This window comes from Ruditapes philippinarum, unplaced genomic scaffold (assembly GCF_026571515.1).
Source record: "Ruditapes philippinarum isolate M1 unplaced genomic scaffold, ASM2657151v2 ctg5081_1_1_1_1, whole genome shotgun sequence".
Taxonomy (NCBI): domain Eukaryota; kingdom Metazoa; phylum Mollusca; class Bivalvia; order Venerida; family Veneridae; genus Ruditapes; species Ruditapes philippinarum.
This window is the reverse complement of record NW_026857336.1, coordinates 1-144,179: the sequence shown is the minus strand read 5'-3', so window position 1 is coordinate 144,179 and position 144,179 is coordinate 1. Positions and strand designations below refer to the sequence as shown.

General features: G+C 33.4%; 7 protein-coding genes and 1 long non-coding RNA gene across 13 annotated transcripts in view; 6 read left to right on the top strand and 2 right to left on the bottom strand.

Annotated features, from left to right (window-relative positions):
- LOC132749421 (nuclear hormone receptor HR96-like) overlaps positions 1–21,660 on the top strand; it is a 78,218-nt gene extending 56,558 nt beyond the window's left edge. For both annotated transcript variants that reach the window (XM_060739154.1, XM_060739153.1), the window contains 4 exons: positions 1,579–1,734; positions 2,251–2,368; positions 8,393–8,979; positions 20,147–21,660. In XM_060739154.1, coding sequence (XP_060595137.1) covers positions 1,579–1,734; positions 2,251–2,368; positions 8,393–8,979; positions 20,147–20,632 — 1,347 coding nt within the window. In that variant the 3' untranslated portion in view covers positions 20,633–21,660. The remainder of the gene's footprint in view (positions 1–1,578; positions 1,735–2,250; positions 2,369–8,392; positions 8,980–20,146) is intronic.
- A 16,368-nt stretch (positions 21,661–38,028) lies between these two features.
- LOC132749420 (uncharacterized) lies at positions 38,029–50,538 on the bottom strand. 3 transcript variants are annotated; one of them, XM_060739149.1, is made up of 6 exons: positions 50,394–50,538; positions 48,057–48,229; positions 47,096–47,122; positions 44,804–44,998; positions 41,403–41,513; positions 38,029–38,216 (listed from the first exon to the last, which is right to left on the bottom strand). In XM_060739149.1, the coding sequence occupies exons 2-6, from the start codon at positions 48,209–48,211 to the stop codon at positions 38,141–38,143; spliced, it is 564 nt and encodes a 187-aa protein (XP_060595132.1). In that variant the 5' UTR covers positions 48,212–48,229; positions 50,394–50,538; the 3' UTR covers positions 38,029–38,140. The 3 variants fall into 3 exon arrangements, with proteins under 3 accessions (XP_060595132.1, XP_060595133.1, XP_060595134.1); XM_060739150.1 differs by having other exon boundaries at positions 48,057–48,245; positions 50,394–50,517; XM_060739151.1 differs by lacking the exon at positions 50,394–50,538 and adding an exon at positions 49,852–49,875.
- A 2,439-nt stretch (positions 50,539–52,977) lies between these two features.
- LOC132749416 (putative aminopeptidase W07G4.4) lies at positions 52,978–103,078 on the bottom strand. Of its 3 annotated transcripts, none has more exons than XM_060739147.1 (16): positions 102,964–103,078; positions 94,392–94,524; positions 89,202–89,261; positions 87,895–87,977; positions 85,274–85,382; positions 84,308–84,432; positions 79,836–79,935; positions 76,504–76,579; positions 75,357–75,442; positions 74,977–75,081; positions 73,871–73,946; positions 64,618–64,736; positions 59,232–59,315; positions 58,639–58,746; positions 56,608–56,739; positions 52,978–56,213 (listed from the first exon to the last, which is right to left on the bottom strand). In XM_060739147.1, exons 1-16 carry the CDS (start codon positions 102,975–102,977, stop codon positions 56,079–56,081), a joined length of 1,545 nt encoding a protein of 514 aa, XP_060595130.1. In that variant the 5' UTR covers positions 102,978–103,078; the 3' UTR covers positions 52,978–56,078. The 3 variants fall into 3 exon arrangements, with proteins under 3 accessions (XP_060595130.1, XP_060595128.1, XP_060595129.1); XM_060739145.1 differs by lacking the exon at positions 102,964–103,078 and adding an exon at positions 99,722–99,868; XM_060739146.1 differs by lacking the exon at positions 102,964–103,078 and adding an exon at positions 97,205–97,356.
- On the top strand, positions 67,760–71,571 carry LOC132749415 (interference hedgehog-like). Its single transcript, XM_060739144.1, has 2 exons — positions 67,760–68,079; positions 69,163–71,571. The coding sequence occupies exons 1-2, from the start codon at positions 68,028–68,030 to the stop codon at positions 70,491–70,493; spliced, it is 1,383 nt and encodes a 460-aa protein (XP_060595127.1). The 5' UTR covers positions 67,760–68,027; the 3' UTR covers positions 70,494–71,571.
- LOC132749419 (uncharacterized) lies at positions 100,017–101,538 on the top strand. The gene is made up of 2 exons (XR_009628413.1): positions 100,017–100,450; positions 100,700–101,538. It is a non-coding gene; the product is annotated as an uncharacterized LOC132749419 (long non-coding RNA).
- Positions 102,995–115,094, top strand: LOC132749417 (fumarylacetoacetate hydrolase domain-containing protein 2-like). The gene is made up of 7 exons (XM_060739148.1): positions 102,995–103,308; positions 104,559–104,775; positions 105,961–106,020; positions 107,490–107,658; positions 108,797–108,905; positions 109,428–109,515; positions 114,787–115,094. The coding sequence occupies exons 1-7, from the start codon at positions 103,148–103,150 to the stop codon at positions 114,847–114,849; spliced, it is 867 nt and encodes a 288-aa protein (XP_060595131.1). The 5' UTR covers positions 102,995–103,147; the 3' UTR covers positions 114,850–115,094.
- Positions 115,095–118,635: 3,541 nt separating this feature from the next.
- Positions 118,636–121,339, top strand: LOC132749414 (fumarylacetoacetate hydrolase domain-containing protein 2-like). Its single transcript, XM_060739143.1, has 5 exons — positions 118,636–118,885; positions 119,212–119,371; positions 119,604–119,712; positions 120,006–120,093; positions 120,606–121,339. Exons 2-5 carry the CDS (start codon positions 119,224–119,226, stop codon positions 120,666–120,668), a joined length of 408 nt encoding a protein of 135 aa, XP_060595126.1. The 5' UTR covers positions 118,636–118,885; positions 119,212–119,223; the 3' UTR covers positions 120,669–121,339.
- A 20,976-nt stretch (positions 121,340–142,315) lies between these two features.
- On the top strand, positions 142,316–144,054 carry LOC132749413 (fumarylacetoacetate hydrolase domain-containing protein 2-like; the record flags this gene model as incomplete). Its single annotated transcript, XM_060739142.1, has 2 exons — positions 142,316–142,843; positions 143,838–144,054. Coding segments are annotated over exons 1-2 (378 nt in total), but the record flags the coding sequence as incomplete, so codon positions are not given.
- Positions 144,055–144,179: the final 125 nt, after the last annotated feature.

Here is a 144,179-nt window from a genome sequence, read left to right as displayed (position 1 = left end):
ATGTTATATGAAGGAGTGTCACAACTGTTCCAATTAGAGAACTTAATTGAGCAAAGTATAAAAGTAGGCCATACAGAGGATTACCTTATTGATTACTAATTGCCAGTCTGAAGTATTATTTGTATTGATGGTACTACATTAAATAAAAAAAAGAAAAGAATATTTGATTCCCCTCAACATTGCTGTAGGTACACATCAGTTACTTTGAATTTTATTAATTTTCAAGAAGGGCCGTTTCAGATATTTGTGACTGGGGTTTCGAACACTTGGAACATGTTGATGAGTCCATCTTTTGATATTTGAGCTGTGTCACGACAAAACCAACATAGTGCGTTTGTGACCAGCATGGATCCAGACCAGCCTGTGCATCCGTGCAGTCTGATCAGGATCCATGCTGTTCGCTATCAGTTTCTCTACTTGTAATAGGGTAAGTAAGCGAACAGAATGGATCTTGATCAGACTGCGCGGATGCGCAGGCTGGTCTGGATCCATGCTGGTCGCAAACCTATTATGTTGGTTTTGTCATGACGCGGCTCATTTTGTTTTTTGCCGAGTCATTTCCAGCTGAGGATTGTAGAGAATTGACCGGAAGCTTCAGTAATAGAAGTGTAGAATGTTTTCATATGTGATTATTAAACTTGTAACAATTTTTTTACCTTGTGAACAACTTATATATGTTAACCTTTAACAGGAGGAAGTGATTTATTTCCTTTTTACAATTACTTGAGTTACAATGCTATTTTAAGGAAACAAAATGAAAACTATTGAAATTATGCTGTACATTCTACATAATATAGTTTTCATTTTGTTTATAATTTGACAATTATTACTGATGGTAAGAAGTAGTGGTAAATGTATTGATTTATGAAGCCATTACACTATTTTTATTGATAATTCGATAATGGCTCAAAAGTTGGTTGTTGATGGCTCGAAAGTTGGTGGTTGATGGCTCGAAAGTTGGTGGTTGATGGCTCGATAGTTGGTGGTTGATGGCTCAAAAGTTGGTTGTTGATGGCTCGAAAGTTGGTGGTTGATGGCTCGAAAGTTGGTGGTTGATGGCTCAAAAGTTGGTGCTTGGTGGCTAGAAAGTGGTTGTTGATGGCTCGAAAGTTGGTGGTTGATGGCTCGAAAGTTGGTGGTTGATGGCTAGAAAGTTGGTGGTTGATGGCTCAAAAGTTGGTGGTTGATGGCTCAAAAAGTTGGTGGTTGATGGCTCAAAAGTTGGTGGTTGATGGCTCAAAAGTTGGTGGTTGATGGCTCAAAAGTTGGTGGTTGATGGCTCGAAAGTTAGTGGTTGATGGGTAGAAAGTTGGTGGTTGATGGGTCAAAAGTTGGTGGTTGATGGCTTGTATGTCAGCTTGATCTCTTAAATAATACATAGTTAGGCACCCTAGGTCTACCTCCGCCATTAAAGCTAGAAAGTTACAGTGTTGATGGGTCCTAAAAAAACAAAAAACAAACAAATCATTTCTCCTTGAGAAATAAGTTTTAAGTTGGACTTCCACATGTTGTAGAAATTGCTTAATAGATAATTAGTTTTCAAACAAGTTAAAAGATGTGTGCATTATGTGTTTTCAGGGAAAGAAAAGGGAACAAAAAAGACGGCCAAAGCCGAAGGATGGCTCTGTATTAATATGTCAGATATGTGGAGACAGAGCACTTGGCTACAATTTTGATGCGATAACATGTGAATCATGTAAAGCCTTCTTTAGAAGAAATGCTCTCAAGGCAAAGGTATTTCCTTGTTGTATTTTCATCAAATTTTTATTTGAATTTCAGGTTTATCTCGTTATCTCACTGCTTTTAAAACTTTGTGAGACAGATTAAAAAAAATTTTTCTTAAAAATAAAGAAAGAGAGAGAGAAAGAAAAGAAAAAAAGAATATGAAGAAAGAAAGAAAGATAGATAGAAAGAAAGGAAGGTAGACAGAAAGAAGGAAGAAAGAAAAGAAAGAAAGAAAAGACAAAAACAAAGAAAGAAAGAAAAATAGAAAGTAAGAAAGAAAGAAAAGAAAGGAAAGAAAGAGGTCCCTTTTAATGTTCCTGGTTAAAAAAAACCCAAAAACAACCAGTGTTTTTATTGATACTGTGTTACCTAAATAGTGTATTGAGCTAAAAACTCATCTTCTCTGTGTGAACTCAAAGATGTTTTTTTAAATGTAAAAAAGAGAGACTGGATAGCAATAATCTGGAGGTTTTTTTTTATCAAATTTGAGCATAATATAATATAATCCTCAACAAAATATTTCAGGTTTTTACCTGCAGTTTTGAAGGAAACTGCAAACTCGACCAACATACTCGAAAGTTTTGCTCAGGATGTCGACTGAAGAAATGTTTTGATGTTGGAATGAAAAAGGACTGGATCCTCAGTAAGTTATATATGAGCCGCGTCACTATAAAACCAACGTAGTGCGTTTGCGACCAGCATGGATCCAGACCAGCCTGCGCATCCGGGCAGTCTGATCAGGATCCATGCTGTTCGCTTACCAACCCTATTACAAGTAGAGAAACTGATAGCGAACAGCATGGATCCTGATCAGACTGCACGGATGCGCAGGCTGGTCTGGATCCATGCTGGTTGCAAACCCATTAGGTTGGTTTTGTCGTGACGTGGCTCATTTCACTTAATAACATCAATCTTGTGGGGCGTCAGTGGCCGAGTGGTTGAGGCGTTGACCTTAAACCACTTGCCCCTCACCGCTGTTGGTTTGAGTTCCAATAGGGACTTCGGATTCTTTCATGTCAGGAAGCTATCTAGCTAGCTTATGGTATATCGGTGGTTCTACTCAGGGTGCCTGTTTGTGCCTGAAATAATGCACATAAGGGCACCCGAGGTCTTCCTCCACCAGTAAAGCTTGAAGGAATCCATATGACCTATACTGTGTTGGGTTGACATAAAACCCTATCAAAACAAACAAAATCATTCTCAAGCTAACCACTTTGGCCAATTGTGATGAAACACAAGAATCTTCCTTAAATGGTTGTCCTATAAAACAAGGTTTAAATGATTCTGGTCTGCTTCAAACAAGAAGGCTGACAGAGCTAAAAATAGATAAAAAACGTAAAACAACATCGGTTCTGCAATCATGTAACAGATATGGATGGAATTCTACACGAATTGTCATAAGGTGGTGACCTTTACAGAAAATACATATATCGTTAAGGTCTTCGGAACAAAATGAATTCCAGAGCTTAAAAAAAAAGCAACGAACAACAATAAGCTTTAAAGTGATATTATGCTGTCAAGTTGAGTTCAGAAGAATAACCATTATAAATGAGCTATGCCATGACAAAACCAACATAGTGGGTTTGCGACCAGCATGGATCCAGACCAGCCTGCACCTCCGTGCAGTCGGATCAGGATCCATGCTGTTCGCTATCAGTTTCTCTACTTGTAATAGGGTTTGTAAGCGAACAATATGGATCCTGATCAGACTGTGCGGATGCGCAGGCTGGTCTGGATCCATGCTGGTCGCAAACCCATTATGTTAGTTTTGTTGTGACGCGGCTCAAATTATGATAATGGTGATTGACAAATAATTGGTAATGAAAAAATGGTAAGGCAACTTCCTATGTTTAAAAAAGACTGCCCCACTGAGACTTTTTAAAAATTGAACGTTTCAAATATATTCTGTATAATATTTATAGTCAAGTTTTCATAGAGTAATTTTGCATAGTAAAATATAAAATTGAATACAATTATGGCAAAATGTAAAGCCACTTTGCACTTAAAATTTACACATGGGTGAGCTATAATGTCACTTTAAAAGACATTTCCTATTCAAGCAAAATGATCCTTTACAAAATTGTGCCAGTCTGCTGAACAAGATGGCTGCCTTACACATGGTAAATTTAGAAATAAGACTTAAATCACATCACCATCTCAACTCCTTGATCGTTTTTTTATGAAACTTAGTGGAAATGACCTAATAATGAAATCTTGTTTATGTAAACCATATCTTCATTACCCTCTTATTTGTTGTTGTTGTTTTGTTATTTTGAACTTTTTTAAATTGGTGAATTTTTCAATATTTTTTGAGTTCACTGTAAGTTGTATAATATTCTTTGTATTTCGAGTTTTCATCAAGTTTTTCTTTTATGACATCTTGAAATGACTGAGAATCTACCTGTGCGTCACCCATTAGGGTATATTTTGTTTCTATAATGAAATCTTACGATAAATGTCATAACCATTATCAATACTTTAAAAGGTTAGATGAAATAGCTGAAATTTAACATCATTGCTTATAGGTTTGAGCAATATATTTTCTTTGAGTCATGGCCATAGATAGGTGATATAGGCTGTGATTTTCCTACTTATATGACAGACTCCGAAAAAGGGCCTCTTCCCAATTGAAATTTTCTTTAAAATCATGCAGTTTTCCCAAAAATCTGAACTTAAACCTGCTTTTTTCTTCCCAAATTAGCAATTTTAGCGATAATTTTTCCCAAAATCATGAGGCTAAGGCCTCTTCCCAATTAAGCGAGAAAAATCACTGATAGGTCAGTTTTCTAAACAAAGTGTACTTACATGGTGGTAAACAAACATATTGATTTGTTTTAACATTTTCGTTGATGTTATCTATGCAGGTAGTAACATTCCTTTAATGTTATTGAACATTGCTTACCTTTAAAGGCACTCCACTGAGGTTGTTTTATCCTTTAAAGGGACTCCATTGAAGTTTTTAGACATGACAGGACTAGAAAACTATTTTTGGGGATTAAAATTCCATTTGATAAAGATCTAGATCAATAACTTGTGTCCAAAATTTCAGGTCATTCCATCATTCTGTTTTTTCCTGAATGATAATTATTGGGAAAAATGACCCAAAATTAAAAATGTACAATGCTTTTCACTCAAATCAGGCTAAAAACAGTGCAAAAGTATGATTTTCAGTTTAGTTCTGAGAATATTTCTTAATTTAAATTATCTTTTGTATATTTTCTGTTTTAAGCGTCAAAGTAACTGTTGTTCTATGTAAGATATCCGAATTTTATATTTTAGGACCTCAGTGGAGTTCCTTTAAGCACAAAGTGAGTTTTTAGATGAATTGTTGGTCTATGTCTGGTGTCCATCATAATCCTTCACAATGAGTATTTTAGTATAACAAACATTTGAGCTGTGTCATGACAAAACCAACATAATGGGTTTGCGACAAGCATGGATCCAGACCAGCCTGCGCAGGCTGGTCTGGATCCATGCTGGTCACAAACGCACTATGTTATTTTTGTCGTGACACGGCTCATTTATCTCTCTTAGCTTAACTGTGATGAAACCTTAAATCTTATCTAAACCACTCCCGTGTCCATTTTATCAAACTAACCAGGCCTGGTGTCATATAATGAAATATCGTCTTTACCCAAGTGGAGCTCGAACCTTATATCCCTGGGTGAAGGTATGGACACCTTAGCCACTATGCCACCACTATTTTTTCCTTTTTGTGTTTCCTAAGAGCTGATGTAAGATTTCAAGTCAAATAATCATGGATGGTTGTAATATATTGAGGATTTCTATACTGACTTTATACAAAAAAAAATAAAATAAATAAATAATTGCACACCCTTCTATTTCAGTGGTGAGTGAAAAACAACAATTTATCTGCACTGAATTATTAATTCTCAGACTGAACATAGAAAATACCAATTTCCTGTTACTATCAAACTATTACATTTCATTGTCAAAAGGTTACACTAACATGTATGCCCCTAATATTGCTGGAACTTAAAGTGAGAAGCCCTTGCCACCAGTATACGGGGCCAGACCAGCCTGCACATCTATGCAATCTGGCAAGGCTCTATACGGGTGACTGAATAACTTCAAATTTTTATCTGAGATAATAAAATATAAATAGAAGCTGGACAAATCCATTTATGAAATACAGCATGATTATAAAGTATTAATTATCAGTAGGAGGGGTAAAAAGTGTCTATTTTGGGATAATTTCTTTTATCTTCTTTTTCCAGTTACAATTCCAAATGACATGCAACAAATGAAATAAAACAACAAAAAACAAAATAAAAAAACACCAAAAAAACAGTCAAATAGACTGCTGATATTTTTGATTTTATCATGTTCATTTTTGTGTGCTCTCATTTAGAGAGTTCCCAATTTAATCACAAAACTATATTGTAGGCAAATTATTTCTAATATTGCTTTGCAATTTAGAAAATATGTTTATTTCTCATTTATTTCTTTATCATCGTAACATTGTTGATTGTTGTAAATTCTCTATCAATTCCTGTCTTTGAAAATGAGATTTTCCAATATCAGAAAAACTAACATTTTACCATATAACATTTCTAGAGTCTTTTAAGTAACCCAACTGTTGAAAGTCATATAACATTCATGTGTTTCATCAGAACAGTGGCCATATATGCTGAATCATTATATAACTTCAATCTGTCATTAGTTCATTAACTATAATGCAGTGATCTCCCCTTATCAGTACCCCGATCTACCAAGGGAGGTAATCACTAAAATTTGCTAGCACCTCTTGGTTTATTTTGAGGATAGGTTTACCAATAACTTCTTCCAGGTTTTACAAATGAACATTTCTTGACATTGAGAGCCATGAGTTTTACCATCATATTGTCCTGGGTTTTACCAGTGTCTTGTTCAGTGTGGCCAATATTTTAGGAGCACACCTTCAGATTCATGCTTATTTTCATGAAAAAAAATTTAAAATGTATTTAAAAGTTAAATATTGTGAAATGAATGTAATTTGAACATTGCAAACAGCACTTTTAATCTGTGTAAATTACCAAAAAAAAAAATAGCCATTATATGCAAAAATAGCACTTACTGCATTAGTAACACAGAAATATAGTAATAAATACTGCAAAATCAGTCCTTAATCACACATGACATGTAAGTTATTACTTTAATCTTAAATCTTAAAATCTTAGTACATTATTTTCTTGAAAGGCTCATCTGGTGGCATGCAGCTTTAAGATAGAAAAATGTTAGATAAACAAGGAAAGGTAAATCCTGCACTATCTTGCAGTATGACCAGGCTATTTATTATTGACTGCATAATTTGAGAATTTTAACATAGAAAATCCCTTTAATCAATAATAGAATGACCCATATTCAAAGTAAGTAAGGTAAGTTCATGGCAACAAATTTAGGAGACATTAAGGTTAAGCAAAATTGAGTTCATTCACTTAACAAGAATCAATTTCTTTATTCTCATGTTATTTAGTGAATAAGGCAATCTAAATGTAGGACAAATAATTATTTAGGATCTGTCTGGAGACTGTCATTTTCAGAATGTTAAAAACCTCTCCTAGAATTAGAAATTTTCAGAAAGATCAGATGCTGTGAACATTTTTAAGGTTGCCGAAGACCCATCTTTTTACATTGTTATATAAGTATTTAGGTCATGTATGTGCTTAATTGGGGTATATCACGCTAAATATTACCACTCCAAATGCTACCGCACCGCAAATAAATTTAAATAGACTTGTCTTGTTTTCAAGCTAGACAAAAATTATTTACCAATTTTAGGGGAAATTTCTAAATAAGTACTGACTGAATAGTGAACAGTGCAGACTTATGATGAGATGGCCTGGATGTGCCAGCTGATCTTGGTCCGCACTGGTTGCATGGGTATATCCGGCTATCTGCTATTTTTGCAGATAAATGAAAAGTAATTTATCTTTGGTTTAATTTTGCATAAAGAACTCTATGCAAAGCACATTTTGATATTGGGCTTATTTGTAATTTATGTGATTAGACCTTTAAGAGTTATGATTTAAGTTTTAAGTTTTATTTATATTATTTGAGCTTTATGTTTAATTTATGCTATTTTGAGCTTTATTTTAAGAGTTCTTCATGTCTGATATGCTTTTTAATTGTATATGATTATGTGTTATTTGATCATTGAATGTTGTCATGTGATCTCGGTGTAATCACTTGATATTTTTAGTAGAAAAACCCACTTAACTTCAAGTTGCATTCTTATTCAAGTTAAAACAAACAAACTTCCTTTTCAAGGAAGTAAAAAGTTGTGCAAATACTTGAAATATTATAGAGTTTATATGTTTAAATTGGTTCAGGAAAAGACAAATGAAGTTCGTAGATTGCACAGTTTCAACTGGAATGTAACATCAAAACAATTTCATCATTTGCCAAAATCATAATAACTTATTCAAAATAATCTTGTCATATCATTATAAAAATATAGGAGAAACAGTCTTTTAAGAGTTTTGATGAACCAAATATCATAAACATGGCCCTAAAGGTGTTTAATTCGAACTTTGAAAGGAAGAAAAGTCCCAGTATTTAAAAGTATTGCACCAAACTCTATCTTTGCTTGTACCAGTCCAAACTCTAATGTAATTGCTCACTTTTGAGATAAGAAACTTAAAATCACAATTTTTTCTTTGAATAGGTGATGATCAGTTGGCTAAACGGCGTAAAAAGAGTGGACGGACATCATCGTCGGAGGAGAAAATGTACGCCGATGAGAAAATGTACGCTGATGAGAAAATGTACGCTGACGTCCAAAAATATTCAGTACAAAATGAACAGACCGGCTTGCCACAGCAGATGACGACCCGACTCCCATATTTACCACCACATAAAATGGAGTCCTCATTTCAGTCACCGGGTAGCTACAACGACACTGACACAAACTCGACCGCCTACTTCTCTGACTCGACTGATACAAGTAATTTGAGTAGTCCGCTCACGAATTTTGCCCAAGACATTATAAAAACTGAAAAAAGTGAAGATGATTACACGAGACCTATGGATCTGGAGTTGGAGGCAGAAATTCGGCAGTTGGAAAAAGAATATGCGTCAGTGTTCGATAGTGGTTACTCGGAAGATCAGGCTAAAAAAATGGTTGAAAAGCCGCATAATGCTAATGACTTGTTCAACATGACAGATATTTTTATACGGCGCTTGATAAAATTTGCCAAGCAAATTCCCGAGTTCAAGAACTTGAAGCAGGAAGATCAGATTCATTTATTAAAGGTAATGTTTGTTGACTTTTATTTATATTTTTGAACACCTTTTAGCTCGACTATACAAGGTATATGAAAAGCTGTCCTACTCACCCTTGGCTGGTATCACATCTGCATTTTATATCTTATTAAAGTTTTTCTGCGGTGAAATATTTTTTACTGTTACTTTTTTATTTCTTGAGGGATTTACTTAAAATGTTTTTTATCAATGTGACAAATCTTTCGCAAGTGAATCCAGTATTCAATTAGTTGAGCATAATTTCTCCGACAGCTCTTGTCTTGTTCTTTAATTATGAAAATGTAGTCATGGATAGCTAAAATAAGATAAGAATATGTATGAATAAATGTTTAAGTGGTTAAGTTAGCGACACAGAAATATTGAGAAATTTCGCAAATTGACAAAAATCGCTAAAATTTCCTCTAGCGTAAATATCAACCTCTAGCGTAAATATTAACCAACCTGTCATTAAATTCTACCCTTTAATGATTCGCTAATACATCTTATGCGAAAAGTGAAAAAATTTTAATTCGCTAACTTTTTGAACACGCAGAAATCCACTTATACAGTACCTACTTTTGTAACTTCTGTGCTTTGCTGCTAGCTTATTGTTGTATGTAGATTAAAGTTGGTAAGCAACAAAGCAAATACCGTAAAATTCCTAATAAACGCCCCTGGGGGCTTAACATTTTCCAAAAGGGGGGCTATTATTACAACACAGTTTTTCCTAAATAAAAAAATCACTGTTAATACTTTTAGTGTTAGCAAGTGTTGGTAATGACATTAAAAAATGTTAAGGTTTTAAAGTTCATATACATATTTGTGTTTACTATAAAATACTATGGATTCTGAATGATTTGAATAAAATGATGGCTTAAATTATTAGTTCAGTACTGATGAGTAGATTGTTTTCCCTTTCAAAAAGCCTGGGGGGGCCTTTATTAGGGGAGGGGCGTTTATTAGGAATTTTACGGTAAGCAACTTAACAATAGCATGAATTTGCATATTATTTGAAACATTTTGCATAACTTGGCAATAGCAAGAGAATGAAAGCTAGTTAGTTGAAATATTTTTACCTCTTGGTTAGCATTGCAGAAAACTATTTGTACGTTACCTATTTAGGTTATTGTAATGAAGGCTTTTAATTGTATGCTTACTTATAAATACAGTCATTTATCACAGATGTGAAGTCTGAGAAAAGATATGTAGAATTTCATGCAAATGAATTTTTGCGATTGAGTAGAATTCCTTCCTCACACTAGATTTCTATACTTCAGGGTTGACTGAACACTACTGCTAGACAGTCTGTCCTGAATTCAGATCAGTTAGTGCATTAATGTCGTTGTTTTATATCTTTGAATTGTGTCATGACCACATAATGAGCCCACATACTGTCATTAACCAATCGTTTTAAATTGTTTCATAAGACAATTTATTAGGGATACTGGATCATTAAATCATCATCGCAAACATAACATGTAACTATTGCCTTTAGCTTTAGGCTATACAACTGAATAGATGTGTTTCAAATTAGCTTGTTTAAGATTTTGAATATATATATATTCAGGATACTAGAAATTAAGCTGCCAACAATATAAAGCCGGATCTTTCTTGTTTGGCTGTAAATTGGTGCCAAAGTCAATATTGCTGCCAGTGTTGAGAGAGGTTACATGGGGATTTCGTCCTCTCATTGATCACCTATATAACTGCCTCCGTGGTCGATGGGTTAGAGTCGATGACTTCTAATGCAGTTACCTCTCTGGCGTGGGTTCGATCCCCGGGAGATGCTTTGGTAGTTTAGCATGGAGGAAGGTAGTCTAGTACTGGTGTTACTCTCCAGGAAGGATGGTTAGGAAACTACCCGCCTATTTGACTGAAATACTGTTGGGAAAAGGCGTAAAATGAAACAAACAAACCTCTGCATATTCCTGTACATTCATGGGCAGTGGTGGGAAATTATAAGTGACCTTAAATAATGATAAATGTGTTTGACTTAAGATATTAAATAAGAAAAACTTTGACTGATTCAGCCATGCAACAGCGGTAATAGTCATTAAACAAGCTCACCGCTATGGTAATTCAATTGATGACACCACAATAAAGTTAAAAATAAATTAGATATATCACGGTCAGTTAGCATGAATAAAACGCAACGGTCACTGTGGTGTAGTGGTTAGCATACAAGACCGGCAATCCAGAGACCTGTGGTTCGACTCCCGACTGCAACTTGCCAATTTTATATGTATACACAAACACACACAAAAAAGTTTTAAGTATTGATCTCCTATTCTACAAAACTTGTCCAAAATACTCCGGAAAGATTTTTGATAAATACTTATAAGTTATTCAGAAGTTTAATTTAAATTTTGGAAAAAAATACTTGTTTTAGGTAAAAAAAACACAGGGTGGTTCTGTTTGGAAATTCAATACTTTATATAAGTTTTTGATAATTATATAAGGTAACTGGTGATATAATTGTATAAACTTGTGTGTTAATTATCTACTTGGACAGCTAGTTCCTTATTTGGTTTTTATATCCTTACCATAAAAGCTGGGTTCACCATTGTCCCAAGAGGACATGTATGACGTGTCTTGTCATAAACAGATGAATAACAACATGTGTAAAATAAATCGGTGATCAGGCATAGAATTTAACTCCTTTGAACTCCATGAGCAATAATGTCATTCTGGTGCTAGACCATCCTATACTTCCATGAAATATGTCAAGATTTTATTTCCATTTGCTGGTTAATTTTAGAATTTTAATTTTTAAATGGATTCATATATTAAACAAGGTACTAGATAAATGAGAAAAGTGTCTTCTTAGATTAACAGAACTTATTATTTGTTTATACTGTTATTTACTTTAGGACTCCACTGATATTTTTTACATTACGGGACTGGAATTTTTTTTTTGAGATTATGTTCAATTTGATGTAGGTCTAGACTTATAACTTTGTGTGCAAATTTGATATCATTAGCTCAAAAGAAAAAAAAAAGCTATTGCTACAGTCATGTTGTCATTGCCAGTGCTGTTGAGGACTGCAAATTTTAACATTGGTCATAATATTTTTCTTTCTTAAGGGGTGTCCGTGGCCGAGTGGTTGAGGTCGTTGACTTCAAACCACTTGCCCCTCACTGCTGTGGGTTCAAATCCCGACAGGGACTTTGTATTCTTTCATGTGAGGAAGCTATCCAGCTAGCTTACGGAACGTAGGTGGTTCTACTCAGGTGCCCTTTCGTGCCTAATATAATGCACCTGAGGTCTTCCTCCACCAGTAAAGCTGGAACGTCGCCAAATGACCAATACTGTGTCAGTGAGACGGAAAAGCCCAAACAAAACAAAACAAATTTTCTTTCTTAATGACCATAACTTTTGTTATTTATTTATGGATTTATACTTAGACAAAAGAACACTTTTAACAGAACCCTTAGGTTGAATAATTCAAATATGACCTTGACCTTTATTTGACCTTGACCATTAAGGTTAAACTATTGAATTTATTCAAAGTGTCATAACTTTGTAATTTACTTTCAGAATTGATTCATACTTGGACATTGTACCCTTACGTTGAATTTTTCTGATATGACCTTGACCTGTATTTTACCTTGATTTTTAAGATGAAATTATTGAAATTTGCATAAATTGTCATAACTTTGTTATATATTTACAGATTTGATTTATACTTAAAGAAGAGAAACACATATGACAAAACCAACTTGTTGCATAGTCTGCTATGAACTTGACCTTAAATGACCTTGAACATCAAGGTCAAATTATTGAAATTTGTTTAAAATTTCATAACTTTCTTATTTACTTACAGATTTTATTCTTGGACAAAAGAACACATATGACAAAATGAACAGGTTGAATTATTCTTGTATGACCTTGACCTTTAATTAACCTTGAATGCCAAGGTCAAATTGTTAAAATTTGCTTAAATTGTCATAACTTATTTATTTATGGATTTGATTAATTCATGACTAAAGAACACATGACAAAATCTACATGATGATCTTGACCTATAATTGACTGACGGTCATAATAAAGTTTGTGACATGAATGTAATTTGTTACAAAAATAAAAATGTTTGTAGGAGTATTCTTTACAATGATATATTTTTATGCCCCCATTTCGAAGAAAAGGGGGTATATTGCTTTGCACTTGTCGGTCCGTCGGTCCGTCGGTCCGTAGACCAAATGGTTTCCGAGTGATAACTAAAGAACCCTTAGGCCTAGGAACTTCAAACTTGGTATGGTGATTGGTCATGACCAGTAGATGACCCCTATTGATTTTGGGGTCAAGGGGTCAAAGGTCAAGGTCACATTGACCTTGAGAGCAAAAACGGTTTCCGATCAATAACTAAAGAACCTTAAGGCCTAGGAACTTCAAACTTGGTATGGTGATTGGTCATGACCAGTAGATGACCCCTATTGATTTTGGGGTCAAGGGGTCAAAGGTCAAGGTCACATTGACCTTGAGAGCAAAAACGGTTTCCCGATCAATAACTAAAGAACCTTAAGGCCTAGGAACTTCAAACTTGGTATGGTGATTGGTCATGACCAGTAGATGACCCCTATTGATTTTGGGGTCAAGGGGTCAAAGGTCAAGGTCACATTGACCTTGTGAGCAAAAACGGTTTCCGATCAATAACTAAAGAACCTTAAGGCCTAGGAACTTCAAACTTGGTATGGTGATTGGTCATGACCAGTAGATGACCCCTATTGATTTTGGGTCAAGGGGTCAAAGGTCAAGGTCACATTGACCTTGTGAGCAAAAACGGTTTCCGATCAATAACTAAAGAACCTTAAGGCCTAGGAACTTCAAACTTGGTATGGTGATTGGTCATGACCAGTAGATGACCCCTATTGATTTTGGGGTCAAGGGGTCAAAGGTCAAGGTCACATTGACCTTGTGAGCAAAAACGGTTTTCCGATCAATAACTAAAGAACCTTAAGGCCTAGGAACTTCAAACTTGGTATGGTGATTGGTCATGATCAGTAGATGACCCCTATTGATTTTGGGGTCAAGGGGTCAAAGGTCAAGGTCACATTGACCTTGTGAGCAAAAACGGTTTCCGATCAATAACTAAAGAACCTTAAGGCATAGGAACTTCAAACTTGGTATGGTGATTGGTCATGACCAGTAGATGTGACCCCTATTGATTTTGGGGTCAAGGGGTCAAAGGTCAAGGTCACATTGACCTTGTGAGCAAAAACGGTTTTCCGATCAATAACTAAAAGAACCTTAAGGCCTAGGAACTTCAAACTTGGTATGGTGATTGGTCATGATCAGTAGATGACCCCTATTGATTTTGGGGTCAAGGGGTCAAAGGTCAAGGTCAACATTGACCTTGTGAGCAAAAACGGTTTCCGATCAAATAACTAAAGAACCTTAAGGCCTAGGAACTTCAAACTTGGTATGGTGATTGGTCATGATCAGTAGATGACCCCTATTGATTTTGGGGTCAAGGGGTCAAAGGTCAAGGTCACATGACCTTGTGAGCAAAAACGGTTTCCGATCAATAACTAAAGAACCTTAAGGCCTAGGAACTTCAAACTTGGTATGGTGATTGGTCATGATCAGTAGATGACCCCTATTGATTTTGGGGTCAAGGGGTCAAAAGGTCAAGGTCACATGACCTTGTGAGCAAAAACGGTTTCCGATCAATAACTAAAGAACCTTAAGGCCTAGGAACTTCAAACTTGGTATGGTGATTGGTCATGATCAGTAGATGACCCCTATTGATTTTGGGGTCAAGGGGTCAAAGGTCAAGGTCACATTGACCTTGAAAGCAAAAACGGTTTCCGATCAATAACTAAAGAACCTTAAGGCCTAGGAACTTCAAACTTGGTATGGTGATTGGTCATGATCAGTAGATGACCCCTATTGATTTTGGGGTCAAGGGGTCAAAGGTCAAGGTCACATTGACCTTGTAGGTAAACATGGTTTCCGATCAATAACTTAAGAACCTTAAGGCCTAGGAACTTCAAACTTGGTATGGTGATTGGTTATGACCAATCAGATGACCCCTATTGATTTTGGGGTTAAGGGGTCAAAGGTCAAGGTCACATTGACCTTTTAGGTAAAAACGGTTTCCGATCAATAATGAAAGAACCCTTAGGCCTAGGGACTTCAAACTTGAGATGGTGATTGGTCATGATCAGTAGATGACCCCTATTGATTTTGGGGTCAAGGGGTCAAAGGTCAAGGTCACATTGACCTCTTAGGTAAAAACCGTTTCCGATCAATAACTAAAGAACCCTTAGGCCTAGGAACTTCAAACTTGGTATGGTGATTGGTCATGACCAGCAGATGACCCTTATTGATTTTGGGGTTAAGGGGTTAAAGGGCAAGGTCACATTGACCTTGTAGGTAAAAATGCTTTCCGATCAATAACTTAAGAACCATTATGCCTAGGAACTTCAAACTTGGTATGGTGATTGGTAATGACCAGCAGATGACCTATTGATTTTGGGGTCAAGGGGTCAAAGGTCAAGGTCACATTGACCTTGTAGGTAAAAACGGTTTCCGATCAATTAACTAAAAACGCCTAGGCCTAGGAACTTCAAACTTTGTATAATGATTGGTCATGACCAGCAGATGACCCCTATTGAGTTTTGGGTCAAGAGGTCAAAGGTCAAGGTCATGACCAGTAGATACTTTATAACCCTTATTAATTGTTTGATCACTGGGTCAGAAGTCATGCATAATAACCTTATCACATGACTAATTGGCTGCTGATAGGGGGCATACATGTTTTACAAACATATCTTGTTCCTCGAGTTTTTTTATTTTAGAAATAGGAAAAAGTTGACATGGGCACTAGCTAAAAGCATGTTCATGATGAAAGGGTATGATCATGGCAAGTTTGTTGATACTCTAGATATGCTTAAAGAGGATTAAGTGTAAGAATATTATGGGGCAAGAGATAATCAATAGGGTTATTTATAGGTATAATCAGGAAATTGATAATAACTCAATGTTGATACAAAAGGCATCTCAGTCTAAACTATTGATCTTTATTTGGCCAAGTATAAATATATGAGCCGCTTCACGACAAAAACAACATAATGGGTTTGCGACCAGCATGGATACAGACCAGACTGCGCAGCTGCACAGGCTGGTCTGGATCCATGCTGGTCGCGAACGCACTATGTTGGTTTTGTCATGAAGCGGCTCATATAATTTTTTTTTCAAAATTGAAAAACTTTCATCATTAACTGTCAATGGCTTCATCAGGTTTCCTTCTAGTCTTGGTTTCAATTACTGGTAAAGCTGCATATGGGTCTTCCTTTATTCAAATTAGTAAATTAACCTTGGGATATACTCTGAATTCTGTAAGCTGAAGAGCCAAGAATGTCTGTAGTACATTCTTTTATTTTGTTAAAATTTTACTTCATATTAGGGTTAGGGTTCTGAAATGAGAGAAAATCCAACAACCAATCATTGGCGAGCTTTCATTAGTTTGAAATTGATGCGGTTTCTTATTTTATTTAACCCGTGGGAAACCAATACTGAGTAGGCGAAACATATACAGTGGTCATCAGATCTACATGGAAGATATAAGTAGATCTGAAATTTAGTCAAATTGAAAGGTGATATTCAACAAATTTCCTTTATACAACATATTTCATTCATAACTTTGGACAGATATATTGTCTTAATGAGGTGACATCTTTTGCAATTGTCAATTACATAAGTCATCAATTATACTATTTATTGCTGTAATTTATCAATTACATAAGTCATAAATTACACTGTTTATTGCTGTAAGAGGAGCATATTCTAGAATTTGGATGGGTTCATGACAGGGCTTGTTGGATCTAAAGATAAAAAGCTGTCATATTTATGTAAATGGTAACACAGTAATAGATAAAAGTCAGAATTAATGATCAGTGAGTTGAAGCTGGGATGTACTATGTATCGTATGTTCCAGGTTGAAGCAGCAGGCGACCAATTATTTTTTGTTAATGCATATTATAAAACACTAACCTATACTTAAAGAGGTGTTTTAACAACTGACAATCAACTAACAATATGGAGCATAAATCAGTCAACTAGTATCTAGAATAAATGTTATTTGGAACTGGGTTAATGTGGGTTTTCCCTTCTAACAAACTTTGACCGTTCTAGCCCACCTGTCACAATAGATTAGTCATCCTTTTTAGCTCGACTATTTGATAAGAATAAGTAGAACTATTGCAGTCACCCGAGCGTCGGCGTCGGCGTCGGCGTAACCACTTATGTTAAAGTTTTTGTAATAGTTCAAATATTTTCAAAGTCCATAGACATATGGCTTTGAAACTTTGCACACTTGTTCACCATCATGACCCCAAGCTGTAGACAGGAGGAGGTAACTCTATCAAGCATTTTGACAGAATTATGCCCCTTTTTCGACTTAGAATTTACGTTAAAGTTTTTGTAATAGTTCAAATATTTTCAAAGTCCATTGACATATGGCTTTGAAACTTTGCACACTTGTTCAACATCATGACCCCAACCTGTAAAGAGGAGGAGGTAACTCTATCAAGCATTTTGACAGAATTATGCCCCTTTTTCGACTTAGAATTTACGTTAAAGTTTTTGTAATAGTTCAAATATTTTCAAAGTCCATTGACATATGGCTTTGAAACTTTGCACACTTGTTCACCATCATGACCCCAACCTGGAAACAGGTGGAGGTAACTCTATCAAGCATTTTGACAGAATTATGCCCCTTTTTCGACTTAGAATTTACGTTAAAGTTTTTGTAATAGTTCAAATATTTTCAAAGTCCATTGACATATGGCTTTGAAACTTTGCACACTTGTTCAACATCATGACCCCAACCTGTAAACAGGAGGAGGTAACTCTATCAAGCATTTTGGCAGAATTATGCCCCTTTTTCGACTTAGAATTTACGTTAAAGTTTTTGTAATAGTTCAAATATTTTCAAAGTCCATTGACATATGGCTTTGAAACTTTGCACACTTGTTCACCATCATGACCCCAACCTGGAAACAGGTGGAGGTAACTCTATCAAGCATTTTGACAGAATTATGCCCCTTTTTCGACTTAGAATTTACGTTAAAGTTTTTGCAATAGTTCAAATATTTTCAAAGTCCATTGACATATGGCTTTGAAACTTTGCACACTTGTTCACCATCATGACCCCAACCTGTAAACAGGAGGAGGTAACTCTATCAAGCATTTTTTTTACTATCAAGCACTAAGAATAGTCGAGCGTTGCTGTCCTACCGACAGCTCTTGTTTTTGAAGTTGCGATGGTAAAAGTTTGTTTTTAATTCTTAATTATGAAGTTAGTTTATTGCTTAGTTTAATACAGTAAACATTATAAATGCCTTTCAACTTTATTATTAAGATATTAAATAAATATACCTTGAATTAAAATAAAAATAGAAAGTGTGATCACAATTCAAGTAAAATGTGTTTAAATACACACTTTTAGGTCATTTTGCAGAATAAAAAAAACATTCTTCAGGAAAAATGGAGTGACGGAATGACCTAATATTATGCATACAAGTTTTGTTTTGACTGGTTTTCAAATGGTTTGAAAAATTCTGGAAAAAAAAAAGTCCAATTCATTCATGTTTAAATAAAATGAATATTTCCAATTCCTTCATGTCAAAATAAAAAAAATATTTCCAGTTCCGTCATGTCAAAATACCTCAGCGGAGTTTTTTCCATCTAATATAAAGTTGCCTTATGTTATAAAGATCAATGAAAATGGCAAATGGGAAGGAAAGAAATTATAAATGATTAACCACAATTATGAAACCAGCTGTGATATATTCGGCATATTAATTTCTATGGAAACATAAAAAAAATATGAATAAATCAAGAACATGGAAAATTTTCAGGATCTAATTTAGATGGATTCTGCTCCTACAAGTATTTCAAAGTTGTATCTCTTAGTGATCAATGCCACACCTCTTAATGACACACACACACACAAGAAGATTGACAAACAATAATTTTACCTGTGATGAAAATGAAATTTCATTAACACAGCAACACCTGTTATGAACTCTATAGCATTTAACTGTATATGAAATCTTCGGTCTTGACACAGGTATGCAGAGTGTATATTCATGTTATATGAGAATGTGTTTGCACTCAGACATTTATCTCCATTTCTCTGCACTTGCATAATAATTGTCTTGTTTTATATTCATGGTCTACATTTAATAGGGCACTTCAAATGTGTGGAGAAATGTTAATGTGAACATTATTATGTATATCTTAACATATGCATTTTATTCTTGCATGTATTTGTAAGAAAGAATTCTAGAACAACCTCGTTTAGGTTAATAGCATGTAGAAAGAATGACTTTCTTGATTATTGCCAACCTGAGCACAGAGTGTTCAGACAGAAGCTTTTGTCAGAGCTTCACCATTTGTTGTATCAATAATACAGTTTGCCCACTTTGCTTTGTAGAGACAGCATCAGATTTGTTTAATTGGGTTTTAAGTCACACCGACACATTATAAAATTATGTCATATGGCGATGTTCCAGCTTTACTGGTGGAGGAAGACCTCAGGTGCCCTTGCAGACCGTACATTATGTAAGGCACGAACTGGCACCTGATTAAAACCACCGACGTTTCGTAAGCTAGCTGGATAGCTTCCTCACATGGAAGAATCCAAAGTCCCTGTCAGGATTCGATCTACAGTGGTGAGAGGCAGGTGGTTTGAAGTTGACGACCTTAACCACTCAGCTATGGATGCCCCCACATCAGTTTTGTAATCCAGGGGTCACTAAGTTTGATCCTCTGGCAGGGTAGATATGTCTTTGTCACTTCTGACATTGAGTCTAACGGTCATTTGTCTCTCACCACTGATTTAGGAATCAAGTGGGTCAAATGCAGAGATCGCGATGAACAGGTTAGTTATCCGGGAAAGCTGGTTAGTTGGAACGTCTGCAAAAAAAAAGACAAGGTTTCATAATGCCATATTTCTTTGGTAACCCTTGACCAAACTGTTATAATGAATGCTCCTTTAAGGTCACGCCCTCTGTAAAAATATGTAAATGGTTCTCATATGATACACAAGTAATATTTATTAGTTGATCATATGAAAAAGTTGAGGTAAATCAAATCATCTCTTGATTATATTTTGATGATATTATGCACTGAATAAATTGTATTTAAAATGATTTTAATTGTCTTTTTCAGGGAGGTATTATGGAAATCTTGGTGTTAAGGTCTGCAATGGGATTTGACCCGACAAATCACAAGTGGAAGGTAAAACAAATGCAGGATACAAAAGAGCATAATATCGATCCATCAATTATAAAGGAGCAGCTTGGTACGGGTATGTATACAGAGCACGTGAAATTTGTGAAAACTCTTCACCAACTCACGATGAGCAACAACACTATAATGACACTGATGTTTGTGATCGAGATATTCGCACCGGATCGACCGAACGTGAAAAACTTAGAGGCCGTTACACAGGCTCAGGATAAATTTACTCATTGGCTACAGATGTATTTAGAATCCATTATGCCTGTTTGCGAAGCACGCACTTTGTACCCGAAGCTCTTGATGATGCTTTTGGATGTGAGGAACCTTGGCGAGTCTAGTGCCAAGCTTGCTTCTCATTTAGACATTACAAAACTAGAGCCGTTACTCATTGAAGTGTTTAATTTGCAGAAATGACGCTAGATATAATGGTTCAGAAATGATAAACTTTCACAACAGAAAGTTTGAAAACGCAATGGAGTCACATGGGTTTGAAAATGTGACAGTATCGATTGATCTCTTATCAGACATTTGAAATTTTCCAGAGTTTGAACTTTTACCAAGGTGTTTTCATAATTATGGATATTGTTATTTTATTAGTTCCCTTTTTTTTCATATGAAAAATGGTGGAGTTATTGTCATGACCCATGTGTTGGCATTAGTTAACTTTTTTGTTAATGTCCCATAATTTCCCAGAAACTTTCAAAGCTTGTCACTTTCTATTTGGTATACATTTTCACTTTCAGAATGGTATGTCATTTCTTAAAGACAATTAATCTGAAAATTAGCTTATGCCAACTTGTGCCCGATTATTTGACTGCTTTAAGTATACTCTCTACAACTAAGAAAAGTTTAAAGGGTCTAAGGACAGGTCTTGTGTTAAATTTATCATTTCTCATACATTTGAAACTTGTCAGATTTAAAATTACCTCAGTTAGTTAATCAGGTAGATGTGAAGTTGTTTTGGAGGGAGATACTCCATTTATGATATAGGAATCTTCTTGCTGATTTACCATGAGGGTAAAACTTATATTAATGGACTTTGAAATGTTTTCTCAAGAACAATAACAACCCCTATTTGAAAACTGAGCCTCTTAATTAATTAATATTTTCCTTTCAGATTTCAAATGCATGACCAGATAGCTGCATACAATTATTAAGACACAGACCTACATTCATGATAGCATACCTGCATATGTACATACATACCTGCATATCTGCATACTTTCGTGCATTACTGCATACGTACATACTTTCTTACTTACATACTTACCTGCATACAGACATACAATTTAGATACTATATTTATGAATGTAGGCTTACACTGTCATGAATACAATGCCATTGCTTAAAATGCCATAAAAATATCATATAAATAATGAAGGCATATGGTTCCAAGAACCGCACAGAAAACTTGTATCATATTATTGCATTATGTTTACTAATCAGTAAAAAAACTCACATTTTTCCTTCAGACAGAACATTGATCTGCTGAATTTGTGTAATGGATTCATCCTACTTTTAATTTAGAACAGTCCATTTCAAGTATTAGGGGTTTCAGTATCAAAATACAAATATTGAGCAGGCAACAGTATCGAGTGTGGTCAGACTGCAAAAATATACAGGTTCAGGCCACCGGCTTTATACTGGCAAAGACTGGTCACAGACTAAAGGTTAAACATAACGTACATTGCTTACATGATAACAAGCCATTTAGAATGCACACTTATTACATGAACAAAATGGATGCACACTTATTTTACATGAACAAATTGGATTTTCTTTCCCCCTATTTTTATTACATTTGCAGAAAGTAGGTCAAGATAATGATAAAGCCGGTACTTCAAGTATAGAACCAGGTTGGTTGACACATTTTTGTATCGGCAAAGTCTGACTTGATTCTTTACTGTTGGCTTCTAAACTCAAGCACAATTCATATAATTTGCATGATTTTTATGAGATGAAATTTTTCATCAATCATCAAATTAAGTTGAACAAAAAATGCTTGAGTTTTTTTTATATCAAACTCTTATTTCAAGTTTTATGACCTTTATGATTCTTTTCAGATATCATTTATTGTGCTATCATATTTAAGCACTCATAGTTTAGACTAATTATGTATTTTCAAAATAATTGGTTTCGCTTTTATGAAACAGTATTGTTACAAAACAAAAGTTTGTTAATCAAAATGTAATGGTAGAATGATTATCAACAGGGAAATGTGCAAAGCAAAAACTACATTTTCTGACTAGTTTTACTAGCATTAATTTCAGTTAATGTCTTTTACTGCCGATTGGAAATGAGAAAGTTGGCATTTTACCGACTAAAAGAATAAAGTTTGAGCGCGTGTCAAGTCAATATTACGTAAGGCCGAGTAGTTTTCCTAAAAACTATAACTGTAAAATTTATGAAGAGGGAAGGTCCAATTCATTTATTAAAATCTTTCAACCCTTAATTGTGCTGACTTTATGAAGTGAATTTGCCCTCCATTGAATTTGGAATAAATAATTCAGAGTGTGGTATTTCAAAATAAACTTACAAAAAATGAACTACCAACAGTATTCGGCCATGTTCAGACTGCACAGATGCACAGGCTGGCCTGGCATTATACATGTACTAATGGCAAAGGCTTATAACTTTCAATACCTGATCTAATTAACTTTAAATTAACTTGATGAACACAAGCCTGGTAATGTTTGATTTTAACCTAGAAAAACTGCTCTGTATTTAAACCACACCACATAAAAAATATATTATCATGACAGAAAAAAACACCCCAAAAACTAAACACACACAAAAAAAAACACCACAAAGTAAAAATATGTTATTGATTTAGATTTTTTTTGTTCTCAATTTCTCAGGAACTGTTTTCTCCCAGACTGATTTTTGTCACATGATCTTGAAACTTTATCAGATTACAAAGTAATTTCCAGTTTTAAAGATTATAAAAACTGTTACATCAGTAACAAAACCATTATACTGTTAAATTGAATTCTTTAAAGTCGTTTTTCTAAATTGAAAAGTTAGTTCCTGGTTGTCATTCAGGATTGTTACCTTTATGAAATATGACCATTGACCCCTGTAGGTATTTTGGCATTTCAAAATTTTATTAATGTTATTAATTAATCCTTAGCCTGCAGAATTCATGTAATGACCATGTCTTGCTTTTAATTTTGCACCCCTTTTTGACAAGTTTCCCCTACCCAAACATAAGAAAATTTTAGGAGGGCCCAAAAGTTTAGAGAAGGGTCAGATAATGGTTTTTTTGTTTTACAAATACATATGAAACCACGCCAAAGACAAAACCAACATTATGGGGTTTGGGGCCAGCAAAAGGGTCCAGACCAGGCCCGCGCAAGGCCCCGCAGTCTGAAACAGGAACCCCTGCTGTTCGCTATCAGAAATTTTCTTTCTTGTAAAAAGGGTTTTGGGAAAGCGAACAGGGGAAAAGGATCCTGAGCAGACTGCGCGGATGCGCAGGCTGGTCTGGATCCATGCTGGTTGCAAACGCACTAAGTTGGTTTTGTTGTGACACGGCTCATAAAATTATAGTTTATACAAAGATCAATTAAAATAAAAAAATAAAATATTGACTGGGGGTATGGGGGAACAGCTCTTTCAGATGAAATGCTACACAGTTAGTTTTCTTGGTGATAATATGGCAACGCAACATTTTTTGAGGACTTGGTGTACATATTGCAACACATCATTTTGTTAGGACTTTGTATACATGTTGCAACACAATATTTTGTGAGGACTTGGTGTACACATTTAACACAACATATATATCTTAGGACTTTGTATACATGTTGCAACACAACATGTGTACATATTGCAACACAACATACTTAAGGACTTGCAACACCACATTTTCTTGGTGTGACTCACTGTTGTATATTCTTCTTTATTCTTTCATGCAAAACACAACATTTTCACACAAAATTGTCAATTTATACTTATTGATTAACTGTTGACAAAATTGTAATGATTATTTGCAGCTATTTTTTTTCTAACTTGGTTTAGAACATCACACGTTTTAAATCACAATATTTGTGATATACAAGTTTTTATGGTAATGAAACATTGTTATCTATAAATTAAATTTGTATATATGTGAATCATGCAGGAAGAGATATGTAATACTGCTGTATGACCCTTTGATATATGCCCTGAATGTTGTTCATTTTTTTAGGCTCCCGAAAAATATGTAGGGAGCATATAGTCGCTGCTTTGTTTATCCATCTGGTTTCCCTAGCAACCCATATCATCTATATTTGGTGGGTAGATACCTCACATGGTCCTATAACTTTCTGTGGAGTTAAGGGTCACTCGGTTCAAGGTCACCGATACTAAAAATAGATGTTTACACAATTTGTTTACATTATTTTGCATTGAAATACATCCACAGACATATGCAGGTTACGGGGAGCAGCCATTGCTTTGTTTTGTTTCATGTTGGAAATTTAATTTGATTCATGACCTACACATTCACGATGTAACACCATTTATTGACATATACATTCCTGTTACATGTTGAGTTTTGCATGAGTTCGGATTGTAAATGAAGTTGTGTACCTTTTTTATATTGGTCACATATTGTAAATATGCTTGAAAATAGCATAGGTGTGGTGTGGTAAAAGCCAACAAAGTTTGTTTAATTTTTTTATTTTTTTAACTACCAATACATGTTCACGTAGAAACTTAAGTGTGTCATATATTTCGAGATAAATTTAAAACAAAATAAGATGATCTAGATGAAGCCCAAATATACTGATATATCTAACTACCTTATGATAGTTAGAAGCTATAGAAGCAAAGGTCCGCTAGATTTAATATACATTTAATTTACCTCCCATTTGAAGAGAATTCAAAAAGGCTAGAATTACTGCCAGTTGCATTGAAACTGAGTGGTGTGGTTTAAAACCCAGAAGGGTCAACATTTTTTTTTCTTTTTCTTTTTATCTGTTAACATTATTTAAGTATATCTCTGAGGAATTATGGAAACTAAAAAAATATATATAATTATGGCTGGGATTAATTTGCTAAATAATGCTCGTTTTAATAACAAATATAATACCTGATATTTTCAGAATTTAATAAAATCAAAATTACATTGTAAAAGTATTATCAAACTATATATTTTTGGAAAAATTAAGGCAAACTTTGAAAACAGACCCATAATTGGGTAAATTTTAAAGATTTCTTTTTAATGAGGCTCTAAAAGTAGGAAAAATTGTCAAAAAACCCAAATGGGTTAAAAAAAGGGGGGGGAAGTTACTATTTTTTTTTAACGCAACCTTTTTAACATTTTGGAAATAGATTTGGGTTTTTGATTTTTTACCTTTAAAAAGGGTTATATTTTTTTCTTCAACAATTTTCAATTTGGGAAAAAAAAATTTTTTTATAATTTATAATATTAAAAGATTATTTTGGTTTTGCCCAATTTCTGAAAAAATTTCTTTTTAAATAATTTAAGGGTTTTGTTCAGAAAAAAGTTTTTCCCTAAAAAGGTTTAAACCGTTTTTGGTAAAATTTTTTGTTTAAATTTTTTTAAACTTTTCCCGTTTTTTTTTTTTAAGGGGAAAATAAATTTTAACCCCTGGTTTTTAAATTTTTTTAGTTCCTTATATTGCCAGTTAGGGTGGTCATACCTTAACATGCTGGAAACCAAGTGATTAGCCTTTATGACCGGTTTAGTAAGGCCAGCCTGCACTTCCATGCAGTCTGAGTCGGCACTCAATTTTAAAATTTTCATATTGAAATACCCTGAAGCTTTGAATAAACTGTGCCAATTTTAAAGCTGGGACAAATCCATTACACAAGTCAGCAGGTTAAAGGTTAAATGTACTTCAGATATTTTTTGATACGACTGAATTTCTTTATTGTAATTGAAGGCTTACCGTAACTGATTTTCAGTTGACAGTATGATTGAATAATGTTTGTATGCATGTTTAAAAAAATTTAGTGAGTTTTGTTAACTGAAAACTAAAGCAGTTTTCATGTACATTTTTATGTGTATGTTTTTGAGAATGCATTTATTCTTCACATTCTTATGCGACATTGTTTGTTACTGAAATTCCTTGGTTTTCATTTTCATGTACATTTTTATCATTTGTCATTAATTTAGTGCTATTATTAAATCTGATAGTGTAGATATAATTTATATGCTATTGTTATTGCGATGAAGTATGTTACAAACATTATGTACGTGTGGGTACGAGTGTTAGTGTGATGCGAGATATTCTTCTGAATTTTTAGAACAGTTTTCCAAAGTTCTTGACAAACTTGAGACGGGAGTATAACTACTGATTGTTATTGCGATATGTTTATATGTGATATCTTGATTACGGTTTCGTTAACACAACTTTCAAAGGAAGATCGTGTATTATTTATAATTATTCTTTGTTGTTTACATAGTGCTATTGTGTGAAGTAATATCCGGTGAATAAACATATCTGAGAAAATTCCCCATTTTTCCCCCCCTCTCCCTATAGTGTCTGTTGTAATCGCTATTGTTGACATTACTTTTGTAACAATTCTGTTGTTAAGTTGAACTTGTTTTTTTTCTTGCACATAATTAATTGCTCACTTTGACTTGAACTCTTGTTTTTAATTAAGGTATTTTTACTCTCTTTTTGCAGTTTTCAGTTTTTTATGAAACCCATTGGCATCACATCTGAAGTTTTATTTTTCTTTACTCTTTTCTTTAAATTATAAGTTGTGAATAAGTTTCTATCTTTTAATTTTCGCTTAGTGTTTTAGTATATAAATTATAGTGGATAATTGCAGAGTTTAACAGAATTTAATGTTGCCAAGCATTAGAAAAAAGTAGTCAGAATGAACATTTTTGTTTATTACAATAAAATTATGTCAAACTTTAAATTGTAGTATAAACACATTTTAAAATAGGTCATTTTGTACATTTTTTTGTACATACTCTTGCACACTGTTTTTTTTTGTGATACTACTTAAAAAAAAAAATCTCACTCCAATTTTTTTTATTGATCCATTTCCAAATTTTTCAGCTGTTTCCAATTTTCACTTTAAAACAATATCCAGTTAAACACTGATGGGTATTTTTCTATCGTTGTTGATTTTATTAGTCTTTAAATTTGAATCGAATTCCGGTGATGTTGGAAAAAGTTATGACAATGAGTTGCCAATGATGGGGTTTTCTGTATAATAAAAAATTCCACCATTTGTTGCCAGTGACGTTTTGCACTTTTCTGTAAAATTCCAAAACAACTTAGCTTGAAAAGTAGAAAATATTTCAGTCAGAGTGAGTATTGAACTTATTATAGTGGAGATTGTAGTTGTCTTGAAAAAGAGATAGACAGGGAGAAATTTCTGGAAAAAAAATGACAAAGGGAAATAATATGTATCAATTGCTTAGTAATTTTAATGTGTACAGTAACAGTATATGAGCCACATCACGACAAAACCAACATAATGAGTTTGTGACCAGCATGGATCCAGACCAGCCTGCGCATCTGCGCAGGCTAATCAGGATCCATGCTGTTCGCTATCAGTTTCTCTACTTGTAATAGAGTTGGTAAGCGAACAGCATGGATCCTGATCAGACTGCACAGATGCCCAGGCTTATCTGGATCCATGCTGGTCGCAAACCCATTACATGTATGTTGGTTTTGTCGTGACGCGGCTCAAAATTATGTTCTTTTATTTATTACATCACTTTTGCAAACTGCAAACTTTTTTTCCCTGATCATCTTACTTTAAAAATTGCGATAAAATCTTGATATTATGTACATTAATTTTAATTAAAGTATTTACAGAAAATGTTTGGTTAGCTTTAATAAAGAAACTAATAATGTACAAAAATGTATGTACATTTCTTTTATTGATAAAATCAATGTTTAAGGTTATATTGTTGTTGTTTTTTTTAATTTGATCTTTTCAATATAAAGCTTGTGTATGTATGTGAATAAATTTCATTTTATTTTTTTTTCCACATATATGGTTTTAACAGCGTTCATTTCAATATTTTGTGCAATTTTCAGAATTACCAATTTATTTTTATTTTCTTTCAGAAATATCATACCGGTATTTCTTACTTCTAAATTTCAGTTTTAATATTTATATGTGGTCTGAAGATATTTTTAATCATCGTTTATGATTTTAAGCGAATTTTTATTTTCTTTATCTCTTGTATACATTACATTAATGAATATCAAGGGATATATTTCTATAGTTTTATTTCATTTCTTTTTTCTTTTCTTTTTAAATTTCCACTGAGATTAATAAAGGTAACTTCTGAAGTATATGTTCTAGATACACGGATTTGTTTCATTAAAATATCTCAAATATATTAGAATGTTACTCCAATGGTTATGCACTAATCAATTGTCCCCATGTCTTCCCCTAACGCTCCTAGGGGATAACATGGAAATAGAGCCATTATAAGGTTTTTCTGTTTAGAAGATTTTTCTTTTTTGAAGACAAAGCTAATGTGATTGTTACAGCATAATCATTGTTGTCATCATTTGTCAAATTTTTAATGTAGCCTATTACTCAAACATTTTAAAAGTTAAAAATATGAAACTTTGATAACTTGCAGTGCAGTTGTTAGACAAGGGTTATAATTATGAAAGCTATATTTTTTAAGTTATGCCCCTTTTAAGCTTTGAATTTTAACAGATATGAGTTACCAGTACATGCAGTGCTCTTGTTTTACCTTTCATCACTCTACACTGTAAATTGGGAAATGGGTGGGTGGGGCAGTTCTGCCTGGATCTGAAGTTACAGGCCTTTAAGCAAGGATTTTACCATTTCACCATCAGCTTTACCATGGACCTTACTATTAACAGGCCTTTAAGCAAGGATTTTACCATTTCACCGTCGGCTTTACCATGGACCTAGCTATTAAAAAGTGATAGGGGTCATGGTTTCAATTGATTTGTGCATTAACATGTAAGTAGCATCATCTACCCCAAATTTGTTAGCAATGAGTTACTGCTGATTATAAACAAATGGCACTTTTTAAAGTTACAAAGAAATGAGTAATTGTTTGTAATTTTTTGGAAAAATACATGTTTAAAGATAATATGTTTGCCAAAACTGACTTGTTTGTTTAATCTTAACATTGCTGATATTTATTCCAGTACATGATGTATTGTGCTATTAGCAACTTGATTGTATGATGGTATAGAACCATGCTAGCATGGCTATGCCTGGACCTTTAGCTTTCTGTAAACTGCTATTTAAAAATACCAATGGCCTATCCAGAACTCAAAGTAGGTCAAAACTTTGTACTTTTCGCTTCAGTGTCTGCTTTCTGTATTTTAACTCCTTACAGTGAGACTGTTCCGAATTCAAAGGCCAAATTCATTATACAAATTCAGTGGTGTCAATAGTTCACCAAAAGTTAATAAGTCTGCCTTGCTTTGGATCCTTAAAGGCCCATTAAGCTAAAAAAAATTGGGTATTATTTTATTTCATTTTAAGAATGACTCACTGGTCACATGACTAAATCATCCGTTGCTTCTTTTTCTTTTTTTGCACATTAGCATGTAGTTCAGATATAGTGATTTAGTATGGAAGTCAAAATACTACTGTTTACATGTTGCTATTTTTATGACCAATAACTTTACATTCAGCCCTCACTTCTTCAACTGATCAGCCTCAAACATGCTTTAAATCTATTATTTAAACAGTTTATAACTCATGTTTGGCCTTTCTAATGGAAAGGTAAAAAAAGTCATTTTTCTAAGGCTTAATGTACATTTTGTATGTGATGCTTTTGTATGGTGTTATTTGTGAAATTGTGGCATCAGTATCGAAATTAATCTTGTATCAAAATTGAAGTGTAAGGAAAAAGAAACTATTTTAAAACATGAATAGAAAGACTGTTTTAATGTCTTTTGAAATAGAAATTCAGAACAGTTACATTTAGTTGTAAAAGTTAAGTGACTATGTGCATTTTTTTCCTTAAAATTTTAATCTTTTTATTTTTGAAGCATATATTGTTTAACATTATTAAAGCTAAATTTATTGTATTTCATCCAGCATTAGCCCATGTGACTTCTGTCAATTTGGTCGCTTACCATAATACATTTGTTTGGTTCTGAAATGCTAAAAGGCTTAATGTACTGTATGTTGGTTTACAAAAATGTGAGGAGACTTTATCATTTGTTTCTGCAAAAGGTGATTTTACAGGCAGGCATAACATTTACCTCATATAATATGTGTTTTTGAAAGTGCCAAAATTAATTTACAGACTTCACATGGAATATATATATATATATGTACAGGTATGTGTATATTTGTTCGAAAAAGTGACAAATTGTACAAAATTATCAGGAGCTAATGATGGATGAAGAACCTTAACTCTGTTAACAATTGCTAAAAGTACAAGTGCTCTTAAATGATATATAAAAACAAGAACGAAAAAATGTTGCCTCAATTTTATCTTAATTCAGTGAATGCCATCCGGTGTTGCTTAAACTTTGATAACATTTCATTATTATATCATTGTTATATATATACATATAAATACGGTTATGTAATGATATAAATATTTATTTGTCAATGTTTCTAAAACATTTTGACTGTTACTGAGATAGTCCTTGTTCCTGTAGATTGTAGACTTGCTCAAATATTGTCATCTGATGAAATTGTTATCATTAAAATGTGGGTATTGTAGTAGATAACAAGTTGTTGTTGTTTTTTTGCCAGCTAAAAAAAAAAAAGTATATGTCATGGCGTCTTTAACAGCTTTACTGATGGAGGAAGACCTCATGTGTCTCATTTGTGCATTATTTTAGGCACAAACAAGCACCTGAGTAGCAGTACTGAAGTTTCATAAACTAGGTCGATAGCTTCCCTCAAATGGAAGAATCTAAAACCCTGTTGGAAATCGAACCCGCAGTAGTAAAGGCAAGTGGTTTAAAGTCTACAGCCTCAAGCACTCGACCAGGGAAGCCTCTGAAATAAATATCTATCAATACTTTATATATATAAATACCCCCAGAAGGATGTTATTATGTTATGTCCATCTCTCCTTTGAGGAATTTGTGGCCCCTCCTGTTTTGCTCATTAAGAAGAGCATCGGAGAAGTAATCCACGGATTGCAGGTTCTATTCCTGTCAGTGTGTAATTTCTCTGTGACAACTAATCTCTGATATGGAGTCTATTGGTTGTTTGTGTCTTTACTGCTGATTAATAAATATTATGGGATAAGTAGTCTGTAACATTTGTTGAATACTGGTTAATTATCCAGGAAAGCCAGTAATATTGGTCCACCACCGAGATATGACCAAAAACTTAAAATGGTGTGAAAACCAACCAACCAAACCCAACCAAAAAATAATTTCCGTCGAATGCTGTAGAATTTAAGATATTTTGTCCACCAATGGCGTTGAAATACCCGTAACAGTTGCCAAGGATACTCAACAACGTCATGTTCAAAAACGGGCTTTGATGGTCAACTTTGACGCCGTGTGTACAAAAAATGGCTGAAAATTTTGAAATAAAATCAACGGAACCTAATCAGAAATATGGTCCACTTTGTGCATGCCAATTTTCAAGACGCTACTCGAAAGTCCGCAAAGTGTCGCGTTCTACCTTAACCCATTACTTCATGAGCATTTTGTGAAAAATGGCTGTTTTCATTGAAAAGTCTCCCGTTACAAGTTCAAATTGCTATAATACTATAAAAACTGCTTCAACACTAATCAAACTTGGCACAAATGTTGACTGGACCATTGCCCTTGCAACAACATGCTCAGGCTTAAATTTTCTGTTACCATGGCAACGAGGGGACATCTCAAAATTGCCAAAAATCACTATTTTGCGTTGATTTTTTCCATTATATTTGATTTCAAAGTGCTGCAACTTCTCAATGGATTGAGATAGAGTCAAATGCTTTTCAGCGTTGGTTACACGTTACCTTATGATCAATCTGGGGTCATTTATAGCCTCTCACAAGTCCAAAATTTTCTTGGCGACATAAAGGTTGGGTGAAAAAGGCGTTAAAAGGCGTGTATATAACGTAATGGGTTAAGGATTTATTTGCCACTCTTTTTATCTTTTTAAACACATGAAGAATACTCGTAACAAATGGGCCAAATGTTTTATATCTTTGAAATGACAGTCATTTTGTTTATCATGAAGTTTCAAGATGCACTTGTGTAAAGACCTGATAAAAGAGTGAAATAATTGGGCCCATATACCTTGAACTCCTAGACTGATATTTATCACAGTTTACCATATTACACAGTTTGTAGTACCCACAATTTAGTCGCACTGAAACAGTGCAATTTCAGACAAGACATGTGACAGAATTTTAAGTATGCAAAATATTTCTTTGACTGACTGAGGGATATTCATGACAAAAATTTGAGCCGCGTCATGACAAAACCAACATAATAATGGCTTTGCGACCAGCATGGATCCAGACCAGCCTGATCAGGATCCATGCTGTTCGCTTACAGACCCTATAACAAGTAAAGAAACTGATAGCGAACAGCATGGATCCTGATCAGACTGCGCGGATGCGCAGGCTGGTCTGGATCCATGCTGGTCGCAAACCCATTATGTTGGTTTTGTCGTGACGCGGCTCATTTGTTGTTGTCTATTTTGTTTGGTTTTACAGCGCACCAACAGTTTAGGTCATACATGCCAAAACTCCGCTAACCTTGGTTGTTACAAACTTAAAGCAACACCAGAGATCAAAAACACGTCACCTGTTGGAGCCAAGAGATTCAAAGACTTCAATAATTTGAAGCTGTTTTGTCACCTCTAATGATCAAGCAGGATTAAACAGTGGCAGCAATTCTACTGACTCAACATGTATAGCTAACCCCCTCAGCCACATGGGCTTCATGACAAAAAGATGACCTCAGGTCCTTAGGTTTTGAAGCTATGACCATATTAAGGATATGAAAACATTTTTTTCAAAAAATTTTATACAATATTTTCACATTTAACAAAGCCCTTGATAAATATATTTCCTTGAAATTTTGACCTATATTTCAAATTTACTTCAATGGATAAACAAGCATAGAGTAAGATTAATATTTCTCTGGCATTGTTACAGAATACACAGAGTATCATATTCTCTCATTTGAGAACAGAAAGGACAAGGCCATCATTTAAGAAACCTTCCCAATATTGTATATTGGTAAATAGAACTAGGTATTTTGTGAATACGTTATCCTGCAAAAACATTCTATGGTTTCAATTCTCTGAATATATATCTTATATCTGGCTCATACGTGGAATATTCCTGGGAATGGTATGACTTTGTATAACAAAGTCATGTGATATGTAGTACACAGCATTGAACTATTTTCACTTTTTATCAATAACTGAAAAAGATAGTAAATTTTACCATGTTTTACAATAAGACCAGGTTACAAGCCAACCAGGTTACAATTGGACCAGGTTACAATTGGACCAACTTACAATTAGACCAAGTTACAATCAGACCAAGTTACAATCAGACCAAATTACAATCAGACCAGGTTACAATCAGACCAGGTTACAATCAGACCAAGTTACAATCAGACCAAGTTACAACAAGACCAAGTTACAACAAGACCAAATTACAATCAGACCAGGTTACAATCAGACCAAGTTACAATCAGATCAGGTTACAATCAAACCAGGTTACAATTGGACCAGGTTACAATTGGACCAACTTACAATTAGACCAGGTTATAATCAGACCAGGTTACAATCAGACCAAGTTACAATCAGACCAGGTTGCAATCAGACCAGGTTACAATCAGACCAGGTTACAATCAGACCAAGTTACAATCAGACCAGGTTGCAATCAGACCTCAGGTACCATATTCTAGTTTACAAGAAATTTTTCCACGACATTAAATCTTTTCTTTGTCGCAACAATATAAGAAGATAATTTGATTCACCAGGAAACAATATTTTATTCATTATTTATTCCCCCAAGGAAGATTGTTCCAGATTTTTCCATCTCATTAGGTTTATATCTTAAGATCTTGTATTGTATAATGACAAGCTATATAAAACCTCAGTAATTGTAAATATATGAGAATAAAATGGATTCTGAATATATAATCAATATTAAATGAATCAGTCTTAAGAATAATAGTATAAAACCAAGCATTTTTAACCATATTGTGCTATAATATTATCATCTGAATGTGCCCAAGAAGTAAACTTTTAGCACACAAACTAAACATTAAACAATTCATAATGAACAATTAGTTTTTTAGAACATTTAACAACAAATGAACAATATGTGTTTGGGAAACATGATTTTATGCTCCATTTATGGCAACAATTTAGTAATGTTACATGGATTTATATCCACTTACCTAAGTTAAGATCAGGGCTGTAAACATAGTAACTGTGTCCTTGATAAATATCAAGGTGACTGTGACTAACAGACCTGATTGTGATAAGGTTAAACAAGAGCTTTCAGTGATCACATGTGTCACCTGATGATAGCAAATTGAACGTTGAAGCAACTGAACAGCAAGAGACACAAATAACAACTGGCCAAAATTCTTTTTTTTATTCAAGGGCCATAACTCAGCCAAAAATCATTCAACCTGAAAACCTGTTAAATATGTGCAAAAACTTGAGGTTTCAATCAATCCTGAAAAACTCAAAAGAAGTAATATTAGAGAACTAATTTGGACAGATGGACAGACACAAAGAAGTGATCCCTATAAGTTGTGGCTACTTTGTAGCCGGTATCAGCTTATGTGTAGCTGGCAACACAAACAAGAGGGCCATGATGGCCCTGAGGTCGCTCACCTGTATATAGGCCCCCGGAGCGGGGCCAGTTTAAACCCCAGGGCTTTTATTTGAGCAAACTTGGAAGACACCCATTAGAAGATGTTTCATGATGTTAAGTTTTTACTACACACATATAATGAAAAACAATGACCTCCCCCCCCCCCCCTTTGGCAGGGCCAATTTAAACCCAAGGGCTTTTATTTGGACAAACTTGGTAGACACCAACAAAAAGATGTTTCCTGCTTAAAATCTAACCTCTAGCTCATTGGGTTTTTTAAAAGAAGATTTTTTTAAGTTTTTACTATACACATATAGTTAAAAACAATGACACCTCTGGGGCGGGGCCAGTTTTAACCCCAGGGCTTTTATTTGAACAAACTTTGTAGACACTTACTAGAAGATGTTTCATTCTTAATATCTAAACTCTAGCTATTTGGGTTTTTTCAAAGAAGATTTTTAAGTTTTTGCCATACACATATAAGGAAAATCAATGACCCCCGGGGCAGGGCCAATTTTGACCCCAGGGCTTTTATTTGAACAAACTTTGTAGACACCCATTAGAACATGTTTCATGCTAAATATCTTAGCTCTAGCTCTTTGGGTTCTTTAAAAGAAGATTTTTAAAGTTTTTACTATATGCATATAGGGAAAATCAATGACCCCCTGGGGCGGGGCCAATTTTGACCCCAGGGCTTTTATTTGAACAAACTTGGTAGACACTCACTAGAAGATGTTTCATGCTTAATATCTAAACTCTAGCTATTTGCGTTTTTTCAAAGAAGATTTTTTAAGTTTTTGCTATACACATATAAGGAAAATCAATGACCCCCGGGGCGGGGCCAATTTTGACCCCAGGGCTTTTATTTGACCAAACTTGGTAGACACCCATTAGAACATGTCTCATGCTAAATATCTTAGCTCTAGCTCTATGGGTTCTTTAAAAAAAGATTTTTTAAGTTTTTACTATATGCATATAGGGAAAATCAATGACCCCCTGGGGCGGGGCCAATTTTGACCCCAGGGCTTTTATTTGAACAAACTTGGTAGACACTCACTAGAAGATGTTTCATGCCAAATATCTAAGCTCTAGCTCTTTGGGTTTTTTAAAAGAAGATATTCTTTTGGTTGCCATGGCAACCAGAGTTCTGCATGGAATTAAATTCTTTGAACAATTTTTAAAGGTGACCACCAAAGGAACATTCCTGTGAAGTTTGGATGAAATTGGCTTAGTGGTTTATGAGGAGATGTCATTTAAAGTAAAAGTTTACGGACGACGGACGGACGGACGCCGGACGGACGCCGGACGAAAAGCGATCACAAAAGCTCACCCTGTCACTTTGTGACAGGTGAGCTAAAAACCATGAACAGGCCAAATTACTAACAGACAAAGGAGAATTTATCCCTATAATTATGCCACCATTACTCTGTAGCAGCTGTAACAAATACTTAGAGCTATGCAGTCTCTCGAGCTTTCAACACTGTGTACAAATTACTAAAACATAGTTTTCCCTAATGCCCTTTAAAGCTCTGTATACTTGTAATTATTTTAGAGATAAAATTAAATTAAAACACATCTGACTGCATCTTTCTCATGAACCGAAAATTTATCAGAGATTAATATATCGTGTGCACTGACTGTATAAGGTTAAAAAATTCAAACAATACAAAGCAATTTATATATTATAATATATTAATAAAGCAGTAAAAATGTTAAAGTGTAAGATACTCGTATCAATTTTATTTTAAAACAATAGCTCCATGAAGCTATAACTATGAAAGTTTATTTGTATCGAGGAGATTAGTTTGAAAAACTCCACATTTGCCAAGTTCCTGATAAAATCAATTTATAAATAATGAAATTCAAATACATATCATGACTTAAATTGGCATTGTGATTCATGATATCGTGACATACAATAATTAAATCAAAAGGAAGGATTTTCATTATTTTAACAGCAAATGAATTGCCTACATCACCAGTATTGATTCAAACCAGTCTGCACAAAGTGATATTTTTCCATAAATTTGTTGCTGAATACAGTCATATACCATCTTGTACCAACTTTGTACCATCACTAATCTGATAAAAGTTAAGAACTTCAGTTCCTCATCCAACAGGGTATGAAGCCTGTTATTTAGCCTTTTCCAAATTGACAAAAATGTTGAAAAATCCAAATTTAATGTTAAAGTTCCCAAATAATTGTGACTCTCAACCCCCCCCTCCCCCCCATCGCTACCAGTTTAACATTTAAACCTGCAACTTGACTATTTAAGCCACTAGATGGCGCTGGGGCAGATTTTCATGGTATTTTTGACATGCTTCACATCTAACAGCCCTTTTTTGAAATAGTAAAATAACCAAGAAGTATTTTGCCTAAAAACTTTTTGTATAACTTCTTTGCAACATTTGAAATAAAATGGCAGAGAAAATATCACAAAAGATTCACTTAAATGTACTTTGTGAAAAAAAAATCAGTTAACTGTCAAAAATTTGAAAATCCCGGGGCGGAGTAAATGGGGTCATGAACTGCAGGTTGTAAACAAATACACGTGGCAGTGTTAACTTTCCAGTAGAAACTTGAAATATTACTCTAGGAAGGGAGCTGCTGATCAGTAATCGTCTGCTATAGTGTTTGTTTACATCAGCTAAATTTAGCACAGGTACAGCGTCCCTTGCATGATTTATCTGATAAACACGCCTACAAAATTCTCCCTACCAGGGCAGGGATTTTTGCGGCTTTAAGACATTATAATGATGAACGATATTTATATAATTTAGTGTTCAACCTTTAAATCATTAAGGGTATACAGCTATATCTAATGAAACATTTCATAAAATTCTGAAAATGACAAAAATTATGTCATTTCCATAATTTTATGGTCAATTTCGAGAGACTTGTAATATAGAATGTTTCTGTTATTAAACACACATGAATATTTTACACAAATTGAATAAAATTGTTCCCAAACAAAATATAGAGAACTGCTATTCTAAATAGGGTTTTAATCGTTTAGTAATGATTTAAATCGTTTGCATCATTTTATGTTTAGGAAATATGGCAACATAAAGGCAGGAGAAGAAATAATCTATTCCTACATAGTTCATATAACACATCAAGTATTGCACAGTCCTGCAGCATTATATTTATACATGTATTATATTATACAAATCCTCTCAAGTCATTATAAGATTTGCTTTTTCTCTTGCCTGGCTTCAGCAGCAACCGTCAATCCATGGTTTAATTCTGCATATTCTACACTGAAAGACATTAACAAAAAATATTTCCATTAAATCTCATGACATTCTGAATCTACTGTATAAGTGGTAAAGTTAGTGATACAGAAATATTATTTTGTAAAATTTGTGAATTGAAAATCGCTAAAATTTCCTCTAGCGTAAACATCAACGAAACTGTCATTAAATTCTACCCTTGCACGGTGCACTAATATTTCCTCACATGAAATATTCGCTAATATTTCCTCACATGAAATGTCTGGAATTTTACAGTGGCTAACTTTTCGACACCCAGAAATATCCACTTATATAGTATATTTTCTACGAGCAAAGAAATTCTAGATCTGACAATCATTATTAACATCTTTTGTAATACAATATAATTCAAATAACACATCCAACAATGCCTTAATTTCATGCGAAAAATATCTTTCCAAATTTAGTTGTTGTTGTTGGGTCTGATGGTTATATGGCGACTTTCGACCTCCACTGGTTAAGAAAGGCCTCATATTCCCCTACGTGCACTACTTCTGGAACTTGCTTGCACTGAATTAGAACTATTCCCCAAGCATAACAAGAACCGGTTGAACCGGGTGATGCTCCCCGAATAGGTTTTTGACACAGAAAAGTATACCTCTTGTAGTTTCATAGTTAGGTCCCTGACACAGCAAAGTGCAATAATTCCAAACTTAAGCAAGACAGAGTAACTGTTCTTTGCACTGCTTATCTACCCAATGATATCTATCTACCTACAAAGTTTCTTGTTCATATCTCTTAAAGTGTCAAAGTTGCAAAGTTCAAAATGTAAATATGTACAAAGGGCAATAACTCCAAAATTGGGCAAGGCTGAGTGTAACAGTTCTTGTCGCAGCACATCTACCCAATGAGATCTATCTACCTACAAAGTGTCTTGTTCATATCTATCATACTTTCAGAGTTGTGTCCTGTACAAAGTTCAAAGTGTAAAAATAAACAAAGGGCAATAATTCAAAAATAAGGCAAGGCAGAGTTATGGTTCTTTTGCACTGCACTTGTACCCAATGAAATCTATCTATCTACAAAGTTTCATGTTGATATCTCTTATAGTTTCAGAGTTATGGTCCAAACAATGCTCAAAGTGTAAAAATCAACAAAGGGCAATAACTCTATAATTAGGTAAGGCAGAGTTATTGTTCTTTTGCACTGCACTTCTACTCAATGAGATCTATCTTCCTACAAAGTTTCATGTTGATATTTTTTATAGTTTTAGAGCTCAGTCCCGGACAAAGTCAAAGTGTAAAAATGAACGAGGGGAATAACTTCAAAATAGGGCAAGGCAGAGTTACAGTTCTTGTGCACTGCACATCTACCCAGAAGATCTATCTACCGACAAAGTTTCATGTTGATATCTCTTGTTGTTATGTCCCAGACAAGAAAAGTGGAAGGACGGACGGACCGACAAAGCGGCGACTATATGCTCACCCTTGGGGAGCATAAAGATGTACTGCAAAGTTATGGGTCCTGATAGTCACAGAGAACAAGTGTGTGAAGTTACAACCTATTCCCTTTAGTAGTTTCGGAGATACCAAAACTAATCCAAAGTATGACAGAGGCACTAACACTGATGTCCAATGAGTACAAAAGCTCTCCCTATTCTTCAAATAGTCATGCTAAAAACATGTAGTAAGAATCCTTTATCAATATTTTTCTCCGTGACAAATTTCATGAAAGTTACACAAAATAATATATTAAGTTTATTTTTGTTAATTAGCAGATGTCATAATGTTTAAACAATGCAACTGTTATATAACACACATCTTGATGTAGGATATTAAAAACACACAGATATATCTATAAAGTTAATATAATGGCTTGCAAAAAAACTGGTGCAAAATAAACTACATTTTAAAAATAACTCTTACAAAAGACTCACATAAAAATTTGTGATACTTTATGTTTATTGTGTGCCTTTACAATGTTCAAAATACAAAACGCTACGAATAATACTGTCTCCTTGAACTAAATTAAAGGCTATAAATTCCAGAAATAAATTTTCATTAGATCATTAAAACAAGATGAATTGATTTCTCATTCATGGAACATCATACTGTGAGAAAATAGAGAAGAAATATTGTCACCAATATGCTAAAATGAGCGTCTGCATCTCTCCAAAACAAGATTTCAATTACCGTAAGGAAGACAAAGACAATCTTAAATGCTGCCAATGCAAAAATATACAAAGGTTTTTCACAAGGAACCCATCCTTATCCTAATTTCAAAATCGCGAATTTGTCGTGAATTTTGGACTCAAATATTCGCGTGCCTTTTTTTTCTTCAGATTCGCATTTTTTTTGTTATCGTAACTGAAAGAGAAATTCTGATACAGGTCTTGCTTTTAATCCTATATCATTAAGCTTACACAGCATATCTTTTTTAAAATAAACAGCATAATCGAAACAGGTTACACAGCATATCTTTTTTTTAAAATAAACAGCATAATCGAAACAGCTTACACAGCATATCTTTTTTAAAATAAACAGCTTAATCGAAACAGCTTACACAGCATATCTTTTTTAAAATAAACAGCTTAATCGAAACAGCTTACACAGCATATCTTTTTTAAAATAAACAGCGTAATCGAAACAGCTTACACAGCATATCTTTTTTAAAATAAACAGCGTAATCGAAACAGGTTACACAGCATATCTTTTTTAAAATAAACAGCGTAATCGAAACAGGTTATGTATCGAAAATAAAGATTTACAGTAAAGCTAGCAACAAGAAGTTTCGCTATCAAGAAAATTACTGAAAAATGGAAAAATCCTAATGTTATTAATTTTGTACCGTTAGTTAAAACATTTTGAATATAACTATTTAATTGATCAGGCATTTACTGGTGTATTGCAAACCGATTTGCGTATTGCTCCTCTGTATAGTGAATGGTATCGTATCACCTACCCTGACAAAACACAGCCCTAATGTGGTATCTACCTTAAGCCAGTGTTTACCGGGTATCTCTCAACAAATTGGTATGACTTTCTGGAAGCTAAAGCAATGTTTTCCTTTTCAAAGATTGATTTATAATTAAGTAGTGCAATCTACATAATTACTTTAGTACTCTTTTGATGTAAGATACCATGGCCATTGCATGCAAAATGATAAACATGTAATACATGTATGTTCTAAATGCTCAATAAACAAATGAATTCAAATGATTTTTTTTATTCTTACCCAGAGCCTGTGTTTAATTCCCCTGCTGAAGGAAACCTGGGAGGTGTACTATACTGAGGTGGTATGTCAGATTGTCTATCTCTATTGTGACGCTGGTGACGATCTCTATCTCTATAAAAACAATAATAATATTGATAAAATTGATTGATAAAGTTAAATAGTTCTCAATGGACGAAAAGTAGAAAAAAATATCTTTAGCCTGATAAAATTATGTTCTGTGAAAAAGTGAAAATCCTTTATTTACCTCTTCTTGTTTAGTTTTATATAGGAAAAAAGAGCACTTTTAAATAATACTGAAAACTATCTTCTGTGCTTTTGGAAATGTATAATTTAAGTGACCTTGGCCTTATGGACTTGACACCTAAGAAAATATCAAATATAAAATCAGATATCAGTTCAACAAGACCTGTTGTTGTGAACAGACAATGAGGCACACAATGTCATGTATGTATAATTATTTCAAAATCTAACAATGAATATCAAAGTCATGGACTCATGGAAAATACTATCAATTCTCAATACAGACAATTGTTACAATGTCATCATGTCCAAAACATTCAGTATTTTAAAATCCATCCAAGAATGACTATTTTGTTGATCAGAATCACTATTTTCAAGAGAGGTCTATGCCCTGATTTGATTCTTGAAGCCGCAATGTCATCATCATGTCTAGCACATTTATACCAAGTTATTTTTGTAGCTGCCTTCAGCTTTTTTTTTTTGTTAGAAAAACAATTCTGTGCTACTTTAACCCTTTACCGCATGAGCATATTGTGAACAAGGGTGCCATAGTCACAAAATACGCCCGTTTACGAAAGCTTTAGATGGAGATGGGGGCATTATGGATAAGTGTTATCTAGCAAGCAAGTTTTTATTCTTGGCACTGTGTTGTTAAATGAACCTTAAAACAAATCAGTAGGGAAGATATGCACAGGATATGCGACCTTGACCTTGGTCGCAGGGACCTGAATTTTATGCACGGCCCTCAGCCTTATAATGATGAACATTTGTGCCAAATTATATTGAAATCCCTCTATGCATGTAGAAGTTTTGCTCCAGACAAGCGTATTTCTATCAGCTCTAACTGTGACCTTCACCTTTGACCTAGAGACTTGGTTCATGTGCAGGGTACTACGTCTCATGGTGGTGAACAATTCTATAAAGTAACATAAAAATCCTCCATGCATGTAGAAAATATGCTCCGGACAACATCTCGATATTTAATCATCTCCAGTGACCTTGACCTTGCAAATATTAACCTAAATTAAATGTGTCACACCTGTAGTCATGATAGTTACCATTTGTGCTACAATCCATCAATAAATGATGACTAAATGGTCCCTATACACATCTTCAAATTTTTATCTGAACTTTGACCTCTATGTGTAACCTTGACTTTGGTCGCAAGGATCTGAATTTTGCGTGCGACACTCAGCCTCACAATGGTGAACATTTGTGCCAAGTTATATTGAAATCCCCCTATGAATGTAGAAGTTTTGCTCCGGACAAGCGTTTTTCAATGAGCTCTAAGTGTGACCTTGACCTTTGACCTGGATCATGCATGGAGCAATACATATCATGGTGGTGAACATTTCCATAAAGTATTATAAAAATTCTTCCATACATGTAGGAGATATGCTCCAGACAAAATCTGGATATTTCACCATCTTTAGTGACCTTGACCTTGCATATATTGACCTAAAGTACATGTGTCACAGCCGTAGTCATGATAATGACCATTTGTGTTACAATCCCTCAATAAATGATTAAATCGTCCCTATACACATCTTCATATTTTTATCTAAACTTTGACCTCTATGTGTGACCTTGACTGCAGGGACCTGAATTTTGTGCGCGACACTCCGCCTCACAATGGTGAACATTTGTGCCAAGTTATATTGAAATCCCTCTATGCATGTGGAAGTTTTGCTCCGGACAAGCATTTTTCAATGAGCTCTAAGTGTCACCTTGACCTTTGACCTAGAGACCTAGTTCATGTGCGTGACATGGCTTCTCATAATGGTGAACATTTCTATGAAATTTCATTAAAATCCCTTCATGCGTGTGGGAGATATGCTCCGGACAAAATCTGGATATTTCATCATCTTTAGTGACCTTGACCTTGCATATATTGACCTAAATTATATGTATCACAGCCATAGTCTTGATAATGACCATTTACGTTACAATCCCTCAATAAATGATGACTAAATGGTCCATATACACATCTTCATATTTTTATCTGAACTTTGACCTCTATGTGTGACCTTGACCTTGGCCGCAAGGACCTGAATCTTGCGCGCGACACTCCGCCTCACAATGGTGAACATTTGTGCCAAGTAATATTGAAATCCCTCAATACATGTGGAAGTTTTGCTCCGGACAAGCATTTTTCAATGAGCTCTAAGTGTGACCTTGACCTTTGACCTAGAGACCTGGTTCATGTGCGCGACACTGCTCCTTATAGTGGTGAACATTTCTATGAAGTTTCATTAAAATCCCTACATACATGTAGGAGATATGCTCCGGACAAAATTGGACGCCGCCCGCCCGCCCGCCAGGGGCGTTCCCATAATACGTCCCGTTTTTCAAACGGGCGTATAAAAAGGCCGTTTTCATTGAAAAGCCTCCTGTTACAAGTTCAAACTGCTATGAAACTATGAAAAATTCTTCAGTACTGATGAAACTTGGCACAAATGTTGACTTGACCATAACCTCTGTAACAGCATGCTTAATCTTTAATTTCCTGTTACCATTGCAATGGGGGACGTCTCAAAATTGCCAAAAAAACACTATTTTGCATTGTTTTTTTTCCATCAAAACTGATTTCAAAGTGCTACAACATATCAATGGAGTAAAAGGTTTTTCAGCCTTGGTTACACGTTACCTTATGATTGACCCGAGGCCATTTTTAACCCTGTCACATGTCCAAAATTTTCTTGGCAATGAGAGGGGTTACTGCCCCCCCCTCAAAGCCCCAAAAGGGGCACATCCCTCTTCTCACAACCCCTTGATGTACCTTTATGATAGTGGGCGCCGCCGAAGGTAGCTCTGTTGTTTACCAGGTGTGTGACCTTAAGCTTAGATCTGATTCAAACAATTTCCTTACTGTTTGTTTGTTTTGGGTTTTACGTCACATTGACACGGTATAGCTTATTTCGCGACGTTCCAGCTTTACTCGTGGAGGAAGACCTCATATGCCCTTCCGTGCATTATTTCAGGCACGAACGGCCACCTGAGTAGAACCACCGACGTACTGTATGCTAGCTGGATAGCTTCCTCACATGAAAAGATCCAAAGTCCCTGTCAGGATTCGAACCCACAGCGGTGAGGGGCAAGTGGTTTGAAGTCAACGACATTAACCACTCGGCCACGGACGCCCCTTCCTTACTGTTACATACCTCTGCAATGTTCCAGGTGCACTTGCAGTTCCCCTACCCCCTCGCCTATATCGTTGGTCTCTATCCAGATTTAACGAGGCTGTGCGAGCTTCTCTGTTTGCTCTGCTAGACAACAGTGGTGTGTCCCTATTGTGTGATAACTGGCGCAAACTCAAAGATGCTCGACGAATTGAATTATAACCAATCAACTGTGTCCTAAATAAAAACAACACAAAATCTCTCATTTGCATTAATTAACACATTTTTATATAATAAACTGATCATATAAGTAATTATAATATAATTTCATTACAATAGCATACAATTTGGCTTTTTTCTTAACCTGCCTATTTTGTATAATGGCTTTACCCTGGTTTGAATCTGGAACAGTGATTAGCTTTTGTCACCAGTATACAAATGTAGAGCAAAATCAGGCTGCACATCTACACAGTCTAGTTCTTTGCAGTTGACTCAGTAAGTTTTTTCATCTTAATATATCTAAATTTGAAAATGGACACAAATTTCAAAAAATTGAATTTAAGAAATTCAGTTATACAGGATTTAAGTTCTCGGTTTTGGAACAGTGTGAACCTACAACTATGATCCTGGTTCTTGATTTTTAAGCTGCTCTTCTGATCATGTCTTAATATCCAAATAATTACCTTCAAATTCTAATGAGATACAATGTTCTAAGCTAATATCAGGAATAAGCCTTTGTTAAAAATTAAGTAAAAACCACAGATAGTAGATTTATAGCTTTATACATTTTAATACATTTTTTTGGTCATTCATTATCTCAATTTAATAAAGCAACCTTAAAAATTGGACATACCCCACAATTCCTTAAATGGTGAAAAAGCATCAATAAAAACCTGAGGTATCATGAATTATAGCCTATAATATAAGTTTATACATATTCATAATTGTAACTGATATGGGAAAGCCTCAGGTGCTTTGAGTATTGATTTATTTTCAAGCCATGGCAAGCACCTTCATATATCTAGATACAGAATATTGACCTAATAAACATCATAACAGTTTATAGGTGACTTTGATAAACCACTTTTCAGAAAGGTCAGAATGTCAGACACAAAAACATCAATTTCATTCTTTTTTTTTGCTTTTATACTACTAATAACGAAGAACATCTGTGGTCCTCTACTCGGAACCACTTTCAAAAGCCACCAATATAACATACTAACCAGTGCTATAAAATAAATATTGTTAGTTGACAGTTTTGGTATCACTGCCCACCTGATTAATTACGAATTTACATACGCACATGGTCTTCACATTGAGTTATGGATAATATGATGAATTTTTCAATCAATAGGAACTCCGCCACAAATTTCAATTCACAAGCCCAAATTGTAAAACCTAAAATGTCTTACTATCACAAATTTATAAATTGGTTAATTTTTACTGGCTCGAAATACAATTTACCAGTGATTTAATGACCAGCTTGTGTGAATTTCAATGACTTAAGATATCAGACATATTTATCTCAACATCGCTCAAATAATTGCTTCAAAAAATCTAGAAACTGTTCTTAAACAGCTAGACTGTCATGAATTAGTTGCTGTTTCAAATCAAAGTCACAGACACTTGGGGTATGGAGCTCAAAACGCTTTTAAAATCCAAATAAAATGTATACATCTATTTGTTAATCCCAGCACATGTACTGATCAAATACATAAAAAACTTTTAACATAAGTCGTTTTGCCCTTTGGCGACCCCTTTATTATCTTTTTGAAATGGGATGGCGCCGAAAAAGTGACAACATTTCTCAAACAAAAACAAGTGTTTGTGGTCTAAATAGAGCATTTTTTCACCATTTGAGGCCTCAAAAAAGGGTGTGTGTGAAAAGTTGTGAAAAGACGTCTTTAAGCATCCACAGGCAGTTATTTCCGCCGTAGAAAACATTTACCTCTGTCACGAGGGAACATAAATTTTTCACTGTAAAGAGTCATTTAAAACTTGATGTGAAATATATATTCATGTAAGACAAAAAACATTTTATATTATTAGTTATAAAGATTTTTGACAAGTTTCATGGCCCTATATAAAAAGTTGTTTGCCTATACATGTATATCCATAGCTCCTAGGCAGAGGTTAAATTGCAAATATAACTTTTTATATACGGCCATATAACCTGCAAAGAATCTTTATATTCAGCAAACTTCCTTTAAAAAATTGGAATTTCTTGATAAATTGACAGATACATTTATATCTATATAAAAAGTCACGATTATCCAATGAAAAGCTACATTAAAAACGTGCAGTAAAGTATTATAAGATATGAATGGTACTCACTCATCAGTCAAGCTGTCTGGCTTTTTCCTGCAAAATTTATATAATGTCATAATTGTAAAAATTCACTACATTATTTTCCACCTACAAGTTTTTGGCTTCAATAAACATGTTTATTTTATAATTGGAAAAAATCAAAATGGTTATTTAGCATGCTAAAACCTTAATAACTTTTACCAAGGTATTTTCTAAATTCACAAAGGTGGATTATTCAATACAAATCTTTCACTAGAGTTATTACTCTTTGAAAATGACCAAACATTATGGTCCTAAAGATGCGTGTATAGGTAGAACTTGCATGTAAAACTTAAAACAGAAATTTTCTTAGTTCACAAAAGGGTATAATTAAATCAAAATTGCTACTTAAATTAAAGGTCCCAGAAAGAGAATTATTGTTATTTGCCAGATAACATGTGTTAAATGCACATTATTATGCCTCAGAAATCCATTTTTTTTAAATTTTTTACAAATGTCAAACATGCATGCTTTTAAATGTTTTGATAATGGATTAAGAGCTTATTAAATGTTTAGCAAATGAAGAAAGTAGCACTGACTTCCATACAAAATACTAATTCACATAAATCTATCAATTGCAAACAAAGCAAAAGAAGCAAATGATGGACTTTCACCTATATGGCAAACGATTATCGTAAATATGCGGCCATAAGTCGATTTCATCCATAAGTCAAGGGGTATATAATGACATAAAAAAGTTGGTATTTTGCCTTAACTCTTCTGTAAGTCTAGCTATATAAGTCAAGGATAATTTTTCTCCACATCTCCTTAAAGATTTTTAGGGCTTTTCTTGTTGCTGTAAAGGGCATTTTTATGCAGGAAAATTTACCTTTAAACTATAACAAGATATCAAAGATAAAAGTTTTTGAAAAAAAAATCAATTGTATAATTTATTATGTAAGGCAAAAATGGGCCTTTAAGCATTGAGCCCTGAGTCAAGTTTCCTTACCTCTTACAAGCAGAACAACACATCAGTACGCTAGTTATGAAGACTATAATAAATAGCAATGCCCCTGGGATAACTACAATGTAGACAAACTCCCAAAACATGTCCCTACATCTTCCATCCCCACAATCATACTCTGATATACTCTCTATCTCCATTCTTCTTCAGTGTCTACTCTGAAAAAAACCAGGGCTGAAAAACACCAATGAATTTACCTCTGAAAAAACAGCAATAAATATATAGCTGAAAAGCACCAATAAGTTGCCCCAGGGCTGAAAAACACCAGTAAATGTACCTCTGAAAAAACAGCAATAAATTTATTGCTGAAAAACACCAATAAAACACCAAAATATTTACCTCTGAAAAACACCAATAAATTTATTGCTGAAACACACTAATAAGTATTTTAAAGGGAATTGTCCACCATAATTCCATTCTGGACATGACAATTTATATATATATAGATCTATATCATTTTTCAAGAAAATTTCAAAATATGCATTGACGAATAGCAAACAGCACAGAGATAATGATTAGAGGTCCAGAATGGTCACACTTGTATAATCTGTTGCAACAAGTAGGCTAAAGGTTTAAAACCAACACTAATATATTTATTTTCCAGTAATAATTATATTAGTAATAGAAAGAGCACCGAAACACGAGGCTATCTGATTTGTACAAGGGGGAGACTAGCCCCCGAGTATTAATCAGATTGCCGAGTGTTTTGGTGTTCTTTCTCTTTTGTATCATAGTCAAACATAAAAGCACGTTCCCTGTTGTCACAATATGAAACCCCGGCAAAAATGAACCAATGAACGAACATCTGAATATGACATTTCTGTCGCTTTCCCTTTCTCTGCCGTCACAATATGTAAACCCCAGCAAAAATGAGCCAATCAATGGGCATGCTCTGGAGTGCGGGTAACTAATACCCGCACTCCAGTTAACGCACTGTGCATGTATATGTATACGATTTAACCCTGACACATTTTCAACAGAAAAGTCTCCATACTATGATACAAGGTTATTATACATTGCCTAGTTCAATACTGAATTCTATTGGACGAGTAAACAGTTGTCAAATCAATATTGGATGAGGTGTTAGCAGAGCCTGATATACTATTACATTTTCTTACTTTTTTTTCTCGTTTTTACGTAGAATTTGTTACTTGAAATATAAGGAATAATCAATTGATGAAAAAAAATTTGACCTTGAAAATGGAAATGAAGTAAGATGAAGTATGATACGAGTTTGATATAAATTTTTTGGACTCTGAAAATGAAAACAAGGCTATATGAGGTTCAATATGCATTTGATCTAGATATTTTTTTTACTATTTTACTATAAAAATGAAAATGAGGTTATGATGGGGTGTGATAATGCATTAAATATGGATTTTCTGTAATCTGGAAATGGAAATGAGGCTAATTTAATTGATAAGACTGGATCTGATAATGATTTCTAATTTGGAACATCACATGGTTCACTGCTGAAAGTTCTTTGGTCGTATTTTATAAGGTGTGAAATAAGGATATTTACAACACTATCAAAGTATCATATTTTGTTACATTTGTTACAAACATGTACATTCTTTACAAATACTGTAAGTATATGTAATATAGGCATATTCCAAGTCAGTATTATAAGAATCTATTCAAACCTTGCAGTTATTGGGCATAGGTGACATGGATATTTAGTAATTTACTGCAATTAAGATCTCAAATAAATGTGTGAATTTAAGAATTCAAGTGTCAAGTCAAGTCAAGTAAATTTTATTTATAAGTCTACTACACCTACACCAATGTTGGCACCAGAACAAGGGAGAGTTGAATATCCTACTTCATGTATCAATGTCTGAATTTTGTAGCAAAGGGAAGTAACTCAATGAGTGCATAGAACCAGGATCAGTGGTGTGAAGATGAAGTGTACAGCACCAGGGACGTCTTATCTGTAGGTTGAGTTTGAACCCCATCAGAAGTGAGATTCTCATGCCCATATTAAAATAAGACGTCACTAAGTTTGCAATCATTTGATTCAAACATTAATTCGAAATTAATAGAAATACAAACAAAACAGAAAATTAATATGAGTAAAAAAATGCTTTAAATGTCTGCTAACTTTAAATAGGTACAGTCAATTACAATCTGAATTTCCGACAATGCTACAATTCAATTAACTGAAAAACAGAAGATTTAGTGTACTGTGATCGGATAGAACTTCAGGTTAAACTTTATTTTACCTGAAGAACAGAAATCTTTGATACATCAATCAGAAAATCCTATCTGGCTATTATTATTGTATTGCATTTGTAAAAAGCATCGAAAAAAATAGAGATATACCTTTACTTGCTTGCCTAAAGTCGGAAATTTAAAGTTTCCAAAGTTTCCAGCTTCCCTGCTACAGACCGGAAGTTATTATCAAAGTGCGTTCAGTATCAATCAATTAACGGGGCACCTGCTTGTCTAAGAACAATATTTAAGTTAAAGATGTGTTATACCATAAAATTTAATGTTGTACACGTTAGAATGTATAATTATAATGTAATTTCTTGTCAATGATGTTCAGCTTTCCATGTTTTAAATTAATTTAAATTACAATAGCGTTTGAAAGACCCAGGGGTTAAGAGGTACTAAATGCTGTATTTCTTATGCATAATTACATGCAGCAGATTCACAAACCTCTGAAACAGAGTATAATTTTAAAGTATAATTTCAAAGATAAACTTGCATTTCGTGAATTTCATATGAGCAAAAGGTTAACATTATTGAAGTGATATTATGCTCATTTTTACACTGTCTAGTTGAATTAGTAATTTATTTCAAAAGATTGGCAATTATTATGGTGTCTGAGTGACCAATAATTGGTAATGCAGCTATATAAAAAACTTCTTTAATTATAAAAAGACTGTTCCACTCTATTTTTGCCCCACTCTATTTTTGCCCCAGAATTGAGCATAATTTTAACCTAGTCCTATAAATATGATGTTGCTTTAACTTAAGATATTGGCTTGCCCAACTTAGACTATCAAAAAAATTAACAAGCCGATCGATATGTCTAATATTTTGGATTAAATTTAACCAATACATTCTGAACTTTAAGATATTTAAAGAAATTTCTGTTGGTCACATGGTGACATGGATTATTGATTATTTTTTCAATGTAAAATATAAAATTTATCACAATTATGGCAAAAGTGTCAAGTTATTTTTTTAATTTTGACCTGTTCACTGACCATAATAAAATTACACTTGGATTGGCATAAAAATGTCACTTTAAAATACTGGGACCAAATTGTATCCATGATATGTTAAAATATACATTGGTTATAAATTGAGCCACAGTGTCCATAATGCAAGGTAATGCAAATAGTTACAGTAATCCAGAACTCGGCCAATATGGGTTTTTCCCAACGAATTGGGTTATCTCCCATTTCACACAAACTTTCACCATTATAACTTCATGGTGCTGACTGCAATTCACAATAGATTAGTCAAAATGTGGCCTTTATATTTTTTTTCAGTTTTAACTGTAAAAGTTTGTTTGTTATAATGTAACCCCCAGATTTGCTGGGAAAACCCAAAAAATTCTAGCTTAGCTCCAGAGTAAGTATATTGACTATGCATATTTTATCACGGATTAAAGCTGTGATTTTGTACAAAAGCATTTGTGGAGTATATAGCTGTGTGTTCTCAGAGAGGTTTTTTTTTGCATCAAAGCTTTAATTAGCAGTGATTATAATGCATGTAATTAGCCTGATGTCTATCATAAGCTGTACACAGATTGTTCCTATATCTGTAAAATGTTAAATTATATCTTGACAATATATATTTATAAAACAAAAAACACAGTCCATGAGTTAACTTACGGTATTTAATTATTTGCCAACCGGTTTCTCTTATGATCATTGCCCATCATTTGCCCTGATGACCATAAGAGAAACCGGTTGGCAAATAGTTAAATAAGTTAACTCGTGGACAGTGTTTTTTGTTTTATTTATATATGACTTTTTTCCGGCACTTATATATATATATATATATGTATATATATATATTGAACTTGACATTCATTTCAAATGTAACAGACCTTATGTTATTCTCAGACTGCTTATAGCAATGTTCATGTGCACTTATTGTACCTTGTTTTATACATTTAATATCTGACAATTTGAAATGTTGTATTTTTAGACTAGTGTAACATTTAAGTTTCACAAATATTCATGTTCTTTCTTTTTGTGAACAAAGTAATTTTTTTTCAATCATGCTCATGATATTCATCTGAAAATTGACTTGGATAACTTTTATATTTGTTTTGAATTTATTTCAAAATCAATTTATATCATTGGATTTAATCATGTTTTATTACAATTTTATTCTCATTGAAGGGAAATGTTATTGGATCATAAAATATCAGCCAGTGTCATTATGTATCATACATATTTTAGCCAATCTTTATGTGATCCTGGCCAGTAATATTCTCATACAGATTTAAGATTTTAAGTATAAGGCCTGTGGAATAATTTAACACACAATATCCAGTGGTCTTAGGCCTGAACACAGATGATAGCCTGTGGTCTTAGATCTGATGTATTCTCACAGATGACACATGTGGTCTTATATCTGAGTTATATTCTCACACAGATGACAGTCTGTGGTATTCTCACAGATGACAGCCTTTGGTCTTTAATCTGAGGTATATTCTCATACAGATGATAGGCTGTGGTCTTAGATCCTAGGTATTCTCAAAGATGTCAGCATGTGGTCTTAAATCTGAGGTGTATTCTAATATAGATGATAGCCTGTGGTCTTAGATCCTAGGTATTCTCACAGATGACAGCCTGTGGTCTTAGATCTGAGGTATTCTCACAGATTATAGTCTGTGGTCTTATAAAACTACAGTGAACAAAACATTAAAAAAATAGACAACTTGTTTTTTTTTAAATATTTTATTCCACAAATTAACTTTATGAAAAAATACCTTGGTCCCAATAATAAAATTTTGATCATATTTTTTTTGTAAAACAGCACATAACTGACAATCATTCATATTTCATAGAAGAAACTGTGATTTCATTCATGCATTTATGTTTGTTTAGGTTTCAAGTTACACTAACACTGTAAATGGCAACTTTCTGTGACGCTGGTCATTGGAGGAGGAAGATTTAAAGGTGCAACTCCATGCTGTATTTCAAGCAACACCCGAGTAGAACAGCCCACAGCAGTGATGTCAGCCGCCTAAGCACAAAGTCAGAGTTTGGTGAATTTTTAGACCAGCGTTATAATATTCACAAATATTCATGTTTTTATGTTAAGAAGATAATTTATTTTCAATCATGCTCATGACATTCATCTAAAAATTTGACTTAGATAAATTTATCCATTTCTTTTGAATTTCATTTCAAAATAAAATTAAAATCCATGGACTTAACCATGTTTTATTACAGGGAGTTAAAAGAATTTATTACATCATGTGTCAGTCTTGTATGAGAAATGATGATCTCTTTACAGCAAACTGGGAACAAAAAATATTAAGCTACAAAAAAATCCTCACAAATTAATAAGAAAGAAATTCTCTAAGCTCAAATCAAGATCTCAGGACTGGTATTTGATTGGTCAGAAACTGCCACAGAATGTACACACTCCCAAGATTTGAGACAGAACTTGGGGGAAAAAAATGTTTTAACCTCGAGGCCAGGTCTTCCTGATATATCACATATAGGTAAAAAAACAACACCCTTAACGGGACAAAATTCTGCCAAAATAATTAGGTAAAAAAAAAATCATAGCCGCGATTAACACTAGGGCACTTGATTACAATATCATTCTGTGACACACTTACTCTCTAGAATACAGGTTTTAAAAGATAATCTTTAGATGGAGCATTTCATTTTATATTTCAATAGGGTAAAACATTTTTGAGTGTCAGCTTCATCAAATTCAAAGATATTTCACTATAGAAACAAGAGCAATCAGTGATCACATGTGTCTCCTGATGATAGCCAATTCAGCAGTTGTATAGAGGGGTGATTGATCAGTTTGTTCTCTATATGTTGCAGCATCTGTGTAGCAGAAGAAAAGAATCATTAACAGGCCAAAATGCTTTATTTATTCAAGGGCCATAACTCAGCCAAAAATCATTCAACTGGAAAACTCATGTAATATGCACAAGCGCTTGGGGTACCGATTAATTCTGTAAAGATTCATTGAAATTGCATTAGTGGTATAAAAGAAGACAAACTTTAAAAATAAAAATTATTAAAGGGCCATAACTCTGAAAAAAATCATTGAACCGGAAAATGCTGACAATATGCACAACTAGACTTGGTACTGATCATTCCTGTAAAGTTTGGATGAAATTGCACCAGTAGTTTATGAGGAGTAGTTCGGACAAGTTTTTGACGGACGGACAGACGGACGGAGAAGTGATCCCTATATGTCGCCACTACTCCGTAGAAGCGACACAAAAATTGAATGAAACAAAAATTGAGTAAAAATACTCCTACATTGGCAAAAAATATGATAAACAAGATCAACAAGGAAAGGCGGCGTTCAATGAATGCAACCCCATCACGACCCAGCAACAAGGAGCCCAGATGGACCCCAAACAGAAAAAGGACAGGGCATAAGGCAAAGCACGGAAGGCAAGTTGGGCTTTTTTTGAACATACAATTACAAATCATTCACAATCTGCACTATGAAATCACAGTCTCTCTAATCTATCACAGAAAATATTATATATTAATAACTATAACAAGTTTACAATTGACATATAATATAATTTGTTTATTGTTGGTCCATAAGAGAGTTAATATTTATTTCTTTCAATCATTCTAACATAAAATTAAACATTTCTGATCACCAGAATCATTCAAAACTTTTAATATATATCTATATTTTTCTGTTTTGAATGTAAACCATTTCATACAAAAAACAAAAAAATTCAAGGAAATGTTACGCAGCAAACAATTTTATCAACTATATATACATGTATGTGCCAATAAGAAATAAACAAATAAATACGTTGTTAACCCTTAAGAGACTTTTTACAGTTAATTTTGTGCTTTTGCAAACAATAACCTGTTAAATATTACATGTTTCGATTTTTTTTTTCACCATGGCAACTAATTTGTGGTCACTTGGCTTATTATGCTAAGAAATAAGCATTGAAAAAATAAAATGGCACATCAGCCATTGGTCTCCTAATAGCTATAGCAGGGTGGCTTACATTAGCAAGAAATGTAAAATGTAATGTAACTTTTGCATGATCAAAAAAGAAAATGGCAGCAGATTGGTTAGTTAACATTTTGAATTTTAAATAGCTGACAACAGATTGTTATTAAATATGTATTATGTAAATGCAAAATTGTTATAAACATACAATATTGTATAAAACTAATTAATGATTATGAATTTTTAATATTTGACAACATATTGTTATGAAATATGTAATTATATGTTGATATAATGGTTATTTATGTTCAATACTGAATAAAAATAATTAACCATTTTATCATGTAACAAACTGCACTTAATGTAAGTTTTGTAAATTATAGCTAACAAGAAATATTTATATCATACTTCTGTCTAATACAATACAATCCAAAATAACATAAATTAAAACTGAAATTTTCATGGTCCTGCAAAAACTGTAAATAATCGTCTTGGCAAAAAAATATTTTTGGAGGTACTTGTAAAACTTTTCCATGAAAACATATTCCTCTTGAAATCTTTGTCTGTTCTGCAAATAACATGAATTCAGTCTATAGATATGAAATACAAATGAGCCGCGTCAGAACAAAACCAACATAATGTGTTGGCGACCAGTCCGAGCAGTCTGATCAGGATCCATGCTGTTTGCTATCAGTTTCTCTACTTGTAATAGGGTTGGTAAGCGAACAGCATGTATTCTGATCAGACTGCACAGATCAGCAGCGCAGGCTGGTCTCGATCCATGCTGGTCGCAAACCCATTATGTTGGTTTTGTCATGGCGCGGCTCAAATGTTGTCGATATTTTCTAACACTAAGACCTAGACCCTTGGTAAGATGAAATGTCCTGCGAGTGCTAGAAGAGGCGCCGCTGTTGGTACACCAGGGAACGGTCCACTTGAACCCGCGATGTCAAGGTGAGAATATGGTAGTGGCTTGTCTGAGTCATTACCATGCTGGAAATAAAAATAAAATTCACCATATATTTGCCTGTGCCTTGTGACAATACACTGACTAATACTGTGTGGACATTGCAATCTTTTACAACAAAATATCACAAATGTAACAAACATATACATGTATAGTTAAAAATTCAATAAACAGATACATACAGTGAAAAAACTATAACAAACAGTCAATTATTGACAATATCTTTTTCATTACAGTTTGCCAATGAAATCGCTCTATTTTGTTCAAATTTTGCCGAAATATTTACTATACAGTGCTGTAACTCAACTGTATGTATTAAATTTAAACGTTAAATTGAGCCGATTTAATGGACTTCGGCTAATTACATTATGCACTTGATTTGAATGGGCTGGGCTAACTATAAGTCGGTTATATACTAACCTTATCAAGCCCTGAAGCCATGATTAAGAAAGCAGCTGGAGTCTGGTGACCACGAGGAGTGGCACTGGATGGAGCATTGTTACACTGTAGCACGTCTTCATATTCAGACTTTCCTGTGTGGAACACATAGTCCTGAAAAAACATCAGTCTGCACCGTTTATTTATCATAATATTTATTCAATATCAACCATTTCATTGCTAAATGTATGGCATAAGGTATTACCCCTTTGTATTAGACATAATCCAGCACTCACCAAATGAGGGCTTTTTTCCCCCATCTAACCAGGGGTATAAACAAACTTTTACCGTTACAGCTTTTAGGTGCTCTAACATTTACAATAGAGAGATCAATGTGTTGTGCTTATTAGCACTATATTTACAAAGTTGTAACAGTAAAAGTGTATACTTTGGCATTAAACAGGGAAAAATCCACATTTTCAGGAGTTCTGGAGCATCTTTATGTCAACAAGGCAGTCTGAATGACATCTCAATATCCTTCTGTAGGGGACATGAATATGTGCTTCTTGACCTTTAATCAACCATGACCTTGATGTTGTGCCATGCATATATATATTATAAGCACATTTGCTTATCACAAAAGTCTGTTTCAGTTATTGACCAATTATCTTCCATATTTAGAAGGTAGATACCTTAGTAGATCCTCTTATTTTGTTTGAATTTTTAGGTCAAGGTCTTGGTAACAATGGGAAATTTTAGACTTCATATATTGACAATTTTCTTACATATTTAGTTGTATCATGCTTAAGCAAAATTGCTGTTCCATAGGCTTTATAATATGTCCTGTTTTAACTTGTAATACTTTAATTGTAATTAATGGTGATCATTTGTGCCAATATAATTAAAGAATTGTAGTAGTTAAAAAAGATATGAAAAGGACACACAATTTGAACATTTGACCTCTATGTGTGACCTAGACCTTAGTGGTAGCAACCTTTATGCATGACCTACATGTAGACCTCGGGGGTAATGACCTGAATATTGTGCTCTACACATCATGTCATTATGATGAATATTTGTACAAAGTCATTTTAAAATCAATTCAGTAGTTTAAAAGTTAAGGAGCGGATAGGAAAATGTGGAATTCATTATATGACCTTGACCTTGGGGGTAGGAACCTGGATGTTGTGCTCTACAGATTGTGTCATGGTGGGGATCATTTGTGCCAAATAATTAAAAAACCTTTGAATTGTCATTAAGTTATGGAGAGGACATGAAAAAAAGATGTTTTAACATTGAACTTTTGGGTGTGACCCTGACCTTGATGGAAGTGACTCGATTGTTGTGCTCTGCACATGGTGTCATAATGGTAATCATTCCTGCCAAGTTATCTTAAAAACATTGCCGCAGTTAAAATTTAGTAGCCAACACAAAGGGTTGATCAACCAAGACATTCTGGTCTTTTTAGTCATAAGCAATGACATTCAAAATTCTGTATTTTTAGGCAATGACAATTGAAATATTTTCTTCAAATGTTTCTGTTATCATATTCTAACAACATGCCAAATTTAAAGAAATTCTATTAAAAAGTTTTTATTTGCCTATAATAATAATAATAATAATAATAATAATAATAATAATAATAATAATAATAATAATAAAAAAAATAATATTAATAATTAATTTGCAATTAATTCAATTTATATTTTATTTTTGGTGCACATTTTGTCGGCACATTTTGTATTTTTTTTTATCCTTTGGGATCATTGATTTTATCACTTTTAAGTGTTGATTATTGAGGACCGCTCAAGCTGGTTCTAGGGGCGTGAAGGATGTCCAGACGGTATGTAGGGCATTTAAATGGTGTATCCATCTACATGTATGTGTTTTTTTTTCCTGTCAACGGCATTTCTTAATTAAGATGTAATGAACCATTATTTCAAATAATACCAGAACTACCAATAACAATTGGTATCAATAGCAAAGGGTGAAAACATGCATGTGGACAAGAAGTTGACCAAAGCATAATGGCCAAAGAAGTACAACAATAATACATCCATCCACAATACTTACATCTCTGCGGATAGTAGAAATTTCAAATGGGTCAGCTAAAATATCGCCTGCGGCCTGAATCACCGAGCTTGTGTTGATTTTCTTAGCTGGGCCATTGTCCATTATTATCTGAATAATATAAAACAAAAGATGAGCAAATGTCTGCAGTTTGATGGCACTTGTTAGAGAAGAGAGACCAACTACAAAACTATCTTGCATCACTGATATTGAAAAAAAACAACCCTTGTTTATTTCATACATTAATATAATTTGTATAAATGTCAATGTCACTGAAAAGGAATTCTACTAAGTCTGTTCGACCAATTAACAAATTTTTTTAATAAAATAAAATTTTATTCAACTTCAACTAATACTGTTAGCTAAGTGACAGTTGCTATGGTAATAAACTGAATGGTCATTAAAAAACGTCATGGCATATAATTTAACTTGCTTCTGTTGGTATGGTAATGAACAAATCATGAAATGGACAATCTTGGCATAATCAGTAATGGATGCTATGGTAACATAAAAACTATTTTAATTAAATGTTCTGTGATAAGTGCCATAAAAAAATTCATATATGTCTGTTTATGAACTTAACCATAATAACTTACAGAATAGTCTTCACCATAAGCTCTTATGGCATGTCCAGTTAGCGTTGCAATAGTAAATAACTGAGGATTTACAGCATTTAAAGCCTGAAATATCAAAAATGAAAATCAATCTAAAGCCTGAAAAAAAATATCTTCATCTCTCTAAGAAATGACTTCAAATAATAAACTTGTTATGATTCATAGATGTATTGCAGTTTGCCTTGTCCTCAATTTACGAAACAGAAAGAAATTGTAAATGGCCAATATGGCTGACGAGTAATGAAACAGTAAAAAATGGTAAATGGCCATACGTCAAAATGGCTGACGAGTAATGAAACAGTAAGATATTGTAAATGGCCACATGTCAATATGGCTGACGAGTAATGAAACGGTAAGATATTGTAAATGGCCATACGTCAATATGGCTGACGAGTAATGAAACAGTAAGAAATTGTAAATGGCCATACGTCAAAATGGCTGACGAGTAATGAAACAGTAAGAAATTGTAAATGGCCATACGTCAAAATGGCTGACGAGTAATGAAACGGTAAGATATTGTAAATGGCCACATGTCAATATGGCTGACGAGTAATGAAACAGTAAGAAATTTTAAATGGCCATACGCCGCAGACGAGTAATGAAACAGAAAGAAATTGTTAACAGCCATAATTGCAATTCATTATATATTTCACCTTGAAATATGTCGATACAGCTGATGAGTATTGCAATACTTGACAGCCAAAAGGATGTATTGAAATATGCAAAAAGTTTCTTGAAGAAAAAAACAAACAAAAAACACGAAAAGCCAGAATTAACATTTCAGAGGTTGTAGGTGAACCTGCGCCAAATTAAACCTTGAAATATACCTCAGATGAAGTATGGTTGTACATGTATACAAGAGAAACGTACCCAATAACACTGAATAAAACAATTCATTCACAAAGTTAAATGAGCCGCGCCAGGACACAACCAACATAATGGGTTTGCGCCCAGCATGGATCCAGACCAGCCTGCGCATCCGTGCAGTCTGATCAGGATCCATGCTGTTCGTTAAAAGATTCTCTTCTTGTAATAGGGTTTGTAAACAAACAGCATGGATCCTGATCAGACTGTACGGATGCACAGGCTGGTCTGGATCCATGCTGGTCGCAAAAGCACTATGTTGGTTTTGTCGTTACACGGCTCAAATGCAGATTACAGAAAGTTGCTTAATCACCTGACAAAAGTTTTAACTATAATTTTCAAATCATGTAGATTACTGTAACCTGTTTGTGTTACTTGGGAGAACCTTCCGGAAACCTTATATCATACATATATGTTTCCGCAAACACATTTGGGAAATAGTTCCATTTGGCCTACTTTAACAGAATTACTTGATTTACAAATGTACAATGTTTACCTGTCAACTTAACCATGTGTAGCATAAGACATGTGTAGCATAAGACATCACAAGTTTCCAGAAGAAAAGCAACAGGCTATTATGTCCGGGTAATTATGAAATTTAATTACTATGAAATTATATGGAAGTCTGGTTTCATTAAAACACCTTGAGTACACACACAACCTTTAGGTACAAATTAGCAACAACTTCCTTTAATTCTGATCTAATCTTTAAAGTAACTTACTTTTAAAAATAAACAACTATATCCAACATCCTTGAATTACATGAGCAATAGTTACGCATTAGATTTATAAATTATTTATAATTCATTCATGCACGAAACGTGGGAAGGTGTTTTGCACTACCATTACCTTCTTATAAAAGTGAAAAATCTCATCTCCTTCAAAAGCCAAATTTACAACCTTGTTAACCTCTTAGAATTTAAAAGGCTGTATCTTTAACAAATACACATAGCATTTATCATGCCATTCGTCTAAGACGTCGATTTCTTGATCCATATAAGCATAAACATATGTACAATCTGTATATTAAATTTTTAATTATATTATTTCTATATGTGCCTCGAAAAAAGTCTAAGGAGTTGTAATATATTAATGTCTAATATCGGATGCCACTTAGTGTGATACAGTATAACCTTTGCAGAGCAACACCTTGGTGGCATTGGATGCCACTTAGTGTGATACAGTATAACCTTTGCAGAGCAACACCTTGGCGGCATCGGATGCCACTTACGGTGATACAGTATAACCTCTACAGAGCAACACCTTGGCAACAAAGACTTCGGGCATCGGATGCCTCTTAGTGTAATACAATATAACCTCTACAGAGCAACACCTTGGCAACAAAGACTTTGAGCATCAGATGCCTCTTAGTGTGATACAGTATAACCTCTGCAGAGTAACACCTTGGCAACAAAGACTTCGGGCATCGGATGCCTCTTAGTGTAATACAATATAACCTCTACAGAGCAACACCTTGGCAACAAAGACTTTGAGCATCAGATGCCTCTTAGTGTGATACAGTATAACCTCTGCAGAGTAACACCTTGGCAACAAAGACTTCGGGCATCGGATGCCTCTTACGGTGATACAGTATAACCTCTACAGAGCAACACCTTGGCAACAAAGACTTCGGGCATCAGATGCCTCTTACGGTGATACAGTGTAACCTCTACAGAGCAACACCTTGGCAACAAAGACTTCGGGCATCGGATGCCTCTAACGGTGATACAGTATAACCTCTACAGAGCAACACCTTGGCAACAAAGACTTCGGGCATCGGATGCATCTTAGGGTGATACAATATAACCTCTACAGAGCAACACCTTGGCAACAAAGACTTCGGGCATCGGATGCCTCTTAGTGTGATATAGTATAACCTCTGCAGAGTAACACCTTGGCAACAAAGACTTCGAGCATCGGATGCCTCTTACGGTGATACAGTATAACCTCTACAGAGCAACACCTTGGCAACAAAGACTTCGGGCATCAGATGCCTCTTACGGTGATACAGTATAACCTCTACAGAGCAACACCTTGGCAACAAAGACTTCGGGCATCGGATGCCTCTAACGGTGATACAGTATAACCTCTACAGAGCAACACCTTGGCAACAAAGACTTCGGGCATCGGATGCATCTTAGGGTGATACAATATAACCTCTACAGAGCAACACCTTGGCAACAAAGACTTTAGGCATCAGATGCCACTTAAGGTGATACAGTATAACCTCTGCAGAGCAACACCTTGTCAACAAAGACTTCGGGCATCGGATGCCACTTAGGGCATCGGATGCCACTTAGGGTGATACAGTGTAACATCTACAGAGCAACACCTTGGCAACAAAGACTTTGGGCATCTGATGCCTCTTAGTATGATACAGTGTAACATCCGAAGAGCAACACCTTGGCAACTAAGACTTTGGGCATCGGATGTCTCTTAGGATGATACAGTATAACCTCTACAGAGCAACACCTTGGCAACAAAGACTTCGGGCATCGGATTGCCTATTAGGGTGATACAGTATAACCTGTGCAGAGCAACACCTTGGCAACAAAGACTTTGGGCATCACATGAATCATAGGGTGATACAGTATAACCTGTGCAGAGCAACACCTTGGCAACAAAGACTTTGGGCATCACATGAATCTTAGGGTGATACAGAATAACCTCAACAGAGCAACACCTTGGCAACAAAGACTTTGGGCATCGGATGCCTAATAGGATGATACAGTATAACCACTACAGAGCAACACCTTGGCAACAAAGACTTCGGGCATCAGATGCCACTTAGGGTGATATAGTATAACCTCTACAGAGCAACACCTTGGCAACAAAGACTTCGGGCATCGGATGCCTCTTAGGATGATACAATATAACCTCTACAGAGCAACACCTTGGCAACAAAGACTTCGGGCATTGTATGCCACTTAGGGTGATACAGTATAACCTCTAGAGCAACACCTTGGCAACAAAGACTTCAGGCATCGAATGCATCTTAGGATGATATAGTATAACCTCTACAGAGCAACACCTTGGCAACAAAGACTTCGGGCATTGTATGCTCTTATGGTGATACAGTATAACCTCTACAGAGCAACACCTTGGCAACAAAGACTTCTTCGGGCATTGTATGCCTCTTAGGGTGATACAGTATAACCTCTATAGAGCAACACCTTGGCAACAAAGACTTCTTCGGGCATTGTATGCCTCTTAGGGTGATACACTATAACCTCTACAGAGCAACACCTTGGCAACAAAGACTTCGGGCATCGGATGCCTCTTAGTGTAATACAATATAACCTCTACAGAGCAACACCTTGGCAACAAAGACTTCGGGCATCGGATGCCACTTAGGGTGATACAGTATAACCTCTACAGAGCAACACCTTGGCAACAAAGACTTTAGGCATCGGATGCCTCATAGTGTAATACAGTATAACCTCTACAGAGCAACACCTTGGCAACAAAGACTTCGGGCATCGGATGCCTCTTAGGGTGATACAGTATAACCTCTACAGAGCAACACCTTGGCAACAAAGACTTCGGGCATCAGATGCCACTTAGGGTGATACAGTATAACCTCTACAGAGCAACACCTTGGCAACAAAGACTTCGGGCATCGAATGCCTCTTACGGTGATACAGTATTACCTCTACAGAGCAACACCTTGGCAACAAAGACTTCGGGCATCGAATGCATCTTAGGATGATACAGTATTACCTCTACAGAGCAACACCTTGGCAACAAAGACTTCGGGCATCAGATGCCTCTTAGTGTGATACAGTATAACCTCTACAGAGCAACACCTTGGCAACAAAGACTTCGGGCATCGAATGCATCTTAGGATGATACAGTATTACCTCTACAGAGCAACACATTGACAACAAAGACTTCGGGTAACGGATGCCTCTTAGGGTGATAAGAACCTGCTGTCTCCACCAAATGAAATTTTTTTATTGTTTAACATTTATTTTTTGCTAGTTAAATTTATACACTGATCTTAACAAGCGTAATATCTTAGCAATCAGTTTACCGAACTTGATTTCCAGGATAACTCTACAAATAACCATCTACTTATTAATCATGATTTGTGAATCAACGATGAGAGACAAATGACCATAAGACCCAAAGTTTGAAAAAACTGTCACAGAGAAATTTCACTTCGCCCAAGGATAACCTGCACCCCTAGATTACAAAGCTGATGCCCTCCCAATTTAGCTTTGTTTGTTTGTTTTGTAAGGTTTAACAGCCCACAAACACAATTTAGGTCATATGTCGCTGAAAGATGATTTTGGCTGACCTCAGGTGATACAAACTTTAAGCAACACCTGGGGTTAAACCATACATAGATGCATATACTCCATAACCTTGAACCCATTAACTCTTATCTTATGACCATGCAGACATTAAATGTTGACTGCAATTCTAATGGCTTAACCCTTAAAGGAAACTCCTCAGCCACAATGTGAGCAAGTGGATAATAAAATTACAAAAGCTTCAATACCCATTCTTTCATTCTGCAGAGTACGTCAGCCATCACCATACGCCCTTCAGCATCTGTGTTTCCAACTCTTACACGTGCTCCAGCACGTGAAGTAATAATTTCATCAGCAACATAGCACTCTGAAAATAGAACATTTATAAAAGTACAAAGTATGTTGCTTTGTATCAAAAGCTTTTAGTATGGAAGGGTATCGTGGATGTACAAGTGAGAATGCAAGATGTACAAGTTAGAAAGCACGATGTAACATAAGAAAGCAATTTTTAGATGTAATTTTTGCGTTAATACCCTTCCATAGCTTTTAGAGTGAACTTTTTGTACCATTTAGACAGAATAAACACACAAGAACAATCAAAACAGACGTAATAGGCGGTAACAATTTTCATAAACATAAAAACAAAAAGTGAAAGGAAAATGCTCTAAAACCATGTTTTCCACCCATATCATGAAAATGAAAAGAAAAAACAAAGGGTAATAATTCTGAAAAAAGAAAGACAGTTATATAATCAAATTGTGCTTCAGAAAACAGAGGACAGTAAAAGTTGAGTTGAAATCCCTTGAGAAATGTAAAAGGAGTTGCACACAGCAGAAATTGTAAATGATTGCCCTGAGCCTGATCAACATTCACCTCTCTATTAACCAGTTTTTTCCTTCTCAAAAGCTGCTTAAGAATAATGACATTCAAAAACAAGAAATATTCAGCTCTGTCTATTTAATATGTACATGTATATTTATACTGTGCTCCTCTTAGTTCACGGTACTCTTTGAAGCAAGAAAGAAAACAACACACAAAATTTATGGTACAAAAATTGTCATCAGCTGTAACATAGGTATTTTCTGCTGTATGACACAAGGAAACAACAATATATTTAGTCAAAATCAGTTTAAATTAGCCAGACGTAGACAACATGTCGGCCATTTTGAAAACAGTATGTCATCATTTAAATCGCGGTAATGGTGTTTTATTTCAGTTTTTTCATGTTTCAGTTAAAATATCAACATGTTAATTTGCATAATTTTAAGATATTAAAAGTATCTTTACCTTGTAACTCAAAATTTAATTTTTTAACAAACAAGAACATTTTGAAAATGATGATTGTTTCAGATGTATGTACAAATTTAATGGACTATTGTTGCTTTATGCAGAAGTTTGTAAAATGTTGTTCTGTTTTACGTAAAAATCTAGATTTAAAATATTTTGCACAAAAACTTTGTTGTTTAGGTGTTTGAATAAAATATGTCAATTCTGACCAATTATAACACTGGTCACATAAAAATATGCCATTACCGTGAAATAAGTGATGACGCGGAATTAGTGATGTTGAGTATATATATAAATTTTTTTACAGATATTAGCTATTTCAAGATCAGGATTTTTACTTTTGACGTTTGGTTGCGATTAAAAATGACTTTTAATACTTTTTATTTCTGTTCAAACAACAACAACAAAACAAACAAACAAACCCTACTGACAACAACATTTGAAAGGCATGAAAAAATGTACAATAATAGTATAATACATACATAATAGTATATTGTTTTTATGTTTTTGTTATTGCCTTTATATAATTGTGATAATTGTCAGTGTGAAAAATAGAAAATAAATCAAAAACAAAATTTGTTATTTATATGGACATCGTTGCATACCCACGGCCAAACCATTAACATTTATCAGTTATGTTACATGTTAATCAAACGTGCGATAACTGACGATGGTACATATGATCATTTTACCTTCTTATTAAGCATATTACTATATCTTATATTTTTTTGCCATCATCAAATTTTTATTTTTTAATTTTATTACATAGGTAGTAGCAGCTATTATTCATCTCCATTAGGAAACATTAACGCTTAAAATATGTACTGACTGTATATCTTATATTTTTTTTTGCCATCATCAAATTTTTATTTTTTAATTTTATTACATAACTAGTGGCAGCTATTATGCATCTCCATTAACGCTTCAAATATGTACTGACTGAGTAAAGATCAGTGTAGACTGTGGTCAAACTGCACGGACTTGCCAGCAGAGTTAGCTGATCTAGGTCTGCATGGGTCCCATGCGTACAATCCATTGCCAACAGCATGCAAAAGTTTAAGACTAAAAAATTTTAGTGACCTTGAAAGATCGAACCAACCTATATTATGTCAAGCTATTGAAATTTTTCAATTGATATTAATAAATATTGAAGTTTTTACTGTCAGCTTACAGAAATGATGACAGGTTCAATGTTACAAGTTCAGCATCAAGCAAACCCACAAATCCCTACAATATGACATAGTTTTCCCTGTTGACTGCTAGATTTCATTTTTATTATCTAATTTTAATAAAGGGCAAGTGTATTACGAAAATTCAATTATGATATGGAGATGTTAAACAACACTTAACAGCCCTTAGTTCACAACTGGTTTCAAACATATGAAACTTATGCTGGTTAATTGCACATAAACATGCTTAAGGGGCACAACTGAGGCTTTTTTTGACATGATAGAACTGGAAATATTTTGCCCCTTTTTTATAATAATTATGTTGTTATATTTGACGTCAATAATATGAGTTGAATTCCGATATACAGAAATCAAATGTTATTGAAGAACCAGTGCATTCTTATGATTATTTAGTGTTTACACGTCAACATTTTGGTCCTTTGGTCCTGTGAACCTGGAAACCTAATATTATGAGAGCATCACTTCAATATTAAGAAGCATGATTAAGAAAATGCATCATGATTCATTTCAAAGTGAATTTAATGAAAACTTTGTAAAAAATATTATCACCAAAAAAAATGAATAAGTGAAAGTCTTCCTGTTCAAGAAATAATTAACATTTTCTATAACTTATTCATTCAAATCAACAAACCAACCATGGTGTAATTATTTTATAAGTAAGGCTCCTTGTTATACAAAATATTTGGTTCACGATCACCTCCATTTGCCATCACTTTCAACCCCATTCCCTTTTATTGACATCCTTTTCTTGTTGTCAGAAAAAATATTTACGTTTTGTTTCAGTTTTTAATTATCTTTTTAACCCTTCAATTACCATACAAAATATCTGAAATGTAACTGTCTATCTTTCAACATGGCTATCACAATTTGATCATTATTCAGGGAAATTTTCTAAATATATACCGGTACTCAGACTGAAAAGCAAAAGGTGCAGACCATTATTGGACAGAATATCTTGGTCTGCACTGGGCACATGGGTAGAATCAGTCGCTGCTAGCAAGCTATGGGTTAACTAATATCTACCTCATACAATATACAAAGAACCACTTTTGATATTTGGCCTTTTTATCTATTTTAAAACATTACTCAAGAGATGTGAAACTTGATAAAATTTTGATTATAAATAAAAACCTTTAGATGCTTTACTAGACATTGAAATACTTAGACACCTTGCAGACGGAATGGCTTTCTTTAAGTTATATTTAACAATAATTTGCGCAGTGATATTAACAGGTATGTAATAATTTTCAAATCTTTTACAAGTAAAGTGTTTTCCATTGATAGCAAAATTAAACAAATAACTACCGTAATCACTTTTTTGTGTGCTTTATTAACCCGACTTGAGCAACAATTTGGTTACTTTTTATTACAGTAACTTTATTGAGGTCCGAAAGCCTAAAAAACATGTAATTTGAATATCTTACATATCGTACCTCTAGATCAGATGCCATGCAAAGATATACAAAAGAAAGTATAGAAATATACTCAGAAATAAATCAAATTTTTGTGCTATTCTTAGCTCACTTTGAGTGAAAAGCATTGCTAAGAATTTCAAATTTGGGTCATAGGTCATTTTTCACAATTATAATAATAACTCTGGAAAAATGGAGCGAGTTATTAATCCAGATTATTTTTTAATCGAGAAAAAAATTTCATTCTCTATTTCAACAGTTTATTTGTTTTCACCATATTTTAAGTTTAATTTATTCTTTTATAATATAAATATAGTAATTTTGTGTTATAGCATGGTCGAGTGGTTAGCATGTTAGACTAGTAATCAAAGGATTTCTGGCCACATGTGTTCAAACTCTGTATAAGGGACAAGCCATTTTTTCCTTGAGCAAGAAACTTTAAACTCAATGCTAAGTACAGGTTAGTACCAGGAAGGGAATCAAGAGGGTTTCAATAGGCTAATATAGCTTCCAACACAATGGAACTAAAATAAATTCAAATAATCTAATACAGTAATTTCATGATACAATTTAATTTGGTTTTAATAGCTGACTAAAATAGACATATCTACAATAAATAAAGATCTTAACAATATATAAATAAAATTTCTTAGGATTTTGAAGTGCAAAAATATAACTGAAAATAAAAATTTCAAAATTTTTACCCAAGGTGGATGATCATGTGACACTTGTTTACAGTAACACTGGGTCACTACTACAGGCCGCAGCCATGACTTCAAATGATATGATGTCATAAAAACAATTTGAAGATTTCAAACAACTGAAATATTATTTAACTTCTTTTACCTTTTAAGGAAGTCACCCGCAAGGTAAAAATGTAATAATGCTTAAAATTTCTCTTCAGAAACTTCTGGAGTCCTACATATCTCCTTTAATGGGCAAGACATTGATCAGCTTCCGGATGGTGATCCAATCAAAATCATTGAGGGTCATGACCTTCTATTTAAGTGTTCATCTAGTTACCTAAACCCCAGTTTTGTTTGGACCAAAGATGGAGGACAATCATCTTTTGGTAGCATGAAAAAAGTTACACAGGTACAGGATATTGATAACGGCATCTATACCTGCAATGCTTCAAGTTGGGACAAAACATACCAGTTTCAAACCTTTGAAGGCAAATCTGTAACCGTGGAAATTCTCTATCCTCCATCATCTCCTACAGTTGACCCTTTTTTAGGAAATAACTTTAAATACTCTAATGTACTCAATGGACAATTCATAACATTAAAATGTGATTCTGATGCAAAACCAAAGCCGAATTTCCAATGGCGGAAAAATAGTGTCACAGGACCACTTATAACAAGAGAGAGCACATATCAATTAAAAGTTGCGACATACACAATCGATTACTACTGCATTGTTCAAAATCGAATGGTGCCTACACTAGGTGAAGCTATCACTACTCAGTATACTCATAAACTTCAAATTTCACCACAAATCAAAGCATATATTTATAGAATTGAAAATAGTAACTATAGAAATGTCAATGAGGGCGACAACATAATTGTTAAATGTTTAGCATATGGCAGACCTGAGCCAAGAGTATGGTGGACGAAAGAAAACGATCCTGATTTCTATCTTGAAAATAATCAATTGTATAAAGAATCGGTTAGTCAGAAATTTTCTGGCACCTATTACTGTAATGTTGAAAACACTGTTACAGCATTCAATCAAAGTCGTATAACAACCACGGCTAAGGAAGCAGTTTACATTACTGTACATGAAAACAGCCAAATCAGCGAGGACTCAAAAATAGACAATAGTATCCCCTTCAGATCTAACAACTCGTGCACTGACATGGAAGTAGAAAACACAACTAGGAATACAACTTTGTTTATATTAACAGCTATTGGTTGGTTCGGTTTTGTACTTTGCATTGTTTTTCATATTATTCTGTGCACTAGAAATCGAATCAAGAAACAAGACTCAGCAATGAGATCAGCCTCGTTTTCAGCATCATTCAATGATGAACCACTATCAGCTTCCTCAACGTACACGAATAATGTCCGAATTCCAGGCTCGTGTAGTGGATCAATGTATGATCAAATAAAACCACGCAGCTTGAGTGTAGTTAGTACCACATTGTCTGATTCAAATCAAACAGTACTGACAAATGTTTCCTCATCTGATCCAGTCATATCAGATTTTGCTGCTTACCAAAACCCCAAAGATTAACAGTTCAAATTTTCATCATAATCAAGCCTAGGTCATTACATATAGTAACATTATGCCAGCAATTCAAGCCCCCTGAATAACCATATTATTGTTTACTTAAATCTCCAAGCGCGTAGAAACAGTCAAATGGTTTATTATATCTGCCAATCTATCCTGGGTCGTAGGTTTGAGTACTTTTAGGTCCTCATGTAGAGTTTAATTAAGCTTATTAGAACTGACACAGGGTCTGTATATCCTGCGCTCCACTTTGTCACCATGATATCTTCTGACTTACAGTTAACTAACTGACTTGACCAAGAGACATGGTGAATTTTTTTTTTTGGAAAGGCTATTTCTTTTACAAAGACCATCTACCAATCGCATTTTCATGCATGGATGATGCACAGTAACTTCTACCTTAACATTAATTAGCTACATGTATAGACCCTTTCATTTAAGTGATTATAGACCCATTCAAGTGACAAGTGTCAGGGAAGAGTTACTTCCCTTACCAGATGTGACGTAAATGAGGGATTATACCATACAGACGGTGTAGGAAGTTAGCTTATTGAAAGTTAAATGCGTAAATACTGATCTTTTAATTATGATTATAACATGAAAATCTTAACTTATAAATAGATAAATTCTATATTAAGACAAAAAAAAAAATTCACAAAAAAAAAAGATTAAGATAAATTCTAGCTATTTGATAAAACAGCAGAATTTCAAAGTGAATATTCTATTAGATTTGGAAATTGGAGACTTTGTGTCAGACACATACATGCACAGTGCGTTAGCTGGAGTACAGGTATTAGTTACCTTCACTCTAGTTACCGCACTGTCTGTCAGGGATTAACACAGAGCATGCTTGTTGATTGTCTACATTTTCTGAGGTTTACTTATTATGACAACAAGAAAAGGAATAATGATAGAAAAATCATATTTAGATTTTCTCACATTGGTACATTTATTCTGGGGTTTCAAACTGTGATGACAAGAAAGGTGTTTTTATTTTTACCTTGATACTAGAGAGAAAGAATATCAGACACTTAGCAATCTAATTAGAAGACGAGGGCTATGCCCCCTCGTACAAATCCAATAGCCTTGTTTGTTTGTTTGTTTGTTTCATCCCAACAATATTTCAGTCATATAGGCAGGTAGTTTCCTAACCATCGTTCCTGAAGAGTTACACCAGTACTAGACTACCTTCCTCCGCGCTAAACTACCAAAGCATCTCCTGGGGATCGAATCCATGACAGAGAGGTAACTGGATTAGAAGTCATCAACTCTAACCCCTCAACCACAGAGGCGGTTTAGTTTTGATGATCTTTCTATTGCTTTTAACACAGTATGTTACTTGTCATTCAAGTCATTATGGAAGTTTGTTTTTCACTCTAATGACACACCAAACATGCATATAAATTTGTCCCCAATCAAATTTGTAACATATGATTTTGCAGAAAAGTAAAATAAAAATTGCCCATAACTTTTGCTTAAAAGGGAAGGAATTACAATTTTTATCTTACATGCTATTACATATGTTTTAAAGCAGCATGCTTCCAGATTCATGCTTATTTGCATAACAATTTTAAAATGTATTAAAAAGTAAAATACTGTGTAAGTACTTTTTTCTGCGGGAACTTTATTTCTGCTATTTCTGTGGTTCATAATGACACCGCAGATTTAAAAACCGCAGAAAATTAAGCCTTTCCCTATGTCTATGTCGGAATATGTCATCTACCGGTATTGTATAATTACATTACCATGTACCGTTATCAGCTTTTGTAGATGGGATTTTTTCTTTATGTATCCATCATCATGAATAAAATATAAGAAAAAAGTTACTTTACTTGTTCTGTTTGTTTAAATAAATATCATGTTTGTATGATTTTCGCTCACCCTAAGCATCAATTTTTTTTTTAAATAAAACTATTATAGTTTGACGGTGTAATAAACATACCCTTTTGTACAATATCTTGTGTCTACGTGCGATTTTACCATTGTTTATTTTTCACACCTCATATTGATGCACATGCAGTATTACATTTAATTGTTGTCATTGCACGTTGTTGATTTTTGTTTTTTTAACGTTTATATAACGATACATGATGATTACGATGAAACACATTATTAGTCGTCTGCATGTTTACCGGAAGTAATGTACATGTTACACCGACAAATCTTGAAATGTTGTTTGTTTGTATTGGTTAATTTTGTAAAAATGTCTAAAATTAAAACATAGAAATAAAAAACACCAATGTGAGAATGATGACACCGCAGAAATAAGATACACTGAAATTTAAAACCCTTATTTTAACAAAAATCGCAGAATATTAAGCCCGCAGAAATAAGTACTTATACGGTACTGTCAAGTTTATAAAGATAGTAATTTACACTCGCAACCGACACACATAAGATCTATAAAATTATCAACAATTAGTCAGAATATGCAAAAAAAGTCCTTAGTGCATTAGTCATGCAGTTGCAATATGGTGATAAATACTGCAAAATCAATCAATAACTGCATATAGCATGTAGCATGTAAAAAGTCTTAAATTGTGAATATTTTTTAATATCCTTATAATCTAATCTAAGTACATTTTTCTCATGTTTATTTTTCTTGTAAAATTTTTTGCTCATTTAGAGGCATACAGCTTTAAGGAAAATCCATTTTGTAATGTAGGTAGATAAGCATTCATAATGTAACATTTACAAGTGCGGACAGACTGTCAAAGGGACAAACTGACTCCAGTATTTGCCCTTCAAACTTTGTTTGAGGAGTATAATATAAATGTTTGAACTCAACTAACTCTACAGAATTCCTTCTCTTTCTTATCTCATTTTTCTGACTCAGAAAACACATCTGAACAAAATTTGTCAAGAATATGTCCAGTAAAACACAGCTGACAACATGAACAAAATATCATATGAAGTCCCCTTGTCAAGGTCTCCGACAAATTGCAACAGAGGTCGAAGAAACCCATATATATTATCATTTGTTATCATTTTGTTGGCTTTTAAGTCATATCAACACTGAAGAGGTCATTTCGTCATCTTTGTGCAGTAATGGGTTAAGTCCTTCTAAATTTAATAGGAGTTAACCACCAACATACTGTAAGCCAAAGGATTCCTATGCTAAAACCATGACAGAATTTGAGGAGAAAAAAATTGAACCCATTTTTAAAATTTTGAAATTTGTTTTTGATACTGGCCAGGTTTTGGGAATTGAAAAATTGACCCATTTTAATACCAATATATGTTTACAAGGATATTACTTATTTATGGTAAACTTGTAATTTTATATTGTTCCCAATGTTTAGTAAAACACAGCAAAGTCTGAATTTTAAGGTTATGGTTCCTAAAAATGCTAGGGAAAAATAAAAACAACTCTGACTTACCTGAACCGACACTATTCCTGACCATTGACATACTTCCTACAACTTTGATCCCCTTTGGCTTTAATACTGACAGTGTCTATAAGTAAACAAGAACTGTTATTAACATTAATCATTTTCTATATTTTAACAGTACTCATACTCTAATTAGAGCTCCTATGGCCAACTCACTGAAACAAAATCATTTTTCTGCCCCCACAGATTTTGGTATGGATCCCATTTAGGCATACCATACCAAGCTAAGAGCAAAATGGTTGTAACTAATATAACATAAAGGAGATACAAATGTTTTACAACAAGGCCTGTTGTATTGAAGGTAAATCCAGGGACATCACACACAGTGTTAATGCTCGTCTGTTAAGAGCAACAACTATCAATAACCAATTTTTTTATCAATATTCAAGTTAAAAAGGGACATGACTCTTGACAATATTGCTCAGAAGGATACAGCCCCTTGTCTAACAACTGTGCATTGTCATAATAATTAAGTATTCCAAGTTTCATGTTGATATCTGTGCTACCTGTTGATATCTGTGCTATCTGTTGATATATGTGCTATCTGTTGATATATGTGCAATCAACATGTTGTTATCATTCTGTGCTATCTGTGATATCAACATTTTGATATATGTGCTATTTGTTGATATCTGTGCTATCTGTTGATATCTGTGCTATCTGTTGATATCTGTGCTATCTGTTGATATCTGTGCTATTTGTTGATATCTGTGCTACCTGTTGATATCTGTGCTACCTGTTGATATCTGTGCTATTTGTTGATATCTGTGCTATCTGTTGATATCTGTGCTATCTGTTGATATCTGTGCTATCTGTTGATATCTGTGCTATCTGTTGATATCTGTGCTATCTGTTGATATCTGTTGATATATGTGCTATCTGTTGATATCTGTGCTATCTATTGATATCTGTGCTATCTGTTGATATCTGTGCTATCTGTTGATATATGTGCTATCTGTTGATATATGTGCTATTTGTGATATCAACATGTTGATATCTGTGTCAGAGGTGAAAGTGGTGACCATAAGCATTCAGCTATGGCGACCACTTAAGATAATTGTAATTATCCCATAAAACATTAATGTTGATGTTACCTTAAAGAATCCAGCAACTGTGGCCGCTCCACATTTGTCCCGGTGCATCCCAGCCATAACACCACCAGCTTTGATATCAGCTCCACCAGTGTCGTATGTAATTCCCTAAAAGGTAAAAAAAGATCTTTACACATCATCTTGTTCAATTGGATACATTTTTTTGTGGTGTTAATGGTGAGGGTTTAGCAAACACATTGGTAAACTATGAGCTGTGACACAAGCCGTTGTTTCCTTGAGCAAGAAACTTTACACTCATCGCTCAGTACTGATTGGTCCCAGGAACAAATTTCCTAATTCAAAGGTGAAATTTCAAACTGGCCAACAATGGCAGACTTCTAATCAGAACTGGTCACAAAAAAATAGGTTCTATTTGTTTTTACCTTTCCAACGAGAAATAGAGTTTTTTCAATCGGGCCTTCTCCCTCGTATGTCAGGTATATCAGGCGACCTTGGTGTCTTGGTACCACTAAAATAAGATATATCAAACAATTAACAAAAGACCAAAATACATATGAGCCACGTCATGACAAAACGAACATAGTGCGTTTGCGACCAGCATGGATCCAGACCAGCCTGTGCTTCTGCGCAGTCTGATCAGGATCCATGCTGTTTGCTATCAGTTTCTCTACTTGTTATAGGGTTTTTAAGCGAACAGCATGGATCCTGATCAGACTGCACAGATGCGCAGGCTGGTGTGGATCCATGCTTGTCGCAAATGTACTATGTTGGTTTTGTCAAGGCGTGGCTCATACGATACTGCATATACAAATAATGAGAACAGTCACATTGCAAACATGGGTCTGAGATTATAAGAAATTTTCCAAGCTCAAACTCAAAGCTAAGGCATTTCATTGGTCAGAATCTCCCTCAGAATGTAAACTGACCAATGAAAATCCTGAAATTTGGGACAAGACTCAACTTTGTACAACCTCGAAGCAAGGGCTGTTTACTTTGTTTCATAGAAAATCCTAAGTGTAGCATAAGTCTAAGGACATAAGACAAAAATTAAGGACTAACCTAAAGACTACTTCAATAAACATTTACTTAAGATTTTAATTAAATTCAACTTGGTGAGAAAAGTTAAGAAATACAACGGCCAGTGGTTTAATAGGCAAAGTTCATCTGCCTTGTTATTCAGAAATTGAAGGAGTCAAAACATAGAAATCATAAGTTAGGACATTTTCTTTCAAATGCAAAGTTGTCTGAGTTTTGGTCTAAAGACTGATTTAAGACTAAAGAGTCAAGACTCTCTTTAAAAAATGAACCTTGTTGTTGAAGATGTCTTTCACCCTTCTACTAGTCTAGATTCAAATTTGGTCAAAATGAGTAGTAACCATTTTTCATTGTCAACTTTGCATCATGGTGAGTGACAAGTTAAGAAACAACTAGTACAATTTTTCTGATGGTTTTTGGAAAGATGAGGCTGGGAATAGAAATATTGAACATCAGTTTTTCTATGGATCATCAATGCATCAGTTTTTCAATGGATCACCAATGTATTTTGAACACAGGTTTGACTGTACTTACATCTTGCAGCTCTATTCACGGCTGCCAATAAAGGATACTCTTTCTCAAATACAGCAACATCCGATATCACTTCCACCTAAAGTATTCATAGAAACCAAAAAACTTTTATTACCTAATCTTCTAACTAAATTATCATGCTTCATGTAACAGAATTATTTGGAATTGTTGAATGTTGATGTAAAAGATTTTATTATGAAAAATGCTAAACTTAATAAAAATGAACTATTTTAATAATATTACAAATATTTCAAGATTAATTGACCGTGATATCATTCTGCTAGGGATTTTCCTTTTCTGTTAATGACTGGCTCTTCATAATACAAAATGCTGCTTTTTTAATTTCACTTACCTCCCTTAAGTTTAGTTTGCAATTGAAAAAGAAACATTCTTGAAAAACTGTTAATAGTGTATCAAATATCTGTCACAAAAGTTCTATTCTTTAGTAAAATAAAGAATTTACACATATATTACTCATATATTACACATATATGACATTAAGTGTTGTATTTATTAAAGTGACATGATGCTCATTTTTTTCAATTGTCAAGGAAATGTGTTACAGATGAAATATAAATATGCCTAAAATATAACAAGAAATGTGTTCATAGGACACGGTTGCCCCCACTCTAGGTCAAATATTTTTTGGGCTACATGTGCCACAAGTTGAAAACTAAAAACCTTTTGTTAAGTAAAGGGCAAGAACTACAAATACTGAATAAATCTACAAGCAAACCTCAAGGTGCATAAGTACACATGCTGACCAACATTCTTGTAAACTTTCAGACCTACAGGTCAAATACTTTTTGAGCTATGCATGAACAAGCTGAAAATTGCAAATTTATACTAAGTCAAGGGCAATAACTCCAACAAAACTGAAAAAAAATCCACATGCAAAACCCAGGTGCATAGCTTAAAAGTGATGTTGATCATTATTCTTGTAAATTTAGTTGATTCTAACTCAAGCATTCAAGGAACAAATAACACAACATAATGAAAAGGTTTTTACTAAGTTAAAGGCAATATCTCTAGAAATACTAAATAAATCCGCAAGCGAAACCAAAGGGCACAACTACACATGTTGACCAACATTCCTGTTCAGTTTCATGACTCTAGGTTGAATACTTTTTGAGCTACGCACAATACAAATTGAAAATTGCAAATTTTCACTAAGTCAAGGGCTATAACTCTGACAAAACATAATAAATCCGCAAGCAACATTCCTGTAAGGTTGCATGACTCTAGGTCATATATTATTTGAGTTACATGCGACACAAGTTGAAAATTGTAAATTTTTACTAAGTCAAGGTTAATAACTCTATAAATACTTAATATATCCACACAAAAATACCCAGGTGCACAACTTCACATGCTGAGCAATATTCCTATAAGGTTTCGTGACTCTAGGTCAAATAATTTTGAGTTACGTGCGTCACAAATTAAAAATTGCAAATTTTTACAAAGTCAACGGCAATCACACTAAAAATACTAAATATACACACGAAAATACCCAGGTGCACAACTACACATGCTGATCAACATTCCTGAAAGGTTTCATGACTCTAGGTCAAATACTTTTTGAGCTATGTCCGACACAAAATGAGAACGGAAGGACAGACAAGGGTAAATCTAAATCCCCCCCCCCAAAGTGGGGGCACAAAAAGACTGCCCCACTGTTTTTATACATCAAATGTTTCAGGTATATTCAGATAGATATTTACAGAAATCTTCTTGGGCCACATGAGTTATTTATTGTTCATGCTAGGATACTTATAAAATTGAAAGAATTATTGCAAAATGTACACTTATTTTGACTCACACTTGTTTCATTCACTATATAACCTTAGATGGGCATAACGTCTTTTTAATAAATAGTTCCTTAACACAATAATGATTTTCTTTAGTATATTATATAAACACATTGTATTCTGTCATAATTTCTGAATTATTAAAGTGAAAGTATGCCTATCAATATTAAGTACACAAGTACAAAAACTGTTTGCAAATAGCAATATAATATAAATATATCCGCACAACCATTAATATATGGCCATATAACCTGTCAGAAATCTTTGTAACTACATTGTAATAATCTTTTGAAACATAATATGTTATAGCTAATTAAGATCCAGTTGACAAAGAAAAAATCTGCATAATGTCACTTATTTCAAATTATGTAACATACTGTTTCCTAAACTGAACAAGAAATGATGATGAATGCAAAGATTCTTTTAGATGTATTAAAGCTGTCAAGATCATTTCCAATGATAAACAGTTATCTGCTTAAAATTTGTTTATAGAAATAAATTATACAAAACTTAAAACAATATCTGTTTTTGTTGAACTATAGCAACAATAAATTTACCTATAGCACTTGTCAATTGTGAAAAGTTCAGAAAAAATTGCATGTTATATTCAAGTCAGACATTTTTTTCTAAAAAGAACACAATCATGGAAGGAATATTGTTTAAGTAATGTGGTATTCATATTACAAAATTATGTGTATTATAAAGTGACATACAAAATGAAATGAGACTGTCATAACATACGTGTATGTGTTTTTTTCAAATATGACCTTTAAATTCAAATGTACTACGAGCAAGTGAAATGCACTTTGAAAACATCTTGGTACCAAACCTTAGCGTCCTGTCTGGTACCAGGCCATATGCCCTGTACCTCAGCGTTCTCTCTGGTACCAGGCCATATGCTGAGTAATTGGCATCCTGTCTGGTACCAGGCCATATGCCGAGTACCTCAACATCTTGTCTGGTACCAGGCCATATGCCAAGTACCTCAGTGTCCAGTCTGGTACCAGCCCATATGCCGAGTACCTCAACATCCTGTCTGGTTCCTGGCCATATGCTGAGAACCTCAGCTTCCTATCTGGTACCAGGCCATATGCCTAACCTCAAAGTCGTGTCTGATACAAGGCCTTATGCCAAGTACCTTAGTGTCCTGTCTGGTACCAGGCCATATGCCGAGTACCTTAGTGCCCTGTCTGGTACCAGGCCATATCCTCGAGTACCTCAACATCCTGTCTGGTACCAGGCCAGTCAAAAATCATCTGACCATGACTAAATTCGAACTTGACCTGCATTTTCTTAAGATATATCCATATGTCAAATTTGGGTTAAATGTGAGCAACCTTTACCAAGATAATGAATGGAAACTGATGATGACAGAAGGCTGGAATGACAGAACAGGGTAACACTTTATGCCCAGGCCATTTTATGGTGGGGGCATAAAAAAAAGCAACTCCCAAACACTGTTTTGGAATGCATCAATGCCATCATATTACACTATAAATACAAAAACATGCAAGAAGAATATTTTACCTTAATGGCAGTATCTTGAAAGATATTTTTCACATATTCTTCAACTCTTGGTGCAGCCATTCTTTCTGGATCCGAACCGCCTATGTCTCGAGTCACAATCCTAAATAACAATATTTTACATTTATATTAACTTTGTATATAAAAACAAGTTGTTTATTGAACAACAGTTTTAAATGGGGCTATTGGCCACAATGGTCAACAGGTTCAAATCACTTCAATAAATCCCCAAAACCCTTATTGGTTGAATCTCATCAGGATTATTTTATGTGAGAGAGCTATCCAGCTAACTAACAGAACGTTGGTGTTTCCATTCAGGTTGATTATTTTTTCATAGTAAAATATTATATTTAAAAATTATGAAAAAAAATATAATTATGGTAAAATGTCAAGTTATTTCTATCTTTTACCTGTTCACTGACCATTTACACTTGGATAGGCAAAATGTCACTTGAAGTTAAAAAGGGGCATAATTAAAACTATAACTTTCAGAATTATGCCCCTTGTCTAAAAAACTTTGTCAGTTTAAGAAAGTATTTCAAGTTTTGTGTTGATAACTTTTAAAATGTTTGAATTATGGGACACATTAATGTTCTTGCACTGTAATCAAAATAGCTAAGACAATCATGATGCAGCCATCATAATTCCTTCACTTTTTCTTACAAACAGACAAGCTAAAACTTAAGTTATCCACAGTCCAGACTGTTTGGCCTGACTGCACGGATGTGGCCAGCCAACATGCATGGCTTAATCTTGAAGACAAGCATATGACTACTGTCCAGGTAGCTGTTGCTAGCTACCTTTTCGGGAAAGACGCCAACACTGGTGCGGTGACGGATCACAATGGTGTAGCAGTCGGCAGCCCTTTTTTTTTGTGCCCACCAGACTAGACAGATATGGCCAGTTGGCTACGCTCTATTTAAACAATCACTATTGATATCAGCAAGTTAAGTTAATAATTGTTCCTCTATTTTAATGCATTTAAGGCACACACACATGAAGCTGTAATTTCTTGATACAATAACTTCTTGTTACTAAGAATTCATAACCCTGACAATACATTTTTGTACATGATAACGTAATTTCAGTAATTTTTTATCTTTTTTTACCCATTTTTTTTTCCGGCTGCACAGAACTTATCAATGAGGGGTAAATAATCCTTTACTCGCAAAAGTGGCAGAGGTTCGCATAACATAATTTCATTCAACTTTTTCAATGATTTCAGTAAGACCAATGGGAAGATATAGTTAAGTAATCAATATGAAAAATAAACTTTATTGTGCTATATAAATTTAGTAATAATTAGCAGGTTTAGACCTGTAACAAACTTTAAGATATATGATTAATTAATTTTCACAGTGTGTACAATATCCTCTATATTATTAACATTTTTCAATATCTGTGACACACTGTGAAAATTAATTAATCATATATCTTAAAGTTTGTTACAGGTCTAAACCTGCTAATTATTACTAAATTTATATAGCACAATAAAGTTTATTTTTCATATTGATTACTTAACTATATCTTCCCCTTGGTCTTTATATAAAGCTCTGTTGGTCTTATGTAAAAAAAAAGTTAGAAAGGTTGATAACATTAACTATCCCAGGGTTTGGAAAATTTCTTTGTTCTTATTAATAGTTATACTCAGTAAACATTCAATGAGCATTTGAAAACTGTATTGATAATTTGATATATAACAATGCAGTTTTCATACATGCCATATCCTCTGCTGGGGAGAAAAATCCCCCGATTTTTAGGCTTGTTCCCCAATATCCCGCCATGGGATCAAATCCCCCATTTTCAAGAATCCAAGCAATAAAAAATTAAAAACATAAAACGTAATTTAACAATACACTTGGTATTTTAAGCACATTTACAACGATAAAAACGGTAGGGTACTAGTTGATAATTACTCCGACATACTTCAATTATTTTCAACAGCTGTCAACAATAAACAAAGGAATTGATCTAAGGATCAAATTTACAGTAGTTCAAAAATAATTATCTGAAATGGTGGTTCTCTGGTGGGAATAAAACACATCAAGTTGTATTATAAAATGATAAATGTATATCTGAATTGCAATGTTTATATTCTTATATAATGTTTTTTCTCTAGATTTTCATTTTACATGTTTCTTAACTCGTAACATGGTATTTGCAGTTTTGTTGTTGTTTATCATACCTTTTGTTTGTAAATGTTTATATTATGTACATTGTATATTTAAGAGGCTCATAGGGAAGACTGGGCATGCCCAACTATGTTGCCTCTTTAAATAAAACCTTTATTATTATTATTATTATTATTATTATTATAGGAATGCATGACATGACTCTCTCTCAATGATCCTGTCAATCAGTGTCAATCAGGCGCTAAACAAAGAAAAGGCATCCGATATTGAATGCGTAACGTTTCAATATTTTGGGACACGTATCTCCGTCTTGAATGTTGTGTCAGTGTTTTGTCTTTGAAGTTGATTGAAGTAAGGAATGATGTAATGTCTTTAGATAAAAAGTAATTAATAGGAAATCAAAGATTAGCAGAGTTTGATGCTGACGTATCAAGGTTACCAAGGGGATTTAAAGTAAAAAAAAAAAAGTTTACATATAACTGTAATTGTTTTCTGTAAAGAACACAATAAATGTATGAAATATAATAGCTAAACAGCCTCTAATTATTCAAAATACATAAATACATATAACATTATTTTTAAAGTGAAACAGGAAATCAAAACAGCATTAGCCATTACCGATATTTCCATCAAGAATTCTTTGCACATTAAATTCCAGAGCAAAAAAAAATTAATTCCAGTGCAAAAAAAATTATATCTAATCTTTTCCACTTTCATGATTTCGAAAAAATTGTATAATATGTGAGGGTTGTCCCAATATTCTGTGACAAGATTGATTAAAAGCTAAATAAAATAGGTACGAATTTGATATTTTAATATGTTATAAACCCATATAATTTAAACATTTTCACAAATTTTCATAGATAATTATCAACAAACAACAAAAATATGCCATAAACACCATGGCAATTAACTGAATCGCGGCGCACGTCCAACGTCAAAGACGGCGTTAAATCAATATAAGGCGCCTTTCTCAAATACTCTCAATGGCTTTCAACGCAATAATGGTACCCATAAATCGTCAATTTCTGACTTAAATCATGTGGTTGTTAATGTCTGTTGAATGTTTGGATGGCATACATTAATTTTTGCTATATGCGAACTTCCGGTCTCGTTACTCCTGTTTTTAGCTGTAGGAAATAGGCGACGAAGATTCCTATCCGTGTTTTCCTTATTTTAGCTTTTTGTAGCGCAAAGCTCTGGTTCCGTTCATGCCTTTTGTACACAAATGCTCAGAATATGTTGCTACACTGTTATATTTGGTATATTTGTTGAAAATCGTTACATGTGTCATCTCGAAATAGTCATGAAACCTGAGTGACATGTTCACTGCGCCGCAAATTCTTCGAACGTCGCCATTTTAACTTTCCTATTTTATATGAAATATTTTCATTTATTCGTATCTTTTCGTTTTTTAAGTTATTAATCTAAAATTTTCAGAGATGATTTAAACATAGCAGCAGAGGAAGTCAACGTGACATTGTGCAGACACATCATCAGATATTTGAAATATACGTAATTAATTTCAGCCTATTCATAACAAAATGTAAATTATTTGACGTGCGCCGGCAACTCAAACCAATGTCGTTAATACTGAAAATTTCTAAGTAACTAGGGTAGATTTTTTGTAAATGATTTGTTGTAATGTTAAATAATAAACTTAACGGTTATATTTGTGAATTATTTTCTATTGGCGTTAAAAAAGAACCGGCTATAAAATTTGTCACGGACTTTTGGGACAACCCTCGTATGATTAAAATATGAATAAATTACAGATGTATAATAACATATAATGCTAACCATGTCACTAATTTCATTTACGAAATTGTATATAAATTTGGATGTAGCACATTTCAGACACAAGTCATGTAGTACTTGTAATTTATCTTTGTTTTAAACATGAAAATAGCAAATTATAGCAAGGTTTTCGATAGGTAGATATTTTTGGTCCAAAAGCCCTGCTTTTTCTCGGTGGCTGGAAATATGGCATGTATGAGTTTTTTCATCATTGATTCATGTAGGAATATAACTCAACTAATATATAATAGTTGAGATTTTTCACAGGGACTCCAATGGGGCAAAGATAACAAACTTTCCCAGAAGCAAATAAAAAAACGATAATCAAAAAAATGAAATTTATTCTACCCTACACAAGACTTTGGCAATCTGAGAAATATCATATGCAAAATGCAAAAGTTAAGCAACCATTGTCAGTATAGAGCCTGTACATACTTCACAAGTGTGCAGGTTGGCCTGACTCCATACTGTATCCAAAGTAACTAGCCAATAGATATACAATTATGTGGATACGAAACAAGCACTGTTTTTTTTTTGTTATATTACCTGCCCATTTCAAGAGCATTCAGTTTTTCAATTCCAGCTTTGACTCTGTTAAGGTCGTCACACCAGATTCCAATCTTATCCACCTTCTTCGCCCTGTTTGGTACATCTTCACGGATTTCTAAAGGCTTTTCATAAAATAAATCAACTAGTAACACATTATTACGGCAAATTCATAAAAACTGAAATTTTAAAACATTCAATAATCCATATCATTTCAAAGAGAAGGTTATTTCAAGATATATAGAGTACCATCTTTACAAATTTTATGACCATTTTTTACTCACTTATATGACATTTTCTCAAAGTACCATCTTTACTCTGTTATATGATACTTTCTCCAAGTACCATCTTTACTCGGTTATATGATTTTTTCTTTATATAAAATTTTCTCCCAGTACCATTCTATCTGGTTATATGAGTCTTATAGAGTCCAATCTTTACTTGCTTTCATGACATTTTCTCCCATTCATTTTAGAGGAGTTACACATACAATACATGTCATCATCAAAGCAGATTATGGAAGTACACAAATAAAATATGCCAGACATAGCAAAAGTCTATATTTTTGTTGAAAATCTTTACTGCATATCTTAACTATAAACAGCCATGCAGTAATGAATTCAGACCATGTTTTTTGATATGGTACCAGGACATATTTAGACAGGAGCACTGCATGAGGTGTTAATGTTAAACTGTTAAAATAACCAATTTTGACAAGAAATCAAAGTTAAAAGAGGGGCATACCTTCAAAAATGTACCTTTCAGAATTATGTCCCTTGTTTAACAACTGCACCTTGTGAAGATAAGGCAAGTATTCCAAGTGTCATGCTGATAACTTTTAAATAATGAGCTACATTAAAGTTTTATGTATGATGATGACAACTACAACCACTGCCGCCTTCAACTATCAAAATAGCTTGACTTTTCTTTACTTTGAAATAGATAAGCTTAAAATTATATAAATACCACATAAGCAGCTTGAAGGGCACCAAGTGTCGCACATTTACCAGCCTCGGGGAACGTCTTGTCAATTGGTCTAACAAACAAAGGCCACTTGCTTCCTGCCTTCATTGCTCTGAAAAAATTTCAATGTTAATATAATACTCTAATAAGTACAGAACTTATAGTGCCAACATCAAATGATAAGAATTTTTTCCTTCAACTTTCTGGGGGACCTTGCACATTAATTGACATTTCCTATCCAGGGCACTTAAATGCCCCCAGTCTAAAAATGCATCATTTGACATTTGCCCCCTGATGGAAATGAAAAAATGGACACTTACCCCCTCCCCCCCTCCAGTTTGAAATTTGCTTAATGTATATCAAATGCACTCTTTAACTTACACATATATATATATCTTTATACATATATATATTTACATCAAATACATCATTAAGCATTTATTGTTGCATTTTCATTTACACATATGCTTGAGACTGCATTTGACATTCATTTTCAAAGCTGTGGAGGTAGGTGTGTAGCACAGTGTCCATCTTTACATTTAAAATGGGGGACAAACGTCCAATTATGCATTTTTAGACTTGGGATGGAGGGGGCAAATGTCCTGGATGCACTGCACCGCTTCTCAATAGTATGTAGCCAAACATAAATTTTAAGTCTAACTGAAATATTTGAAGTTTTCTGCGTCAGATAAATAATGATAAATTAAAGTTGGGCTGAAGCACAGATGTTTAAATGGAATATGAGTCTATTTCTATAATTATATTTCTATGTTTAATACAGGAGCTGATTGGCCCCTTAATCTATGTTTTGGCCCCTTAATCTATGTTAAATGAGTCTTTGATTTCTTTTGTTCTGTTTAGTTAGATTGCAACCCCCCTTCCCAACACACACCTCCCTATTTAGTTTATACTGACCAAACTGACAACAATAAATCTGTAACCCTCTGTCTATATCAGGGGAATAGTAGTAACTAACAAATTCTTAATTATTTCTTTTATATGAATGTGACAAATAAGGCAAAATAAGACAAAAGGCAAACAAGAGCCGGTTGAACCGGGTGATGCTCCCCGATTAGGTTTTGGACACAGGAAGGTATACCTCTTGTTGTGTCAGAGTTATGCCACAGACAAAGTTCAAAGTGTAAAAACAACCCAAATATTGTGCACAACACATTGTCTCAACATGATGATCATTTTTGTGAAATAGTTGTAAAATCCGACTTTAAATAACAAAGTAATGCGCCGGACATGATTTTGCTGCAAGGTCATGCTGTGACCTTGACCTTCAAGGTAGGGACCCAAATGTTGCACCGGACACAATGTCTCATTGTGGTGATCATTTCTGTGAAATAGTTGTAAAATCGGACTTCAAATAATGAAGTTATGGGCCAGCCATGAATTCAGGACGTACGTCAAATTTTTGGGGAGCATAAAAATAACTTCACAAATAAAGAAAATAAACAAAATATGCACAACAAATTACCACAACAATAGAAAGAATGCTTCATGAATTATTGTTTTGTTTATATTCTATCAAAAATAGCTTTTGAATTGTGTGGCTTTAGATATATAAACAAAAACAGATGAGAATAGATAACTTGAACAAATGGCAAAAATGTTGTCTCAGCAGGCAAGAATGTTTATCTACTGAATTATCTAAAACTTTTAATATTTTTGGTCAAGTCAGAATCGAATAGCTTTCATGTAATACGTATAAATATGTTATATACCTTGAAAGAAAAATACTTCCTACAAAAAAATTCAAGGTCAAGATCAATTTAACGCCTTACTTTATTACCTAAAGTTATTACATAGTGACAACCATTACTGTTACAAAAAGCTAATCTTGAATCATACAAATCAAACTCATAGTGTACAGGAACATGTTATTATATGTTTATTTTATGGTGACAACCATAATCATACAGATATCAAAGTTAATCTTGAATCATACAAATCAAACTCATAGTGTACAGGAACATGTTATTATATGTTTATTTTATGGTGACAACCATAATCATACAGATATCAAGGTTTATGTTGAATCATACAAATTGAACCCATAGTGTACAGGAACATGTTATTATATGTTTATTTTATGGTGACAACCATAATCATACAGATATCAAGGTTTATGTTGAATCATACAAATTGAACCCATAGTGTACAGGAACATGTTATTATATGTTTATTTTATGGTGACAACCATAATCATACAGATATCAAGGTTTATGTTGAATCATACAAAGTGAACCTACAGTGGTGAAGAGCTAGTTATAACAACCATTATCATTTGCCAAAGTTAATCTTAAATCATACAAATCAAACCAACAGTGGCAAACAGCTAGTCATAATATAATATGATGACAACCATTGCTACATTGGGTTCAAACCCCATCAGGGGCAAGGCGTTGTTTTTTCGTGCAAGAAACAGCACTCAATGCTCAGAACTGGTTGGTTCAAGGAACGGATTCGAAAGTGTTTCTTTAAATACATAGCTTCCTACACAATCGAACTAAAATAAATTCTTTATGAACCAAAGAAATAGCGATAATGGGTATTTGCTGACAATCTTAACCATTTAGCATCAAACTTTACTATTCATGAAGAAACTAATATCATACCTTTTTATACCTTTATACCCGGCATCATAAAACCTCCTAACATCATCATAATCTCTGTCCAGAGGTCCAGTAGGTGACCATATCTATTTTAAAAATATAAATGAGCCGCGTCACGACAAAACCAGCATAGTGGGTTTGCGACCAGCAGTCTGATCAGGATCCATGCTGTTCGCTATAAGTTTCCCAACTTGTAATAGGGTTTGTAAGCGAACAGCATGGATACTGATCAGACTGCTCGGATACGCAGGCTGGTCTGGATCCATGCTGGTCGCAAACCCATTATGTTGGTTTTGTCATGACGAGGCTCAAATATCTTCTTATGCAAAAATGTATTGTATTATTTTGTAAGTAATCATTTTAAAAAAGTTTGTTTTGTTGGATTTTTAAGTCACACTTACACTGTGAAAAAAAATTGTTGCTTAGCAGGGTTTTACGTCAAACCAACAGTCTGTACAGATAATAACGTGACATTCAAGCTTTACTGGTGCTGGAAAACCTCAGGTGCTCCTCTATGCATTATTCTGAGCAATCTGATCAGGCTCTGTACTGTAGCTCATTTTTTTTCAATTTTGATATTGAAATCCCTTGAACTTTTGTATGGATTGCAGGGCATTTTTCCTTTCTATCACAGGGCAGTTATAAGGCCCTTTCACAATTCAAAATTGCACTTTTTTTCACAACGTGGCAAAAAAATTTCACAATTTCAAAAGAGATTTCACTAAATATTGGGACTTTGTATTCGAAATACATTGTTTACCTATGCCAATTTCAATAACACAGAAATAGTTTTAATCAAGTTAAATGGTTTTTGCACATGTGAACCGGTTTAATGTACTGACTTATAGCAGATTTTATACAGGTCAGATATTATAATCAACCGTTTCCGGTTTCAAAATGTTGCAAAATGCCAAGTAATATGTCATTTTTTTTTCACAATTTTATTACATATCTTTTTTATCGCGCTTTTTTTCACAAAATGAAAAGGCCCAGGCCCCTTCACAATTTTGACAAAAAATGACCTGATTGTTTAAAATTCAAACCAAAACAAATTAGCAGGGTTGGAGATTAACCACTGTAAAAAGATTACAATCATGTAACTTCTGGACCAGTCACCTTGGTGACTACTTTTATGACAAAGACTTTCATATTCAGTGCTACTTTTTCCCGGTGTTAAGTATCTTACATGCTTGAAACCATTATATTTATATTTTAAAACTCATGTTTGTCCTTTCTAAAGATGGAAAAATATATATCCATTTCTGAGGAATATTATAAATGTGCCTTTAATACAATATATAGCAACTTACTAGTCTTCCAGATGGTACCACATCAGTTTGTATCAGAACCACATCATCTATACTGTCCACCTGTACACAAACAAGAACAAAACAATAAATTACATTTTGTTTTTTAATTTCAATCAGTCAAAATGTAAGTTACACCTGTGACTTCTGGTGGTTTTCAAATTTAGTAAATATAGACATAAAACATTTGTAACCGCTTGTCTATTTAATCAGTGTTCTAAAACAGTTTCAATCATACTTGCCTTTTTTTTCACTTATAAATCAGTATACCCTGTCAAGCATATAGACAACCAAGATGAAAAATGGTAGGCAGGTGGGTTATTCTAGATTGTTGTAAACCTAAAAATTTCCTAAAAATAACTTATCTCTAAATAGCCATAACATAAGAGCCATAACTTAATAACCAATATGGGTAGGTTTTCTACGACATTCGGTGAACCTCATTTTTCTATAAATAGAAACAATGTTCATGTACATTCCTGCCAAGTTTAATGGAAATTATATAAAGTGACGCTAAAATATGAGATTGGGACGGAGGACAACATTACAATATCCTTCCAATATTATTGTCAATGGATAACAATTTTGAGAAGGGGTCATAGGTCAACACAATTTTGAAAAGGGGTCATAGGTCAACACAATTTTGAAAAGGGGTCATAGGTCAACACAATTTTGAGAAAGAGTCATAGGATAACACAATGAATGGATTTCTAAATGTATCCTTTCCCCATGGTGGTCTTCAACTAAGGTTTGACTGTTACGAGTTTCTGATGTAAATCTGATTTCGTGTAGAAAACTTTTAAGACATTCCTACACTGAAAGGTCACATGATTAAAACACTCCTACACAGAAAACATCAAATAATTAAGACACTCCTACAAAGTTAATATCAAACAAGAAACATGGCAATACCACGAAACCAGGTTTTCAATTATCTCCATTGTAGATAAATATGTTGTATTTGTAATACAAATGCAAGCAATAAACAATGTAACTTTGTGCAATGTAAAACATGAATAATGTAGGAGGAATTGCCACAGAAGAAGTGTTCACTGTATATTCTGTATAAGGAAAAAATGTATTCTGTATAAGGAAAAAAAACAAAGGGCCATAATTAGGTCAAAAATTATCCAATCACAAAACCTCTACAATATGCGCCAGGGCACATGATGACAAAGCTTCTGTGAAAGTTTGAACAAAATCTGTTGAGAAATGTAGGACTAGTTCAGCACAGAAGAATTTGTTCACTATATATTGATAATTCTGTATAAGGAAAAAAAACAAAGGGGCATAATTAGGTCAAATATTATCCAATCACAAAACCCTGACAATATGCGCCAGGGCACTTGATAACAAAGCTTCTGTGAAAGTTTGAACAAAATCTGTTGAGAAATGTAGGACTAGTTCAGCACAGAAGAATTTGTTCACTATATATTCTGTATAAGGAAAAAAACAAAGGGCCATAATTACATCAAATATTATCCAATCACAAAACCCCGACAATATGTGCCAGGGCACTTGATAACAAAGCTTCTGTGAAAGTTTGGTCAAAATCCGTTGAGAAATGTAGGAGGAGTTGCGCACAGAAGAAATTGTTCACTATATATTCTATATAAGGAAAAAAAACAAAGGGCCATAATTAGGTCAAATATTATCCAATGGCAAAACCCGGACAATATGTGCCAGGGCACTTGATGACAAAGCTTCTGTAAATGTTTGGTCAAAATCTGTAGAAAAATATAGGAGGAGTTGCGCACAGAAGAAATTGTTCACTATATATTCTATATAAGAAAAAACAACAAAGGGCCATAATTAGGTCAAATATTATCCAATCGCAAAACCCCGACAATATGTGCCAGGGCACTTGATTGATGACAAAGCTTCTGTGAAAGTTTGGTCAAAATCCGTTGAGAAATGATGGAGGAGTTGCGCACAGAAGAAATTGTTCACTATATATTCTATATAAGAAAAAACAACAAAGGGCCATAATTAGGTCAAATATTATCCAATGGCAAAACTCCGACAATATGCGCCAGGGCACTTGATGACAAAGCTTCTGTGAAAGTTTGGTCAAAATCCGTTGAGAAAATGTAGGAGGAGTTGCGCACAGAAGAAATTGTTAACGCCCACCCCCCGCCCGCCCATCCGCCCGCCGACATACCTCAATCTAATAACCAGTTTTTTCCTTCGGAAAACCTGGTTAATTATTAAGACACTTCTACACAGTAAATATCATTTAATTAAGATGCTCCTACACAGTAAACATCATATAATTAAGACACTCATACAGAGTAAACATCACATAATTAAGACACTCATACAGAGTAAACATCATATAATTAAGACACTCCTACACAGTAAACATCATATAATTAAGACACTCATACAGAGTAAACATCATATAATTAAGACACTCATACACAGTAAACATCATATAATTAAGACACTCATACAGAGTAAACATCATATAATTAAGATACTCATACACAGTAAACATCATATAATTAAGACACTCATACAGAGTAAACATCATATAATTAAGGCACTCATACAGAGTAAACATCATATAATTAAGATACTCATACACAGTTATCATCATATAATTTAAGACACTCATACACAGTAAACATCATATAATTAAGGCACTCATACAGAGTAAACATCATATAATTAAGGCACTCATACAGAGTAAACATCATATAATTAAGGCACTCATACACAGTAAACATCATATAATTAAGGCACTCATACACAGTAAAGATAACATTATCAATGCAAAATGGCACCTAAACAGTAAAGGACACTGTAAACATGTGTACTTTTAACATTTAATTTGATGCCAGCATGCTAAATGTTTATTACTCCATATTAACACAACAATTAGCATCATTAGTCAAAACAAAAAGTCAATATACTCACAGTCATTGGACCATTTTGTTTTATGTAAAAAAGCAGGACTCGATCTAAAAGTATTTTACATCGATAACTAATATTTGAGAAAAATATAGAACAGTTGAAGCTTATAAATGTTCCTAGAAAAAAAGGGAGCCAAATCACTAGAAAAAAAGGGAGCCAAATCAATCAGTTTTATCACAGAATTTTCAAATTATTTTCTCCCTTTAATGTCTATTTTATGGTTAAAGAAAATGTGTGACATTTTTATGGTTAGCCTTTTGACTGTAAGGGGAGATAATATCAGACACTTTTGACTGTAAGGAAAGATAATATCAGAAACTTTTGACTATGAGGGGAGAAAATGTCAGAAACTTTTGACTAAAAGGGGAGGTAATGTCAGAAACTTTTGACTGTAAGGGGAGATAATGTCAAAAACTTTTGACTGTAAAAGTGATAATGTCAGAAACTTTTGACTGTAAGGGGTGATAATATCAGAAACTTTTGACTAAAAGGGGAGATAATGTCAGAAACTTTTGGCTGTAAGGGAAGATAATGTCAGAAACTTTTAAATGTATGGGGAGATTATATCAGAAACTTTTGACTATAAGGGGAGATAATGTGAGAAACTTTTGACTGTAAGGACGTTAATGTAAGAAACTTTTGACTGTAAGGGGAGATAATGTCAGAAACTTTAGACTGTAAGGGGAGATAATGTCAGAAACTTTTGACTGTAAGGGGAGATAATGTCAGAAACTTTTGACTGTAAGGGGAGATAATGTCAGAAACTTTTGACTGTAAGGGGAGATAATGTCAGAAACTTTTGACTGTAAAAGTGATAATGTCAGAAACTATTGACTGTAAGGGGAGATAAATGTCAGAAACTTTTGATTGTAAGGGGAGATAATGTCAGAAACTATTGACTGTAAGGGAAAACAATGTCAAAGACTTCTGACTATAAGGGGAGAAAATTTCAGAAATTTTTGACTGTAAGGGGAGATAATGTCAGAACTTATTGACTGAAAGGGGAGATAATGTCAGAAACTATTGACTATTATAAGGAGAGATAATGTCAGAAACTTTTGACTGTAAGGGGGGATAATGTCAGAAACTTGACTGTAAGGAGAGATAATGTCAGAAACTTTATACTGTAATGCAAGATAATGTCAGGCAAAGGCATTCTGTGTAGCAAAATTTACCTGGAAACTTAAAACAGTAGAACCTTATATCGGGATGGGTTTGTTTTTTTTTTTTAGATAATCAAATTATGCTTTACAGTAATTATTGATAAAATTTCAAGTCTTGTTCTCTAAACTGAGTTTTAGAGCCAGACTTTACTTCACAAGGGTTAATTTGCAAAACGAAACATATATAATGCCACCTTAACAGTGTTTAGAGTTTAGAAGGTACAAATTTCTTGATTATTTTTTTTGGAGCTAAAGTAGAAGGGTAGAATATGAAGTGGTTGAACACTTGGTTCATTTAGTGTATCCAGTCTGTTCCTCAGATTGAATTGCTTACAACTCAGGAATGTTTGTTCCTCAAACTGGCTTGCCGCTGAGGATTGTCTGTTCCTCAGAAATGATTGCCACTAGGTAATGTAGGTAATGTCTGCACCTAAGTCTAGATTGTCTGTGCCTCAGAAATGATTGCCACTAGGTAATGTAGGTAATGTCTGCACCTAAGTCTAGATTGTCTGTTCCTCAGAAATGATTGCCACTAGGTAATGTAGGTAATGTCTGCACCTAAGTCTAGGATTGTCTGTTCCTCAGAAATGATTGCCACTAGGTAATGTAGGTAATGTCTGCACCTAAGTCTAGATTGTCTGTTCCTCAGAAATGATTGCCACTAGGTAATGTAGGTAATGTCTGCACTAAGTCTAGATTGTCTGTTCCTCAGAAATGATTGCCACTAGGTAATGTAGGTAATGTCTGCACCTAAGTCTAGATTGTTCTGTGCCTCAGAAATGATTGCCACTAGGTAATGTAGGTAATGTCTGCACCTAAGTCTAGATTGTCTGTGCCTCAGAAATGATTGCCACTAGGTAATGTAGGTAATGTCTGCACCTAAGTCTAGATTGTCTGTGCCTCAGAAATGCAAGCATCTCAGTCAGATGTCTATTCCTAAAACCTTCTAAAATCTGGGGAATGTTTGACCTTCAGACCTGCTTACCACTGAGGATTGTCTGTGCCTAAGAAATGTTTACCAATGGTGAATATTTGTTCCTCAGAAATGCTCATTATTTGGAATTGTCCCTCTAACCTTTTTTAATGGTCTATATAATTATAAAATATATCTTACCTTAGCATAATTTTCTATCGGTGCTTTGAGACATTCCAAATTTCCAACTAACTTTTCAACCTTGTCTGTTACAACTATCACACTGTCATATGCAGTGTCCTTCACATCAAGGTTGGGTATCAACGCTGGAACACTGTAAGAGAAGAAATTTAAAGGTCAAGGTCAACACAATAATAAACAAGAGTTGTTCATAAGGCAGCCGGCTCAACTATTCTCAGTGCTTGACAATAATAAAAGAGGCATAACTCTGTTAAAAGGTACTTCAGAGTCATGGAAAGTGTGCCCAATATGCTAGATAATTACAAATTCTGCCAGTTCCCTTCAATAGTTTTGGAGAAACCAACTTGCAAACAACAACTTAATTAAAGAGTGATGACGATGCAGATGATGGAGTGTGTACAATACTGAATAGCTCTCTCTATTCTTTGAATTGTCAAGCTAAAAATAATAGGGGTTGTTATATTTTTCTGGTCATTGCGAATCATTGATTCCAGTACTTTTAAGTGTTGAAAATTGAGTACCGCTTAAGCAGGTGCTAGGGGGCAGTTGTGGCTCAGTTGTCAAATCAAAGATAATGTAACTTCAAAGATTTGAACTCATAGATTCGAACACTACATTCTGTAATTATTCTTTTCTCTTTGCATCTTTTTTTTTATTTATTTTGTCTTTCTGTTATATTTTGTTGATATAATGTTGTTAATAGTTTGTTGTTTATACATTCATTGTAACTGTATGTAATATGTACATTATGAGAGAGGCTCAAAGGGGAGACTGGGCTTGCCTTACTGTGTTTCCTCTTTAAAAAAAAGTCGTTATTATTATAATGATCATTTGAATATTTATTCTAAATTTCTACTTCATTTATTTCTCTTTTTTTCTTTTTAATTTCATTTATTTTGTACCCATCAATATAAAAAAAATTCTGGTTTTTTTTTCATTTAACATTTTATAAATTAAACTTTAAAATACTATGATTATAAAATATTCATGATATGAATATAGGGATCAAAATATAACATTCTTTATTTCATTACAAGGATCAAAATATAACATTCTTTATTTCATTACAAGGATCAAAATATAACATTTTTATTTCATTACAAGGTTCCTTATTTCATTACAACCTTTACATTTCTAATAATGTAGTCAGTTTTCTTTTCACTTTCCTCTGGATAGTTGACATTTTGCTTGACCTCTACACAAGTGCATATTCAATTAATGTTGGTATAAAAAACTATTCTTATGAAATGTACTTCAAACAAAACAAACCATACTTGTGTCATAACAATTAAGATTTTTTTATTTTTTTTTGAAAAAGAAACTTAAAATACTAAATACATATTTTTTACTTAATCATGGTTCAAACACGTAAATACATAATTACAACACTTACACAGGCTCACAGATGCTCTGCCTGTTGTGCTATGTAGGCACATGAAAACCTGACATTTCAAATCACATTTTATTTATGTAACTAAAATCTGCCATACCTGTTGTTTTTTTTGCATTGTTATTGAATTTTGTTATGTAAACAAAGGTTCAAGTTACCATCCAAGGACAGTTGATTCAAGTAAATCAAAAACGTGTTTGTTAAACACATGCCCCAAGCTAAGATTCTTGTCAGTAAGAATTTTCCAAAAAAGGTTTACCCATTCACTCAGTTATCGGACAGAAAAATTGCAAAAAAATTGTAAATAAATGTTAACATTCATAGCATTTTGTAATGTGAAAAATATAAGTTGGCAAGTCATTGCTATGACTTGAGATGAAGTTGAAAAATATTCAACTTAGCAATTAAACTTTATCAAATATATATATAAATGCAAGACCTTGACCTTGAACCTAGAGACCCCAAATTCCATCAAAACTTAAAGGACAAACTTAGGTTTGTTCCATGTAAATATGAGAAATTGGTAATTATTTTTACAAAGGTTGTAAAAAAGTGTGAAAACTATTGTTAGCACAAATGAGCAAATGTATAGAAATCTATTTTTGCACCCCTGATCTTGATCTACTGACCCCTAACTCAATCCAAAGGAATAAGATCATGCAAGATATCTTCTTCCCAAATATGAAAGACATCTGTCTATAAATAAAGGCTGTATTGGCGTAAGTGTAAAAATCTATTTTTACCACAGGTGACCTGGATCCAACTGATCCCTACATCAGTCCAAAGGAAGAAGACCATGCAAGTTATCATCCTTTCAAATATGAGAAACATCAGGCAAAAAAAAGAGACTGTTTAAGCAAATGTGTAGAAATCTATTATTGGCACTATTGACCTTGACCCACTGACCCCTAGCTCAAACAAAAGGAAGAATATCATGCAAGTAATCTTCCTGGCAAATATGAAAGACATAAATAAAGGCTGTGTTGGTAAAAGAGTAAAAATCTATTTTATTCATTAATAAGTAGAGCGTTGGACTGGAGTATGTTTCCAAGACGGTGCAGGTCACTTTCGTTGTGACTGATCATGAAATCTTTTCTACAGTACTTCAAAGTGTACCTCTGCTCTGGCATGTATAGAAGTTTTTAGTTCCTTGCAAAAGTTGAGGCAACTAGTACTGGTAAACTGCTTGACAGTCTGCACAGGAATGATGTGGAAGCTGAACTGTGTTCTGGTTATTTCAATGAGTGATCCTGAGTGAAAACTACCATTACACCACCACAGTTTAGTAAAAATGATAAAAGCGGATGTAATAAACAGAAAAATAAATAAGTCCACGTAAATATGAACAATTAAAGAAAAATACAATAAAATAAACAAAGTTATTTAATCTATCTAGTCTAGTAATGATTTGTAAAACACAAACCTTATTTCTAAAGACATCATAAAAGTAGTTCCTTTCTGAAAGGAATGATATTACTACACTGATTTTAGATAACACCTAAAATACCTGTGAACCCATTTTGCAATTTAACACCAAAAATTCTATATAAAGACACACACAATGTTTCATAAGACAATAACTAGTTTTATGTGAAACTGAAACTACATGTACTTAATTTAAATACACAAAATGTTTTAAGGATCAGTTAGTTAACCTGGAATTGTAAACTAGTCAATTTTCATTTTCTAATAAATAAATATAACCAACCTGGTGTTGATGTGTTGTCTCCCTTCTTAAAACCTTTTAATCAATTGTATTTTCATTTTTGATTGCAAGAACTACATACATGTACCTTAAAGGCCTGAGAATGGATGTAAGGGTTTAAAATGTGTGCAACAGTATAGAGACAGGCCAGCCTGAACATCTATGTAATGATATGCTACAGCTACTATTGCACAGAACCCTCATATCAGGATATTTTCGTTTCATTTTTCTATCTGTTCACTCAAAAAATACATTAATGCATCTCAAAGTTTGAAGCTTTGAAGTTGTAAATGTGTAAAAACAATTCCTGTCTGTAGATTTTCCAGTCTGTCTGGAAAAACTCTGGAAAATAACTGAATTTTCATGAACTTTCATGGAAATATTAGCTAACTTCCATAGTAATTACAGAGTACTCGAGATCTGGAACAATTTTCATGGAGAACTCTGGAACTTGACTTTTTCTTCAAAAGAAATAATCATGAAACAGTTCTGGAAACTCTGGAAAGTGGAAACTTAGACAATTTTCAAGGAGTTTTACTCTGGAAAAAACACTTTATCATTTCTGTGAAAGTTTTGAACTTAAGAAGTTTTCATTGATTTCTGCATTTCCTTCACTAATACAAGGCCGTCGTCGATGGTCCGGCCGGTCCGGCCTTGGCCGGACCAATATTTTGGCCAAAAATGAGAAAAAAACAAAACAAAAAAAAACACGCATCGCTGATAAGCAATTTGGCACTTAACTGGCCCCTTATGCAGTGCGCGGTAATATACCAACATGACTCGAAGAAACAACAGGACACAAGAGAAAGGCGCCCACACGATTCGAGATGGGGCACGATGTTGGCTACCACCCCGTAACTTTGAAGCAATCGATCCTGCCATCGCCAGTGTTAAAGAGTTATTTGACCAACCGGGATATCGCGTAATTCAAACGTACGTATATAGGCCGCACAACGTTTGAAGACCGAGTCCACTAGAGAACATGGTTCTGTGGTAACGATATTATCCGAGACATCTTATAGATGCGCAGCTTCAGCTGCTACGTTCACATTTTGCCAAATCAGTAAATAGTACTGTTACTCTACCCGACATTTTGAAATTTGAGTCAGAACAGTCGGTGCTAGATTTTGTTAGTAATGCTTGCTACTAATGCTACCAGTGAAAGGACATTCTCGGCGTTCAGAAGAATTAAAACATACCTGAGATCGACAATGTCTCAAGTTAAAATCCACTCAACTTACGTGTAATTGCCGATGAGTTCATTACTACCAGAGAATGACGGCGATGTGTTTTTGGAAAATTTACATAAAATGAGACTCTGTGTTGTGTAAGATTATTGTTAACAAAATACAAGTTACTGCTAAACAAAAAGTGGTTATTGTTGACTCGTTATGTACTATTCTTCCATCATGTCATCGATTGTTATTTAAGCTTATACCATTGTGTGATTTATGCTAAACAATAATCCACGTACTGTAATATTTCTTTTATTTGTTTATTTATAATCATCAGATAAAAATGCATCTAAAGAATTATAATAACATCAGTTATTGTTTATTTTTCATTTGCCAAATATCAGTTACATGCATTCATCTTTTATGTACACCTGTACGTCCGTCATGCGAACCTTAAATTTCACCCTTAAAACTTACGACGCACTTAAATCTGTAAAAAATCGTTGACATATTACTATAACATGTACTAGCGGTAGGCTGTAAACTGTGCCAAATATACGGGAAAACGCCCCTGAGAGCATCCTAGAATAATTTTTTTTCCGGGGGAGCATGCCCCCGTACCCCCCTAGATTCTACCTAAAAACAATCAAATTGGCCGCACCAATCACAAAATCGTGACGACGGGCCTGTAATACATTTAACTTTGATATTTTTCCCTAAGTTGGCCTGTATAATTTTGTTTACTATAAATTATAATGACACTTTGTTTTCTGGTTTTAAGACATAAAATAAAGACAATTAAAAACATGTCATTTAACACACAATTGTACATCTTTGACCAAAACATCACTTTAATTACTTTAAGTTCTAAGATTGGTCATATAATACCATATACATATGTACTCACTGTAGTTAGCAAAATAAACACTTAATAGATAAACAAAATGAAACTGTAATAATCTCCTTATCTGAGATGCTGCAGTCCCATATCAAAAACAAATAAAATAAATAAAGTTATTAATTGTTACCTAGCTTTTACAAATAATTTTAAATCACAAACCTTATTTGGAAAGACATCATAAAAGTAGTTCCTTTCTAACAAACGATATTACTACACTGATTTTTAAAGACACCCAAAAACTTGTGAATATGCAATATGAAACCAAAACTACTTTATAAAGTCACATGCAATATTTCATAAGCCAATTAATTATGTGAAAGTAAAACTACTTTACTTAATTACCTGCATGAAATATTTCTAAGAATATTACTAAAATAAATTATGTTATACATTTCACTGATTGAGCAAACTAGCAAAAATGTTTGCATTAAATAATTAGTAAATGTTTATGCTTGTGTGGCTCTGGTTTGCTTATTTTAAGAATATCAGTAAAATTTAGTAGTGTATTAAAGGAGAATTGTTTATGTCAACCAAAACTTGTCTACTTTCATTTTTGTTTGGTGCGGGAGAAGCAGTGGGTGTGTGGGGAGGGCTTTGGTTGGTTACTTATTTTTGTGGACATGAAATTTCGTGGTTTTGTCACAAAAAACATTTTCTTTGGTACTTAAATTTGTAGACTGTTTTTACCAAAGGTAAAATGTAAATTTATATTATAATGTGATGCAAAATAATCTTACAGCGGACAAAATATTTGATGAAATTCACAGAGACTTGACAATATTAAATTTCATCTAGAAATCAAAAGCATTCAGAATGTATGGAGCACGCCATTTTGTTAAATGGACAGTGCCATTTTGATATCAGGAATTAAATACTTTAAATTTCAAGGTAAACACAGTTACTAGCAGCAGACGATAGGAAACAGTATAATTGTGATCATTGAACAAAAGAAGCAAAGTTTGGAGAAAAATGAAAAATATCTTATTATTCATCACACTTTGTATCTGAACTATCATATAAACGTTATTTTGCGTGTTTAAATTATTTCTTCTTTTTCAGTAAAATTTACACTGTGCTGAGCCCCCCTTCAAATCAGACGAGTCTATTTGTTTATTGCATTGTATGGTCTATTTCAAGGTTAAATCATCCCAAATGACTGGAAGAACTATCCCTAATAACTGGAAGAAAGCCAATGTTTCCTCAGTCTACAAGAATGGCAGCAGATATAAACCAGAAAACTATCGCCCTATCTCCCTTACCTGCATCTGCTGCAAGCTCCTAGAGCACATTGTCACCAGCCACATCATGAACCATGCCGAAAAACAGGAGATTCTTTATCCTCTCCAACATGGCTTCAGAAAGGGCAGATCCTGTGAAACATAGCTTCTTGAATTCATAGATGACATAACCCGGAACATGGAAAATGGCAAACAGACTGATGTTCTCATCATGGACTTCGCCAAGGCCTTCGACAAGGTATGCTACAGCCTCTTATCCCGCAAACTGGAGCACTATGGCATCAGAGGCAAGACCAACCTGTGGATTCAGGCTTTCCTAAGCAACAGATCCCCATCTGTAGTCTTGAAAGGGGTAAACTCAGATACAGCATCTGTAGAATTCGGCATCCCACAGGGCTTAGTCCTTGGCCCAAGTCTGTTCCTTTTCTACATTAATGACATCCAAGAGGGTCTCAATGCAGTCGTCTGACTATTTGCAGATGATATGCTGGCCTATTTTGCCATCACCAACAAGTCTGACTGTTCCACCCTACAAGCTGACCTCGACAAACTAGCTGTCTGGGAAGAGAAATGGAAAATGTATTTCCACCCAGACAAATGCCAAGTCCTCACCATCTCCAAGAAAAGAAGCCCCATCTGCCACAACAACACTCTTCATGGTCATACTCTAGAGCATGTCACATCAGCTAAATACCTTGGATGCACCCTGAATAACAACCTAGACTTGGGCCAACATATGAGACGCGTCACGACAAAACCAACATAATGGGTTTGCGACCAGCATGGATCCAGACCAGCCTGCGCATCCACGCAGTCTGATCAGGATCCATGATGTTCACTTACAAACCCTATAACAAGTAGAAAAACTGATAGGGAACAGCATGGGTCCTGATCAGACTGCGCGGATCCGCGCAGTCTGGTCTGGATCCATGCTGGTCGCAAACCCATTATGTTGGTTTTGTCGTGACGCGGCTCATTATAAATAACATCTGTAACAAAGCCAACCGTACCACCAGCTTCCTGCGAAGAAACCTTAATATAGCGCCTATACTTCCACCAAAGAAATGGCCTACAAAGCTGTAGTCTGCCCCACAGTGGAGTATGCAAGCACTGTCTGGGACCCCCAAGAGAAGGATGGCATACAACGTCTAGACATGGTCCAACCAAGTGCTGCACGTTATAATAAGAACAAGTTTCACAATAGGTCCAGCATCACAGACATGCTTGCAGACCTGGAATGGAAATCACTAAAAGAACGTTGTAAGGAGGCCAGACTGATCATGCTCTACAAAGTCATCAACAAGGTCGCTCTAGACAACTCACAACTCATACCCTCCAACTCCACAACTACAAGAAATACACAGAACCTATCCTACAAGATCCCCTACTGCCGTACACAATACCGTCAACAATCCTTCTTCCCACGCACCATCAAAGACTGGAACAGCCTCCCACAGGATGCTACGTCAGCCGGTACAGTTGAGTCATTCCGTACTCATCTGTCCCAACTCTATATCTAAACCACACTCTTTTCCGTTTTTAACCTGCACTGTATATATTCCTCACTATTTTTACTCTTTCTTTCCCTCTTGCGCATTAACCTGGCAGTTAACTTCAGTCAGTTGAAGGTGGCCAGTATATTGGAAGAAGAAAAAGAAGAATTGGCCGGTCAATTATAGCCCATTTCAAGTCAAAGGAAAATACACCTGGATGATTACTGCTGATTTATTTTCAGCTTATATACATGTACATGGACTCCTGTTTACAATTATGCATATTTATAATAACATTGTACAGTTGTACATGTACATGTAGTGTTGCTTTAAAACAAATTTTGGTAAGCTAAACTTGTAACAGACTGATGTTTCCTCACATTTTAGCGTCGAATAAAATTTCGTAAAAAAGAGATAGATGAAGTGTCTGTCATGTGAAATGTCTGGAAAAATTACTTAATTGGGCAGAAGGGCAATGTTCAACACGTCTAGGCGTAACCGGCAGCGACACATTTAACTCTACTCTGACACACTGTGTTAATGACACACTTGTAGCTCTAGTCAGAGGATTGCCAATTATAGATGAGTAAATTTTTGTAACATTAAAACATGTTGTCATTAACTACTAAGCTGTATTTTTACCGAGAAGCAAATAAAATTTTCGCATTACCTGGGCTGCGCCATTTTGTCCAAAAGTATCGGAATCACATGACACAACTGTGAACTCACATTGTATTGGTTAAAATCTACAACGTTCTATTCCCTGATTGGTTAAAACATTTCTAGGGGGTCAAATATGAGGTCACAAAGGCTTGAAAGATAACAAATTTTGACACAGAAACCCCGGATTAAAGATGAGGTTAATGCAATTTATACGAAATGGCATGCAATATATTGGATTGGAACTGAAACAAGGGGGTGATTTACTCAACTTAAACCAGGCAGATCCAAAAATCCCCTCTGATTTGCGTACATTTATCGAGGGGGGAAGTGACCTATGGAAAGCGGCTGCAAGGTAATTTTTACTATGAATATGGGTTAGTACCATCATTGTGTGAAATATATATATTTTTAATTGATTTATATAAATTTTGTAATTTACTTATTTATTTATATGTTGTCACGATGTTTGTTGATGAAATAACTTGATCTAATTATGAACTAATGGATTTATTATACATATATTATGTACAATTATTCTTATGTTAAGCAGGTAAGTTTTCTATTATCTTATCTCTGAAATTATGCACACACACATCCATTTTTAATGTCATTGCTGTAAGTTGAGACTATGCCTTGTGTGACCCAGATTAAGCATTAAAGTGTGAGGAGTGACCCTCAAATCTGGACAATTACTGTTAGGCAAAAATTTAACGCTATAGCCTTATATAACTTTGCACGAGTGAGCCTCCATCAATTTGAAGTAAGATATAAAATATGATTTGAAGAAAAAATGCATACCTTAAATTGGAAAGCATTAATTATGATCATATAGTATGCTGCCCATGCCAGAAACTGTCATTAACAAATCTAACACAAATAATCTTCAACAGAGTCGATGAGGATTACAAATCTACACAATGTTATGAAATTAATTTATGGCATAATTTTCAAGGAAATCACTAGACATGTATCTTTACAGTATCTTCTTTTACTTGATACAGAGCTCATATAAGCACATTATTTAAAAATGGAGATGTGTGACCCTGATGAGGTCCAGCAGACCATTATCAAATTTTGCTTTTGTGCTGAATGACACCTTAATTTAGTCATGCTAAAAAAGTGAGGAACTGTGGAAAAGTCCCAGAATGATTTGCGAGCATTACCATACAATTGTCAGAAGAAATATTTAACAGGTTTGACATGAGAAAATAGCAAAAACAGGAATTTATGACTGAGAATAATTGACTGTGCTGAGAATTTTGAAAGAATTTTGTATGTCTCATATATTTAGTATATATAGGTGGCTTAACACAAACACAATGCATTCTTTGAAAAGCTACTCACTATGATTGCTGCATTGTCAGGGTTGTTGTTGTTATACAAAACCTTTAATGTAGCCTATTATTCAAACATTTTAAAAGTTATCATCATGAAACTTGGAATGCTTATCATGACAAGGTTCAGTTGTAAGACAAGGGGCATAATTCTGAAAGCTGTTTTTGGAGTTATGCCTCATTTTCTTTTAAAAGAATTTTTGTCAAAGTTTAATACATGTATTTATGAATGTTGCCGTTAACACCACATGATGTGCTCTTGTTTCAGCTTGTCATCTAGAACTGACTGCATTGTGAAGAGAGACAGTGTGAAGTTACTAGCTCCAGTAACATCATGTGATAAAGTGTTATGTATTGGAATGAACTATATAGATCATTGTGAAGAACAGAATGCTCCAGTACCTGTAGAACCAGTCATCTTCAACAAGTTCCCTAGCTGTATAATTGGCCCGAATGATAGCTTAACATACCCTAGAGAAACAGAGGTATGCCTTAATGATATACTGTCCTCATCTGTAAAATAATTTAAGTGCAGAAATGAACTGAAGTCTAGGGTATTCTTACTGAATATGTCTAATTTAGATAAAAGAATGTATAAACTATGTTTAGGAAGCTGCATTCCCTATTACTGGTCAAGTTAATTTGGTTCCACCTTTAAAAACCGCCACTTGTTTTTAAATGACACTACATACTTATAATGTGTCAATCTAGTATAGTGTGTTGACTTAAAAAGGTAAAATATCTACTCTGTGTGTATTCAAAAGAAGATATTTTACATTTGACTATGAACAAATTTTCTGTATTTTCAAATATCAAATTTGAGCATTTTATAAATATATCTTCAATTTAATGGTTGAATTTTGGTACAATTTGATAAAGACATAGTTTGTGTCCAGGCATTAACATAATAACTCACTGTAAAAATTAATTTGTGTGAAGATTCTAAATGATGTGTAGGATATGTACCAGTACACTGGTATCATTTAAACTATTTGTCATCACTCCAAGAATTTTGGGAATTCAGGAAATCTGATCATAAGACACTATTGATTTATTCAGGGGAATATAGATAGACATATTCTCATATATCAACATATAACACATATATCAACATACATATGAGCCGCGTCATGACAAAACCAACATAGTGCATTTGCGACCAGCATGGATCCAGACAAACCTGCGCATCAGGATCCATGCTGTTCGCCTACAAACCCTATTACAAGTAGAGAAACTGAAAGCAAACAGCATGGATCCTGATCAGACTGCGCGGATGCGCAGGCTGGTCTGGATCCATACTGGTCGCAATCGCATTACGTTGGTTTTGTCATGATGCGGCTCATATAAAACACACAAAAATGCAAAAGAAATACAATAAATTAAGTACAAAATGTACTATGTTTTATATTACCCTAGGATTGCCCACTAAGTTTTACTGACTACAAGGCCAAATCCCCATGATTTTAACAAAATTTGGACCTACAAATCCTGAGGGTCACATCAGGCCTTTTGGAAATTTGAAGGGTCAAAGAGTCATTTCAAGGGTCAAACGGACACCCTGATATAAGATTCAATTACATATGTTAGCATTATAAAGGAAATGCTAAGTTTTGTATGCTCTTGTAATGTTTATTTCTTAATTAATAAACATTGTTCCATTTAATTTACAGTGTTTGGACTGGGAAGTGGAAATGGTTATAGTTATCGGGAGAGAAGCCAAAAATGTTCAGGTATTATTTTTATAGCACATAACAATATTATTAGCTTAGCTCATTAAGCATAGCTGCAATAGATTTTACACATGTGCCCAGTGCAGACCATACTCGGCTAGTACATTTCACTAAATGTTTTGAGTAACTACAGTTACTGATATTTTGAAATTTTCCCTAAAATTACAACTGGTATGTATATATATGTAGTCTAATGAGGGTTCATCCTCCTGTTTAGGCACAAAAAAAGCAGCTTTTGCTGTCAAGTACTGCCCTTAGAATTAATTTTGAAGCACAAAGTGGTGATAATTTACCTCCATGCAATTTCCATGGCATATTAGCCAAAGATATGAATTTTGAGCCAAAAGTAGGTCACTGTATGGCGGTTAATAAGAACCTAAATGTACAGGTTTTTAGAACCTAAATGTACAGTAACCTGAGACAATAATGAAAGTAGGTAGCTCTTAAAAGGGCTATTGGTGCCAAGCAAAGGGCTCACGCACCCTTGCACACCATCCTAGTCGTCTCTTCCTACATTGTAGTATTTTACAGAAACAAAATATTGTTCTGCTATTCAATAGGATTTGAACCCACACTTAAACAATAAACGTCAATTATGCCTTAAACATGTTATAATTGTTATTTCTCAAAAAAATGTTTTTGGTATTTTGCCACAGTTTAAAAAAAAAAATTACACATTTGCTATATGCATGAACAATCTTTTGCTTATTTTGCTCTATTCACATTTGGTATTATACAGTGAATTAGTATTTTGTTTGGAAAATATAGCTTTCTTTACATTTTGCTACCTTAACGATACATTACTGCATGTTTAACGCTACTTCCTCAGTTGTTAGATATCTACTATGCTCTTATTCAAAACATTATTAAACACATGCATGACATGTCTAAAGAATAGGAAAAATACAGATTTCTAAGACCTTGAATGTATCTTTAAGGAAATATACCAATCATATTTCTTTAATACAGGCATGTTGGAACTATTTTTTTTTTGAATTTCAAACAAAAAATTTGTAAGCAGCAGACGGCAGATATATAGCTTTATACACTTTTAAGATATTTAGCATGATAAGGGTCTTAGTGACTTACCTATGTCAACAGGACATTATAGAATCTGATAAGACCCTAGGTATTGGTTTATACATATTTATTTAAGCTCCTTTGCGAAACACATTATTGCAGCTTATATCAATCACTTTCAAGTCTGCTTCTTGGAACCAACCAGTACTGGTGCCATATGAAACATGTTTGTGACCTGTTCAGGGCTCGAACCCATGATCACTGGGTTGAGCGGCAGACACCGTACCCATTAGGCCACCGCTACCTAAGTATTGATTTTTGTCTTTGGCTACAAAGGAAGTTTTAAACCAGTATCTTTTTTTTCACAAGTTTTTGCCTTTATACAAAAGAAAACAATATTTAATTGACTGATCATTTTTAGATGAGTAAATCGTATCTAAAATGTGTAGGTGAAGGATGCAATGCAGTATGTGTTTGGTTACACAGTAGCAAATGATGTCAGTGCCAGAGATTGGCAGTTAACTCCAGGAAAAAATGGTGGTCAGTGGGTCATTGGCAAGGCAATGGATGAGTTTTGTCCCCTTGGTCCATCCATCGTCACACCAGATGAGTTAGGAGGTATGTTGATTAAAAGTGCTGTATAAGTAATAGATAGAGCATTGAAACACAAGGCTATCTGATTTGTACGAGGGGTGCATAGCCACTGAGTATAAATCAGATTGACAAGTGTTTTGATTCTTTCTCTTTTGTAATAAAGGCAAATATAAAAAAACACATTCCCTGTTGTCACAATATGAAACCCCAGAAAAAAGTAACCAATGAACGAGCATCTGAATATGATATTTCTGTCCCTTTCCTTTTCTCAGCCGTCATAATAAGTAAACTCCAGAAAAAATGAGCCAATCAAAGGGTATGCTTTGGAGTGCGGTAATTAATACCTGCACTCCAGTTAACACACTGTGCGTGTTAATGTATACGATTTAACTTTTGACACATTTTCTAAAGAAAGGTCATAGAGAACTAAATTTTTCCCACATGCATTAAATTTATTAATTTGAATTTGTAAAAAAATTACCAGAAGGTGTTCCATAACTACTTTATTTAAAATGTTATGTACTTGATTTTATTGAGTATGTTCATTAACTGTAGCGTTGAATGAATGCTACATATCTCTTCCATGTCCTCCCCAAAGTGTTCAACAGTCAAATGTTGTAGAACATTTCAAAATGGTAAATTGTACTAAAAACATGCAGTTCCTTTTAAGTTTAGAATAATATACAGGTTGTTTCATGATAACAGTTGCTTCCTTAAGGCAATTTTAGACTTTAAGTTGTTTTATTCACTTATTTTATGTTTTTATGGCAGTTTTTCATTCAAACAATTCTAAAGATATGCCAAATTACAATGCCTTTTCTGATACATGTAGATCTTCAAAATTTAGAAGTTTTATGTTACTTGTTATTAAATATTTTTTTTACATGTTTACATTTATATTTAAATTAAATATTTACATTTAAGTAATTTTGTGTAAAAGTGATAGTTTTTGGAATTACATTATTTTGGTTTCTTGGCACTAATTTGCATTCAGGCATAATTTTATATACTTATATATTGTTCAGAGTTTGCAGCTCTGTCATTCATTTATGCAACTTGGTGCTTTTTATTCAATTAAACAACTCTTATGTGCTAAATTGATCTTCTGTTAGAACTATGGTAGCTTTTTAAAAGTTTAGTTGAGCTAATTTTTCATTTTTAGATCCACATAACCTTGGCTTAAGGTGTAGGGTGAATGGTGTCACAAAACAGGACAGTAACACAAATCAGTTAGTGCACAAAACAGAACAGATGATAGCATTTATAACAAGGTACATTCCTATATTTATGTGATAACAGAATAATGATAGCATTTATAACAAGGTACATTCCTATATTTATGTGATAAACACACTGTTATATTTATGTGATGAATAAATTCCTTTATTTGAATAATGAACAAATTCCTATACTTATGTGGTGAACATATTTCTTTACTTATGTGATGAACATATTTCTTTATTTATGTGATAAACAAATTTCAATATTTATGTGATGGATAAATTTCTTTACTGGTATTTATGTGATGAACAAATTTCTATTCTTAAATGATGAATAAATTTCTATATTTATGTAATAAACAAATTTCTTTATTTATGTGATTTACAAATTTCAATATTTATGTGATTTACAAATTTCTATATTTATGTGATGAACAAATTTCCATATTTATGTGATGACCAAATTTCTTATATTTATAATTTATAAAGTTATTATTTTGACAATATTTTTATACCTTTCCTTTTTTGTGCAGCCTTTAATGTTTTTGTAACCTGTTTCTCTTTATTTTGTAGGTTTATGACTTTGAAACCTGGAGATCTCATTTTGACTGGAACGCCACCTGGTGTAGGCTGCTTTAGAAAACCACCAGAGTATCTCAAGGTACCTTTCACTTTAATCTTTTAAAGCACTGTTTTGTTAAAATAATATCATAGCCTTAGGACTGTTTGGAAAGTTCATATGCTATCAGTATAAATTATTTGGGCATTGGGTTTAATGTTGCACCAACACATTATAGGTCACAAGGCTACTTTCTAGCTTCACTGGTTGAGGAAGACATCAAATGCCTCCAAGTGCAGTATTTCAAGCATGAGCGGAGACCTGAGTAGAACCAACAACGTTCCATAAGCTAGTTGGACTGCTTCTTCATTTCCATATAAAGACTGGCCACACATATTAGGCAATTAGGTTTAAAACAAACATTAAGGAAAATTACATATGGACTCTTTATTAGTAACACCAAAATATTACTATAATCCAATGCATATCTTGAGTATTTAACTATGGAAAGCCATGGCTGTCTGATATTGTTCTTTTTCAATTTATGTAACCATTTGGATAATATATGAGTTCACTTCGACTATATATGAATTGAAAACACCTTCTTATTTAACCGGAATCCATTGTATTAATCCACAGCTACAATATATGAAACCATACCGTCAGTGTATGAAACCGAGTTAGCAATATATAAGTTGATATCTCAATATATGATTCCAATTCTTCAATATATGGTACCAAAGTAGCCATGTATGGAACCAGATGTCCTTATATGAAACCGAATTATCAATATATTAATTCATTTTTACAATATATGAAACCAATTTATCAATGTATGGAACCAAAGTAGCAATATATGAGTTGGTTATTACATTATATGATACCAATTCTTCAATATATGGTACCAAAATAGCCATATATGGAACCAGATGTCCGTATATGAAACCGAATTATCAATATATTTATTCATTTTTACAATATATGAAACCAATTTATCAATGTATGGAATCAAAGTAGCAATATATGAGTTGGTTATTACATTATATGATACCAATTCTTCAATATATGGTACCAAAATAGCCATATATGGAACCAGATGTCCTTATATGAAACCGAATTATCAATATATTAATTCATTTTTACAATATATGAAACCAATTTATCAATGTATGGAACCAAAGTAGCAATATATGAGCAATATACCAATTCTTCAATATATGGAACCAAAATAGCCATATATGGAACCAGATGTCCTTATATGAAACCGAATTATCAATATATTAATTCATTTTTACAATATATGAAACCAATTTATCAATGTATGATACCAAAGTAGCAATATATGAGTTGGTTATTACATTATATGATACCAATTCTTCAATATATGGTACCAAAATAGCCATATATGGAACCAGATGTCCTTATATGAAACCGAATTATCAATATATTAATTCATTTTTACAATAATATTATATGAAACCAATTTATCAATGTATGGAACCAAAGTAGCAATATATGAGTTGGTTATTACATTATATGATACCAATTCTTCAATATATGTTACCAAAATAGCCATACATTTGTATATGGAACCAGATGTCCTTATATGAAACCGAATTATCAATATATTAATTCATTTTTACAATATATGAAACCAATTTATCAATGTATGGAACCAAAGTAGCAATATATGAGTTGGTTATTACATTATATGATACCAATTCTTCTATATATGGAACCAAAATAGCCATATATGGAACCAGATGTCCTTATATGAAACCGAATTATCAATATATTAATTCATTTTTACAATATATGAAACCAATTTATCAATGTATGATACCAAAGTAGCAATATATGAGTTGGTTATTACATTATATGATACCAATTCTTCAATATATGGTACCAAAATAGCCATATATGGAACCAGATGTCCTTATATGAAACCGAATTATCAATATATTAATTCATTTTTACAATATATGAAACCAATTTATCAATGTATGGAACCAAAGTAGCAATATATGAGTTGGTTATTACATTATATGATACCAATTCTTCTATATATGGAACCAAAATAGCCATATATGGAACCAGATGTCCTTATATGAAACCGAATTATCAATATATTAATTCATTTTTACAATATATGAAACCAATTTATCAATGTATGATACCAAAGTAGCAATATATGAGTTGGTTATTACATTATATGATACCAATTCTTCAATATATGGTACCAAAATAGCCATATATGGAACCAGATGTCCTTATATGAAACCGAATTATCAATATATTAATTCATTTTTACAATATATGAAACCAATTTATCAATGTATGGAACCAAAGTAGCAATATATGAGTTGGTTATTACATTATATGATACCAATTCTTCAATATATGGTACCAAAATAGCCATACATTTGTATATGGAACCAGATGTCCTTATATGAAACCGAATTATCAATATATTAATTCATTTTTACAATATATGAAACCAATTTATCAATGTATGGAACCAAAGTAGCAATATTTGAGTTGGTTATTACATTATATGATACCAATTCTTCAATATATGGTACCAAAATAGCCATATATGGAACCAGATGTCCTTATATGGAACCGAATTATCAATATATTAAGTCATTTTTACAATATATGAAACCATTTTATTAATGTATGGAACCAAAGTAGCAGCTAGTATATAAGTTGATTTTACATTCTATGATAGCAATTTTCATTATATGGAACCAAAATAGCCTATTTTCAAGTCAACAATTTAAAGGCCGAGGTCACTGGGTTCTGTTATTACAATGCATACACTTTTTCATGAAATCAATTATTATTTGACTGATTATTTTTAAACTTTGTGAGTAGATTAACTTTGATGTGTTCTGGCCTTGCCTATTTTTGATCAAAGGTAAAGGTCGAGATGAACTTATTTTTTAAATATGTTTTTGTTAATGGTCAGTACGACTCAATAGCTTAAATTATGACATACAACTCCTACATAATTATATAACGATAAGTTTTGCCTGCCCAGCCCATTTTAAGTGAATGTGACGTTAAATTCAAATATTTCCTTATTCAGAAAATGTGCAGTATGCAGTCAGTGAAGCACGCTGTTCTTTAAACAAGGAATATTGGCGCGAAACTGTAATACCGGTGCAAGGATAGAATATAGCCTTTAAAAAAAGTCCCGTCAATATAATGACATTTTGGTTCAATATATTGCTACTTTGGTATCATATATTGAAGAACTGGTATCATATAATGCGAAAATCAACTTATATATTGCTACTTTGGTTACATATATTGATAAACTGGTTTCATATATTGTAAAATTGATTTAATATATTAATAATTCGGTTTCATATAAGGGCATCTGGTTCCATACATGACTTACTTTGGTTCCATATATTGAATAATTGGTATCATATATTGTAATAACCAACTCATATATTGATACTTTGGTTCCATACATTGATAAAATGGTTTCATATACTGTAAAAATGAATTAATATATTGATAATTTGGTTTCATATAAGGACACCTGGTTCCATACATTGTTACTTTGGTTCCATATATTGAATTATTGGTATCATATATTGTAATAACCAAATCATATATTGCTACTTTGGTTCCATACATTGATCAAATGGTTTCATATATTGTAAAAATGAATAAATATATTGATAATTTGGTTTCATATAAGGACACCTGGTTCCATACATTGTTACTTTGGTTCCATATATTAAATTATTGGTATCATATATTGTAATAACCAACTTATATATTGCTACTTTGGTTCCATACATTGATAAAATGGTATCATATATTGTAAAAATGAATTAATATATTGATAATTTGGTTTCATATAAGGACACCTGGTTCCATACATTGCTACTTTGGTTCCATATATTGAATAATTGGTATAACCAAATCATATATTGCTACTTTGGTTCCATACATTGATCAAATGGTTTCATATATTGTAAAAATGAATAAATATATTGATAATTTGGTTTCATATAAGGACACCTGGTTCCATACATTGTTACTTTGGTTCCATATATTAAATTATTGGTATCATATATTGTAATAACCAACTTATATATTGCTACTTTGGTTCCATACATTGATAAAATGGTATCATATATTGTAAAAATGAATTAATATATTGATAATTTGGTTTCATATAAGGACACCTGGTTCCATACATTGCTACTTTGGTTCCATATATTGAATAATTGGTATAACCAACTCATATATTGCTACTTTGGTTCCAAACATTGATAAAATGGTTTCATATATTGAAAAATGAATTAATATATTGATAATTCGGTTTCATATAAGGACATCTGGTTCCATACATGGCTACTTTGGTAACATATATTGAAGAATTGGAATCATATATTGAGAAAATCAACTTATATATTGCTAACTCGGTTTCATACACTGACAGTATGGTTTCATATATTGTTACTGTGGATTAATATAATGGATTCCGGTTAAATAAGAAGGTGTTTTCAATTCATATATAGTCGAAGTGAACTCATATATTATCCAAATGGTTACATAAATTGAAAAAGAACAATATCAGACAGCCATGGCTTTCCATATTTAACCCTATGGCATTTAGCTATGTATCAGAACAAATTTCAAATACATGTAGTCATAATTGTATAAACTTAACCTGTAAACATCTGCCTGTAGACAACTTGACCTGTAAACATCTGTATACGGACAACTTAAACTGTAAACATCTAAACTGTAAACATCTTAAACTGTTAACTTCTGTCTGTACACAACTTAAACTAAACTTCTGTCTGTAGACAACTTACACTGTAAACATCTGTCTTTAGACAACTAAAACTGTAAACATCTGTTGATACACAAATTAAACTGTTAACATCTGTCGATACGCAACTTAAACTGTAAACATCTGTCTGTAGACAACTTAAACTGTAAACATCTGTTGATACACAAATTAAACTGTTAATATCTGTCGATACACAACTTAAACTGTCAACATCTGTCTGTAGACAACTTACACCATAATCATCCGTCTGTAGACAACTTAAAAATTCGTCGTTCAAACATAGCAGCACAAGATCGTTTTTTACAAGAATTTCAGTTGAACATATTCATATACCAGTATGATCTTGATTCAGACATTGAATTTCAAGGTCAAAGTTTTAAAATTCACAAAATTTAACTTTTTATTTACTTTCAATTCAAGACGCATTTGTAATTCACAAGTCATTTTGTCTTATTAATTTTAACTGATATTTGAAGCTCAATTTCATTTTTAAAACAAAAAGCAATGTAATTTTCATTAAACTAGTTTTTTGTTTTTTTGTATAATTTCAGAGAGGAGATGTAGTGGAAGTTGAGATAGATGGAATTGGAACAGTTGTCACAAAGATTGTATAATAACTGTGAAAAATCCAAAATCATTGTTCAATATATGTCCTTTTAAATGTCATTTGAAATGTTAAACAGTGCTTGAAATGCATTGACTTATTTTCTTTATCAGTATTATGGTCAAGAATTGGTTGTGAACAGTTGTAGTTTATTACAGCTTTTATAAATAGATACAATACACAGGTGCTGGTCACTTATTTATTCAGGGATAATTGATAAATGTTAATGAACTGATTAAATTTATGAAAAAGAAACCAGTTGTTTAGTTGCTTATTTAATTCATTTTTGTACTGACATTATTAGAATAGAGAAAACAGAATCCTTAAAGAAAGCCCGAAACGACAAAATTATAAATGTTACAGGCTTGATTTGATTGAGTTTGATCATGGCTGGTATTGGAATGTGCAAGGTAATGTCCACCCCCCTCCTAGCACTGGTTTAAGCAGAATTCAACATTAAAACACAAAAATGGTGACATTTTGAATTTAGAAACATCTAAAAAAAAATCAGAAGTGTTGTGTTATGTAATTCTTTTAAACTGTAATAAGTCAGAAGAAGAAACACAGCCTCAACGTGGTGAACAAGCCTTTCTTTATTGGTCAAAAATTTGTATTGTCATTCAAGTTATTATGAAAATTGATGTAATGGAGAAAGTTGAAAGATTGTTTCTATTAAAACTGTTTTAAAGAAAAGATCCACCATTTCAGAGACCGGTGCATACAGCATTTTGATAGCATTGAACATATTTTGTTTGTGACAAAATCTCACTGGTAATTTTATTTGAGGGTTAGTGCACTTTGTTCCGTGCATTAACATCTGCAAAACTAGAGATCACAGGGCAAGGGAATAAATAAGTCCGAGCCGCTTCTGCAGATTTATGAAAAAAGGTGCATTAACAATATTCCTGCATAAAATAACGTCCAAATCGGTAATTCTATGTTACGTGACTTGTATTTCGTATAAAGAAACAATTGCTTAAGCCATTCTTGCGATGTCATTTGACAGTTATGTTTTGGCAATAAAACTACCGGGACCGATATTGTATTAAGTTGTATTTCCATTGCACCCCGAGTTGCACATATATGTGCACAGGACACTGGTGACCCCACACTTCACTGGTGTTTTTTTTCCAATCTACTGATTCTAGGTCAAATTATTTTGGGCGACACGTGACACAAGTTGAAAACTGACAATCTTTTATTAAGTCAATGACAAAAATTCTACAAATACTGAATAAATCCACAAGCAAACCCCAAGGTGCAATATTTTCAAATATTTAAAAAATCCACACATCCAAGTGCACACCTACACATGCTAATCAACATTCCTGTAAGGTTTCATGACTATAGGTCAAATATCTTTTGAACTACGTCCAACAACACAAAGTGATAATTGTAAATATTCAAGGGCCAAAACGCTGACAAAACGGAATCAATTCACAAGCGAAACCCCAGGTGCACAACTTCACACACTCAGCAACATTCCTGTAAAGTAACATGACTCTGGGTCAAATACTTTTTGAGCTTCGTGCAACACAAGTTGAAAATTGTAAATTTCACTAAGTCAAGGGTCATAACTTTACAAATACTGAATAAATCCACACATGCAAACACCGTTCTCTTCTCAGTTAATGTATACCTTCCACTTAGAGATCGATCGTAAAAATATGTCGCAAATTATACAGCAAGCAATTATTTGAAAATTGCAATAATTATTATAAATGCATGTATGCAATATAATGTAAAGATTTATTTAGCATTTATGGTTTATTCCATCCAAATTCTCCGTCTTTGAATGTCGACAAAACCATTTTTAAGGGCAAATTTCAAAATTAATAATGACTGAAAATGCATGATCAGACGGTCTTAATCTGGATCAATTTACTAGCATGAGCACTATTGCTGGTGAAATACATTTATACTTTGATAAGTTACTTCATGAAATCAACAAAATTTACTTGTTCTTTGCAATGAAACAAACGTTACGGGGTTTTGAAATAAAGTAAGTGTTCTTCAAGGTTTTTGATAGTTATACCAGATTTAACTAACAAAAATAGAGGGAAACTGTCTTCAGGGATGAGATTGGTTTCATAAAGTGACAACTATGTTCAGTTCTAAGATGTTTCTTTCTCTTCTTTCTAAGTTTAATGTAATAAAATGATTTGTTTACGATTATCCAAAGTTAAGGTGCAACGGAGGGGCAACAACCATAAAACAATGAGATTACACTCTCTTGAAATATTGTAATGTTAATGTATTCATCTACCTTGTCAACCTTCATGATTGTGCAGTCAAGGGTTTGATATGCAGATAGCTTGTAGCTATGACCTAGATAATGTATCAACTATACAAACATTACAAAGTTGCTATGATATTTCTTCATATACCAAGTTTATATCAAAATTTTAAACACACCTCATTGATTTGATAGTATTAAATCTCATTCACTGTGAGCATTATAACAGACGATACAATTTTAATTATACAAATCATGCGATTAGTGCAGTTCAATCAACATGGACAACAGTGTTTTGGACTGAATCTCTGAAAAGGGAGTTTTAATAAATTTTAAAAAAGCAGACAATCTATCCCACGTGTTGAAAACATTTCCAAAGCGGAAGGAACATGGAACAAAGCTAAATTTGATTATCTGAAAAAAATATACTATACAAGCAACATTTGGCATAATACGTTATTTGATGCATATTTTTACAATTGCAAAAGTTTAGAAATTGGTTTAAAGTGTTTTAGTTCATGCTCAAATTCAAGTACTATGTGCGCGTGAACAAGCTTCGCCTCCAGTGGCTTATAATCCAGCTATGACATCACTTATTTCATACAGATCTTGTGACGCAGAAAACGCGTCTGGACATTTCAAATGAAGTATCTTTACACTTAATCATAAATGAATAACTCGTTGTCAAAATTCTGTTATAAATCAAGAATGCTATAAATGATTCAAATGTAGGTAGGAGTATGAGAGTTAGCTAGATCATCTTCATCATTGTTATCATTATTTTCATTGGTTGCGGCGTCTGACGTAAGCAACAACTGCAGTTAGTGGTAATAAAGTATTGTCCTATATAAACCCATATCTTAATCTTTACAGAAAATAGGCCTGCATTATCTGTGTTTTCAATTAAGAGTTACGACCCTTGATTGACCTTGCAATAAACATGTCTATGACACTATTTTGAAGGTGTAATTTTTCTACTGTATTGATCAAACTAAGACAAGGAAACAGTCTACAGTAAAAGCTATACAGACGCAGAAACATATTTGATGGCTTTTATTTCATGCAATCAGACGACACAAAAGATCACGTCATTGTTTCCTAGAATAAAATTGACTTTTCAGTGCTTCAAACAGAAAAAGACTGCTTGGTAAAGAGAAACTGTGTAAAGATTCTTGCCCCTATAACGTCATGCAGAAGTGTTATGTATTGGCATGAACTATACGGACCATTGTAAAGAACAAAATGCTGATATACCAGCAGAACCTGTGGTGTTCAACAAGTTTCCAAGTTGTATTATTGGACCAGATGATTCATTGAGCTACCCAGAAGAGGCCAAAGGTATTGCGTATATTGCTGCTAACATGAGATACTTAACGGAATAGCAGACTGTGCAAATGCCACAGTTACGTTTTATATATATAATTACTCTATTCACTATTCAAGTTGTCTTACATTAATGAATAGATATACTGGTTCTAAATTTAAGCTAATGCTTTTACAATTTAATGCAGCTTGTGCACCTTTCCTTTATCTCTACACATATCTACAGATAACTTTCCAATAGCATGTGTTTAATGGATAATGTACGACTTTACTTTTCAGCTCTAAGTATGTCTGTCTTATACTATGAATCACCTACAAGTTACTTTTGCATTCAAGAATATCTGTAAAATGAATATGTATGATTATTCTTTCAGGTTTTAGATAGTTTATCCGGGTAATGTAAGACTTCCAACTTTCTTTTTTTCAGCTTCTAGACTGGGAAGCAGAGCTGGTCATTGTTATCGGGAAAACAGCAAAACATGTCAAGGTTTTCTTTGCATTCAGGATATAGAATATTTGTTCCCATTTTTTATATTGCAACTCATAGTAATTGGCATATAAGTTTGTTTCAATTCCTGTTAGTTTGAAATTTCAGATACGGTATTTCAGCAACTTTTTTGCAAAGTCTGAAAATCCTTTTAAAACGCCAAAGCTAATAAATTGTTCATTCTTTGGTTCAATAGTTGCAGAAATCACACGAAGTGGTTCTACTTGCCAATAGCTACTTGATTGATGTTCATCCGAATCCTGTATACAATGTAATTGTTTACATTATATTGTTATATATTTGATTCCATTTTATGTCAACTTTAGTTAGAGAACGCCATGCAATACGTGTTTGGCTTTACTGCAGCGAATGACGTTTGCGCTCGTGACTGGGTATGGAAAAATGCCGGCCAGGTGGTTCTTAGTTCAGCTATGGACCAGACATGTCCTCTCGGACCATCAATAGTCACTGTTGATGAAATAAAAGGTAAATGTGTTTAAGTATGCACTCGTCAATGATTTTAAAATTTTCAACCGAATGATAGAATGATAAAGTATGTTATTAGAAAATGTAGAAAGTAAATCTAAACTTATTCTAAAGGTAATGTAATTAAATAGATATATGTAATACCTAATTTGTCCTTTGATAAATATAAAACTTGACGTTCAGGTAATTTCCCCACAGACCAACGTTGTGATTTATATTTTAAATATTTCAGATCCTCATCACCTTGGTATAAAGTGTATTGTAAATGGTGTTGTAAAACAAAACAGTAACACTTGTGAAATGTTGTATCAAACCGAAAAAATAGTTGCCCATATAACGAGGTAATACATTGCTGTACTGAAACAATTCGTTGATATCACTAGATCCACACAATTTATTTTTAAAATATCCGATCTCTATAAAGGTAAAACGACTTGTTTTGACTGTCCATTGATAAGAATGTTTGTCAAAACGATAAAGATAATTATGCTGATTTGCAATGATATAAACTCATTTCAAATTTTAAGTACAGTGTGGATCTTTTAAAACAGTTATGAAATAATTCACAAAGTTCTTCTTCTTAATTTTTGTGTAATGTTTGGCAAATTATTTAAGTGGTTATTCTAAATTACAGATTCATGACACTGAAACCGGGGGATCTTATTTTGTCAGGATCGCCCCCGGGAGTTGGGCATTGTATGAATCCGCCCGAGTATATAAAGGTAAAAGTTTTAATTAACGACCATTTTGCAATAATTGAAATTTATAAGATTTTATAAATCTGATATTTAGAAAGACAAAATAAAAAATAATTGATGCCTTTATTGACATTGTCACTAAATATAGTCACAGGCACTTCTCAACTTATATTTAAAGTTGTGCATAGTAGGTCTGCTTTAATTTGTCTGAATCACCAGAAACGGTTCACAATTATCAAGCATTTGATTATATGCACGCGTTACACCAACTTATATTGCATGCATTTTACATTTAAAAATTTACTTTATTTTCATTTAACGATCTATGGATAAAGCAGCGAATATAAAAAGTAACTTAATATAAATGGTCTTTTTCTTATTGTATGAATTTGTATCTATCTTGACCAAATGTTTTTATTATATGTATTATACCAGATGATATACTATGTATAAATCTTTTCTCTTCTGTAAAACTGTTTTGTAACAATTAAGATTTTAAAGCTTTATTTGTAATACAAAATGTATTTTGTTTTAAGGTTGGAGATGTAGTTGAAGTTGGAATTGAGAAAATTGGGACAATCAAGACTAAAATCATTTAGATTTAGAAACAAACAAAATGAGAACCACAGGAATACAAAGTTGTGAACAGATGTCAAGAAGGGTTTATCATTTTTACCCATCGATGTCAACAATATAACTTTTTAACACTACAAATTATTCTGTTTACGGAGTAACGACTGCATGAAACTAACTTTGGAAGTCTTCTAGTACGGCAAAATTAATTATGATGCAGGCACGGTTTTATTGTATTGTTGATTAACACCTGTAGAAAATCGTTTAATTAATTCGCAAAAGTTTTATCGCTCATGTCGAGACATAAAACAATGGGAAACCTGCATCAGGTCAATCTCTTTTTTAACATTCAATTATCATTAAATGTATTCATATATTCAACTCATTATTAAACGTAAATCTACATGACAAAGCAGATAGAAGCAATATAAAACACTGAATTTCCCATAGGAATGACATCGTTGTCCATGACAAACATGTTGGATTTTAATTATTCTGATTGAATAAATCTTTATGATAATATCATTATAGCAAAATATTACACCGTATTCATAATTGCAAATACATTTATTTATTTTCTAATGGGTAAATTGTGCAAAGAGACAACCATAATCATAATCATCACACACTGTGAAAAACAATATCCACTTACCGGAATCGTATAAATTATAATGTAAAATTAAATATTGATATTTTATATTCAATTTGTCAGAATTATGGACCCTCATTTTATTTTGGTATAAGTATTATTCACCAATCAACTGTTTACTTATGAGTATTCACATCACGTTGGCTTATACGGCCAACTACATTTAATTGTTTCGTGCGTCATGCCTAAAAATCGGAAAGTTACGGTGTCCGTTTGGACACGTTTGGACAATCGTGACATTTTATTTATTCTGTGCCCGCGATGCACGATGGTACGATGGTGAAAACGCGATGGCACGATGGTACGATGGTGAAAACACGATGGTACGATGGTGAAATCACGATGGTACGATGGTGAAATCGCGATGGCGCGATAGTACGATGGTGAAAACGCGATGTTACATCGCGTTTTCACCATCGTACCATCGTGATTTCACCATCGTACCATCGCGTTTTCACCATCGTGCCATCGCCTTCCGGTGGACATGCGCATTGTACACCTTTATGAACAATGGATGAATGCATAACTATGTATTATGTGAGAGGCTATACGTATCGAGACATTTTAAATATAGTGAGGCTTAAAACGGGATTTGATCTCAGCACAGACTATTTAATAAGTGTTGTGTATTAAGATTCAATCATTATAAAACCTTTGTGCACTGTGCTTAATTCATCTTGTCTAGGTATTACGGTGTTCCGTTTGGACACGTTTGGACAATCGTGACATTTTATCTATTCTGTACCCGCGATGCACGATGGTACGATGGTGAAAACGCGATGGCACGATGGTACGATGGTGAAAACACGATGGTACGATGGTGAAATCACGATGGTACGATGGTGAAATCGCGATGGCGCGATAGTACGATGGTGAAAACGCGATGTTACATCGCGTTTTCACCATCGTACCATCGTGATTTCACCATCGTACCATCGCGTTTTCACCATCGTACCATCGCACCATCGCGCCATCGCGCTTTCACCATCGTACCATCGCGTTTTCACCATCGTGCCATCGCGATTTCACCATCGTACCATCGCGTTTTCACCATCGTGCCATCGCGATTTCACCATCGTACCATCGCGTTATCACCATCGTGCCATCGCCTTCCGGTGGACATGCGCATTGTACATCTTTATCAACAATGGATGAATGCATAAACTTATGTATTATGTGAGAGGCTATACGTATCGAGACATTTTAAATATAGTGAGGCTTAAAACGGATTTGATCTCACTATTAATCACAGACTATTTAACCCCATTACGTTATATACACGCCTTTTAACGCCTTTTCCCCCCCCTTTTTGTTGTCTCAATTGGTGAAAAAAAAAGCCTTACATTTAGGGCCCAAACACTTGTTTTTGTTTGAAGAAATGTTGTTAAAAAAGTGACCTCTTTTTCGCGCGGCCCCCAACCAAAAGATACCTCAGGGGGTTGCCAGAAGGGGGATGTGCCCCCTTCTGTTTAGGGGGTTTGAAGGGGGGCGGATTCCCTCATCGCCAAGAAAATTTTGGACTTGTGAGAGGCTATAATGAACCCCAAGAATTGATCATAAGGTAACGTGTAACCAAACGCTGAAAAGCATTTGACTCTATCTTCAATCCATTGAGAAGTTGCAGCACTTTGAATCATTTTGATGGAAAAAATCAACGGCAAAATAGTGAATTTTGTGGCAATTTGAGATGTCCCTCGTTGCCTGGTAACAGAAAATTTAAGCCTGAGCATGTTGTTGCAGGCAATGGTCCAGTCAACATTGGTTGCCAAGTTTTGATTTTAGTGTTGAACATTTTTTATAGTAATTATAGGCAATTTGAACTTGTAACGGGAGACTTTATATCAATGAATAAGCCATTTTTCACAAAATGCTCATGAAGTAATGGGTTAAAAAGTGTGTGTAATTAAGATTCAATCATTATAAACCTTTATGCACTGTGCTTAATTCTCTTGTTAGGTAAAACAAGATGAATTAAGCACAGTGCATAAAGTTTTAAAATGATTGAATCTTAATACACAAGCACTTATTAAAATAGTCTGTGATTAATAGTGAGATCAAAATCCCGTTTTAAGCCTACTATATTTAAAATGTTCTCGATACGTATATGCCTCTTCACATTAATACATAGATATGCATTCATCCATGTGATTGATAAAGTTGTACAATGCCGCATGGTCCACCGGAAGCGATGGCACGATGGTGATAACGCGATGGTACGATGGTGAAATCGCGTCGATGCACGATGGTGAAAACGCGATGGGCAGCGATGGTGAAAGCGCGATGGTACGATGGGTGAAATCGCGATGGCACGATGGTGAAACTCGATGGTACGATGGTGAAATCGCGATGGCACGATGGTGAAAACGCGATGGTACGATGGTGAAAGCGCGATGGTGCGATGGTACGATGGTGAAAACGCGATGGTACGATGGTGAAATCACGATGGTACGATGGTGAAAACGCGATGTAACATCGCGTTTTCACCCATCGTACTATCGCGCCATCGCGATTTCACCATCGTACCATCGTGATTTCACCTCGTACCATCGTGTTTTCACCATCGTACCATCGTGCCATCCGCGTTTCACCATCGTACCATCGGTGCATGCGCGGGTACACGAATAGATAAATGTCACGGATTGTCCAACGTGTCAACGGAACACGTAAGATATCTATAACACAAATTTTTTTAGGTTTTATATCATAAATATGATGTCTCAAATTAAGATAAGTTCAAAAAGCCATTATTTTGTAAAGATGTTTCGCGAATCTTTACATTTCATGTTAATAAAGGGAGGTAATAAAAATTTATTCTGTAAAGTCCTAAGTCAAATTTTTCAATAAGAAATGAATGCATATATTTTAATGATTACATATAATATGTATAACTATTTGCAGTCATACTTTACATATTCTCCGATGTTTGAAACTTGTTTTTATATTAAGCATTTATACTAAATATATATAATTTCACTGAAGTGTGGTGTTAGCTCACTCACAGGTAACAGCGTTGCGACTGTGAATCGGGCCGATCGGTTTTGGATTCCCCCGACGGTGGCGGTCATTTTCGTTGTGATGAATCATGAAATCCTTTCTACGTGTCATTGAACTGGTCTCTGCTCCTTGCAGAAGTTTTCAGTTCTTTGCGAGGTGAAAGGCAAACTAGTACTGTGGTAAACGCTTGACAGCCCTGCAAGGAAAATGCGATGGTTGAACTGTGGCTCTTTGTTAATTCAATGTGGTTACTTCATGATCGGAAGTGAAAACTATCGCACAACCAACCACGGTGTACACAACCTCAATTACAAATACAAAATCTTTAGAACGTACAAAATTGTCTTTGTATGTGCCTATGGTGCTTTTTTTTCATTATTCTTGCTTGGATATGGAAGAATGAAAATCACAATACGTTCAGGTATTAGAAAGTAAATTATAAAACAAAATGAAAAATAAAAGGAAATAAAGAAATACTGAGCCAGAAAATGATGCTCAAGAGCTCTACATATAGATAAGATAATTCTATTTTCCCGAGACTGATAGAATGTGTATGCCTAAAGTGAGAAATGTTTGCCTTGACATGGTCCGAGTTGGGAATTTAAAGCAAAGAATATTTATATTCTATGGAAATTAATTATACTGGCAAAAATTGTAAATTCGGCGCTTTAATCGACTAGGTTCCAGTGCCAGACCTGGGATTGATCAGTAATTTACCTAATTACAATTACTTTCAGGTTTTAATTGTTTATAGATTAATGATTGAATTCTCAGATTTGCCTTGTAATCAATAAAATAACATAAGACAGAAACAGAAGAAACAGTTATTTTACTTGATTTGTACATATGTGTACATTATTTAAAAAGTAAAAGAACATTAATTCAAGTTAAATATAATATAACACATGAGTATAACATAACAGTGGTGAATATTGTTAATTTTTAACACATGACTGATATTATTTTTAAGCGTTATTTGTAGAGGAAAATAAATAATTTATCATGGAGAAATTGAAAAAAAGAAAAAAAAACAAACAAACAGCTAACCGCCTGAAGATATTCATGATTTCATGAACATTGATCAAAATGTATAAACAATACATTTCAATCTTATATTCAATTAATGATAACAAAGTTTAAAGTCAAGTCACGTTACATTTATCGGTTCCATTCGAGACCCACAATAGGCCCTTGTTTGTCCTTCTGCGTACATCTTCAACGATCAAATGATTTTGGCAAATTAAAAAAGAAATTTGCGTGATATAAAAATAAAATGTATTTTCAGTGTGTGTGTGTTTGGGTTTTGTTTACCCTCGCCAACCGGAAAGAGACCATAGGGCGAGCATATCTTATTTATAATCATATAAAAATGGCGGATTGTGATTTTATTTTACTTGTTATTTTATCCGTACATGTGTTTATGTGCATACCTATATCCATGTCAGGGTAGTCTCTACGTACAACCTCTGCCAGGGGTGAAGTGGGCATCCATACTAAGTTTGAGAAATCTAAAATTTAATAATTAAAGCACTTAATTAAAATGGCCAAGACGTTTATATAGATTACCGTCCTTTTTATAGGCAGGATAATATTTATTTAATATATACTAAAATTTTTAGAAGATTTACCTATAATTGGTAAGAGTTCGCATACTTATGGTGCGAGAAGTCATGTCAAGAACGTTTCTGACCATTTCATTGTGGGCTGACTGTTATTTCTGGTTTGGTTTCTATTCAATGTTATAACCGTATACAATTGGGATGCATATATTAATTACATGTTTGTAATTAGCAGCAGTTTGTTTTAAATTTTTGTAATTTTTGTAAGTTCTACCGAAACACCCGTTATAAAGTTAATTATTGCATTGGTTTAGAGAGGATTGCCTCCTTTGTTCTCATTGGTCTAAAATTTCTTCCTTTTAAATAAGGAGGATCAATCCGATTTTCTTGAAGAAGTTCCTGCAAGTTTTTTTCTGTTACTATTTCGAGACAAGTTTTGTCGCGCGACTGGATAGAATTTTTGCGGGTGCCCGTTGCATTACAATGTATACGAGATTTTTACCAACTTTATTTCTAAATTAAACAAAATATAATAAATTAAAGATGTGGTGGTACGGCCTATTCTATTTATCACTGTATTTTCAGTACAGATATTGCGACATTTTGTTTTCAGTTTCGTCACTGAAAGGACACTTAAAGAGATTAGGTTTGAAAAAGAAGAACAACCATTGGACTTGCGGCCAGATTGATAGCAGCGATACCAGGTACACGTATACATTCTTTCTTTTATCTATTTAAAAGCTTAAGATGGCAGTAAGAAGTCCTTTCGGATTACAACAAGTTACTGCAAACTAATACTGTTTCTTGGGAATAAATTAATTAGTTAATAAAGAATAACGTGAACATTTTACAAGAATACTGTATCCTGTAAAACTTTGAATAAAATAAACATCAACATTTCTTTGAGTTCTTCTTTTTTCGTTAAAGTGGTGTTAATTGCTATTTTGAATGCACAAATTAAAAACAACTTGTTGCAGTAACTTGTGTATCCGACAAGACTCTTACTGCCATCTTAAGCTTTTAAATAGATAAAGAAAGAATGTATACTGTACCTGTATCGCTGCTTCAATCTGGCCGAAGTCCAATGGTTGTCTTCTTTGCAAACCTAATCTCTTTAAGTGTCCTTCTTCAGTGACGAAAATGAAACAAAATGTCGCAATATCTGTACTGAAAATACATTTTATTTTTAATAGTCACGAATTTTTTTTTTAAATTTGCCACAAGACATGATCGTTGAATTATTACCAAAAAGCAAACAGGGCCTATGTGGGTCTCGGATGAAGCCGGATAATGTACACGTGACGTTGACTTTAAACTTTGTTATCATTAATTGACTTAAATATAAGTATTGAAAAATGTTTGTTTATATTTTTGAATCATGTATCATGAAAATCAATGAATTCTTCAGGCGGTAGCTTTTGTTTGTGTTTTTCTTTTTTCATTTCTCATGATAATTAATTTATTTCCTCTAACTAAATACCTTAAAAATAATATATGTCATGGTGTTAAAATTAACAAATATTCACCACTGTTATGTAATACTCATGTGTTATTTATATGTACTTTGAGTAAATTTCTTACCTTTTTCTGATAATTGTACTACATTTATGTACAAATCAAAGTAAAATAACGTTTCTTCTGTTTCCTGTTATGTTATTTAATTGATTACAGATGCAAATCTGGAATTCAATGCATAATCCTATATCAAAGCACTGAAAGTTAAAACTGTTGGAAAGGAAATTTTTCATAGAATTCCATAATGCGTGTGAATTAAAACAAAGGAACAGGTGCAGCTTCAATCTACAGCTTTGCTGATTGATGACGTAAAATGTTGACGTCATTTTCCCGTTTTTGCACTACTCATGTTCAGTGGGCTAATAACTAGATTCTTGCCCAGGGTCCAAACCCATAAGTTGTGACAACTCATAATCAGTTGAAATCATTAGGCAATTCTTGTACTAATATAGTAATAAGTTGAAATTAATAGTGAATACTATGCATTATGAACACAAAGAACACACTCAGTTTGACCTTAATCGGCCATGACTTATATAACTACTTCATAGGAATTCAAGAACATGCCATAAGCATTACTTAATCATAGCTTAATGAAGAGACTTTTTTATTTTAAACTCAAGGACAAAGAAAAGCTCATCATGTGCTTATCATTTGTAAGTTCAAACATAACTAATTGTGTTTAGATATGAAATTGATGTAAGATTGGCTGTTAAAGGTCATAGGCAAAACAAAGAAATATTTAAAATAGAAACTTTTATTGTCAAAATACTTGCATAAAAGTAAAAATATTGGTGATATAAAAAATAAATGATTAAATATATGGAGAAATTGAAATTAGTTTGTCAGATAAAATGTGTAAAAGGAATCCACTGAGGTTTTTTTGACATGATGAGACTGAAATTATTTTTCTAGGATTAATGTAGCCACTTTATGTATGTTTTGACGCACTAATCTTTTGGAGAAAAATTTCAGAAATCATTTTGCGCACTTTCCTTTTTCAAGAATAATTATTCAAAATTGTAAAAAAGTGACCCAAAATGAAAGCGTTTAAACACATTTTCAGCGCAAAATGCAGGCTGAGAAAAGCATTAAAAAATTGATTTTCAATTTATTTTCCAAAGTATATTTCTTCAGGCTATCTGTGCATGTATTTCGTATCAAAGTGCCCCGCTCATTTTCTGTAGAAATTCAAATGTTATGTTTTAGGCTTTTAAACCTCAATGGAGTGAGTCCCTTTAAATTGATTGTACATATTGACGTGACACAAGTTATTACCAATCTGAATGAAAGAGATATATATATAGATTAAGAGATATATTTTAAGGATTTTTTTACATACAAGACTTACATTATACAACAAAATAGTCAAAAAAAGAATGTGCCATAGGACTTGAATGCCTCGTTAGAACATGCTTATAATTGAGTGGGATATCAAAAAATATGTACATAATTAAGACAATCCTCCCCCCGCCCACTGGCAGCATATATCAGCCGTGCCATTATTCAGAACTGAACTTAAGCTTAGATTGGGGAGAAGATACGTAATATATTAGATTATATTATATAATCCAGCCCTGTATATCTCACGTTTTAAGTTATTATTTGACTATTTGATCCAAAGTAGTGACCTTGATTTACAGACAGCCTGATTTTCATAACTACTCCACTCACTAAAGACTGTTAAATTTTGTCAGAACTAATATGAAAACTTTTTATAGATTTCAAAAAGCATTCAATATTATCAGTTATAACATCAATTTTTTTGCATATGATTTGTAAGGAAGGCATAATGTTGTATAAATTAATATAAGAGTGGAATGTAACTGAAAATCATACTTGACGCAGTGTTTTTGATATTATTTTGAATATACAGTTATAATGAAATACCTATATATATCTTATTGGTTGGAAACTAAGATATGGAAATATTTTGCCGAGACAGGGTAACACTTATTATTATTTAAATGGAATATACATAGAACAGTTATAGATATATATATATATACATATTTATGTGTGAGATTATTTTTTTTATAGTTACCGGTGGATCAAGTAATTGAAGTATGGGAAAATAGTTAGTATATATGAATGTATTTATATTATGTTAAAACACACAAACATGTTGCATCTTTGATATATATATATATTATATTATTACATTAATATTTAATTTATAGGAGTATGTTGTAATAAGAGATTTAGATAGATTACGCCTCAGGGAAGTAATAATATATATGAAAAAATTGTGGCTATTTCAAAAGAGATTGAGCAGGATATAGATATTCAGTATATATATAGTATATACAAATGCAACAATAAATATATTAAAGAAATAAAATGAAATACTGAATATTATTATATATTTATAGAGATTTTTGGCTTATTATATAATAGCCGTTATTGGATATACCCAATTGAAAATAGTATTAATTTATATTTATATGAAAGTTCATATAAATAATAGATAAGATTCTAAAATCTTTGAGCTATATATATATTGATTATATATTATGTTGAAGATTATTGCTTGCATACATTTAATAACTGCAAACTTTCAGTCATGCATTTTTTTCCAATTTAAACAAATATCGCTAAATCAGTTGCATGGGTATGGTTATGTTCGCCAATCCTGGAAAATCATAGATATATAGTATATTATGATTGACCTAATGGAGTAGGGGTGCAGTGCAGATATATATATATATATATATAGATACTTGTGCAATATATATCCCTTTCATCTATGAAGAAGTTTATGGACGGGCATAATATATAATACTTGGTTACTTTATACCTCTAAGTGTAGACCTGAACCTTGGAGGAAGGGTGCAAGTGTTGTAAATGACATTCGTATATTTATATTATATATGATTATTATCGCTTGCTATGAGAGTCTCTACATTGGACCACAATATATTTTACAAAACAATGTTAATTTTTTACCCTTGAAATATATTACCTTGTAGATAGCAGGTGATGCGCATGAATATATATAAATAGTGAATATTTGTGCCAAGTTTTTTCAAAAAAATCCTATATAGATATTTTAGATATATACAGGATATATATATATATCCAAGTTGTACTTGAATATATAGATAGGTGACCGATTGTGCGCATGACACATCTCATTGTTGTGAACAATTGTGCAATATTTACAAAATCCCTTCAAAGATAAGGAAAGGTAAGACTGGACACGAGATAATACCCTCAAATGGACAATGTTGACCTTGAAATGAGCAAGTGTGAACTTGACCTGAGGTAGGGGTCTGGTTATTGCCACATCATCGTCTTATTATACACAAACATTTGTGCAGTTATTTCAATTCCTTCAATAAATGACAACGTTATGGACGGACACGAAATATAAACCTGTAAAGGTGTGCTTATAATTTGACCTCCAAGTGTGACTTGCATTTGGAGGCAGGTGACCTGTTGGGTTGAGCATGACACATCTTCTCATTATTGTTTTGAGAAAATTGCGGCAATGTATTTACAAAATCCTTTAGAGATAGGAGTTATAAGACCGACACGAGTATTATACCTTTCAAAATAGAAATATATATATAGCGAACCTTGAACCCTGGAGGATAGGGTTCCTGATGTTGACATGACTCAAATAGATTATATATTATATTTGTGACCAAGTTATTTCAAATACAATATATATAGATTATAAAGATTTGTTAATACATAATTCACAAGAGAGATATTTATAGGTACCAATATTAAACCCAGGGTTTTAATATATATTATAATATAGAAAGTGTTTCATGATGTGTTTTTTACCTACACCAATATAATGTAAACAAGACCTCTGCACCAGATAGAGATATTTTTATTACAAGGGCCCTTTTTATTTGAACAAACCTGTTTAGTAATATATATATATTATGGGTTTTTAAAAGAAGATTTATATTATATATATATATATATATATAAGTTAAAAACATGAACCCTGGGAGGTTTGGCAGTTTTGACCCAGGGCTTTTATTGAACAAACCTTGTACACACTTACCAGATGTTTCATGCTTAATAAATATATAATATATATAGAGTTTTAATAAAAGAAATTTAAGTTTTTACTATATGAATATAGGGAAATTCAATGACCCCTGGGGAGGGGAATATATATATAGACAGGCTTTTATAATATGAACAAACTTGGTAGACACTCACTAGAAGATGTTTCATCACCTCTTAAAGAAGATACTGTCTAAACGTCTAGATATTTATGGGTTCTTTAAAGGAAATACTTTAAAGTTTTTTCCTTTTTGGTACATATATACCATGATATATGAACATTTTTAGAGATATACTGTGGAAGTTTGGCATGAAATTGGCTTAGTGGTTATGAGGAATAGTCATTTAAGTAAAAGAATATATAGAAGGAAACAAACGAACGAATAAAGCATATAGTCACTTATTAGAGATAGCTAAAAATAGTTAAGTGATCATATATATATATAGATAGGCTATCAATAAAGTTCTATACATATGAGAGTATAAAATAATGGGTTTGCGACCAAGCAATTATCTACGACCAGCCATGCGCAATCCCAGCGCAGTCTGATCAGATCCATGCCTGTCGCCTCCAAACTCTATTACTAGATATATGGATCCTGATCAGACTAGCGGAAGAGAGTTTTATAATGCTGGTTGTTATTTTAGATTAGAGGTTTTTTATTAAATATATATTATATTTATTCTTGTGAAACTGGTGACTTTATATCATGTCATATTTATATTATATATTATATAGTATAGATTCATTGAGGCTTTTCGACCTACATTAAGAACTCTTTATCACTTGCAAAGGCAGGCGTCTCCTGGGTATTACTATTATTATTATAGATTATAGAAATAAACAATATTTCCATTTCTTATGTTTTCCGACAGTAAGACACTCTACATGTCTTTATTATCATCCTGCTTTTAAATAATATCATAAAGCGCCTCATATATACCTGAAATATTTGTTTAGAAAAAGTTAATTGCACAAGTAAAATTCCACTTGTAAACCCTTGCCTAGTCGAATTACAGCAGTGAAAGGCTTAAAGGTTTAAAGTCAGAAACTAAACCAATCAGTCACATGACACCCCGAAGTAATTTATCTAATTTGGCTAAAGCAGCAATTTTTTTAAAATATTTAATTCATAAATGTGAGTGATTCTGGATACAGCTATAGACAGCTAAGTGATGATAAGATGATCATATATGTAGATAAGTCGGAGTGCTAACACTGCTTACTGTGAATTATTAACATATATTATTGAGAATTAGAATCCTAGGATAAAGATATTTATTAGTATTTTGATATTAGTTTATTTTGTTCCTAATTTCTTTGTAATAAAGATATTATACTGTAATTCTTTTTTATTATTGGCTTTTCATATTATAAACGAGCTCACCGATTAAAAATAGAACTGTCCTGTTGTCAGCCTTTAAACCAATCAAGAAAAAAAAGCTATTAGAAATATAATAATTAAGAAATACTGCATATACAAATACTTCTAAATAGTCATGTACCTCTTTTAAAAGGCGCATGCTATTGAAAGAAACATTTTTTTCCATTTGTTCACTTAATTAGTCAGATATAGAGATACTCACATTTTAGCTTTATCAATATAATATATAGTTGTCATCTGACCCTAAAGCATCCTTAAATCGATATCCTCGCTGCTTTCACATTCATATTGACATGTAGGCACGAACTTCTGAATATATATATATATAGATATACATAATATATACCAATATTATGTTAGTTCGATATCAAAATCATATTTAGCAGTAGTTTCGTAAATTAGCAGTAGTTCCGAAGAGCCCGACCTACTATATTCTCCTTGGAATATATATATAACAGCCCGACCAGGCTACTGTATTTCAGAGGCAATATAACAACATGTTTTTGAAAACAAATGACGTGATAGTCGATATCATTATGAGGAGTAGATATTACCAATCTAGTAGTCCGACCAGCCTATGTCGATTCAAATCCTAATTTCTTACACTGTTTAAGAAAACAATTTGTTCAAATTGTCCAAGCATAACAGATTTTTAATAGTATACTATACGTAATTTATGTGTATATACTGGTACAGTTGTATTAAATGTCTTTACTTTACTATAATGTCCCTGATTTCCAAAGAAAACAACACAACTATCTTAATCCATTTTCTGCAGAAGTTCAAAACCCAAGTACATATTGATAATAGATTTGAGTACATACATGTGAATCTCCCAACTTTTTAGCGGGAGACTAAAAACCACCACTAATATATATATATAAGCAGCCATATTTTCAAAGATTTTTCTAAAATAAAGGGGTTTTTTCACAAATTATAAAAGAAAATATATACCTATTTTATATATATACAGATTCCTATATATATTATATATATATATATAAAATCTCCCTCTTTTTAAAGAAAATCTCCACTTGATCATTAAAAAAGTTCACATGTATGTTTGTATTAATTCTGTACCATATATATATATATATGAGTGAGTCGGTCCTACCTGAAAGATTGTTGTTCAGTTTAAGATCAATCCAATTCAATAATACACAAAGTTATAGCACTAATAGCAAAATAAGAAGATTTAGACATATAATATAGATATATATTAAAACATATGGTGGGTCAAGTTATATATATATATTTAAGTCTGGTCTATTTGAGAGATTTATGATGGTTAGAATATGAAAAGTTATTGAACAGTTTAAAGTTTGATGACAGAATGGAACCGTCATGATTCATACTATTTAATAATTTTGGCTATGTATTTACTAATATATATGAGACTAGCTGTATTTATTTTATTTTATGATAAAGTGGTAACTTGCAAGTCTTCCTAACATTCTAAAGTGAACTGAGAATATTAATATATATTCTATACTTAAAGATTATTTATCTTAAAGATAATTTCAAAACAATATCTTTATTAACTAAACAATCTAATATATATCAGAGACATATATATAGGCAGTTGACCTGTCCCGACGTTGGTATAAGGGCCGAGTTTATGATATATACATTAATGTACATCCTTGACTATTCGTTGAAGAACTTAACAATTAACATCTGCAAACACAAAACTTTTAACAAAGAATGATTATAAAACTTAGAGATGTTATTCCATCGCTCTATGTCTTGGAAAATGGAAACAATTCAAAACCCACCGAACGTTATTCTGTCGATGGTCGAACCATGGCGGTGATGCCCTAACTTTTATTCAACGCCAATTTATACATTGCTACGTTAATTCCAGAAAATACTCTTGAAAGACTTGTATTGTAAATCTTGTTTTTTATTATTTATATAATAATATTTTTGTTTCAAACGCTTTGATTCTTGATAGTTTGCGAACCATTTTTTGCGAAAATAGTACAGTACAGAACGCCTTTTTTAAGGCCACATATTGTATCCATTGTTTCCTCTTGAGTTATCGACGTAAAAAAAATCAGCGGTGGCATAAAATGCTATTCAATGAATTGCTAAATATATACAATAAATACTTTCATTTCCATTCGGTTGATTTATATATGTGAACTTTTCAGCATCTCTGCTACAAAATTAACACCTTATTTATATTCAATTTATTGTAATAGGTACATGGACCACAAACTTTTCTTTGGAACTAATGCGTAATAATACTGATGTTTTTTTTCGTACACGTTAAGATTATGTTCCATTGATGTAAGCTAACATTGAATATCATCATTTCAAGTTTTTTTGAACATCAGCTTTTTCTTCAAGTCATCCACGTTTGAAAGTATACATATAGTTCTGCTGCACTACTTTCTTGGTCGCACTAACTACTTATTTTCTATTGAGCTTAAACAGAATTCAATTAGGTGTTGTTCGCTCTTTTTCAATATAGGCAGACCGATACTATAGAAAGGAAATTTTTTTTTGAAAAAATTTCCTTCCAACAATAAAATCTGAAAGTAATTGTAATTAAGTAAATTACTGATCAATCCCCAGGTCTGGCACTGGAACCTATGCTTGGATTAAAGCGCCGAATTTACAATTTTTGCAGTAAAAATTTAATTTTCCATAAAAATATAAATTATTTGGCTTTAAAATTCCCAAAACGGACCAGTCAAAAGGCAAACATTTCCACTTTAAGGCATACACATTCTAATAGTCTCGGGAAATAGAATTATCTTATCTATATGTATGAGCTCTTGATGCATCATTTTTCTGCTCAGTATTTTCTTAATTTTCCTTTTTTTTCATTTTTGTTTTATAATTTACTTTCTAATACCTGAACGTATTGTGATTTTTTTCATTCTCCATATCCAAGCAAGAATATTTGAAAAAAACAAACACATGACAGCTAAACCAAAAAAGACAATTTTGTACGCGTTCTAAAGATTTTTGTATGTTGGTATTGAGGTTGTACACCGTGGTGGTTGTGGTGATAATTTCACTTCCGATCATGACAGTAAGCCCACATTTGAAATTCACAAGAGCACAGTTCAAACGCACCGCATTTTCTGGGCAGCCTGTCAAGCAGTTTACCAGTACTAGTTTTGCCTTCACTTTCGCAAAAAACTGGAAACTTCTGCAGAGCAGAGACCAGTGTCAATGACCGTAGAAAGGATTTCAATGATCAATCACAAACCGAAAATGACCTGCACCCGTCGGGGGGGAATCCAAAACCGATCGCCCGATTCACAGTCCAACGCTGTACCTGTTGAGTAAGCTAACACCACACTTCAGTGAAATTATATATATTTATATAATATGCTTTAATATAAAACAAGTTTCAAACCATCGAGAATATGTAAAATATGTACTGCAAATATTTATTACATATTATATGTAATCATTTAAAATATAATCATTCATTTCTTTATTGAAAAATTTGACTTAGACTTTACAGAAAATAAATTTTTATTACCCCCTTTATTAACATGAAAGTAAGATTCGGGAAAACATCTTTACAAATAATGCTTTTTTGGAACTTATCTTTAATTTGAAGCATCATATTTATGATATAAAACCTTTTAAAAAATTTGTGTTATAGAATATCTACACAAGATGAATTAAGAACAGTGCATAAAGGTTTTAAAAAAAAAATGATTGAATCTTAATACACAAACACTTATTAAATAGTCTGTGCTGAGATCAAATCCCGTTTAAGCCTCACTATATTTAAAAATGTCCTCGATACGTATAGCCTCTCACAAATAACATAGTATGCATTCATCCATTGTTGATAAAGATGTACAATGCGCATGTCCACCGGGACGGCGATGGCACGAATGGTGAAAACGCGATGGTACGATGGTGAAAACGCGATGGTAACGATGGTGAAATCGCGATGGTACAATGGTGAAATCGCGATGGTACGATGGTGAAAGCGCGATGGCAACGATGGTGAAAAACACGATAGCGCGATGGTACGAATGGTGAAATCACGATGGTACGATGGTGAAAAACGCGATGTAACATCGCGTTTTCACCATCGTACTATCGCGCCATCGCGATTTCACCATCGTACCATCGTGATTTCACCATCGTACAACACTCGTTCTCTCAAATTCCAGCCAATCGACTGTCCCTTGCATATAATTTCATTTTTAAGCAAAAAAAACAACTCCCAATGAAACAAAATTACACGTATAAAGTTAAAACCAAGTATGTAAATTTTTTGTAATCAAAACATTTCAAAATAGATATTTCAACATTCACAAATTGGATAGACACATGGTCCCCAAAACAAAAATGCTACTGTCTCAAAACCAATATCAATATAATTTGTGGCTTTTTTTCTTTGCATTTTAAGCTTGTATAACGTTTAATTGGCCATTTTTTAACATTGTAAAAGCTTCTTGAAGTATAATAAATACGTAAAAGATTAAGTCCAACTTTTTAAAAAATTGTAATTTTGCATTTGAAAGTTTGTCCCACGTATACTGTATTTTTTACGTGACATCTTAGGACAATGCAGAATAAGATGGGAAAAACTGATGAAAACATATCAACTGTATAAAGCTTAATATTACCCATTCATTCAGTTTATGTTAGTCAGAATAGATTCTTTTGGCCATCACTAATGTTAGCAAAAATTATTTCGCTCAGATGTGATAACTGCGGTATGGAGTTTTTTTTTGTTGTATTCATACGTGACGCTCACTGACGAAAAAAATAGCCTTGTCCGCTTTCCTAGACTACCCTGTGGGGTACATATTTACGTACTTGAAACACGATAAAAGTTATAAAGGTATTGTTGATAATATATATGTTCACATTTTATTTCAACATACTGAAAAAATATGTTTACGTGACTGTAGCTTTACGTGACACTCATTCTTCTTTTGTGCTAAAAATTGATCCGATAACGATAATATGCTTCGTGTTGGTATTGTTGAATGACGTCACTGCATTTTTGGTCCCGCCATTTTTTTCAAAAAAAAGCCTCTTCGTGGCAAATAATTTTTTAACCCCCAGGTAAGAAAACATATTTAAAATTTATGATTTTTTAGTTCGTTGAAACAACATAGACATAAAATTACTTTTTAGGCATTATTGAATGTTTTAAAAACTGAAATAGAATAATAAATATTGTTTGTAAACAAAATGTCAATTTAAGGAAGTCAATAATACATAATCCAATGAAGTGCCATTCCATTTTACAAGTCCTTGTCACGTAAAATACGTTGGTCACGTAAAAAATTCAAAATAGGAAATTGTAATTTTAAGACATTATTAATAACATTACTGTCCTTTTTTTTAACAAAACGATTTTTTAAAATAGAAACCACGTATATAAAATAAAAAAAATTTAAAAAATACACTTTTAAAAAATTTAATATTTTTAATTTTCCTTTTTTAAATTAAAAGTGAAATTTAAAATGATTAAACAATTTTAGAAGAAATACATCATTTTTTAGGGAAATGAATTTATTTTTTTTTATATATTTTTTACCAAAGCCCAAAAAACCAAAGGGTTTTAAAAATTGGGGACGTTTTTCATTTAAAAATTTTAATATAGTAGATATAAAAAAAAATTTTTTTTCTTTTTGCACTTTTAAAATACATAAACAGGGTTTTTTAAACCCTTTCCCATTACAGAATTCCAAAAATGGAAAAAACACATCCGGGCCCCCAAAAAGAGACAAAAAAGGGAAAAAAAAGGAACTTTAAAGGCAAAAAGGTTAGTTTCCAAAAGAAAAGAACAAAGAATAACTACAAAAAGGTGTCAACTCTTAGTACCAGTGAAGCAAAAAAGAGGAGAAAAACAGCTTCGTGAAAAGCAGGCGTCATATCGTGCCAAGAAAGTATTTGGAAAGAGGTGTTAACAATGAAGCCCAACAAGTACAACATTAAACACTGCTCATAATGACATCCAAACTAATGAAGTCTCAAGTACTAGTACTGATTCAAGACTTATTGTAAAACTAGCATATCATAAGAAACAAAAGAAGTACAATAAGAAAATACAATACCTTAAACAAGTAAGTGAAGTTATGAAACGAAAGAATGAAAATCTAAGAAGGCAGTTAAATAGAATGAAACTCAAAATAAAAAAGAAGGGGAACATTGAAACTAAAAGTCCAAGAACACCAAAATCAAGATCTGAGAGTGAAATGAAGAAAAGCTGGTATTGAACCTGATAAACATCCAAATATCCGGAAAAAGCTTATGTTTGCAAACTGTATTGTTGGTGAAATGAGAGAGAAAGTTATGTCAAGAAGAAGCTTGGATAACACTGTCATCAAAAAGGTAGTAGCTGGAAATATTATGAGAAAGTACCATTTGACGCAATATACTGCAAATCTCATTGGTTTTACGTGTTCGACATAAAACAAACAGCGGTCTTGAGAGAGAAGGAACCTTGCTAAACAAAAGATATACAAAAGTTACAGAATTCCTTGAGCAGAGAAGACAATTCTCGACTGATGCCTGGAAAGGCAGATGCTGTCAAAAATGGGAAGGAAGGTCGCAAAACAAAAGTTTGTGTTAAATGATTACTTAAGAAATATCTATATAAAGTATAGAGCGGAGTATCAGAATGAACACATAAGTTTTGCAACTTTTTTGTCGAGCCAGACCAAAAACACATTGCCCTAGTAAACTTTGCTGCAAGAGTTACATGCCTTTGCACCAAACATCAGAATTTTGCTTTGAAATTACAATGCTTGAAGAAGTATGGGCTGACAAAGAACACAAGTCCTGATAGTTTTTTCCGATACCATTGAAACTGATGAGATGCATAAAAAACTTCAATCTGTACAACAAGATAATATCCATTATAAGGAATGGCGGAGAGTTAAATGTGATGATGGTAAGCAGAGGATGAAACTTTTGGACATCGAAAAAGATACAAAGAAGTTTGCAGATGATTTCATGGTCGAATTTCAGGCCTTTAAAGAGCATGCACAAAAGAGTAAAGGGTCAATACCAGGCATTCAAACATATGAAAGAAAGTCTTTTAGAAAACAACGACCATTGTTTGTTTACAAATGGACTTTGCTGAAAACTACAATATCAAAGAGATGGAGGAAATACCAAAGTGCGTATTGGAATCAGGAATCTGTAACCCTTCATCCTGTTGTCATGTATTTTCAGAAAGATGGTTCTCTAATGCACCGCAGTATGGTTGTAGTTTTCAGAAGTCCTCAACCATAATTCATCAATGGTACAATCTATCATTAAAAAGGTCATACCTTGGGTGAAGGAAAACAGTCCGAATGTCAACTTTATCCACTATTGGACCGATTCGCCAAACTCACAATATCGGAACAAGGCAATATTTGACCTAGTTGCAAGACACCCAAACCTGTATGGTATAAAAGCAAGCTGGCATTACTTTGAAGCCGGACACGGAAAAGGAGCATGTGACGGTATAGGAGGTGCTGTTAAGAGGTCTGCTGATACTGCAATGAAGATTGGAAAGGTAAATATTACATGTGCAAAGGACTTTTATGAATGGGGCTCAAAGTCAGACAGCAAAATAGCATACAAATTTGTAGAAAAACACGAGTATGAAGATTCAAACAAAGAGCATGAAGAGTTGGTGAAAGAATTGAACACAATAAAGGGTACTCTTAAACTTCACGTCGTAGTTGGTCTGAATGCAAACGAAATCATGGTTAGAGAAACAACATGTGTATGCAATAAATGTTTCGCAGACACTGGGTTCATTTTTGATAAAGATAACACTTGTGGTTGGCAAAAACACTTTGTTAGAAATGTTACGCATGAAGAAGAAGTCTCTGAAGATCAGAATGCAGAAATAGCAGTAGAAGATGTTACCTTTCCTCATATTGTGAAAGGGGACTTTGTAGCAGCAATGTATGATGGCCATGCATATGTTGGTAAGGTCATTGATATTGATGAAGGAATGTTTGAGGTATCATTTATGGAGAAAGGCTCGAAAGTGAAAGACTGTTTAAAATGGCCAAAGAAAGAAGATACAATCTGGATTGAACCAAAAAATTTGCTATGTAAAATTCAAGAACCAAAGGCACAAGGGAAAGGGATGCGTTCTTTTAAAATAAGTGACACTGACAAGGCGCTGATTGCTGAATGTAAATCTAAATAAAAATTGTATTTTACGTGACAAATGATAGAACAGTAGCAAACCATTTTGAACAAGGTCTTCACTTGTAACACGTATAATGGCTTAAAAAGACTATTAGTTGGTTTAATTTGTAAGTAATGGACTTACAACTGTTAACAATTCTGTAGTTATTAACTGGTATCAGTGCTCTTATCAGAGCGTTGAATTTTACGTGACGAAATTTATATCAAACCTAGCGTAAATATGTAATTATACTTTTTTTGTTGAGAGAGAAGAAAGTTTTAACATTGCAATTATCACATGGATTAATATTAAGTTTGACGGAATTGTTGTACACTAGAGTTTTTTAATAATTATATGTTCAGTAATTTCCAATAATTATGAATTTTACGTGACAATAGTTATATGAACACTAAGAACAGTTACAAAGCATTGAATAAGTTCTTCACTTGTAACAAGTATAATGGCTTAAAAAGACTATTAGTAGGTTTTGTATGTAAGCTATGGACTTGCAACTGTTAACAATTCTGAAGTAATTGACAAGTATAAGTTCTCTTATCAAAGTGTTGAATTTTACGTGACAAAATATATAACAAACCTACCGAAAGATGTTATTATACACTTTTTGATGAGAATGCAGAACTTATGAACATTACAATTATCACATGGATTTATTTTAAACATGACGGAAGTGTTGTACACTAGAGTTTACTTAATAATTATATGTTCAGTTATTTCCAATTATTATGAATTTTACGTGACAAAAGGTTCATGGTATTTGAAATCAGTTCTTGGTAGCATTAAATGGTTTAAAGCCAATACCTGCCACAAATAAATTTCATAATGATATATGTAAATGGTAAATGCATGAAGAAACGTCCATAACAAAAGTATAACATGCTTAAACAAAAATGCCAAAGTCGCCATTTTATTATGTTATGTCAGTTATTGTTAGAAAAGTTGTGTTTACATTTTTAACGTTGTGCATAGTTCGCACATTGTTTTATACTAAACTTTTCTTTATTTCAATTTAAAGCCTAATATGGTCTATCAATAAAAATGGGTATTTTTTATTTCTAAAAGATAATGTTAAAAAAACTTTTATTGTTTTAGATATACAAGGATACACATAACGTAAAATACACATCAAATGCACAGGGTTTGTCATATCATTAAAATTTTTAAAAAATTGCTGTTTCTGATTGAACCCACATAATAAAATATTACCCAAAGACATCAAACTTTTGTTTTTAATTGATTTAACTCCTATACTGGAACATTTAAAATTCACCTATTCTGGTATGATTTTTGGCTGGAAATTTGAGAACGAGTGTACATCGTGTTTTCACCATCGTACCATCGTGCCATCGCGTTTTCACCATCGTACCATCGTGCATCGCGGGAACACAATAAATAAAATGTCACGATTGTCCAAACGTGTTCAAACGGAACACCGTAGAAAGTCGAAAAGCAATATATAGTATCGTGTTGCAGGCAGAGTTTTTGACCTTTCGGCTTTCAAATGCTTAAGTTCGAAGCCATGAAAAATCATGGCGATTACAACGCATTTCATATGTGGTGAGTTTTTACCCTTCGATCGATTGCCTCTTCCCCCTTGTTGGTCATACGAAAACCATAAATTAGAGAAGTCGACCACCATAGTCCTAATTTGCTGTTTAATATTCACGCTAGTGTAGATCTCTTATCTCAATGTTTAATAGATTATGTAAATTCACAATTGAGTTATTTTAGTAGTAGTATTTAGATGTGCGTCAATAAAAATGCGACTAGTGCAGTTTTTACAAGATGGAGAACAATTTCTTGGATTGGAACTTAAAAAGTCAGGGGATATTATCAATTTAAACGCAGCAGATGCATCGATACCACGTGATATGAGGATATTTATAGAAGGTGGTGCAGACGTTTTAGAACGGGCACTAAGGTCAAGTTATAATACATCAATACAAATAAGTTTGATAAGCTAACTAGTAAAATTAATCTTCGAGCATAGACTCCTTCGGGATCATTGATTACAGCATTTTTAAGAGTTGAAAATTGAGTACCGCTCAAGCCGGTGCTAGGGGGCATGAGGGATGTTGCACCTTTTTCCTTCATATACAGACTCAATCAAACCGAATCTGCAATTTGCATGTAATTTTGCTGATTTAAATGCTTCCGAGGGACCACTTTTTCCAGATATTTTTATTAGGATAGGATCGTGTCTATTTATCCATTTGAGAATACAAAAAATATAATGGTTTAATCTTAAGTAGATTCATTTGATCAAGTTTATCAGATCTGCGTATGCTTTTACTCGTATGAAAATTTAAAATACGTTCGAAATAATGTTTTAAGTGTATTGATAAAAGTAATTTAGCTTAAAACATCCTCTTAAGAAAGAAAAAAAAACAAAATTAAAAACGGGTACCCAAAACGGAAAAAATTAAAATGTTGCAGGTACAGTTTAACTTGTTCATGGACGGTATTCGTTTGCCGCCTATTAACACCGGCTTAATCAGTAAGTAAACATGTAAATGGGGAAATTTGGAATTTAGAAGCATCCGCAGATGTTCCTCATGCAGCAATTCAAAGAACCTACAATGTGAAACTTTGTGGTGTTATTCAACGAAAAACGGCGTATGGACCCAAGTAAAAGAATGAGTGAGTCTTAAACGAGAAAATAAAATAAAATGGAAGTTTGAAAGGGAGTCTTAGGCATTGAAGCCCGCGTTTCACTGACAGCACAAATCATGGAACTATCAATGTCAGGCATTCGTTTTTTATAAATAAATGTTAACACATTTGTAGTTGTGTAATTTTAAAATTATTCTATTCAAAATGCATAGTTACCGGTATTTCAGGTCTTATAAAAGTTCGTTTTAGATAATAAAGCATATTAAAACATGCATCATATAAAATTAAAAATATAATTTCAGTGCTTCAAACAGAACAGACTGCTTGGTAATGAGGGATAGGATAAGGTTGCTTGCCCCAATTACTTCTTGTGAGAAGGTCTTGTGTATTGGCATGAACTATAGAGACCATTGTAAGGAGCTAAATTTTCCTATTCCAAGAGAACCTGTGGTGTTCAACAAGTTCCCAAGCTGTGTAATTGGGCCAGAAGATTCTTTGAAATACCCTGGATACACAGAGGTTTGCTTTCAAATTTCATTAAAATATAATGTCATTATTTATAAGGCTTTTGGTTTCTCTACCATTTCACATTTGAAACAACTAAGGAGGTAACCGAAGATGAGGTTCTACACAGGTTCTACAAA

Bases quoted from the DNA above. Each gene is read 5' to 3' on its own strand.
- LOC132749416 (XM_060739145.1), bottom strand. From the start codon at position 99,741: ATGATGTCTTTCCAAATAAG. The intron at 87,978-89,201 runs GTAAGTTGCTAT...TTTTTAAAATAG, and splicing joins TGGTACCATCTGGAAGACTA to ATATGGTCACCTACTGGACC. The intron at 76,580-79,835 runs GTAAAATATTCT...TGAATACTTTAG, and splicing joins TTCAAGATACTGCCATTAAG to GTGGAAGTGATATCGGATGT.
- LOC132749420 (XM_060739149.1), bottom strand. From the start codon at position 48,211: ATGGAGATAGAGAGTATATCAGAGTATGATTGTGGGGATGGAAGATGT. The intron at 47,123-48,056 runs GTAAGGAAACTT...TAAATTTTGCAG, and splicing joins TGTTGTTCTGCTTGTAAGAG to GAAAAAGCCAGACAGCTTGA. The intron at 38,217-41,402 runs GTAAGAATAAAA...AATGTCTTTCAG, and splicing joins GAATTAAACACAGGCTCTGG to TGTAGAATATGCAGAATTAA.
- LOC132749415 (XM_060739144.1), top strand. From the start codon at position 68,028: ATGGCTTTCTTTAAGTTATATTTAACAATAATTTGCGCAGTGATATTA. The intron at 68,080-69,162 runs GTATGTAATAAT...ATTTCTCTTCAG, and splicing joins TTGCGCAGTGATATTAACAG to AAACTTCTGGAGTCCTACAT.
- LOC132749414 (XM_060739143.1), top strand. From the start codon at position 119,224: ATGCAATACGTGTTTGGCTTTACTGCAGCGAATGACGTTTGCGCTCGT. The intron at 119,372-119,603 runs GTAAATGTGTTT...TAAATATTTCAG, and splicing joins CACTGTTGATGAAATAAAAG to ATCCTCATCACCTTGGTATA. The intron at 119,713-120,005 runs GTAATACATTGC...TCTAAATTACAG, and splicing joins ATAGTTGCCCATATAACGAG to ATTCATGACACTGAAACCGG.
- LOC132749417 (XM_060739148.1), top strand. From the start codon at position 103,148: ATGAGGTTAATGCAATTTATACGAAATGGCATGCAATATATTGGATTG. The intron at 103,309-104,558 runs GTAATTTTTACT...CTCTTGTTTCAG, and splicing joins CTATGGAAAGCGGCTGCAAG to CTTGTCATCTAGAACTGACT. The intron at 106,021-107,489 runs GTATTATTTTTA...TAAAATGTGTAG, and splicing joins GAGAAGCCAAAAATGTTCAG to GTGAAGGATGCAATGCAGTA.